The following is a 136,419-nucleotide window of genomic DNA, read 5'->3' as shown; positions in this document are numbered from 1 at the left end:
TCAATCATCAATGGTTGTGACCATATAATTTTGTTTCCATTTTTGCTTTCTTTGAATTACTCAACATAATCTAATTCTTCCTCTAATAGTTGGAAGGGTTTGTCAAATTTTGAGGCATGATTAAGCGTTAAATAAGTGAAATTTCATTTAGTTGCAACATCCAAGCAAACAAGTGTTTTACATTCAATTTTTTCTTGTTCAACACAATCTATAAACCTTTGTAATCTCTCACGGGATGATCTAACATACTTTATTACATTAGTAACACTAGAAATGGAGTCATGTATTTTTTTAAGCCCCTCATTCACAATCAAGTTAATTACGTGGGCACAACACCTCATGTGTAATATATCTCCATCATCAAAGACGAGTGAATTCTAACTTCAAATCCTTCTGGTAACATATGAAATATCTATATGATTGAAACTTGCATTATCAATTGTGATAGAGAAAACTGTAACGATCCTCCATTCCAATAAACAATAGTCAATGATCTATACGTCTAAGTTTGTAACTTAGATTTTTTAAATCAACCATGAAGTTTGAATTTTTAAAAAATAAATATTTAATTAAAACTTTAACTCATATCTTTTAGGTTTGCTGCCTAATTAGGTCAAAATTTTACAAGTGTTTTATTAAGCTTTTAACCTGTACTCAGTTTTGTCTTAAAAAGTTTAATCGGTAGTCAATCTTTTAATTTTATGTAGGATAGATTTAAATTTTATTTTTGTTTAATTATCCTAGATTTTTAAAATTCACATCTATTTTAAATTTATAAATCCAATAGTTTTCTTTTTCTAAAATTTATATTTCCTAAAACAAAACTAATAAAAATTCAATCCTATCTTTAAGGATTAGGAAATTCAAAAACAAATCAAAACCCTTTTATCTTCCCAAAAAGAATTGGGAAACCATGGTAACCTATAAAACCAAACCTCTCACCCTTCCACCATTCAACAATTCCAATTCAGAATTTCTTCCACAATGGCGCCTTCAACCAAATCTCCTTCCTCTATTGTTCTTGCTGTTCTTCTTGCTCTTGTTTCAGTTATTGGCTGTCCTTCATCCACAGCCCATCTACTCAAAACCTGCATGTTCGACGCTATCTACCAACTGGGTGACTCGATTTCGGACACTGGAAACCTCATTCGTCAAAACCCCAACACCCCATTTTCTCATCTTCCTTACGGTGAAACGTTGTTCAACAAATCCACTGGCCGCTGCTCCAATGGTCTTCTCATGATTGATTACTTTGGTATCCCTTCCTTCTAACCTTTTATTCTACTAATATTCTCAAGCCCCCCAAATTGGTGTCTAATGATATGACCATATTCCCCTTTCAATTTGCAGCTTTGGACGCTGGACTTCCCTTGGTGAACCCTTATTTGAACAAAGATGCATTGACAAGGCATGGTGTGAATTTCGCAGTGGCTGGTTCTACGGCTTTGTCTTCTCAGCTTCTTTCTCAAAAACAAATCTTATCTCCGGTCACCAACTCTTCTCTCAACCAACAACTTTATTGGATGTTCTCTCATTTCAACTCCATTTGCTACAACCAAAGAGGTTTCTAATTTCTCTCCAATTAATTATATTTTGTTTTATATATNCAATGAGAAATTAAGGAATGCTTTGTTCTTGGTGGGCGAGATTGGTGGGAATGATTATAATTACGCTTTGTTCCAAGGCAAAACTATTCAAGACGTGAAAGATATGGTGCCCCAAGTTGTTCAAACCGTAAAAAACGCCGTTGAGGTAACTTTGCGTTTATATATTTATTTGAATTAGAGTTTTTTACTTACCTCTGAAGTTTTTTTTTTCTTTTTTGGTGCAGAAAGTGATAAGCTACGGAGCTACTCGAGTTGTTGTTNGTAACCTATAAAACCAAACCTCTCACCCTTCCACCATTCAACAATTCCAATTCAGAATTTGTTCCACAATGGCGCCTTCAACCAAATCTCCTTCCTCTATTGTTCTTGCTGTTCTTCTTGTTCTTGTTTCAGTTATTGGCTGTCCTTCATCCACAGCCCATCTACTCAAAACCTGCATGTTCGACGCTATCTACCAACTGGGTGACTCGATTTCGGACACTGGAAACCTCATTCGTCAAAACCCCAACACCCCATTTTCTCATCTTCCTTACGGTGAAACGTTGTTCAACAAATCCACTGGCCGCTGCTCCAATGGTCTTCTCATGATTGATTACTTTGGTATCCCTTCCTTCTAACCTTTTATTCTACTAATATTCTCAAGCCCCCCAAATTGGTGTCTAATGATATGACCATATTCCCCTTTCAATTTGCAGCTTTGGACGCTGGACTTCCCTTGGTGAACCCTTATTTGAACAAAGATGCATTGACAAGGCATGGTGTGAATTTCGCAGTGGCTGGTTCTACGGCTTTGTCTTCTCAGCTTCTTTCTCAAAAACAAATCTTATCTCCGGTCACCAACTCTTCTCTCAACCAACAACTTTATTGGATGTTCTCTCATTTCAACTCCATTTGCTACAACCAAAGAGGTTTCTAATTTCTCTCCAATTAATTATATTTTGTTTTATATATCTTCATTTTAATTTGTATTATGCTCCTATCTTATAGATTGCAATGAGAAATTAAGGAATGCTTTGTTCTTGGTGGGCGAGATTGGTGGGAATGATTATAATTACGCTTTGTTTCAAGGCAAAACTATTCAAGACGTGAAAGATATGGTGCCCCAAGTTGTTCAAACCATAAAGAACGCGGTTGAGGTAACTTTGCGTTTATATATTTATTTGAATTAGAGTTTTTTACTTACCTCTGAAGTTTTTTTTTTCTTTTTTGGTGCAGAAAGCGATAAGCTACGGAGCTACTCGAGTTGTTGTTCCTGGAAACTTTCCAATTGGATGTTTACCCATCTATCTCACTGGATTCCAAACCAATGATACAACCGCCTACGATGAACTTCATTGTTTGAAAGATTTGAATGGCTTGGCTACTTATCACAATGATCAAATCAAGGAAGCTATTGAAGTGCTCAAGAGAGAGAATCCACACACCATGATCGTATATGGTGACTACTATAATGCATTGTTGTGGATCCTTCGTCGTGCTTTTATACTCGGTATGTTTTTCTTAATTATTATGAGCTTAGTTCAAAAGAATAGAATAGATATCTTAATTATTCATGTGTGTGGTATTTAGGTTTTGATGAAACTTCTTTGCAAAAATCATGTTGCGGGATTGGAGGAGACTACAACTTCAGCCTCATGAAGATGTGCGGAGTTGGTGGAGTATCAGTTTGTTCAAATCCAGATGAACGTGTTAGTTGGGATGGAATCCATTTGACTCAAAACGCTTACAAATTCATGGCATATTGGCTCATTCACGACATCCTTCCACAACTTCATTGCATTGTTTGAATTTTGTTTTAGTGGTTTATTTTTAGTTTTTGGCTTCCCTATTTGTTTTTTTTTTTTTTTTTTTGAAACATATGAATATATTGGATTGATATTTTTTTCATTACGGCTGGCTATGAATGAAGCTCTGATTCGATGTTACGAATGAGGAGCTCTATCAAAAATGAAAACAAAAGTGGGATTGAAAGTCCAAGAAACATAAGTGAGCTCGAAAGTCTAGGAAACATAGGTGGGATCAAAAGTCCGAGTGAGATCTAAAGTCCGATCTTCATTCATGTTCACCGTATTTAAATTTAATAAAACTAAATTCTAAAAATGAGTGATTCTACTCACCAAATCTTATATCAAATATACTATTAACCAATTCTTACCGAAAATCTAACTTTTTCTATCTAAAAATATTCCAATAATTACATTATTCCAAAAGCTAAGAAATATAATGAAACTATCATCGTGAGCATGTTTGGTTGTTGTCCGAGTCTATATTGTAATTTGAGTATTAAATTTAGTTTAAGATGACACAATATCTACCGCTTGAATAGATATAAAAATATTATTACTAGAAACTGTTGAGATATAATATTTTGAGAATATATTAGTTATGGAATATATCTTAGATATTATATCCTAATATTTTTTTCTTCCTAATTTATGATTTGATTTGTAGTATATTTTATTTTATCCTCAATATTTAATTAGTTTATATTTTCGTTTTAGTTGGTAGCTTGTATTCTATTTAAAGGTTATGAATATTAGTGAGAATACACCCCTTAGATTCCAATTCTATTTCTATTTCTATTTTTCATTCTTAACCCAAACAAAACAGAGTTGTGCATGAGAAATAGAAAGAACAATTCTAGTTCTATTTCTCATTCTTAAGGGAAACAAAACAGAGTTAAGAATGAGAAATAGAATTGGGATCGGAGGTTCAATCATGATTGATATTCACATTTAAACAGGATACAAGCTATCAACTAGTACGAGGAAAATATAAACTAACTTTGACAATAAAATAAAATATAGTACAAATCAAATCATACAAAAGAAAATATTAACTTATTACTAATATTTTAAGATATATTCTATAACTAATATATTATCCAAATATTAATTGATTACGAATATCTTAACTAATTCAAACTAGCAACAAGTTGCACTCAATTACGAGAGTCTCCTCTGGTGCAAGCTTATTTCTCAATAACTCGAAGAGGCTTACGAAAAACTTCAAACTTCACTTTGGCAAGTGCTTCAGTAAATATGTCTGCAACTTGCTCATTAATATGTATTTTCTGCGATAACACTTTCTTCCAATATGCAATGATCATACATTTCGGATGATCCACTCACATTTTTCTTCTTGTTTACCATGACCTTTAAAACTCCACTTTTCCCCTGAACCCTGATTGCTCCTGATTCCTGCATTTTGATTCGGCAATTTGGCTTAATATGGCCTAGCTTTCCGCAACGATCACACACCACTTTCACTCGACAATCTCGTTGGAAATGGCCAGGTTTTCCACACTTGTAACAAACTTTAAATGGCTCCTTTGACGACTCCACACTTCTTAATCGATTCTCGTTGCTTGATGAAGGCTATGAATGAAAATTCTGTCTCCTTTGATCTTTGACGTGCAACACATCTTCTGACTTTAGGGAAAACTCGTTGCTGCTAATCATTTGCTTAATCAAAGCATTCTGATTAGAAAGCAAATTCTCCAATTCAATAAATGCAGGCCGATTTGTCCACCCTTGTATTGAGGAAACAAGGGGCATAAAGTCTTTTCGTAATCCACGACTAAGACAACGCCATAATCGAGCTTCCCTCACTGGCTCCTCAGCATCTAATTCTAAAATTTTAGAATACTGATTTTTCACTTTCAAGAAATATTCTTCAACATGTCAGAATACTGATTTTTCACTTTCAAGAAATATTTTTCAATAGAAAAATTACCTGAGTTACCACAACTAGTTCATTATCTAGAAATTGCAATCGAGCTGTATTTTAATTAGTGAACAGCTTTTGAAGTGTTTCCCACACTTGCTTTGGTGACTTTAAATCACGAACATGATCAATATATTCCTTGCTAATCAAAGTTCGCATGGTAAATAGAGATTTTTCACGTTTGATTTTTCATTTTCGGCGTAATTCATCATTTTGTGGAGTATCTGCTGGAATTTCTGTGTCATCACCTTCAATTAAATCGCACAAATCTTGCGCCTGTAGATAAACTTCCATACATAATTTTCAATAATTATAATTATTGCCAACAAGCTTTTCCATAGCTATACCCAGAGAAGCACTTCCACCATTCATCTTGTTGAGTAATAATATCAAATCCTTAGTTACCAACTTGACTCTAATACTAACTGACACAATATCTACCCCTGATAGAAGAAGTGTGTATAGATCTGAAAATATGAGAAATGAAATAGAATTGGGATCGAAGGTTTAATCTTCACTGATATTCACAGAGTTAAAATAGGATACAAGCTACCAACTAATACCTACAAAGGAGTAAAATATAAACTAAGTCTTCACAATAAAAATAAAATATACTACTAATCAAATCATGAAAATATTAACGGATTACGAATATATCCATAGCTAATATATTCTCCCAATATTAACTGATTACTCATCAAATCATGAAAATATTAACCAATTACTAAGAATATATACATAACTAATATATTCTCCCAATATTAACTGGTTACGAATATGGCTAATTCAAACTAGCTCTATGTTTCACTAAATTAGAATTTTATTTGGTTGGGGTAGGCTGAAACTACTATGACCCCTTGATCGTAGCTCGCTGGTCCCTCTGAGATTCTAAATTAGAATTTTACTGGTGGAATTCGCTCACCCAATCTTAGGTCAAATAACTTAAACTTATTTCTAATAATTTAAACTAACGTAATTTTACGTACAATAAAATTTAAACCATGTACTAATAATTTAAACTCGATAAAACTAAATTTGCATAAAATAATTTAGAGTTGACTCCAAATAATTTAAACTAGCTTAGCATAATTTTGCATAAAATAATGCAAACTTAACTCTAAATAATTTAAACTAGTTAAACCTAATTTTACATAAAATAATACGTAAACTTGACTACAAAAATTTTAAACTAATCAGCTAAAATGTTGTCCTACTAACCTTAAAAGCTCACGAAGAGTTGAAACTAGTAGAAAATGGTCCGAGCGTATCAGGCCTAAGCCGGATCAGCCGAATTATCAGTCTGGAGTTCACATTTGAACTCATATTACTTAATTCATAGTTCATATTCGAACTCCACTCAATTAAAAATTATCGAATGCCCCAAAATTCATAAAAATAAGAATTTGAAGTCACATATAACGAACCATTTATCCTTGTATTGACATCGTAGAAGACCTTCAAAAACTTTACACTAACATTTTTTCAATCATCAATGGTTGTGACCATATAATTTTGTTTCCATTATTGCTTTCTTTGAATTACTCAACATAATCTAATTCTTCCTCCAATAGTTGGAAGGGTTTGTCAAATTTTGAGGCATGAATAAGCGTTAAATAAGTGAAATTTCATTTAGTTGCAACATCCAAGCAAACAAGTGTTTTACCTTCAATTTTTTCTTGTTCAACACAATCTATAAACCTTTGTAATCTCTCACGGGATGATCTAACATACCTTATTACATTAGTAACACTAGAAATGGAGTCATGTATTTTTTTAAGCCTCTCATTCACAATCAAGTTAATTAGGTGGGCACAACACCTCATGTGTAATATATCTCCATCATCAAAGACGAGTGAATTCTAACTTCAAATCCTTCTGGTAACATATGAAATATCTATATGATTGAAACTTGCATTATCAATTGTGATAGAGAAAACTGTAACGATCCTCCATTCCAATAAACAATAGTCAATGATCTATACGTCTAAGTTTGTAACTTAGATTTTTTAAATCAACGATGAAGTTTGAATTTTTAAAAAATAAATATTTAATTAAAACTTTAACTCAGACCTTTTAGGTTTGCTGCCTATTTAGTTCAAAATTTTACTTAAGTTTCTTCCACTTTTAACTTGTACTCAGTTTTGTCTTAAAAAGTTTGATCGGTCGTCAATCTTTTAATTTTAATTTTATGTGTGATAGATTTAAATTTCATTTTTGTTTAATTATCCTAGATTTTTAAAATTCACATTTATTTTAAATTTATAAATCCAATAGTTTTCTTTTTCTATTGACATAATATTAAAATTTATATTTCCTAAAACAAAACTAATAAAAATTCAAATTAAAAAAGAATCCAAGTTGGAATCCTATCCTTCAAGGATTAGGAAATTCAAAAACAAATCAAAACCCTTTTATCTTCCCAATTGGGAAAGCATGGTAACCTATAAAACCAAACCTCTCACCCTTCCACCATTCAACAATTCCAATTCAGAATTTGTTCCACAATGGCGCCTTCAACCAAATCTCCTTCCTCTATTGTTCTTGCTGTTCTTCTTGTTCTTGTTTCAGTTATTGGCTGTCCTTCATCCACAGCCCATCTACTCAAAACCTGCATGTTCGACGCTATCTACCAACTGGGTGACTCGATTTCGGACACTGGAAACCTCATTCGTCAAAACCCCAACACCCCATTTTCTCATCTTCCTTACGGTGAAACGTTGTTCAACAAATCCACTGGCCGCTGCTCCAATGGTCTTCTCATGATTGATTACTTTGGTATCCCTTCCTTCTAACCTTTTATTCTACTAATATTCTCAAGCCCCCCAAATTGGTGTCTAATGATATGACCATATTCCCCTTTCAATTTGCAGCTTTGGACGCTGGACTTCCCTTGGTGAACCCTTATTTGAACAAAGATGCATTGACAAGGCATGGTGTGAATTTCGCAGTGGCTGGTTCTACGGCTTTGTCTTCTCAGCTTCTTTCTCAAAAACAAATCTTATCTCCGGTCACCAACTCTTCTCTCAACCAACAACTTTATTGGATGTTCTCTCATTTCAACTCCATTTGCTACAACCAAAGAGGTTTCTAATTTCTCTCCAATTAATTATATTTTGTTTTATATATGTTCATTTTAATTTCTATTATGCTCCTATCTTATAGATTGCAATGAGAAATTAAGGAATGCTTTGTTCTTGGTGGGCGAGATTGGTGGGAATGATTATAATTACGCTTTGTTCCAAGGCAAAACTATTCAAGACGTGAAAGATATGGTGCCCCAAGTTGTTCAAACCATAAAGAACGCCGTTGAGGTAACTTTGCGTTTATATATTTATTTGAATTAGAGTTTTTTACTTACCTCTGAAGTTTTTTTTTTCTTTTTTGGTGCAGAAAGTGATAAGCTACGGAGCTACTCGAGTTGTTGTTCCTGGAAACTTTCCAATTGGATGTTTACCCATCTATCTCACTGGATTCCAAACCAATGATACAACCGCCTACGATGAACTTCATTGTTTGAAAGATTTGAATGGCTTGGCTACTTATCACAATGATCAAATCAAGGAAGCTATTGAAGTGCTCAAGAGAGAGAATCCACACACCATGATCGTATATGGTGACTACTATAATGCATTGTTGTGGATCCTTCGTCGTGCTTTTATACTCGGTATGTTTTTCTTAATTATTATGAGCTTAGTTCAAAAGAATAGAATAGATATCTTAATTATTCATGTGTGTGGTATTTAGGTTTTGATGAAACTTCTTTGCAAAAATCATGTTGCGGGATTGGAGGAGACTACAACTTCAGCCTCATGAAGATGTGCGGAGTTGGTGGAGTATCAGTTTGTNCAAATCCAGATGAACGTGTTAGTTGGGATGGAATCCATTTGACTCAAAAGGCTTACAAATTCATGGCATATTGGCTCATTCACGACATCCTTCCACAACTTCATTGCATTGTTTGAATTTTGTTTTAGTTGTTTATTTTTAGTTTTTGGCTTCCCTATTTGGTTTTTTTTTTTTTTTTTTTTGAAACATATGAATATATTGGATTGATATGTTTTTCATTACGGCTGGCTATGGCTATGAATGAAGCTCTGATTCGATGTTAAGAATGAGGAGCTCTGTCAAAAATGAAAAACAAGAGTGGGATTGAAAGTCCAAGAAACATAAGTGAGATCGAAAGTCTAGGAAACATAGATGGGATCAAAAGTCCCAGTGAGATCTAAAGTCCGATCTTCATTCATGTTCACCGTATTTTAAATTTAATAAAACTAAATTCTAAAAATGAGTGATTCTACTCACCAAATCTTATATCAAATATACTATTAACCAATTCTTACCAAAAATCTAACTTTTTCTATCTAAAAATATTCCAATAATTACATTATTCCAAAAGCTAAGAAATATAATGAAATTATCATCGTGAGCATGTTTGGTTGTTGTCCGAGTCTATATTGTAATTTGAGTATTAAATTTAGTTTAAGATGACACAATATCTACCGCTTGAATAGATATAAAAATATTATTACCAGAAACTGTTGACATATAATATTTTGAGAATATATTAGTTATGGAATATATCTTAGATATTATATCTTAATATTTTTTTCTTCATAATTTATGATTTGATTTGTAGTATATTTTATTTTATCCTCAATATTTAATTAGTTTATATTTTCGTTTTAGTTGGTAGCTTGTATTGTATTTAAAGGTTATGAATATAAGTGAGAATACACCCCTTAGATTCCAATTCTATTTCTATTTCTATTTTTCATTCTTTAACTCAAACAAAACAGAGTTGTGCATGAGAAATAGAAAGAGCAATTCTATTTCTATTTCTCATTTTAAGGGAAACAAAACAGAGTTAAGAATGAGAAATAGAATTGGGATCGGAGGTTCAATCATGATTGATATTCACATTTAAACAGGATACAAGCTATCAACTAGTACGAGGATAATATAAACTAACTGTGACAATAAAATAAAATATACTACAAATCAAATCATACGAAAGAAAATATTAACTTATTACTAATATTTTAAGATATATTCTATAACTAATATATTATCCAAATATTAATTGATTACGAATATCTTAACTAATTCAAACTAGCAATAAGTTGCACTCAATTACGAGAGTCTCCTCTGGTGCAAGCTTATTTCTCAATAACTCGAAGAGGCTTACGAAAAACTTCAAACTTCACTTTGGCAAGTGCTTCAGTAAATATGTCTGCAACTTGCTCATTAATATGTATTTTCTGCGATAACACTTTCTTCCAATATGCAATGATCATACATTTCGGATGATCCACTCACATTTTTCTTATTGTTTACCATGACCTTTAAAACTCCATTTTTCCCCTGAACCCTGATTGCTCCTGATTCCTGCATTTTGATTCGGCAATTTGGCTTAATATGGCCTAGCTTTCCGCAACGATCACACACCACTTTCACTCGACAATCTCGTTTGAAATGGCCAGGTTTTCCACACTTGTAACAAACTTTAAATGGCTCCTTTGACGACTCCACACTTCTTAATCGATTCTCGTTGCTTGATGAAGGCTATGAATGAAAATTCGGTCTCCTTTGATCTTTGTCGTGCAACACATCTTCTGACTTTGGGGAAAACTCGTTGCTGCTAATCATTTGCTTAATCAAAGCATTCTGATTAGAAAGCAAATTCTCCAATTCAATAAATGCAGGCTGATTTGTCCACCCTTGTATTGAGGAAACAAGGGGCATAAAGTCTTTTCGTAATCCACGACTAAGACAACGCCATAATCTAGCTTCCCTCACTGGCTCCTCAGCATATAATTCTAAAATTTTAGAATACTGATTTTTCACTTTCAAGAAATATTCTTCAACATGTCAGAATACTGATTTTTCACTTTCAAGAAATATTTTTCAATAGAAAAATTACTTGAGTTACAACAACTAGTTCATTCTCTAGAAATTGCAATCGAGCTGTATTTTAATTAGTGAACAGCCTTTGAAGCGTTTCCCACACTTGCTTTGGTGACTTTAAATCACGAACATGATCAATATATTCCTTGCTAATCAAAGTTCGCATGGTAAATAGAGATTTTCCACGTTTGATTTTTCATTTTCGGCGTAATTCATCATTTTGTGGAGTATCTGCTGGAATTTCTGTGTCATCACCTTCAATTAAATCGCACAAATCTTGCGCCTGTAGATAAACTTCCATACATAATTTTCAATAATTATAATTATTGCCAACAAGCTTTTCCATAGCTATACCCAGAGAACCACTTCCACCATTCATCTTGTTGAGTAATAATATCAAATCCTTAATTACCAACTTGACTCTAATACCAACTGACACAATATCTACCCCTCATAGAAGAAGTGTGTATAGATCTGAAAATATGAGAAATGAAATAGAATTGGGATCGAAGGTTTAATCTTTACTGATATTCACAAAGTTAAAATAGGATACAAGCTACCAACTAATACCTACAAATGAGTAAAATATAAACTAAGTCTTCACAATAAAAATAAAATATACTACTAATCAAATCATGAAAATATTAACGGATTACGAATATATCCATAACTAATATATTCTCCCAATATTAACTGATTACTCATGAAATCATGAAAATATTAATGGATTACTAAGAATATATCCATAACTAATATATTATCCCAATATTAACTGGTTACGAATATGACTAATTCAAACTAGCTCTATGTTTCACTAAATTAGAATTTTATTTGGTTGGGGTTGGCTGAAACTACTATGACCCCTTGATCGTAGCTTGAAGAAAAAAATTTGATAATACGTAATCGAATGATCCAAGACTCGTCCATTATAATTCGATCTATGGATCGGAGAACTTTTTCGTTGATAGAAACAACGATCAAAGATCGGACTGATAGAACAAACACCATACTAAAACAAATTGAAAAAATTAGAAAAGACACGAAAAACGCGATTCTAAAGCTGGTCCCTCTGAGATTCTAAATTAGAATTTTACTGGTGGAATTCGCTCACCTAATCTTAGGTCAAATAACTTAAACTTATTTCTAATAATTTAAACTAACCTAATTTTACATACAATAAAATTTAAACCATGTACTAATAATTTAAACTCGATAAAACTAAATTTGCATAAAATAATTTAGAGTTGACTCCAAATAATTTAAACTAGCTTAGCATAATTTTGCATAAAATAATGCAAACTTAACTCTAAATAATTTAAACTAGCTAAACCTAATTTTACATAAAATAATACGTAAACTTGACTACAAAAATTTTAAACTAATCAGCTAAAATGTTGTCCTACTAACCTTAAAAGCTCACGAACAGTTGAAACTAGTAGAAAATGGTCCGAGCGTATCAGGCCTAAGCCGGATCAGCCGAATTATCAGTCTGGAGTTCACATTTGAACTCATATTACTTAATTCATAGTTCATATTCGAACTCCACCCAATTAAAAATTATCGAATGCCCCAAATTCATAAAAATAAGAATTTGAAGTCACATATAACGAACCATTTATCCTTGTATTGACATCGTAGAAGACCTTCAAAAACTTTACACAACATTTTTTCAATCATCAATGGTTGTGACCATATAATTTTGTTTCCATTATTGCTTTCTTTGAATTACTCAACATAATCTAATTCTTCCTCTAATAGTTGGAAGGGTTTGTCAAATTTTGAGGCATGATTAAGCGTTAAATAAGTGAAATTTCATTTAGTTGCAACATCCAAGCAAACAAGTGTTTTACATTCAATTTTTTCTTGTTCAACACAATCTATAAACCTTTGTAATCTCTCACGGGATGATCTAACATACTTTATTACATTAGTAACACTAGAAATGGAGCCATGTATTTTTTTAAGCCCCTCATTCACAATCAAGTTAATTACGTGGGCACAACACCTCATGTGTAATATATCTCCATCATCAAAGACGAGTGAATTCTAACTTCAAATCCTTCTGGTAACATATGAAATATCTATATGATTGAAACTTGCATTATCAATTGTGATAGAGAAAACTGTAACGATCCTCCATTCCAATAAACAATAGTCAATGATCTATACGTCTAAGTTTGTAACTTAGATTTTTTAAATCAACCATGAAGTTTGAATTTTTAAAAAATAAATATTTAATTAAAACTTTAACTCATATCTTTTAGGTTTGCTGCCTAATTAGGTCAAAATTTTACAAGTGTTTTATTAAGCTTTTAACCTGTACTCAGTTTTGTCTTAAAAAGTTTAATCGGTAGTCAATCTTTTAATTTTATGTAGGATAGATTTAAATTTTATTTTTGTTTAATTATCCTAGATTTTTAAAATTCACATCTATTTTAAATTTATAAATCCAATAGTTTTCTTTTTCTAAAATTTATATTTCCTAAAACAAAACTAATAAAAATTCAATCCTATCTTTAAGGATTAGGAAATTCAAAAACAAATCAAAACCCTTTTATCTTCCCAAAAAGAATTGGGAAACCATGGTAACCTATAAAACCAAACCTCTCACCCTTCCACCATTCAACAATTCCAATTCAGAATTTCTTCCACAATGGCGCCTTCAACCAAATCTCCTTCCTCTATTGTTCTTGCTGTTCTTCTTGTTCTTGTTTCAGTTATTGGCTGTCCTTCATCCACAGCCCATCTACTCAAAACCTGCATGTTCGACGCTATCTACCAACTGGGTGACTCGATTTCGGACACTGGAAACCTCATTCGTCAAAACCCCAACACCCCATTTTCTCATCTTCCTTACGGTGAAACGTTGTTCAACAAATCCACTGGCCGCTGCTCCAATGGTCTTCTCATGATTGATTACTTTGGTATCCCTTCCTTCTAACCTTTTATTCTACTAATATTCTCAAGCCCCCCAAATTGGTGTCTAATGATATGACCATATTCCCCTTTCAATTTGCAGCTTTGGACGCTGGACTTCCCTTGGTGAACCCTTATTTGAACAAAGATGCATTGACAAGGCATGGTGTGAATTTCGCAGTGGCTGGTTCTACGGCTTTGTCTTCTCAGCTTCTTTCTCAAAAACAAATCTTATCTCCGGTCACCAACTCTTCTCTCAACCAACAACTTTATTGGATGTTCTCTCATTTCAACTCCATTTGCTACAACCAAAGAGGTTTCTAATTTCTCTCCAATTAATTATATTTTGTTTTATATATGTTCATTTTAATTTCTATTATGCTCCTATCTTATAGATTGCAATGAGAAATTAAGGAATGCTTTGTTCTTGGTGGGCGAGATTGGTGGGAATGATTATAATTACGCTTTGTTTCAAGGCAAAACTATTCAAGACGTGAAAGATATGGTGCCCCAAGTTGTTCAAACCATAAAGAACGCGGTTGAGGTAACTTTGCGTTTATATATTTATTTGAATTAGAGTTTTTTACTTACCTCTGAAGTTTTTTTTTTCTTTTTTGGTGCAGAAAGCGATAAGCTACGGAGCTACTCGAGTTGTTGTTCCTGGAAACTTTCCAATTGGATGTTTACCCATCTATCTCACTGGATTCCAAACCAATGATACAACCGCCTACGATGAACTTCATTGTTTGAAAGATTTGAATGGCTTGGCTACTTATCACAATGATCAAATCAAGGAAGCTATTGAAGTGCTCAAGAGAGAGAATCCACACACCATGATCGTATATGGTGACTACTATAATGCATTGTTGTGGATCCTTCGTCGTGCTTTTATACTCGGTATGTTTTTCTTAATTATTATGAGCTTAGTTCAAAAGAATAGAATAGATATCTTAATTATTCATGTGTGTGGTATTTAGGTTTTGATGAAACTTCTTTGCAAAAATCATGTTGCGGGATTGGAGGAGACTACAACTTCAGCCTCATGAAGATGTGCGGAGTTGGTGGAGTATCAGTTTGTTCAAATCCAGATGAACGTGTTAGTTGGGATGGAATCCATTTGACTCAAAAGGCTTACAAATTCATGGCATATTGGCTCATTCACGACATCCTTCCACAACTTCATTGCATTGTTTGAATTTTGTTTTAGTTGTTTATTTTTAGTTTTTGGCTTCCCTATTTGGTTTTTTTTTTTTTTTTTTTTGAAACATATGAATATATTGGATTGATATGTTTTTCATTACGGCTGGCTATGGCTATGAATGAAGCTCTGATTCGATGTTAAGAATGAGGAGCTCTGTCAAAAATGAAAAACAAGAGTGGGATTGAAAGTCCAAGAAACATAAGTGAGATCGAAAGTCTAGGAAACATAGATGGGATCAAAAGTCCCAGTGAGATCTAAAGTCCGATCTTCATTCATGTTCACCGTATTTTAAATTTAATAAAACTAAATTCTAAAAATGAGTGATTCTACTCACCAAATCTTATATCAAATATACTATTAACCAATTCTTACCGAAAATCTAACTTTTTCTATCTAAAAATATTCCAATAATTACATTATTCCAAAAGCTAAGAAATATAATGAAACTATCATCGTGAGCATGTTTGGTTGTTGTTCGAGTCTACATTGTAATTTGAGTATTAAATTTAGTTTAAGATGTAAATTTAGTTTAAGATGACACAATATCTACCATTCAAAAGTGTGAATAGATATAAAAATATTATTACAAAAAATTATTGAGATATAATATTTAGAGAATATATTAGTTATGGAATATATCTTAGATATTATATCCTAATATTTTTTTCTTGATTTATGATTTGATTTGTAGTATATTTTATTTTATTCTATTTTTAATATTTAATTAGTTTATATTTTTTTTTTATTGATCTGTATTAATGGATAGTTTGTATACTATTTAAAATAAGGTTATGAATATGAATGAGAATACACACATTTCAATTCTGTTTCTATTTCTCTTTCTTAACATAAACAAAACAGAGTTATATGTGAGAAATAGAATTGGGATGGAACGTTCAATTCCATTGATATTCACATCTAAATAGGATACAAGCTATCAACTAATAGCTACAAATTAGGAAAATATAAACTTACTCTGACAATAAAATAAAATATACTTCTAATTAAATCATAAAAGGAAAATGTTAACTGATTATGAATATTTTAACAATAAAATAAAATATACTGCAATTAAATCATAAAAGAAAAATATTAACGAATTAATTAAATCATAAAAGGAAAATATTAACTAATTAGGAATATTTTAAGATATATTCTATATCTAATATATTCTCCAAATATTAATGAATTACGAATATTTTTACTAATTCAAACTAGCAATTATGAGAGTCTCCTCTAGTGCAACCTTATTTCTCAATAAATGGGAGAGCGTCACGAAAAACTTCAAACTTCACCTTGGCAAGTGCTTTTATCTGTAACTTACTCATTATATTTTCTACAATGCGATAACACTTTCTTCTAATTTCAAGGCCTAAGTTACCATTAAAAATAAATTTGAAATTGATTCTCAACCGGACTTTTATTCATTAAATAGTAATACGAAGTACATAAACTTTGAGTTGGAATGCTACATTAAACCATAAATATGGTCTTTATTTCGTCATAAACGGGTAGCTTAAAGTGTAATTTGCGACCTTCAAATGACACAACTCCCTTGAAATACTAATTAGACGACTTAGATAGAGATGCTATTCGGAATTCCTTTGGCAGTGAGTCCTTCAGTACTTGATGGAACGAGTAAGGTGTAGGGCATGTTAACAGGTCCAGATCGATTCTTCAAACTCCCATCTTTATTCCTTTGCATAATTCTATTCTCAACTTCAAACAGCTCTTTCCCAAATTTCTCGAACGCTTCCAATGCAAATTTATCCGAAGTCCACTCGATGGAAGCTCTTTGCCCAAGATACACCTCATCCGAAGCATGCTTTGACAGTATTTCAATGACTGAGATACCAATAAGTGCTTGTAGTTCTGAGGTGATTGTTCTTAGGAAGGCCTTCTCAGGATTGGACTCAAGCTCCTTGTACTCAGCGGTGCCAACTTCAGGCATGAGCCTGCGGCTTGTAGTTGGCCTATTCAGAACATACCCTCCATATGGGTATTGTCCGAAGTTCACCGCTGCATGGAGAGCTGAAGCGATCCATATGATGGTCGTGCATGACTCGATCAGCTCGGATAAAGTTTGCATTTTTGGCCACCATGGTTCGTGTTTCTTGTCAGCGTGGCCTTTCTCCCGCAGCTCAGTCCACCAAGATTGGAGTTCAAAGTCGTTTTGGATTGCCTTGTCGTCTTTGTAGTAAAGAGAACAATAATGTGTAACCCATGATTTGATGGCCGACCAAATCTCAAGCCCATCGACAGCAAATGGATAATCATTTATTAGTAGTCGAAGTCCATGCGGGGAATTTGAGTCCTCAACGGCTATTCCTCTACACAAACCAAACCCAAAGGAAGTCAATACGAAATTCATGTCGAACATGATTTGGTTAAAATATCATCATTAGTCCAATAAGGTCAAACCAAATTATCGTACGAGTCAATTGTCGGTACATTTTAGAAAAATGATTTAGGTATTTTAGGAATAAATTGTTACTGGAATAAAATGTTGGTCTCTGCTATAAATACCCTCCCTCCCTACCAATGTTTTCCATCCCAAGAAATACAAAGGCAAAGAGAGTAATCTCTTCTTAATTTGTGTTAATAAAGAGTGTGAGTGTTTTCCATAGAGAGTTGTGTTCAACCGATTTACCTCTTGATGAGATTATTAGGTAGTGCTTGGTCAGGGAAGGTCCACTCCTTGTAAATGTAAGATGACAATTCCATAGCATATTTGGATGGAAAATGGGTCGATTCAATCAGACCATTCGCATTAATCAAAACTTGTCTCGCCGATGCGTTAATAAACATGGTGTCTTTGTAATGAGGAACGAGTAGCTTATGAATTGGATGAATCACACTCAATTGCCGATGTGTTGCGATAATAAAAGGTTCGAGCACTGCATGAGTATGCAACCTGTAATTTCAAAAGAGTTGATATCGTAAGCTCGTATCTTGATAAGATGGAATTGAAGAATTATTTAGAGAGATTCATACCAATGGCTGATGAGTTGATGATACCCAACATCATTTACACCTACATAAGCTTTGGCCAATGACCAAATTGAGCCTTCGACGCCCTTTTCAGCTGGAAAGTATAGTTTACTAATGGCACCAAGTTCATCTCCTTGAGGGTGTGGCAAGCTCAACTCGATAACCAAAGGCTTCAAAGTCCCATCATCTTTCAAAAAGAGCAATGTTCTTGTGGCATATGTTTTTGTGGATGTTGCATTTATTCTTCTAAGATAGGGCATCAACGCATCGTGGTGGTCTAGTATGTAGAGTTTGTTTTGTTTGATTGCCTATTCAACATAATCAACAATTCATTTTGGGTTATTTTCATCCAAACTATGAGGAGAAAAAAATTAAATTTGTTTACGAAGTCACCTCATCAACTGTTAGTCGGTTCAAACCATGTTTTATATGTTCTTCAGTGATTGTACTTCTTTGATTTCCGTAAACCTTTGGGTCAAGCTTACTTAAAGGTGGAAAAATCTATGAGTATAAAAATAAATTGAATTAACGAATGGAAAGAAAAAAATAAGATTTGAAAAAATTGATACCGAGTCTATATTAACATTACTTCAAGACGACGAATCACTAGAGGATTGACTCCCGCTAGCATTTCTCTTGCAAATTCTTCATCTGTGCTCCATGCAGATTTGTTATCTGTTCCATATCATTACACGATCAACAAAATTGTACGTAAAATTTGGTCTTAAAACATGTTGTATCAAAAAGATATCCATGCTGTTACCTTTGACAACTTGGGGAGTGGGAAATTTGAGGAACTTTTCACCATCATTCCTAAGAAGAGCTTTGAACAAAGGTGGTGTGAGGTCCTCAGTGAGAGTCTTAAACGCATTAAATGGAACGGGAAACCCTCCTTGAAAGAGATCATCAACTTCCTTAAAATTGTCAAACTCAGTAGGAGTTACATCAAATATGGATTGAAGCCCTGGTTTGATAGATATCGAAACTGCTTTCAAGGTATGCCCAAGGAAATCCGACATCTTCAAGTGCCCGAAATTCTCATCTTTTGGTACGTAGATGTCTAAGCTCATCACTTGTGATAATCGGCTCTCGTAGTTGTGGTCTGCAAATAAACAAATATAAGATTCAAATTATAAGTTGTGGTCTAATAAGTGTTTGAACTTTTTGGTTTAAAAATTGATTAAATACAAACGTGAAAGTATAATTTAACCATAGAAAATAATAAATCTTACCTTTTCTTGCCCGTGGTCTTCCGGTTCTTCCTCTACGAGGGTAAGGATATTGTTGGCTTCCACCAAGAACGGGACGATGGTCACCATCATCTGGATCAGCAAGGTCATTATAGACATCATAGTCATAGATTCTATCCCATTCCTTCCGCTCTCCCGTTCCATCACCTCTCAAATTCCACAGCTCTTCCTCTCTATACTTACGAAGAGGTGCTGGTGTGTCGTTTGGAAGACATGTCTACATACCAATAATTCCATTAAAAACATAAAATCTCGACGAAAGTAAGACGAGAGAGAGAAAGACGAAAAACAAATAATTACATGATTAGCGAAGAAAATACGATCTTTGTTGTATCGTCGAGAAGGGTAAACCCAGGAGTTGCAATCGAAATGGACGTTTCCATAGCCGGGAACATCCTCGAGAGTGAGGGACTTGAGGAAGAACTCACTTGTATGCCCATTTCTTATGTAGAAAGCTCCTGGAAATCCAAAGTCATCTTCCCAATTAAAGTTGATTTGAAACACAGATTCTCCGGTGAATAGCGGCGGAAGTGAAGTGAGCCACCTCTCCAAAAACGCCTTGCTCCCGACCTTCCCTCGTGAGTCATTTGCTGTGGATATCATTCATTACAATAAGGTCACCAAATAGAGACAAAAAAAAGATAAGAGAGATGTTACAAGCATGAGTGGCGCTGATGAGCTGAAGAGAAACGCCGCCGCCCAACAGCTCTGTGAAGTTATCGAGAAGAGAGGAATGGAACTCAGTGAAGTCCAACACATTGCTTCGCATAAGAATGACTTTCCCTTTGATCTTCTTTCCTCGGAGATGGGTGACTCTGTCTATGATGTTACCGCCGGCATTGATGACGGAGCCTGCAAGGTCTCCGGTGGTATTCAACGCTCCCTCTACGATGTTCTTCCCAATTCCAAACATTTTGTATGTCTCTGATTTGGAAGTGCTAGAGAAGATGATTTGGAGAAGAGGGTTTTAGGGAATGCTATTTATAGCACTAAAAAGTTTGTCCTTTCTTCAATATGAACACATGTTCATAGCCATAGCCACCTCACATGATTCACATTTTCAAATCCCTCAATAATAGATCTCACTCCCAAAGATATATTTATTTAATTAGTCTTCCCGGAGATATAATAAAAATGTCCATTCATCGTTTATACATTTGTATTTTTCGTCATATTTTTATCAATTATTTTCTCAAGTAAATTGATATTCGAACCATATACGTTGGGATAATTGATATCAACTATGATGTGTATCATTACCTTGTAAGGATACAACAGTATTTTTATGTGAGATCCCACATCAAGTGGAGAGTGGTTCTCCCGGGTAGACGAGTTTTAAAAACCTTGAACAATAGTTTAAAAGGAAGAGTCTAAGAAAGACAATATCGGCTAGCGGTGGCTTGAGCTATTATAAATAGTACCAGAGCCAGCACAAGGTGGTGTGCCAGTGAGAACGCTGGGCTTCCAAAGGGGGTGGACACTAGAGCGATGTCCCAACAAGAACATTGGACCCTTAAGGGGAGTGAATTGTGAGATCTCGTATGGGTTCGAGAGAGAACAAAGCATTATTTATAAGGGTGTGAAAATCTCTCCCTAGCGTGCATGTTTTAAAAAGCTTTGAGAGATGCCCGAAAAGAAAACCCAAAAAATGGCAATATTTTAAATTTGGGCATTGAAACTTGCAATCTTTCTTTTTCCATATCTTATCCGTAACAGTAACAAATTCCACCCTCATATTCTCTGCCAATTCAATTAATATTCACAGTCCCACTCTCAATTATTATGAATAATCCACGACTCCCCCTCCAATTATTATTATTTTATTTTATTATATATTATAAATTCTATTAGATATCTATTCAACTGGAACACGTGAAGATTTCTCGTATAGACCAGAATGAGAGACTAAGTGAAGATAGAGTTCTCCTCGTTAGATAATCCCCGTCCTCGTTCCTGTTCTTGTCCAATTTTTCGATCTGCCCCAACTCACATAGCTTAGTATAAATATATTTTCTAAGAAAGACTTTCTAAATTTTACTGGCACGTGTCATACTGTTCCAATAAATTTTATGCCTTTAACTTCTAAACAATTTTACCTCTTTCAAATTTAAATGTGTTTAATAATGTCTTTAAATTAGTTTTTTTTTTTTTTTATTGGACTATTGTTGATTCAACTATTAATTTGTTAATAAAAAATTAATCACGGTTTTTTATAGAAGTAATATATTGATCTAAGTGAAGCACGCTTTGCCATGAAGTTTCTATAATTGAACCACAAAAAATGAAGGTATACCTTGTTGATATAGATAGTAACTTTTACTTTTTTTTTTTTTAGCTTTTCTTACTTATCTTATTTTCAGGGTCGCTCTCATTTAAATGTAGTATTAGTTCATTCGGGTACCTCTCTTTTACTCAATGTCCCAATATCCTATTGGAGAGGTTCCGCTCCAATACCATATGTAACATCCCATGTCCATAATTAAGTTTCCAAATTCTGATTTGAATCTTGGACATTAAGCATTATATATACTCTCGAGCTTCTTACACAAAAACTTCGAATGTTCTTTCCATTTTTTTAAAAAAAAATATATATAATTTTTTTTTATAATAATGTGGAAACCTCTCTCTAACCCATGTGTTTTAATAAACTCGAGTAGAAGCGCGGAAGGGAAAACTCAAATAGGACAATATTTGCTAGTGGTGGATTTGGGCCGTTACAAATGATATTAGAGTTGGGCACCGGGCGATGTGTCAGTGAGGAGGCTGAGCCTCGAAGGGGAGTGGACACCAGGCGGTGTGCCAGTAAAGACGCTGAGCTTCAAAAGGGTTGAATTGAAAGGTTCCACATCGATTGGAGAACGGAACAAGTGTCAGCAAAGATGCTGGAAACCAAAGGGGGTAGATTGTGATACTCCACATTGTTGGGGAGGAGAACTAAACATTCTTTCTAAGGGTGTGAAAACCTCTCTTTACTAGACGCATTTTAAAAGGGAAAGCCCAAAAAGCACAATATCGTATCAGACAAAGAGATGTCCGTTTTACCTGCCTCGAACAAGAGGGCACGAAGAATGCACTAGGGAGTGAGAAATATTTTTTTTCTATTAGATAAATGGGGCTAGAGACGGGCTTATATTCCGTGTCTCCCTCCTCAAAACCCATTTAAAAAAAAAAAAAAAATAGAGAATTAGTGAGAAAAATTTTCAGAAATTAAAAATAGAAAAAATTGATATTTAAATTATGGGTAAATTTTTGTCTCTGTACATAAAAGATAATAATATTATCGTTTTTAGCATTTCAAGAAAGCTGTGATTTTAGAAGATGAGACAGCAACTAAATTTTATGTATTAAAAATTAAAAATAAGAAAATGTGAATCATGTGGGGTTGAGGTTCAAATATTTATTAATAAAATATAATTATAAATATTTTATTGTTTTATTGTTTTATTATTTTTGTTAGATGAAGATTGAAAAAAAAAACATGAAATTGTAGTGTTTTAAAGGATTTTTTTTTTTCTAAATGATAAAATTGTCAATAAACATAATATTTAGTAATTTGGAACCGGTGTAACGATCCTATTTTTTTTTTTTTTAATAAAATAGATACATCACTACACGGAAAGTTCTGTAAAAATATTTGATAAACGAATATGAATACAATAACCGTAGCTTCAGTTTCATAGCCTTCTCCACGACGTTGTCATCCGTATAGAGGTGCCTTACCTTCACCTGAAAAAATAAGAGTATACGTGGATTGAGTATTTTAAGAAATATACGGTAAGTAACTTCATTGTTGGAGTATTTTAAGAGACCCCAACAATTGGGTTACGTACTGAATATTACTTTAAATCACGTGCTACTTTTATTTCTTAAGTGAATGTAAGACACTCCTGTACGTATGAGGGTCTCATAATGAAGGTCATGGAACGAAAGTTAGGGTAGTCGAATTCATCTCTGTTTGGTAGCTCTTAGATTAGATTACGACTTGTTTTATTTCATTTAAATTCACGTAATTTATATTTTGCCTCTTTATTTTATGACGACGTTTTAAAGTATTTCTTATGAATATTTTAAATGAATGTTTTTTTTTTTTTTTTTTGTACAAATTAATCATGTCATGCATGCAGTTGCGATCATATTATAGGAAACTAGGGTCGTTTCATAGTGGGTTTTTTAAATTGGCAACAAAAGTCATTTCTGTTAGACGAACACGACTCTCCACAATGGTATGATATTATCCACTTTGAGCATAAGCTCTCATGGCTTTGCTTTGGGTTTTCCCAAAAGGTCTCGTACCAATGGAGTTAGTATTCCTCACTTATAAACCCATGATCATTCCCTAAATTAGGGACCAGCACCTCCCCTCGAACAAAGCCTCGTCCCTGCTAGTAATTTTCTCCAATTTATTATTTTTTAAAAAAAAAATAATTATTGTAAAGTTATAATCTTTATTAAAAATTTGTAAAACCAAGAAAGTTATAATAAATCAATGTATTTTATAAACAAACATTCTAGGGACTTAATTTCTAAATACATTTATACTTGGTAAGGCCATATCTCTTTCGATTTTGTTATTTTTATAGGCATATCTTCCTAATCAAACACGGAGATTACTTCAGAAGTAAAGAGAAGATGAACCGATGAAAATGAGAGGAGATGGTAAGCAGAAACGCCAAAGCTGGAAAAACATATATGATTACGACGCCTACAATGATATTAGCGATCCAAATTCTAACTCTACAAATAACCGCCCCCATTCTTGGAGGGTTAAAATAATATCCTTATTGTTAAGGATATTTAGTAATAAATTATAGTTTACCATATATATTATATTTGATATTTTATTATAAGGCAAATATCTTTATTATCATAGGTATCTTTCCATTTATTATTATTTCCATTTATTACTATTTCCATATCCTTGTAATTCATTTGATTATAAATAAGATAACTTTCACACCATTTGGGTGTGGTGGATTAATCAAACATTCACATGGTATCAGAGCAACAGGCAGAGCCCGCGTCGACCTTTTATCTAATAAATGCATCCCTTCCAGAAGTCGGGGTTTGTTAAGGATATTTAGTAATAAATTATAGTTTACCATATATATTATATTTGATATTTTATTATAAGGCAAATATCTTTATTATCATAGGTATCTTTCCATTTATTATTATTTCCATTTATTACTATTTCCATATCCTTGTAATTCATTTGATTATAAATAAGATAACTTTCACACCATTTGGGTGTGGTGGATTAATCAAACATTCACATGGTATCAGAGCAACAGGCAGAGCCCGCGTCGACCTTTTATCTAATAAATGCATCCCTTCCAGAAGTCGGGGTTTGTTAAGGATATTTAGTAATAAATTATAGTTTACCATATATATTATATTTGATATTTTATTATAAGGCAAATATTAGATATTTGCCTTATTATCATAGGTATCTTTCTATTTATTGTTATTTCCATTTATTACTATTTTCATATCTTTGTAATTCATTTGATTATAAATAAGATAACTTTCACACCATTTAGGTGTGGTGAATTATGCAAACATTCACACTTATCCTCGTAGAGGAATTACTGGGAGGCCACGTTCACGAAAAGGTATGAAACAATTTTTCTTTTTTCTAATGTTTTATAAGTATTATTATAATATAATAGAAATTTCATTTAATATTGATAAAAGGTTGATACATTTACAACAATAACGACAAAACAAAAAACAAAAAAAAAAATTAATTAATATTCTTATTGTGAATTGACAAATGATAGATATGAGACGAAACCTTTGCACTCTATCGACCGTGTTCCTTCTTTCGAGGATCGAAATTTCTACTACCCCAAGTGATCAAAGCTATGTAGCATTCTCTCAACTATAATCTAAGTTGAAAATTATGATAGGTCAAAAAAGAGTTTAAAAAAATTGAAAGTAAGGGTAAATTTAAATTATTATACTTGAAATAAGTGTCGGGTGACCTAGAATTGTGGTGCAGTCTTCGTGCCCCAATTTTCAATCTAGGTCACTACGACACTATTTTAGACTCCAATATCGTCTAATTCTAAAATTTTTATAACAGGCCAAAGAATAATGTTAAGTATACTTTTTGAATCAAAATAGTTTAATTTTACTTATCAAACAAGAAAATATAATTAAAAATTACAACAAAGGTTATGCTATAATTAAATAGATGATCAATTCGGATGGAGGACTGATGAAGAATTTGCTAGAGAAATGTTGGCATGAGTAAACTCGATGATCATTCGTGTCTCCAGGTAAATGTCAATTTTTTTTCTAATTTTTATATAAAACTATTTAAATTTACTTCATTTTTGAATATTTATTCTTATTACGTGTCGGAGTTCCCCTAACTAGCAAGCTTGACCCAGATGTTTATGGTGATCAAACCTGCAAGATTACCAAATAACACATAATTAATAGTTTAGATGGATTCACAGTAGATCAGGTAAGAGATTTAGTATTAAGGTTTTTGTCGTTCAAATTTGGTTTCGATCATTTTGAGCATAGCTTAACAGATAAGACACTGATTACTATTTTATTACGTTCATTTTTTATGTAGGCCATTGCGAGGAACAAGCTCTATATACTAGACCAACATGATTTAGTAATCCCGTATCTTAAAAGAATAAATATAACTTCGAGAAAAATTTGCGCTACAAGAACAGTTCTCTTCTTAAAACAAGATGGGACTTTGAAGCCTTTGGCAATTGAATTGAGCTTGCCGCCGCACCCTCATGGATACGAACTCAGAGCCATTAGTAGAACATTGTTGCCACATCAAGACAAGGTTGGAGAAGCACTTTGGCAACTAGCTAAGGCTTATGTTAGTGTCAATGACTCTGGACACCACCAACTCGTTCGTTAGTCATTGGTGAAACTCTCTAATCCCTTAATTTTTCTCTAGAATTTGATCAATTTCATATGAAGGCATAAGAAAAAAGTTAGAATTTTACTTACTTTGTTTGCAGGTTGAACACTCATATCGTAATTGAGCCATTTGTGATTGCAACGAATAGACAGCTCAATGTTCTTCATCCCATTCAAAAGTTGCTTGTTCCTCACTGTCGATAAACTATAAAGATTAACTCTCTTGCGAGAGCAAACTTCATTAATGCTGATGGCGTTGTCGAGAAAACTCAATATCCCTCTAAATATTCAATGGAGATGTCTTCGTTTGCTTACCGAAGTTGGAATTTCACTCAACAAGCACTTCGTTGATCTAATCCATAGGTAACATGATATCATAAGTTCTTCTTGGTTTACTAGCTTCCTAGAGATATAAATAGAGATATAAATTGATGTAGTTCTCTTGATTTGTGATACGTTTAGAGGAGTTGCTATTGAGGATCCAGGCGCCCCACATGGACTCCGATTACTAACAGCGGACTATCCATATGCTGTTGATGGACTTGACATTTGGGCAGCCATCAAGACATGGGTACTAGATTATTGCTCACTCTACTACGAGAATGATGAAATGATTCGTAATGATTAAGAGCTCCAATCATGGTGGAAGGAGGTTCGAGAAAGGGGCGATGAAGATAAGAAAGACGAACCATGGTGGCCAAGGATGGAGAGCGTTGAAGAACTAATCAACAGTTGCACGATTATCATATGGATTTCTTCGGCTCTTCATGCTGCAGTTAACTTTGGACAATACCCTTATGGTGGTTTCCTTCCCAACCGACCGTCTCTTAGCAAAAGATTCTTACCTGAAGAAGGGACGTCTGAGTATCTAGAGCTGCAGTCTAATCCCGAAAAAGTTTTCATGAAAACAATCACTTCGAAATTACTAGAAGTTGATATTTTAAATATCTCAACGACTATCCACGCATTCTCAAGACGAGTCCTTTTTAGGGGAAAGAAGGGATCCAAATTGGACTTTTGATCAAGAGGCTTTAAATAGGCATTTGAGAGATTTAATAAACAGCTTGTTGAAATTGAAACGATGATAGCGGAAAGAAACCAAAACTTCACGTTGAAGAATCATGTTGGACGACCCATGAGCATGGCGTACACTTTACTACTTCCTACCAGTAAAGATGGGATTACGATGCGAGGAATTCCCAACAGCATTTCTATTCGAATACCTATAGCTTGGTTATGGGTATGGGTTTGTGTTTAGTTCTTGGTTTTATTTTATCTACTCATTCGAACATCGAGTTTTGCTTTCTTTCTTAGATCAAGTTTTCAGATAAAGATTTTCGAATAGCACTCTCAAGACCAATGATGAAACAAGGAACTTTTAGAGTGATATGAAATTGTCCACTTCAGGCATAAGTCCTTTATTTATATACCCATAATCTTTCTCTTAGTTAGCCAATGTGAGACTCTAACAATTCTAAACAATCACATCCAAATACGAGTGATTATGAGCATATGATAGCAAAGAAGTGCTTTAAAATAATTCATTGTTACTAATTATACCAATAAGGTGCACCTTCGTTACTTTAAAAGAATTGATAGTTCATAACTATATCATCGAAGTACACCTTCCTTTTTGGTGGCTTATTCATAAGAACTCCAAAGTTAAGGTTGCTTAGTTTGGGACAATGTATTTTGGGTGACCTCCTATAACTTTTTCTAGAAAACATGTGAATAAAGACAAATCATGCTAAAAGAATCCGTGTTGGCTTATGATATAACTTTTTCTAGAAAACATGTGAATAAAGACAAATCATGCTAAAAGAATCCGTGTTGGCTTATGAGGATAGTTGTCAATCTATTAAGCAGTTCAAATCAAGAGCTAACAGGATCACAAGGAAATGTTAGGGTCATAATCTCATCATAATCTCAGGAAGAAAAAAGCCATACTTTCCTGATTTTAACATAATTTACTCAAATATCATTGCTTCAAATACTTATTGAACATACTGCATTTTATTGAACATACTTCACTTGATTGAACATAATTTACCGTACTTTAGTGAATGATAATAGCCACTTCTGTGTACCTTATTCAAAGAAGAGGCTTAAATGGAGATGCTGTTGGGAATTCCTCTCCCTGAAAGCCCTTCATCACCAGATGATGGATAGAGCAAAGTGTAGGGCATCAGGACTGGTCCAGCTCTGTTTTTCAATGTCAAATCTTCATTTCTTTTGGTAATTGCTTCTTCGATCTCAGCCAACTTTTTCCCGAACTTCTCGAACACTTCGAGTGGTACTTTGTCTGTAGTCCACTCAGGGGAGTCTCTTCGGCCAAGATAGACCTCATCAGACGAATGCCTCGACAAAATCTCTATCAACGAGACACTGAGAAGAGTTTGTACTTGCGCAGTGATAGTTCTTAAGAAGGCTTTATCGGGATCTGATTCAAGTTCTTTATACTCGGGAGTGCCTTCTTCTGGCATGAACTTGCGACTTATAGTCGGTCGATTGGGAAGATAACCTGCATAAGGGTATTGTCCAAAGTTCACTGCAGCATGAAGAGCCGAAGCAATCCATATAATGATAGTACATGTGTCTATTAACTCAGAAATATTCTGCATTTTAGGCCACCACGGTTCATCTTTCTTGTCACCATGACCTTTCTCCCTAAGTTCCTTCCACCAAGACTGAAGTTCCGAGTCATCCCGCACGGTTTCATCAGTCTTGTAATAGTAAGAACAATAATCTGTAACCCATGTCTTGATCGCTGACCAGATCTCGAGTCCATCGACAGCATATGGATAATCCTCAATTGCGAGACGAACTCCATGTGGAGAATTTGAATCCTCAATTGCCATTCCTCTAAATGAACCAAAGATCATGAGAAAGTTATACGACTAGTTTGCAAAGTATCAGGACATTGTATGAAAAAGAAAACCCTCCTTAACCAGACTAATGCTCAATAACAAATGCTACCATGAATATGTTACCTCTTGATGAGATCTGCAGGGAGCGCTTGTTCAAGAAAAACCCAGTCCTTATATAGAACAGCTGACATCTCCATGGAATATTTGGACGGAAGAACTGTTGCTTCCAAAAGGCCACCTGCATTAATGAGTATCTGCCTAGCAAGCGCGTTTATATTCATGGTGTCTCGAAAGTGGGGATGGAGAAGCTTGTAAACTGGATGAAGAACACTTAGTTGTCTGTTCGTTGCAATCACAACCGGCTCAATTACAGCATGAGTATTCAACCTACAAGATACCGAATTTAAATTCAAGAATCCATATGACTAGAACTATACTCAAATTTTCAGTCCATATCACAGAAGAATTATACCAATGGCTGATGAGTTGATGGTAGCCAGAGTCATTTACGGTCGCATAAGCTTTGGCAAGTTGCCAGATTGAACTACCAACCCCTTGTTCGGCTGGAACAAAAACCTTGCTAACCGCTCCAAATTCATCTCCCCGAGGATTTGGCAAGCTCAGTTCGATTGCCAATGGCTTCAGAGTCCCATCTTCTTTAAGGAAAAGTAGGGTTCTGCTAGCGTAAGTCTTTGTGGAAGTTGTATTAATTCGTCTAAGGTATGGCATCAGTGAATCGTGGTGATCCAATATAAACAACCTGTTCTTCTTGATTGCCTAAGCCACCAAATTATACAAGATATGAGAATGCAGAAATAATATCAGCGATGTTAATTCTACAGTTGTATCTTCCTAGGATCAAAATTTGTTTTTCTTTTTTTTTGGATTATTTACTCAATGATGATAATTCACCTCTTCTACCATCAATTCATCCAAGTTATGCATTATGTGTTCTTCAGTTATCTTGCTGGTTTGATCACCATAAACTTCAGGGTCAAGCTTGCTCGTTGGTGGAAACACCTGCAATTCAAAGTATGAATATTCAATTTGGGAAACATTTCAAATTTTCTTAATCCCAAATTTTTATATCTTTCTCCCTCTAAAAATTTAAATGTTAAGTTCGAATGGGTTCAGGGAGAAGTATAAATTTGAAAAACGAGGTTAACATAGATATCTGAGATTACTTGGAGACGACGAATGACTACAGGGTTCACTCCGGCCAGCATTTCTCTACCAAATTCTTCATCGGTCCTCCATGCAGATCTATCCTCTGTTACAAAAAAAATGATTAAATCATCAGAAATTTAAGCTAGCAAGAACCAAAGTTATCAGAGACTACAAACTTCAAATACCTTTAATCACTTGAGGCATAGGGAATTTGAAGAGCCCTTCACCATCAGTTCTAAAAATTTCCTTGATCAAAGGAGCCGCAATGTTTTCCCTGATAACCTCAAACAAACCATCCGGCACTCGAAATCCTCCTTCATAGAGATCAAGAACGTCCTGAAAACTGTCGAACTCACCCGGAGTGGCATCAAAGTATTCTTCGAGGCCAGGTTTGATAAACTGCGATACTGCCTTCAAAGCATAAGCAAGAAAATCGGACAACTTCACGTGACCAAATCTCTCATCTCTGGGAACGTAAATGTTTAGGCTCTGAACAAGTGGTATTCTGCTCTCAGTTTCCGGATCTGAAAGAAAAAGAAAAATCGATTCCAATTCCGATAACATTTCCAATAAATTGAATCTACAAACTTGGAAGAGATTTTGATTTTCTTGCCAGATTTGGTCGGCGGTCGTCCGGTTCTTCCTCTCCGAGGGTAAGGATAGTTGGTCGAGCCGCCAAGGACGGGACGAGCGTATTCTGAGCCTTTATCTGGATCAGCAAGATCGTTATAGAGAGCATAATCATAAACCCTATTCCATTCTTGGAGTTCACCATTGCCATCTCCTCTCAAGCTCTGCAACTCGTCTTCTCTCAACTTACGAAGTGGCTCTGGTGTTTCGCTTGGAAGATAGGTCTGTTTCAATTTGGGTAAAACAAAATTCAATTTTCATTTATTTATATACCTTTAAATTTGAATTTTGGCGTCATCAATTAAATCTTAAACTAATAATTAAACGAATATAATAACGTTTTTTAATTAAATTTAAACAATAGATCAATAATTACTAATTTAAACTTTTAATAAATACAACTTCATAATATATGGTTCCATTACTTTAAAATTACTTAGATCAATTATTATTTATTAATTTAAATTTTAAATTGATTCAATAATTATAATAAATATGCCCCAGTCTTCAACCTCAATTTCCACATTCTTATAAATAATGTTTTGTTTCTTTGTACAACCAATGTGAGATCTCACAATCCACCCCCTTGTCTTATTACAGTCCAAGTCCACTGCTAATAGATATTGTCCGTTTTGGCCCGTTACATATCGTTGTCAGCCTCACGGCTTTAAAACACGTCTGTTAGTGTTAGGGATAGGTTTCTACACCCTTATAAAGAATGTTTTGTTCTCCTCTCCAACAGATATAGAATCTCACATAACACATTAGATACAATTGAAAATTCAAAATTTAAAAACAGTGGTAATAGAGACTAATATCAAAAATAAAAATTCATAAATAAATAAAAACTCAAAGATAACCTAATTTTCAAAACACAGAAACATGAACACGTAGCGTTGGTCATAGAAGCTTAGCCCTTAAGTTGTATTACTATTTCAATCGATCTTAATCGTAGGCATCGTAATTTTTTTAACTTTGAGGTCGCTTACTTACACGAAATGGGAATCAGGGAACGAGAATAAAAAAAAAAATATTCTAATTCCGACACATTTCAATATCTAGTAGGAAGAGAAAAGGAACTGAACCTGGTTGACGAAGAAAACCCGATTTTCTTTGCTCAAACGAAAAGGGTAAACCCAAGAATTACAAAGGAAATAGATTCTTCCATAGCCGGGAACGTGTCGAAGTGTTAGAGATTTAAGATAGAACTTGCTATGATGATGATTTCTAATGAAGAAAGCACCAGGAATTCCCATCTCTTCTTCATCCCAATCAAATGTAACATTGAACGTAGCTTCCCCAGCCGTTAATGGAGTTATTGCAGTGATCCAATCCTCCAAATAAGCTGTTTTTCCCAATATACCCCTCAACCCATTGCCTTCCAAAAAGAGGGGGGAAAATCAATTATAAGAATAATTTTTTAAAAAATGATAATAATTCAACCAAATTAAACCTTATTTTCTGTAAATAATAATGTTGACTAAAAAATTATTGGTTTATTTTTTATTTTAAATTATTTATGCATAAAGTTATTTTAAGAAATAAATAAATAATAGTATTTAGAAATAATGTCTCTTTTTATTATTATTATTCAAACAATAAAACCAACCGGTTCATATTTGGTATAATTATTTAAACCTTTTTTATGTTAAAAAAATTAGCAATAATAATTAAAATGTGGTTTTATATAATATATATTTAATAAAATAATATTTAAGCTATATAAAAAATTATTTTTAAGTAAATAGAAATTTGAGAAAATTAACGAAATAATTATAAAGCAAAAGTATGCTTTTAAGATAAAAAGCAAAACTTATAATTGAAGTATTAGCTTCTTTTTTTTTTTTCTTTTTTTTTTTTTAAATTAAAATTCAATCTCAAGCTACATTTTCATACCCACTAATATATTCTTAGAGAATCTTGCTAAAAAGGTTGTAAAAACTTAAACAAAATGACGGAGAAATTATTCGAGCTAATTAGCACGTAACGTAGCTGACATTTTACCTATGATTGAATCTACGAGAGAAATTAAGAGACTAAAACATTGTAGTAGAAGTTGTATGAAAAATTGTGATTTGTCATCCTAACACTGATTCTCGGGACGTGCAATTAAATCAAAATTCTTAGTTTCTACCATTTTTCTTCGACTGTATAAAAACTGTAAGTAACATCGTTTGGCTTCCCCTTAAAGAATCTCTCGAGAACGAGATTGAGACCGAAAGAGAGAAAGAGAGAGATTATATTGATGAAAGAAGAGAGAGAAAACTTACGATGATCGCCATGATCTGCACTAACGAGTTGGAGAGAAACTCGTTGGCCAAGAAATTCGTGAAGACGATCGAGAAAAGAAGCACGAAAATCATTGAAGTCCAAAACATTGCTTTTCATCAAAACCACTTCGCCTTTGATCGTCTTCTTCTCTTTGGAGAACATTTTTTACTCTCTCTTTCTTTTTTTCAGAAAACTCAAGAAGTTGAAGAAGGTAAGAACTAAAAACACCCTTTTATACCCACAAAGCCGGGCAACTTAATGGACCTGTACCCGTTTACAATACCCGACCCGACCCGACTCAATCACTTATTATTATTATTAATTTAAATGAAGACATTTTAAATGTGTAGGGTAGTTGTTTAAAGACTACAATCCACCTGTGCATAGAGAAAAAAAAAAAAAAAATATATATATATATATATATATATATATATATATATATATATATATTTATTTATTTATTTATTCTTCGTTCGTTCTATGTAAAAACCTTTCAAAGCATTTTAAACGTGTCATCGACTTATATGTTCATAATAAATTTGTTAAACAATATAGAGAAAAACGAAGAAGAGAATAAAATAATGTCTTGATCTAATCTAAGGGCTATAAATAAAATGAAATGCATTCATCCTAACTTCAATTTCACCGCTGCCCGTGTGATGTCATCATCTGTATAGAGATTTTTTTTATTTACTTTAAAAGTAACCGTAGCACGTAATTTGACTATTTTAGGAAAATACTCTCCACTACTGAGGTCAAGAAGTGTTTAGGACATATCATAAAACATCATTTCATGACAATGACTTTAGCTTCCAGTCTGAACAGAATTGGAAGTATAGAATTTTTCTACACGGCTCATGTACGCGTACATGGACCCATGCAAGCTCGTATACTCGTGAACCTAACCTCGTATACCAACCCTGGAACCTAATCTCGTATACCTACCTTTAAATCTAATCGTCGACTAGCATACACTCACATTGTCGGTATATACACTCTACATTTTGATTATAGGTTTGATCTCAACTTAGGAATTTACTACTAAAGACACTTGTCTAATTTTCATAAATCTTACCGGCTCGATCCAGAGGTCACAAATTTTAAATTTCACTCAACCGACGAAGATGTCACATGTTTTAAACGTTTTAAATTTCAATGTTAGGTGAATTAAAAAAAATAAAAATAAAAAAATAAAAAAGGAAAGAGAAACTTACGGCAAGGGTACATCAATCCGTCTTCATCCGACTGGAGCCAATTCGACGGCGGTCGCCCTATCTTAAAGAAAACAGATCGCCAGAGTCCCATTTTCATGGATGAAACTCAAATGGGTATTTCAAAGACTGAGCTCCAAGCTTCCCTCTTGGGCCTCTTCTCGAATCTCCCCATTCAGAAACCAATTCCATCAAAACCCATTTGCAGAAACCTCCTCAACATTCGTCCTCAACCATGTAGACCCAAGCTTCCTTCTGTCCGTTTGTGGAAGAGACGGCCACCTCTATTTGGGCTCTTCCCTCCATGCCTCCATCATCAAGAGCTTCGAGCTCTCCAACCATGAAAATGGGGTCGTCATAATGAACTCTCTCATCTCCATGTACGAGAGGTGTGGTAAATTGCCGGATGCTGTCAAGGTGTTTGATGAAATGCCCACAAGAGATACTGTTTCGTGGAACGCATTGATCGGTGGGTTTATGAGAAATGGGGAGTTCTATGCTGGTTTTAGCTATTTTAAGGCTATGTGTTTAGTTGGTGATTGTAAATTTGATAAAGCTACTTTGACGACGATTTTATCTGCTTGTGATGGCTCGGAGATGTGTTGCATCATTGAAATGATGCATGGTTTGACGTTTTTGAGTGGATATGAACAAGAAATTACTGTGGGAAATGCTCTGATTAGTTCGTATTTTAAATGTGGATGTGTTGGTTTTGGGAGGCAACTTTTTTATGAGATGGAGGAGAGAAATGTGATTACTTGGACGGCTGTGATCTCTGGTTTGGCTCAAAATGGGCATCATGAGCACAGCCTGGAGCTGTTTAGGGAGATGATGAGTTGTGGCTCTGTGGAGCCAAATTCTTTAACTTATTTGAGCTTACTCACTGCTTGTTCTGGTTTGGAGGCATTAGAGGAAGGATGCCAAATTCATGGTCTTATTTTGAAATTGGGAATTCAGTCAGATTTGTGCATTGGGAGTGCTCTGATGGATATGTACTCAAAATGTGGAAGCATTGGAGATGCTTGGAAGATTTTTGAGTCGGCTGAGGAACTCGATATGGTTTCGTTGACTGTTATCCTTGCAGGGTTCACACAGAATGGATGTGAGGAAGAAGCCATCCAAATCTTTCTGAAAATGTTGAAAATGGGGATTGAGATTGACGCAAATGTTGTTTCAGCTGTTCTTGGAGTGTTTGGTGCTGATACATCTTTGAGGCTGGGTCAACAAGTTCATTCGTTTATTGTCAAAAAGAACTTTAGTTGCAATCCTTTCGTGAGCAATGGACTTATAAACATGTACTCCAAGTGTGGAGCACTGGATGAATCAGTGAAGGTCTTTGATAGGATGCAAAATAGGAACTCTGTCACATGGAACTCCATGATTGCAGCATTTGCTCGACACGGAGATGGCTCGAAAGCTCTACATCTTTACGAGAATATGAAACTGGAAGGTGCAAAGCCAACAGACATCACGTTTCTATCATTACTCCATGCTTGTAGTCATGTTGGGTTAGTAAATAAAGGTATGGAGTTCCTTGAATCAATGACAAAAGATCACAGGATGAATCCTAGGAGCGAACACTACGCTTGTGTTGTCGACATGTTGGGTAGAGCAGGGCTGCTGTCTGAAGCTAGAACCTTCATTGAGAAACTGCCTGAACAGCCAGGTTTACTCGTCTGGCAGGCATTGCTCGGCGCCTGCAGCCTCTACGGTGATTCTGAAATGGGGAAATATGCAGCCGAACATCTGTTTTCGGAAACGCCGTATAGCTCAGTCCCTTATGTTTTGTTAGCCAACATATATTCTTCTGAAGGGAATTGGAAGGAAAGAGCAAGGACAATTAGGAAGATGAAGGAGACGGGAATGGCCAAAGAAACTGGTATCAGTTGGATTGAGATTGACAAGAAAGTCCATAGTTTTACTGTTGGAGACAAAAGGCATCCACAAGCTGATATCATTTATGGAGTTTTGATGGATCTGTTTGTACTCATGGTAGATGAAGGATATGTACCAGATAAGAATTTCATCCTCTTCTACTTGGATCCTGATGACAAGAAGGAACCGATCGATAACGATAACGGTCCTATTAACGATCCAAACTTATTCCTCTCTCTGGTATGAATACTAGACATGAGCCGTTGTTATAATGACGTCCTTCCCATGTTCACTTTTGCTTCTTCCACCAGGGCAGCCAGGGCACTTACCCAAGGTTAGTTAGAGTGATAAATCAATCATAATTTCAAATTTGGGTGCATCACCAAAAGGTTTATGACATGTTTATCATTCTAACGATGATTTCTCGATTTATTTCTTGTAATTACGACGAAGCGAGGATTGACATGCTCATATTGTAGTTCACTGACTAATGCCCCATAAGTTGTAGACATTATGTAACACCTTTGCAGTATCATAACGAGAGACGTTAAAACTTGATATGAGCCACGTTTTCTTAATCTTTTAAAGAAAACTATTAATCGTTTTTAGCCATACTTAGAGTCCATAAATTTAATAACTATCAAATACATAAAAAAATTCTTCATCTTGTATACTATTCTTGAGCATCAAAGATAACATGAGAATGCTACATTATAGGTGAAAAAGGTAATTTCCACAAGTTCAACTAAAATTTACCCCTAGTTATTCACTGATAGCGTATAATACAAAGTTCAGATTATTGTCATGCCATTTCTTTTAGGGTATTTCTCTTCAAGGTTGATTTTGGATATGTGATTCTTGTCTGCAGAAGATTCACTTATCAATGTATCTTGGCTTTACCATAAGGAAAATTTGATGAGATAGCTGTAGCAGTAAACTGGTAGCCTATGCTTGTAGCTTGATTATCCATAGTTTACTCAACTAAGATACCGATAAGAACATATTTATCAAGAAAACTGACTCTTCTTTACTTTCTGGAACAGAATAGAATGCATTAGGAGTTCATAACTTACAAGGACCCATGAGTTGTAATAATATCAAGGAAACTTGCTTCGCTTATCTTGAAATTGCTTTCATGAATCGGGTTACGGAAGAGAGAACTCCAGCTGCTTTGTCGAAAAATGACGGGTCGTTTGACTCTGCTACATTTCCAAATATTATCTGCATAAGATACTTAGGCTTACATTATTGCTCCAATTAATCTCTTCTGGATTTAAGAACCATTATAGAGTTGAAATTGTGAAAGCTCCATAATCTAGATATTAATTTCTGATCATACATTGTGAGGTAAGTAAAAGACACATTTATTGTAACAACCCAAATCCACCGCAAACCGCAAACTGTCTGTTTTGGCCCATTACGTATTGTCGTCAGCCTCACAGTTTTAAAACGCGGATGTCAGGGAGAGGTTTCCACACATTTATAAGTTTGGGAGAGGTTTCCACTTATAACAAAGCATTCCTTATAAGTGTGTGAAACCTCTCTCTAGCAAACACGTTTTAAAAATCTTGAGAGGAAGCTCGGAAGGGAAAGCCTAAAGAGGACAATATCAATAAGCGATAGGCTTGGGCTGTTACAAATATTGTTAGATCTCACATCGGTTGGAGAGGGGAACGAAACATTTTTTTATAAGTGTGTGGAAACTTCTCTCTAATAGACGCGTTTTAGAACCGCAAGACTGACCGTGATACATAATAGACCAAAGTGAATAATATCTGCTAGCAGTGGACTTGGATTGTTACATTAATAGTATCATGATAATTTCTCATACGTTATTTTCTTAGGTAACTGACCTCGAGGTCTCCAGCATCCGGTCGGCTTATTAATTCTTTGGCAAGCAAATATCTGCCTGGCCTATCTTTATCATCAAAGAACACTTTCCACAACCTGGTTAACAATTGCAAAGATGTCAATCACTTCTTCAAAAAAGAAAAACCCCCAAGAAGGGAAGAACAAGAAGAAGAAAGTGGTTGGAGAAACTTCAACCATGGATATTTGCTGTAAGATGAGTGACATGGCCTTGAGTTTGATTATTATTTCACATTAATGGTTCCGTTACTTTCAAGTAAGATATAGCATAGTTTTTTATTACTTTCTTAAGTTAGTTCAAGTCATGCAACTAAACTGGACAATCTGGGTCGTTCCTATATGACTGTGTTGGGTTATAGAGTCTGCCGTTTATTTATAGCTTACCCAATTATTATACAGTAAAACTAGATATGGTTGGTAATGTTATATGTGGTAGATTGTTACATCTGGTAAAACTATATATAATAAACTGAACTATATATATATCCCTAGACAGTGATTTGAAAATGTACTTTTTGTATTCTCTTTTATTGTATATACTTGAAGTCATCAATATAAACCTCTATCTAATATTCCTTTTAGCATTTTCTCTCTCTTGTTTTTTGTGTTCATCTAGATCGAGTGTGTGTGTTGTTGTGTGATCCTAATCGACTGGATCAAGTTTTTTTGCATTTTCAGCACGGTGAATAGATCTAAAGAATCTCATAAAATGTTAGAATCTCCTTACCCAGGATAAGCTCTAAATACAGCACCAGATGGCAAAGGCCTCATGGAGTAGACTGTTGTAAATGTGCTGCACAAAAAAGAACAAAGTAGAGGTTGAGTTGGACAAATCCCAAGTTTAGAGCCTCTTGTATATGAGACCTCTTTTCTCCTTGGCAACTTTTATGTATGAGGTTAGACATTTACTTCACATTAGAACACTTTATTGAGCTATGATGATCATCTTTTGTAAGTAACTGTTTCATAATGCTGATGTCTACTAAGTGTTTTGAAATTTACCTTAAAAAGTATCTTCTCAATTTTCGAACGTTAAATCCGACCCCTACATCTTCGCTGATGAGACGGGGATTCCACATGATAAGAGGCCTTGGCTGCCATCAATGTAGAAAAATAAAGAGCGGATGTTAGGTTATGGAGTCTACTCCTTATTTAGCTTATTCAATTGTTATACGTAATAAAGCTGATATATATGATAGATAGTTTTATATAGTAGAGGGTTATATCTAGTAAGTAAACTGAACTATATATATACCCAGTACCAATCGCAAATTGAATGATTCAGATTTTTACCGGATCATCTGAGAGGGCAGCTGCTATTTTCTCCACATTTTCCAACATTTGGTAATCAGGAACAACCATGACAACTATCTCATCTGCAGTATCTACAGGTTTTCGGTCGCTTAAGCTGAGAACGACAACCATACGAAGAGAACATACAGATTCAGATTGCGCAAATCAAGATTTTAGCTCAACCTTTTGGAGTACACAACTTGTATGTTACATGGAACTTACCTGGAAATTTTGAAGGAAGCATCTTTCCATCGATATTCAAGAAGCGCAGCGGCCCCAGCATCTGGAAACACAGCTTTAACTTTCTAGCAATTAAATTTGCATTACTTAGATATGTATATTACAAAGCTAGTGAATAAACATCCTAAGAACTTTGAAATTCTACTGTTTTCTTTGTAACACATTCCATGGTATAATATATTCCAAGTGTTCTCCAAATTCAATTCTTGATTGATAAACAGGGCCTTGAAGTGATAATTCCATATTCTACTTACCTCACATTTTGTTTCCTCAATGACTGACTCCAAGAAAACTCTGGACAGTTCCCAGAGTTCAGCTTGAGCACCTTCATCGTCCAGAAACTGTAGCTGGGGGATAAGGAGCTCAACCTGAAAAGAAAATGTTGAAAATGTGTGGATTGTGAGATCCCACCTCGGTTGGGGAGGAGAACGAAATATTCTTTATAAATGTGTGGAAACCTCTCCCTAGTAGACGCGTTTTGAAAACCTTGAGCGAAAGCTGGAAATGGAAAGCCCAAAAAGGACAATATCTGCTAGTGGTGGCTTGGGTCGTTACAGTTGAAAGTAAAGAGAGGAGGGAGATATAGAAATGAATCAGCGAATCATGAAATGTCTCAAAACTAGCATTCGAACGAGTAGGTCATTTCAGAGATTAGTAGCAATGGATCCCTTGCAACCAAGCATGGCAAATTATGCAGGAAGAATCTAAATTTACAGCAACATACTACACTCAGGTGATTTGGGAAGGCTGCAATTTGGAAATATCAAGCGTTTTCAAGTTCTGTCATAATTTGTGCATATTTATAAAGAAGTGGCATAAGATTTGGCAAAGATTAGCAAAAAGAGTATCATACTATTGCTCTCAGTCCTCCTGAAGACACAAACAAACCAGCAGCTTCACCAGATTGCCTGACTGCTCCCTCCAAGTCTGAAGGCAAGCAGCTGAAAGTGAGAGTAAAAACATTGAGAAAGCCCTGCTTCACCAACCAAATGAGAATGGATATTTCAATTTCACAAAAATCTTTATAAAACAAAACAAAAAGATGGCCAATACTGTTCCTCCTTTCATTTCGTATCAATTGAGAACGTTTACTTCTAGTGAACAGATAGTGTTCGTTACTTATAAACCCATGATCTTCCTCTTAATTAAATAACGTGGGACTATTCCTTCCAATAATCCTCAACAATATCTCCAGCCAAGCTGAGCATTCCCAAGTTAATTTGAACATGTCTAGTCTATGTCTAGTCTATTTGCAAAAGAATAGATGACGTGTTCGTAGGTGGCTACCATGGCTTGAACTTGTTCTCTCCCACTTCTTTATTATTTACAAGGTCTTTATTGACTACTAGGTCAACCTATGGTGGTTGGTAATAGTCATATACATGATCAAACAGTAAAAACAATTAGTTAAAGCATTTCTTCGCTTACAGATAATCAATGTCTTATGTTTGTGAGATCCCACGTCGGTTGGAGAGGTGAACAAAACATTCCTTATAAGGGTGTGGAAACCTCTCCCTAGTAGATACGTTTTAAAACTGTGAGGCTGACGGTGATACATAACGGACCAAAACGGACAATATCTGTTAGCGGTGGCCTTGGGTTGTTACAAATAGTATCAGAGTCAAACACTGGGCGGTGTGCCAGTGAGGACGTCGGCCCTCAAGGGCGGTGAATTGTGAGACCCCACATTGACTGGAGAGGTGAACGATACATTTCTTATAAGGATGTGGAAACCTCTCCCTAATAGACGTGTTTTAAAACCGTGAGACTGACAACGATAAGTAACGGTCCAAAGCAGACAATATCTGTTAGTGGTGACCTTGGGTTGTTATATATTCCTCTTTGGACTTTATAGGATATCTTACTACCAGCATCACCTTACCCTCCAAACATCTCAAGCCGCTACTACAGGATCACTCCTAGGGGATAAATGAACTTTCCAGACCATGAAATCCACCATGGCCAGCCCTTGGGGTTTACAGAACTGAGTTCTTCATCATTCAACCATAATTTAAGACCATTTTGAGAGACTTATGAGTCACAAATCCTCCATTAGCTTGAAAAATCCTTACCTCCTAGCTCTTCATTATATGCAACTCAGTAATCAATCAAATAAGAGCCACCATGAGAGTCTTTCCATCTTTCCACTATTAACTTATAGGGTTCAAACAACTTTAAGATTCAGTAGACAAACATTGAGGAGGAAGAGAAATTGAAAACCTGTCATCTTCTTCAACCTCTTGACTCACAGAAGGCGGTTGTTCTTGTTGTTGCAACGACATTGACGGATTGGGTTCTTGTGTATCATCCTGGGGAATCTCGCCTTGAAATTTCTCGAACTTGGCACGAATTTTTGAAACGGACCCATTTTTGGTGGATGAAATTGGAGGGAAGGCAGTGAGGAAAGAAGGGCGCGGAAAAGATAAGGGGAGGTGCGTAGATGAGGATGGATTGGATGCTGCTATGAAGGAGCAATGGCCGAAGGAAGGATTTGGGGATGAGGAAGCCATGAACAGATCACTATTTCTGCTCCAATCTGTCAGCCATAGAATGAAGAATGAATTCACTCTATGTTCTGGATTTTTTGTGGCGCTGCTAAATGCTTATCCTCAAATTTAGTCACATTTTGTAGGGGTTAAATTCTCAATAAAAAATTTAAAAAAAAAAATCAATTTTTAATTTTTAAAACTATACATTAAAATTCACAAAAACAAAAATATTCGAATAAATAATTTAAACACATACGACCAACGCAATTCAAATATTTTATCATTAATTGATTCGTTATTTAACGAGAGCTGCTAATATTGAAAAAAAAATTAATCATTGAGTTGGGTCTAAAAAATGTTTCTACCCGATTTAATTCAACCACGAACCCTTCTAATAAATTCATAGATTGGAAGTTATATATACTTATGTGAGGGAAAAAAAAACACAAATTTATTTTTCATTTGTGTTTTAGATTTGTTTACATAAATAACGCTCGGGTTGTGCAAGGATGAGGAAATCTTCTTCGTTCTTGTCCCCACCTCCTATTTCAATCATCGTTCCTAAAAAAAAAATTCATCGGGAATTAGTTGGGATCAAGTTCCCACGAGAAAATTACTATTAATATATATTTGTTTTAAAGTTTTTTAATAAATTATTTTCATTTTTCAATATAATATTTATTAAAAAATATAATTTAAATTAAAATTCAATAGTATATAACATTCAATATTTAAAAATAAAAAATATATACCTATAATCAAAATATTGTAAGTTTTTTTAATATTTCTATTATATATATATTATTATTATTATTAACTTCTAGAATAAAAAAATTATAAAAAAAAAATAAAAAAAGTCGGAGATCCATTGGGCCAGATTCGAGATTCCAGAAAACGGAGGGCCAAAAACGTAATTTTGATATAATTTATAGCCGTTTGAAAGAGCGTCAATAGCCCGCTCGCCATTTCAAATCTTCGAATTCAATCTCAAACCCTACGTTACCATTTCTCTCTCTCTCTCTCTCTCTCTACACTCAGTGCTCTGTCACTTTTCTTCTTCTTCTTCTTCTTCTTCTCCATCAAAATTCTTGGGCTTCTCTCGAAATTCACGTCCTCGTTCTCTCTTTTTTGAAGCCATGGAAGGTACTCTCTTTCTCGCTTTCTGGGGTGGGCTCTTGTGGGGGAAAGGAGTGGATCGAGATGGTTTGTTGTTGATTTGGTTGATTTAATGATTGGGGAAGTGTTGTTTCAATTTCAGTTGCAATGGAAGTTATCTCAGAATTATGCACTCCGGTTGTTCCTAGTCATGATTCGAGGCCTCTGCCTTCAATTACCGGTTCAGGTTCTCTAATTCTTTCATTTTCTTAACAATTCTTTCTGGTTCCGATGTGTAAAGAATGTTTGTTTTGATGGATCTATTCCGACCAGGAAGATATGGTTCTGTTTTCGTTCTTTTTATGGATGTAATTTCGAAAAATCAATCAATTTAATATATTTACATTCACTTGGAGACCTGGGTTTTCTGTCGTGGTGTGAAAACGATCAATCCATTGTTCAATTTTGCCTTGATTTCAGTTTGGCCACTGAGAATTTCATGGATTGTCTTTCTTCCTGATCAGTTCAAACGTTTATGATTGATTATCTTTTCCGTTAACTTGTTTGCTTCTTCTCTCTGGTACTATTTCACTAAATTTCTGAGCGGTCCAGATATGGCTTTGGGAGAATCTTTTGAATATGATGATAAGATGGGGAACGAATTGTCCAGTGAAACCGAATTAGCATCACCAGATGGAGCTCATACTCTTCCAATCCTGCAAAAAGTAATTGACTTGAGCAACAAAATTAAGGTAATGAGAAATACTTGAGTCCTTGTTTTTCTAATGGCTGCTGAGAAATTCTTGGTATGCAGTAATTACATTTTAATAAAAAAATTTATGCTCTATATTGTGAGTATAGTTTACAAGGTACATTTTTAGTTTATTCTTTTCTCTAGTTGCAAAATTGGCAATTCTTACTTTGTTGATTTATGGTTTCAGAATTTGAAGAATCAGCATATGCTCCTAACTGAACGATTCAAGCTGGACTCCGATGCTTTTCCAGGCCCTGAAGTTGTGAAAACTCTTCACCTTCTAGGTAGCTTTCTTCTACTGGCCAACCATTTCCCATTATTGCCGTTTTTTAATAATCACTCCTTAGCAATGAATCCTGGGCTGTTTTTTGTTTTTTAGGTACAGAACATGAACTTTTGAAGAAGAAATACCTTGAAGAGTCCTCTGAGCGAAAGAGACTTTACAATGAAGTGATTGAATTGAAAGGGAATATTAGAGTTTTCTGCCGATGTAGACCATTAAATGAAAGCGAATTGGAAAGTGGATCTACCTCTGTAATTGAATTTGATTCGTCTCAGGAAAACGAGATTCAAGTTCTTTCTTCTGATTCTTCAAAAAAACAGTTTAAGTTTGATCATGTGTTCAAGACGGAGGATGGCCAAGGTAATTGTGAGAGTGCTATAAGTTACTGTGAATTCTTAATCCATGTATTGATGATGGTTTTTCAAATGTGCAGGAGCTGTCTTCAGTCAAGCTAAACCTGTCGTGGCTTCAGTGATGGATGGCTACAATGTCTGCATATTTGCTTACGGACAAACTGGAACAGGGAAGACATTTACTATGGAGGGAACGCCGGAAAACAGAGGAGTCAACTACCGAACTCTGAAGGAGCTGTTTAAGATTTCAGAGGAGAGAGATGGTGTTATGAAATATGAATTGTATGTCAGCATGTTGGAGGTTTACAATGAGAAAATCAGGGATCTCTTGGCAGACAACTCCAACCCAAATCTGAAGAAGTGAGTTTCTTTTTTTCCCATAACTTTTCGTGGATGGTTACACATGTCTATATTACATGGCATATTTCGTGATTGTGATTTTGGTAACACTACAGAGCAGAATGCTTTTGGTTCAAAAAAATCAATAATCATATGAAACAATTTCTTGCATTAGTGTTCTAAGATATTTGTTATCAGTTCATTGCAACATGTCCTCCCCCAGACTTGAAACATTTGAATGATTAGTAATGTTAAAAATATTGGAAGAGATTGTTAATGTGAGGTTTGTTTTAAGGTTGGAGATCAAGCAAGCAGCAGAAGGAACACAGGAAGTCCCTGGATTGATTGAAGCTCAAGTGTATGGAACTGAAGAAGTGTGGGAAATACTTAAATCTGGAAATCGGGCAAGATCTGTTGGGTCCACCAGTGCTAATGAGCTGAGCAGCCGCTCCCACTGGTAAAGTTCTTGTCTGATCACCGTATGCTGAATCATCTTGAAGAACATGTTAAGATATCATCTACTATCACCATTTGTATGCAGCTTGTTGCGAGTCACTGTCAAGGGAGAAAATCTTCTTAATGGACATAGGACAAAGAGTCATCTTTGGTTAGTGGACTTGGCTGGTAGCGAGCGTGTGGGGAGGATTGATGTTGATGGTGAAAGATTAAAGGAATCTCAGTTCATCAATAAATCACTTTCGGCTCTCGGTGATGTTATATCTGCCCTGGCTTCTAAAACAGCTCACATTCCTTACAGGCATTTCTCCATCCAACTTCTCCTGTTTTCTCTTGGAAATTTTCTTGTTATATCTGATTGAGTTTTGATTATTTTTCTTGTAACAGAAACTCAAAACTCACTCATTTGCTGCAAAGCTCCCTAGGTGGGGGATCTATTGCCTTAATACTTTGCTCCTTGATCTTTACTGTGAAGCTTTACTCTTAGATTCAATTAGAGGTCTATGTTACTGGTTATATATTTAGTTTAGCATAGACACTAATTGAAACTCTTCTACATGTAGGAGGAGATTGCAAAACCCTGATGTTTGTACAGATTAGTCCAAGTGCAGCCGATGTTGGAGAGACACTCTGCTCGCTGAATTTTGCAAGCCGTGTTAGGGGGATCGAGAATGCCCCCGCTCGCAAACAGACCGATCTCACAGACCTGTTCAAGTTCAAGCAAATGGTATATGAGCATGAACACCAGAAAGTTCGGATTGTACTTCTTCAAGATTCTTCTTTTGGTGCTTTGACCTTGTTTATAATTTTTTTTTTTTTTTTTTTTTTTTTTTTTTTGTTAAACATACAGGCAGAAAAGTCCAAGCATGATGAGAAGGAAATGAAGAAGTTCCAAGACAGTGTGCAATCTTTGCAATTAAGACTCACGGCTAGGGAACATATTTGCAGGACTCTTCAAGAGAAGGTAATTAATATAAAGTTTCTAACCAAGTTCTTGTGATAAGTGTGAAGTGTGGGAGGAAGTTCCAAGTTGGTTAATTTAGGGAATGATCATGGATTAGTAAGGAATACATCTCCATTGGGTATGAGGCATTTTGGAGAAGCCCAAAGTAAAGTCATGAGAGTTTATACTCAAAGTGGATAATATCATACCAGTGAAGAACCGTGATTCCTAACATGGTATCAGAGTCATGCTCTTGACTTAGCCATGTCAATAGAATCCTCAAATGTCGAACAAAGAAGTTGTGAGCCTCGAAGGAGTATTAAAGTGTTGAACAAAGGGTGTACTTTGTTTAAGGATTCTAGAGAAGGAGTCGAGTCTCGATTAAGGGAAGGATGTTTGAGGGCTCCATAGGCAACAGGGGAGGCTCTGTAGTGTACTTTGTTCGAGGGGAGCATTGTTGGGAGGGAACCCCACATTAACTAATTTAGGGAATGATCATGGGTTTATAAGTAATGAATACATCTCCATTGGTATGGGGCCTTTTGGGGAAACCCAAAGTAAAGCCATGAGAATTTATGCTCAAAGTGGACAATATCATACCATTGTAGAGGGGAGTGATTCTTAACCATAAGCTATAACCTCTAATCCTAAAACAATTGAAGTTCTTTATTTTTGCGGTCTTTTTACATCATTGCACAATTGCTTATTGTTTGTGTACTAACAGGTTCGAGATCTCGAGAGCCACCTCGCAGACGAGAGGAAAGCCAGACTGAAACAAGAAAGTAGAGCTCTTGCCACTGTCGTTGGTGCCTCTCAGCCCTCATCAATGCTCTCTCTTCCAAAGCTGGCAGCTCCTAAAACCATTACAGAAAAGAAACCACCATTAGGTCCTTCAAAGCTAAGGCTTCCCCTAAGAAAGATAACCAATTTCATACCGCCAACGTCGTCCCCCTTGCCATCCAAAAAACGGCGTGTCTCTTCATTCATAAACACTGCTCATCCAACAGAAGGCAAAGAAAATGTCCCCAAAATGATGACAACAGCAGCAGCAGCAAACACAAGAAGCCTTCTTATACCAAGACGAAATTCGCTTGCTCTTAGGCCAACTCCAACGGTGACAACGACAACGACAACGACTATGACACAGGTTTTTCAACCAAAGAGACGGGTCTCGATTGCTACACTTCGTCCTCGCCCCGAGTTGCAGTCTCACATGGCAACCCCACTCCAGACCTCTGCCTCAAAATTAAGAAATGGAAGTGCTGCATTGGGGCCACAATTATTTGCAACAAGGAAAGCAAGATACTCAAAGTTGTTCTCTCCATTACCAGAATTCCAAACAGCAGTAGAGGCAGCAACACCTATTGCTGCCATGAGGAGCAGTAGCAAGTTCATGGGGAGCCCTCCAACACAACAAGGTGGTGGTTCAAGAAATGGCAAAGTTATTGCATTACAAAGAAAACCAATTGTGTGGAGTCCTCTCAAATTGAGAGGGCTGAAAAATTTCAGGAGGCCATCTTTAATACCATCTCGATCGTCCTCGACCGAGTTCCAATGATGACATCATCTTCAACCTTCTGTACACAAGATACAAGGCTCAAAACTTGCAGGAGGAGGCCATCATTAATACCGTCTCGATCCTCCACCGTGTTTCAATGATAGACATCATCTTCAACCTTTGTACAACAGTGTGTTTCTCTAACCTCTGCACTCTCTACAACATGTTCTCTGTGTATTTGTCTTTTTGATTCATAGAATTGTTCTTTTCTTGGATGTGTTACTTACAGCTAAATTGTATGCTTCTGGCTTACCAAATGAGGTCTAGAAAACAAACCAAGTTAACATATAGGTGATCTCTATAGGGTGTGTTCTATATTACATCATGTGAATTTAATCAAAATTTATCACGTGAATTCAGCCAAAATTTATCATGTTAACATAACTAAAAACCTAAATACCTAAATATGAACGTGGAAGATAAATCAAATATATATTGTCTCGAGTTTCTTTTTAGGCTTCTCCAAACTCACAGCTAACAGATATTGTCTTCTTTAAGCTTTTCTTTCCGAGTTTCCATTTAAGGGAGATGTTTTTATACCTTATAAAGAATGTTTTGTTCTCCTCCATAACTGATGTGAGATTTCATAAAACATAATACTCGAAGTACCGTGACTAAATACTAAACCAAGTAATTATCATTAATTTACATAATCAATAATTAACTCATAAGATACTTAAGATATTCGAAGAGTCGATCTTCTATCTTAAAAAAAACTATAAAAAAAAAAGTGCATTATTACACCTTTATAGACCATATAAATAAATGGAGCAAACCCTAATTTTAAAATATTGCCATCTTTAGCTTTTGTTTCAACGATGAAGAAGAGACCCACATAGTAAGTAGAACCCAAAATTTAAAAACTAGGGCTGAATTGGGGGTGTGCATGAAAGGCCCATCAAATATTTTTTTAAAAAAAGTAGCCGTTGGCCCTTTCGTTTTCAGATTGAATGGAAAATCGACCGTTGGAACAACAAAGATACGTTACCAATTATCTAAAAGCCATCTCCTTTGACTTCCCCACTTGTGAGACAAAAAGGGGTTCGGCAACAAGAATTTCAATTCAATCAGTTTCGACCCCTCATAATCTCTCATGGCTATTTAGAGAGAGAAAGAGAGAGATCTGTTGAAGACCCACGTTGGTGATTCTTCAATTCAATCAAAATGGTAGCCAAAACCCCACCAAAGCAAAAGAAAATGGTAGCAGCAGCAGCCACTCTCAACCCAGTTCAAGTGAGAGAAACACTCAAGAAGGTAAGAACACAAAGTTCATGGACTCTGTTTTGATTGAATTGCATAAGGACTCTGTTTTATTGTGTTCTATGTTTTTGGAGAAAGTTTGCAGATCTCATTTGGGTGTTTCTTCACTTTCTGCATAGTTTTTCAGCTCAAATGTTGAAAATTTTACATTGTTCTTCGTTGTCAAGGGAAACACACAGAGATCAATAGAGATCATTTTACATTGTTCTTTCATTCCATTATCTTTGTTTCATTTCTCTGAAAATATTGCGAGGAAAGCTGTAGATCCAATCTGGGTTCTTCATTTTCATTACATTTTCTCAGCTCAAAGGTTGAAAATGTAAATTCTTCTTCAGGGAAACAAACCCGGAACCGTGATATTGTTCACTTTGAGCATAAGCTCTCATGAATCCGTGATCTTTCTCTTAATTAACTAATATAAGATTACTCCTCTCAATAATCTCCTCAACATAATTTCGATTCCTCACCTCAAGAACAGTTTCAATATTTGAAGAACCAATAAATGGAGGATTAAACTCAGTTCCAATTAACAAATACAAGATTAAACAGCCTTCTAGCTTCTTGTTCAGACATCTTTGGTCTAACTCCTCTCTCTCTCTCTCTCTCTCTCTAGAGGACGCCATTACTGCAGATCCCATCCGGGATCTTCATGATCAGACTAACTTTTCAGCTCAAATGATGTAAAAGAAAATACATTCGTTCTTGTTCATTTTCTGAGACAAACAGTCCAATCTTATAGTGGGTGCCATTAAAACTTCAAGATTGAACAAGTATTTTAGTAGCTTGTTCTTGTTCTTGTTCTTGTTCTTGTTCTTACATTTTGGGGCTAATTTGGGTTCTGTAGGTGGAAATGTGCATGAGAAGGCTACAAGAACTGCAATTCACAGTAACAGGAGGGAACAAAGTGATATCAGGGGTGAGCCTTAGCCCACGTAGTACCAGAGGCTATCTTAAGACAAGCCTCAGATGTAAACAGGAAACTTTGAGGTTTAATTTCTTGCTATCAATTTGATTGGTTTTCTGTAATAAAGTTGAGCTTTTTTTTTTAGCTTAATACTCAAATGGGTTCTTCTCTGTTTCCATTTTTGAAGGATCAAAAATGGTGGTGGAGGCAGAAAATCTCCTGTGGGGAAGTTTCCAGCTAATGCAGGAGGAGGTCTCTTTCTAGACTTTTAATGCCTTGAATCTTTCCTGTTCTTGCTGTTTGTTTCTTGGTCACCTTTTTAAGGTTGCAATTTCAAGAACGGTTTAATGAGCTCGTTAACTACCAATTCTGTGTTAAATAGGTTCTTGAACTTTAAAAACGTTTAATAAGTTTCGAGATTATTCATTATTTTCATTTTGAGCAGGGGAGTGGAAGAGGATGTCTTTACCAGCAATGCTTGTAGGTGAAACCATTGGAGAAATACTGACTGCTAGCAAATTTGCAAGAGAGATGATTGAAGCTGTTACCATTGACACCAAAAGCATGTCGATGGATGACCCGAAAACTCCGTTGACACGACAAAGAAACCGAAGACCAACCCTGGAAGATTCAGAACTAAGAGTAAGAAGGAAAAGAGAGAAGCAAGAAAAGTTACAATCCAAACGAACTGAATCGCATTCTCCGTCGCTTCAACGAGTTCGGTCCCGGATCAATTTCAAGGTTGTTTCACCTCCGACCAAAAGAGATGTTATCGATAAAGAGAATGCGCGGTATCTAGCAAACCGAGTGTCACCTAGGAACAGCAGGCCATGGACGAAAAAGACCATACTTTTTCCAAATCCTATATTCCTATCATCATCAGATAACTCCCAACAACCAAAGTTCTGCAGAACAAAATCTCCAGTCATCACAAAAACTAGACAGCAAACTCCACATAAATTCTTGATCAAGTCTCCAGCGTCAGCTTCAAAGTTTCAGGTGAAGATTAGGAGCCCGCCGGTGGTGATCACACGGTCGCCAACAAAACCAGTACTCTCGAGTAAGCAGTCTCCTCCAAAGGGATCCACTGCCTCCAAGCTGCGTCGGTCATTTTCACCGTCAAGGCTGTTAACTTCGAAGCTGAGGCAACCATTCTCACCTGCAAGACTTACAGGTTCCAAGCTGAGGCAATCTTTCTCACCTTCAAGACTGGCTGCTAGGTTGGTGTCTCCCCTGAAAAGCAGAAAAAGTGTACAGAAATATGATGGGAACATTAATCTGAGTGGACTGAAACAGAGACCAACCAATATAATACAGATGAGAATTTGAAAGAAGTTGCTCTAAATTATTCTTTGTTTGATATTTTCTCAATGTCCATAGTGTGTTTCTTGTGTTCTTCCTTCATTCCATCACATTGTATCAGCCTGTGAAAATCAATAAAGAAAGTTTCGGTTAACTTCAAGAACAGATGAGGACCCATTTACAAAATATGAAGTAAAAGTACTATCAAACAACATTTTGTTTGATATTTTCTCAATGTCCAAGTGGTTATGTTGTTTGTGATGAAGAAATGATACAGACATGGAAAGAAACAAACCTGTGCCATTTTATATCATCAAACCAGAATATTGTACACTAATGATACATTTTCTATTCACCACTGGATACAAAATTGAAAAATATGTATCCTTAAAAGCTTCCCCACCCCCAACAAAATCAATGAAAAAAGAACAAAAACAGATTAGCATATAGAGCTCAACGTGTCGTCTTTTTCCTTCCCCCCTTTTGAGAATCTGATCATGAGTCAGCAAGGGACCTCTGCATTTCATACACTCCACAGGGACTGCAGAGGAAAGGGAAAATGAGCAAATAAACTCAACTGATGTAGTTTGAAGATGCTATTCTTTCATAACTTCCTTCAGGAGATGATGTTTTCCCTGTTCTCCCTTCCAGCGCCCGATGCATCATCTCTGTCAACGGTTCTTCACAATCATACATATTGCCATAATAGATTACACACAGTGTGAAGGAAAAAAGAGATTTAGACATCTACCGTAATGGAGATGCAAATCTTGTCCGCTCTCTCTGTCGGCCCATGGCTTTATCCTTTGGTGATGAAGTTTTGCCTCCCCCACCAGCTTGACGCATCATCTCTGTGAACAGTCAAGAAAATTGCAAAGTAGAATAGTCACTATGGAGTTCTAACAGCCCACGGTGGACTCCTGTAAATGTATTCGTCGTATGATTGTTATGATTGTATTAAATGGCATTGAATAATAACATTATCTACCTCGTTTTTTCTCAAGCTCTTGATCAAGCTCTTCTTTCCACTTCCTTTGTATATCAGAATAATGCTTGCTGCTAGATGATAACACACAACGTCACTTACCCAAACATCAAGAATACAACAGACGGCAATGATACTAAGCCTGCTAAAAAAAACATCCAAAAGTCGAACCTCGGGCTACCAGCTTCTGACTGACCCTCAACTAGAAGTCCTTTCCAATCGCTGAGTTGTGATCTTTGATCATTTGCATTACCCCTGCTGCTACCACTAGCTGGGCTACCAGTGCCAAAAGCATCAATTGCTGGGGATGGATTACCAGGACTTCGACTTGGTGACCGGCTTTTCGGAGGCAATTTCAAGTATGTGGGAGTACTTTCATCTCGTTTACTCTCAATAAAAACTGGAGAGCAGGATGCATTCAAACTATTGTAGAATTCCTCATAAAGCGGTGACTGCAGTTTCTTCAATTCAAGAGCCTAGGGCATTGAAATCAAACATAACAAATTAAGCAAACAAGTTCCTTTAATAAAACGGCAGTGAAGGGGAGAATTAGAAAGACAAAGTAATTGCAATCTCAAACTGAAAATCCGAACCTTTTCATACAAGAAAGCTTTAATTTTTGATTCAGTAAGCTCATCCTCGTCTTCAGAGAGTGATCGTCCCCTAGGAAATGAGAAGTTCTGGTCCTCGTCAAAAACTCCTGAACAGCTTCTAGCTGCAAGAGCTTCCTCTTCTAAATTGCTTCCTTGGTCTACCGCTGGACTTCTATCAAATTTGCAATCCTCATCATCGGAGGGCTCACAAATTGGGTTATAACTCTATCACCAAAAAAAAAAATATAGCCAAGTTGATTTCAAGAGCTTTGTGAACGAACTAAAGTGCCATCCAGGCATTGAAAAAGAAGAAAAAATAACAGTTTCCTCACCTTCAAATTCTCATGTACAATAGAAGAGCCGATTTTTACTTCATCTAACATTAAATCATCCTTGTCATCAATCTGACACATTTCATCATCACTGTTTGCTGCCCATATACCGCTTTCTAGTTTGTTTGCAGTGTATACCTTTGAGCAGCTCAGGCTATCCAAATTACAAATATCACTTGATCCAGGATGTGTTGGAGTTTTACTGTCAAGAAAAGAATGTCAAAAACCTTAATAATTGTTAGCAGGTAAATGCACAATCTTTTCTAGTCGAATTTTTGGATTCACCTCATTTCAAAATTTGAAGTATACAAAGGTGAATGGATTTCCAAGGGCTCCTGATGATGGCAAAGTTACAGTTATAAATAGGAAAACAAACAATCATGAATAAATTATTCTGGTTCTTTAATCCTCTAACCGTGCATGCATCACGTGACACAATTTGAGATTCTACCTCCTCCCCAGTAACAAACGGATGCTGCAAGCAACAAAACAGGAAGGTTAGATGATAGGTAAAACAATCACGCCATTACTATTTCTCAGTGTATAATACGTTCTCGCTAGAATAAAAGAGGAAGCACACCGCTAGATCGTCTGCAGCTTATTACTTGTTTTTATTAAGTACAACAAAAATATCAATCAAGTTAAAAATCACCTTCAAGAGTTCAGAGGCAGCTGGTCTTAAGTTTGGTTCCCTGCAATTTGACCCACATTGATTTGACTTTCCATGAGAAATAGTGGCAAAGAGAAGCAAAAGAAGAACATTTCCAACGAATCTCAAAGTTCGAACATTGGAAAGCTAGGATTAGCTTCTTGAAGATCAGGGTTAGAAATGCAAAGAATGAGACTTACTTTTGCAAACATTTCAACAGAAAATCTTTAGCTTCAACTGAAAGCTGCTCAGGGATTGGTGGATGAGACTTCGTTGTGCCTATATGAAAAAGAGCAGCAACCTAAAAGAAAACAATTGTCAGTTCACTTTACAAAACAATTTAATGCACCCACCACTAAAACATCTTCAAGATATAAGATACCTCTTGATACTGTTGGCTCCAAGGAGGCTTTCCTGTAGCCATCTCAATAACAGTGCATCCAACACTCCATATGTCAGCAGAGCTAGGAATAATTATCACATACTTATGATCATCCATCTCACCAAATTAATATTTTGCTATAGGCAAAGCTACTTAAGACCACTTATTTGCCTCGAATTTAAGCTTGTCAACAGGATTTGAAATCGACATTTTACAGTTAATAATTGGTATCCAAATATCCATAACAGATTGTAGATTCTATGTAGAGCTTGACATCAGTTAGTTCTTACAAATTATGCCCAGTCTGCAGAATTACTTCAGGAGCCATCCAATATGGAGTGCCCTTCATAGACTTTGCTCCTGAAATTGTAGCCTACAGCAAAGGAATTTTGATCAGAAGCCAGATAGCTTTCAAACTAAATAAAAGTCAAGGATCACTGGCTTTACCAGCTCGACAACTTGTTTTGATGCCCCAAAATCAGCAAGCTTAATGCATCCATTGTTATCTACAAGGATATTCGCCCCCTACAATAGAATACAAGAAACACAACCTATTTATAACTGACACAGGGGATAAGTAAATTGTATGCAATAATAAAAATCATAAAAACCGACCTTAATGTCCCTGTGCATGATACCGTTCTTGTGTAAATATTCCAATCCCAATAATAACTGTTTTGTATATGTTCTTAAAACCTACAGACAGTTGGTATTAAGGATTAGACACTCGGTGCATCTGACACGAGCATGTTGAACGTAGTAAATAGAATGACTTACTGCTTCAGGAAAGGCTCCAAATTTCCCCAAAAGTGACGATATTGATCCACCAGGGACAAATTCCAATAATATATTTAAAGAATCATCCTCTCTGACTGTCCCCAAGTATCTCTAACAAACAACACAATGTATTCAGTGGGAAAACTAAAGGACTTATTTACGTAAATGAGAAGCAGAAGGCCATACTCACAACAATATTTTGATGAGAAAGATCCTTGAGAAGTTTCACTTCTTCCTCAAGCTCCTTAACGTGAGTCTGGTTGCAACAACAAAAAAAAAAAAAAAAAAACTCAAAAGTTGATAATAATAATGCATACCAATTTGTTCAAATTTACTTGTTGTTTCTCCTACTTCATTTCAATTTGAAAACTTCCGTAGTACCTCATAAATCATGCTAAAAAGTTTTTATTAGTCTGAAAATTTATGATAGACTAGAATTTCTCAGTTATAAAACATAGTGGCATAAATTTAATTTTTTCTAATATCCAAAGGTAAAAAGATAAAAACAAAACACCATGTAAGAGGTGGGAATGTTTTTTAGAGTGTGAAGAGCATTGAAGTGCAATAGCCTTTTGGAGGTTAAGGGCTTTAGTAAGGTGAGGCATATAATATGTGACACAAATAAGAGAATAAAAACAAAAACAATGAGGCCTTGTTTAAGAAATCGCTGTGCTTTAAGTAATAAGCAAAACAAAAATGAAGATTATAACTTTCGGGTATCTAACTCAAGTCCATTAAAATTCAAAATTAACTGGAATTAACTAAGCGAAATATGTCCAGGAAATGTTGATCAGGAATGTGGTTGGTGAAAAATGGCAGCTATAGTCAGTTACCGGCGATCCAGGATCATCAATTTTGCAAACGCGCAATATATAGACTATATATAGATAAAAATTAATCAAAATCATATTTGATAGCTTCAAAGACGAGAATCAAAGGAGAGTAACAACAAAATCATATTATTAGAATCAGCTGCAAACTAAAAGCAAACCTGCGCTTTCTCCTTCGAAGCGCCATTTGCAGCAATCAGAACCTGGACGAGAATGACGCAGAAAACGATCAAAATGAGATCCAACAATTCCAAAACCAATCTTCAAAAGCACAATTCACCAACAAGCAATGAAACCGAACTTCAAAGGCAGCAAACCTGCTTGACAGCGAGAAGCTCTCCAGAGCCAAGATTCATACCCATATACACCCGGCCAAAGGCGCCGCAGCCAATCAACTCGCCCTTGCGCCATCGAATCGGAGGGTCAGTTTCCTTGGGGATGGGAGGAAGAGCCGAGGACGACGGGGAGTGCCTAGAAAACACTCTGGATTTCCGAATGCTGGAGTTAATCTTATCAACTAGGGCTCCAACTCCAATTGCAGGGGAATGAGGATCCTCATTCTCAAGAGGAGCGCGAAACACCAATGATCGGCGAACAGAAGCGAAGATATCTTGCATTTGAGGAATCGGAAAAGAGTAGAGAGTGAGGAAATGAGGAATCTGCGACGAACAGGGTAAAGGGAGAGTGAATTGTAAGAGAAATGAAGAGTTTCGATCAATGGCGGTCGCCAAGAAAGTCAGAGTCTAGAGAGAAAAAGAGAGCGGAGGGAAAAGAAAGTGGAGAATAATTTTCAAAAAAAGAAAATTAATTATTTTAAAATTTAAAAAATAAATAAAGCCGACAGTGCAGTTTTTTAATTTGGAAGGAACCGCTCTCTGGTGGGGGAGAGGTCTCAAAAATATTTTTTTTTATTTTCTCAAGATTTTTCCATTTAAATTGGTTTGATAATATTCCAAATGGTTAGATATATTATCTATTTTAAACCTAAATTCTCGTGACTTTGCTTTGTTATTCCTAAAATGTCTATTCATTTTGAACCTAAGTTCTCAAATATTCTTTGATCATAAACTCATTATCCTTCTTCCTTAAATTAGCCCGACTTTCATCCTCCAACACAAATCACAAAATCAAATAAATAAATATTTAGTGAATTTGATTAAATTATAGGTTTTCTTTATATATTATTTCTTTCTATTATACGTTATCAAAGTAGTTGTTGTCGTCTAATCGATTTTAGCTTATCAAATTGTTTTCAAACATATATTCTCGCTTACATTTCCTATCAAAGTCGTTGTTGTCGTCTAATTAGTTTTAGTTTATAAGCTTACATTCTTTCAAATTATTTTCAAATGTATATTCTCACTCACGTTTTCTAATACATTTATCACAAACGTGACTCGAGGCTCAAGTATATGCCGACGATGTCTGTGAAGTATGAATTTCTTATGTCTGACTTGTTTGTTGGATTAGAACAAGTGTCACACAATCGCTCTATATTTATGTTGATTTTCTGTAACATTTTCTATTATCTTAGAAGTTAAAATTCACATCATTCAGCTTTATCACAAGCTTAATAATTTGTAATTTCGTCTTTAATTTGAAAAAAAAAATGAAATGACTATCAAAATTTCTCATTCAACATACGAGAAAAGAGATCTCAATAAATGTAGATCTATTCACTCTATCAATGATCTAGTTAGATGTAATGTAGTGTATTACAAGGAGTTTTCATTTTCTATTGATTCCTAGAAATTGAATATAAAAAAAAAAAAAGAATTAGTGATATGCTACCAATAACACAATAGAATAAGTTCATAATTTGATTTAAATTTAGTAGGTTTTGTTAGATGAACACATCCACTTTGACCATAAGCTGTGATGGTTTTGCTTTGAGCTTCCAAAAGGCTTCATACTAATGGTGAGAGTACTTTTTTATTATAAACCCAAGGACATTCCCTAAATTAGCCGAGGTAGACTTTTATCATACACTTATTAGACACTTTTGTTATAAACATTAATTACTCTACAATTTTAAGTCCCAAATTTTCACTATTACTTTACCAAATCTCATTTCTCTGTGAAAAAAACATGAACAAAGAGGAACTCTAAAGCTCAAACCTGTCTAAGTTTATATGTGAAAACCAAGAGAAGAAGCAATTGCAAGAAAAAAGGTAAGGAACTTACAGATTTGTTGATGAGATAGTTGTCTTTTTTCTTTTTCTTTTCTTTTGATTGTTTGTGCCTATTGTTGATCCATAAAACGGCGTCGTCTAGGGTCTTTGATCTTGATCTTCCAATGGGCATCAGGGAAACTGGAGTTTCTGGCAAAACTTCTCCATTTTCTTAGCCTGAAATCCATCTTCTTCGTCAGTCCACAAAAGGGCTGCAGCTCTGCGGGCATGGCTTCGTAGACTTCCCACCATTTGGCATGAGCTGAGTCACTTGCAAAAATTTGGTGGTCTTCCTTGTCCCAGTTGCAGTCATAGTCCTTATAGCACATCCATGGCTTCATCCCCAGATAATGTATTGCATAAGGATCTGTTCATAAACAATGTATTTATAATACCAAACACTACTAAAAATTAACTAAACTAAGCTTTGGCTAACCAAATTTAATGTATGAACTTATAAATTCGTACTTATCATTGAGGATTGTTAGGAGTGAAGTCCTACATGACTTATTAAAGAGTTGATCATGGGTTGATAAGTAAATAATACATCTTCCTAAGATCTTTTTGGGGAACAAAAAACAAAGTCACGAGAGTTTATGTTCAAAGTTGATCATAGTGAGTTTATAAGTAAGGAATACATCTCTATTGGTATGATACATTTCGAATAAACAAAAAACAAAGTCATGAGAGCTTATATTCAAAGTTGATCATGAGTTTATAAGTAAAAAATACATCTCCATTGGTATGAAATGATCATTAGTATATAAGTAAAAAATATATCTCCATTGATATGAAATGACTGAGAGCTCATATTCAAAGTTGACAATATCTGACTATGATGGGATGCTTGGTTCCTAACATGATTCAATGCCTTAAAAGGAGGATTTGAAAAGTAATATCAAAATTTAATCTAAAACTAAATTTGAATGACTCCGAAGGGAGTAGTTTTAATCTAAAATCCTAGTATTAGGATTCAAAAAGTCAAGGTTAAATAGAATCACCTGAATTATTCTCAACGTTTTCCTTCTGAAAGATCTTGAGATGGTTGATCCTAGAAGGAAGCCTATGCCACCACGTAAAGACCTCATTCAAAAACCCTTGATCGCCACCATTATAAGACTTCAACTCAAAGCTCTTAACCATCAAGTCCTCAAACAAGCAATTTGATGGCTCAACAACCATAAGCCCAGAATTGAACCTCATTTTGTTGTTAGCAGCGGCAGAGAGCTGAGGGAGGGCGAAGAACTCATCAATGTTCTTGAGAACCAAGAGGTCAGCATCAATGAAGACAATCTTGTCGTACTTCACGAGCTGCCATATTCGGAGCTTGCTGTAGTTCCACTCGTTATATGAGCCTTTCTCGGCAAAAGGGCTGCGTATGCGGTGGAATCTCATGATGTCCCACCCGGCGGCTTCGAGGGCTTCCAGGGATTTGTTGGTTATGGAGTTATCGACCAAGAGTACCAGGTCTTTGGATGTGTCGGTTAGGAGGAGGCTTTGAGCTAAGGCGATGGCGCCACAGACATAGGCTTCTGAGGAGTGGAGGATTGTCACGTACGCTTCTTTTGGCCTGATTCTAATTTGTTGGTCGGTTGAGTTGGTTTTTGGTGCTTTTTGTAACAAGAAATTCCTCCAAACTTCTCTCCCTTGCAAAACCAAGAAAACTATATATATCACAAACTTATGCAAAAATTCTTTTTTCCCAAGATTTCAAATATCACATTTTGAATACATGCACGGTAATTACATTCAAAACTACTTATTTTCTAATTTGAGAGAAAGAAAATAGTGATGACTTAGAAAAAAAAAAAAATAATGATGGTTTGATGAAAGTCCCACATAGGCTAAATTAGAGGATGATCATGAGTTTATAATAAAAAAATAGTATCTTCATTTGTACGAGGCCCATTGGAGAAGCCCAGCAAAACCATGAGAGCTTATACTTAAAGTAGACACAATATCATACCATTATGGAGAGTCGTGTTCATCTAACAATGATTACTTAGAATGAAGTTACCCAAACAATACACAACTAGATATCATTGAAATTCGATCCACATAATCAAATATTTTAAAAAAATACAAATATATTTTATTTATTATAATTTAATGTTAGAATCAACACATGAATATATCAGATTCATATTTATATTTAATATAGTAAGAACATAGCAATAAGAAAAAAAAAAGATTGAAACAGAATAATTCTCCTGCAGTCCAATGGCTGTGATTCTCATGAACAGCTATTAACTTACCAAACTTAGCAAAGAAAGAATCAATAAATCAATAATTATCTTGCCAAAATCTGCACATTTTCAGAAAAGCATTTCTTTTGACTATGAATTTCAATACAGAAATTAATATACTAAATTAACCCTATATCTAATTAAATTAATCAATCCATGCCATACTACACATTATATACTTAAAAAGCTTCAGTTATAATTCAAGCAATCGAGTACAACACGTAAAAACGTTTGAAAAATGATGTTTAATGATTAAAGAAAGTTATTTTCAACCAAAGTGATTTTAATTGTTTAAAAATCAGACTAGATATATATGAGAACTGTTTCTATATCGATTTTTGAGCATACATGAGCAAAAAAATAAATACTAATAAAGACCATACTTAGAATTTCGAACAAGAAAACATAGTAACCTAATTAGGAAGGGAGATTCTCGGACTTTCCTTCTAAGTAGTCTACTCGTCTCACTCGCTTAGTTGACTAAGATTGACCGAGACAGGCTATGGTAAGGTAGCTTAATCTTCTTTTTTTTCGGACCTATGTGTAGGCTATAAGCACTCTACTAAAGGCTTTTGCTACATTTGAATCTCTATTTGTTTGTTTATATGATTAAAAAAAATGAAAAATGAAAGAATTAAGCATATAAATCATCACATATTCCAAGAAAATCAGTAACGCCAATGAATTAATGAAAGACGAGAAGAATTAGGAAAATAGATTTTAAAGGAAAAAAATAATTTCCAGAAATGAACGAAGAAAAACCAACCTGTCCGAGCATAAACAGGCGCAAGCTGGCAGGATCCAAAAGGCATCAAGATTTTCTGTTTCAATCTCCTCAACTCCGGTTTATACACCGAAACTCCCTCAACGGTATGATCAGGATTCACAAGATCATCACATCTGAAAATCTCTCTCATGGGACCACATGCTCCTACAAACGCAACGTACACCGTCTGAAGCAGATCTTCCTCCACCCACCCGCTCGCCAGAGCCACTTTCGCCGCCGCGAGATTCGCCTGCAAGCGAAACGCGTCTCTGAATATCCCTTTCTTGCACGGAATCCTCACTATCACGAGGTTTAGATCAGTGTAGAGCTCAGTTTTCGGCATTGGAATATCCGGACATTTCGGCGATTTGAACTTCTCGTCTTCATCGATCCACTCCGGAAACAGACTCGTCCATTCGACATCATTCCCGACACGATCAAAATGAATCAGAACGGTCTCGATTCTTTGTTTCGATTCTTCCGCTAAGCCGAGAAGGTCGAATACATCGTCGATTCCTTCGTCGTTGTCGCTTATGTTGATTAATCCGATTTTGATCTTCTCCTGACCTCGAAATTCCTTCTCGACGGCGGCGGATTGGGGCCTGTTGTTAGTGGTTGTAGCGGCGATAATCGGAGGATTGTTGGAGTTAGAGGAGAGGAGAATGAGAGAGAGTAACAAACAGAGGAGGAAGAAGAAGAAGAAGATGAGAATGGAGGAGGATTTTCGTCTGTTACTGTAAGAAAATTGTTTGGTACTTACAAAGAGATTCTGCGACGACGACGGAGATTGAGAAGGCTTGATGATCCATTGCTTGGAAGTGGAGGGAGCTTTAGCGAAGGCCATGAAGGATGGCCGGAGATTCAGAGGAGAGAGAGAATTAGAGGTGAGAGGAAGCCATGGAAATGGAAGCTTCGGTTTTAGATAGTAATGGGATTTGCATGGCAGCACGTTGCAGCTGTGATGGACGAAGAATTGCGTGCCTTCCTTTTGTTGTTATGAATCTTGGTGGACTTTTCTATCTTACTCTCTCACGCGCCTCTCTAGTGCGTGTACCTTACTTTCTTCACAATTATTTTTTTAAAGAGTATATATATATATATTATCTTAAATTTTTATTTTTATTAATGCAAAACAGTTACAATAGAATAGCGATTTTTATTTTTTATAATCTTTTTCTTTATTCTAATTATTTTGTTGTAATTAATGAGTGGATTTAGTGAAATTAACATGAAATCAAAATAGGTAAATTTTTAATTTAAAGTTTAATTTGATGAAATTGGAAATTAGTAAAAATTGATACATACAGATAAAATTAATTTAATAAATACTACTTATTTAACAAATTTAATTGATTTTAATTTTAAATTGACGAAAGAAATTTGAGAAAATAATTCTTTTTAATTGGCGATAAAAAAAAATTAGAAACACCGACAGGCATTGTCGTATGTGAGTTTGCGTGTGATAGTTAAGAACTCTAAGGGTGAAACGATGTGCGTGGTTCGATATGTTGAATGTTGTTTGAATGGGCGGTTCTCAAGGAATTGTTTGTTTTTACGGTTGAAATTGAGATAACTATTGTACGGGATTTCAACTTCTTGAAGCTTAAACAAATTGTTTTAATAACAAAATCTAGTCATTTATTCATGAAATCCGAACTTATCATCCGCAATAACTTACATTGGGCTTCCGTCATGCTTCAATAAGTTACAACACGACTATTACGATTGACGTTTTAGTTAAGAATAGGTGTGAAATATTTGATTTTTTTTACTCTTATAAACATTTCCGTTTTTATTTTATTTATTTTTATTACAATAAAGTACAAACGTTCGATTTTTAGAATGAGTACAAATCAATTAACGTGGAATTATGTTTTTTAAACGATACTTACGAACCAAATGAATATGAAATTACTTTTATTTTTTTAAAAAAAAATTGATATATCAAAATAAAACAAAGCCAGGGGGAAAATATAAAAAGACATTTGAAACATTTCAAATAATTAATAATTAATATAATCTTAATTAATCTTATATAAATAAATTATGGGATTAAGTGATAAAATAAAGCACGTTTAAAAAAATAAAGTTGGTAGAGGGGAACGTGGAGGAGACTATTTTAATAAAAAATTTATATCTTTATCTTTTTTTTTATTTTTTTAATTAGAGAAAATCTATATTAAAAAAAAAAAAAAAAAGATTTTCTTGATAGTCGAATATCAAATTATACAAAGCCCGAACAATTCCGCTTTATGGTCATCCCTTACTCTCTCCGTCTCTCGAGAAGTATAATGGTTGGAACCTTTGAAATTGGTAATACTATAACAACCTTAGATGACTCAATGTCTAAACAGATTAGTGAATAAGTTGACTCAGAGTTGCACGGTAGGATTGTGATAAACTGGAAATGTCGTCGACCCCATCCTCCCTCGTCAAAACTATCATCTCCCGTGAGACCGGTCACTTCATTTCCTTTAATTAATATAAATGATTCCTTCAGTAGGAAAGTCATCTCCTTGAAGATGGGATTATATATACTCGACCTATTTACCCGAATATGTTGGGTCGGAATAAATTAAAGAGCTAAATAATAGTCAAACTAAGATGCTCAAGTAACTCGAGATTCCTAAATACATATCCTATATTCGTGCAAACTAAATAAAGTATTTTAGATGTATATTTCATATGATTAGTGAAAACGCCATCGTTTAAGGAGAGAATTTAAAACTCTTGAGATGCCTCCTGTATGGTCAACCTAAGATGCTCGAGTAGTTCGAGATTCCTAGAGATATATCATACATTCATAGGAATCTTGGATTCTCACGAAACTATCTATCCCTTAACGTCAATTTTTGAATAATTCAACAATGTTCTAGAATTAATCCCATTTTTTAGAGCTACTATTTATTTATTAAGATTTTTTATGTCTCTGTTTAATTATCTAAAATTAATCCTTTTGAACTACCTTGTTCTCAGTCACGTGCATTTTGGAAAAATTATTAAGAGATCATCCAACATAAAATTCTTTCGGGTAAAATATGTTTAACCATAAAGTTTTTACAATTTAACCACCGTACAAAAGGAAAGGGCATTTAAATTTTTCTTAGCTATCGTATATTCGTGATTTCTCTCATTTGGATAAAATCTCAAATCTTGATGTACCCCATATCACAAACTTCAATGATGTAACGTAGAGTGCATGTGATGTCCACGTTAGTTGGGGAGGAGAACAAAACATCTTTTATAAGAGTGTGGAAACCTTCCCCAGCAGACGAGTTTTAAAGTTTTGACGGGAAGTCCGAAAAGGAAAGCCAAAAATGACAATATCGGTTAGTTGTAGATCTCGGCCGTGCATATTGTTGGTATGAAATGAATCAAATTGGACAAATCCGACGAACACCAAATGAGTCCGACCCAAATCTGATTCTTACGAACGTGTGATGCTTTTGATCAAACCCCATTTCTTGGGCTGCATCCCAAAATTCAAACAAACACATCAAACCCCAAAGCTTTCCTCTCCACCCGATTCATTTTCATGTAAGAAAAACTTCCCTTTCCCACCAATTTTCTGGGCAAACAAACAAAATTCCTCTACCCTACACCACTTCCACCATTTCCATGGAACCTTTCAACCCTTTCTTTGCGTACCCATTTAATCCAAAAGCAGGATTCCCCATCTTTTGGCGCAAAGCCCTGCCTCCAGATTGATCACATAGCTCAGAGTCCATCAATCTGTAAGCGAGTTCTTCGTTCCCTAACTTCAGAATTCAGATGGGTTTTTATTGTTCTTTCTTTTTCTTGCCTGATTGTTGCGAGTGTGTAAAGTAAAATGATGAAGAAATGGGATGATTCTTGTTCTACATCTGATAAGATAAAGAACCACTACAAGGGGAGTAAGATTCGGAAGAATATTATTTGAGATTCGAATCACTCCATAAGTAAGATCGATCATGTCTAGCTTGAATGATTCTTGTTGTTCAAATATCTCAAGACAAGAACACTTGCTTGAGATTCGAATCACTCCACAAGCAAGATTGATCTTGTCGAGCTTAAATGATTCTACATGCAACCTAAACTACATAGAATTGCAAAGAAACTTAGTCATTGGCTAAAGAAGAGCACAAATACTTCTTTTACTATATTTTCCAAGTCTATTTACAAATAGAACATAAATGGCTTTATATAGCCTCGAAATGAAGTTGCTAAAGGCATCCCAAGAGTTGCAACATTCCTACTTAATGGCCTTAATTAACCATTATGTTATGTAATTGTAACCTAAAGTAAATTAAAAGTCTCAAAATACATTAATGAAATACAATAGCTCTAAATTACTCTAAATTGTAGTTCATCCAAAATTCAAAACATGAAACTTCATTCTTCTTCAAGGTGGCATGAATTGAATTGAAATATCTTTTGATAATTTCAACAATATTTTCTTCATATCTTCATTGAAGCATATTGTATGATTGATCGCTTTTGATTGCATAATGATTTTTACCCACGTTTTGGTTTCGAATTTGGGGTCCCCAAAAGATGAGAGATCGTAATAATCCAGCAAATCACTACCATGGAAAAGGAGATTTTATAGCTTTATGTGATGTTCTTGGAATTTTTGGCCTCCCAACAAGCCATTATTGTTCTCGTTTGTTCATCCTCTGCCTGTAACTTAATCTGAGCTTTTTCTGATAAGGAATCAATACTAAATGATAAGAAATCACTACAAGTGTAGTAAGATTCGGATTACCTTGTTGATTGAATATCTCAAGGCAAGAACACTTGTTTGAGATTCGAATCACAAGTTTAGAAGCAAGTTTTCTCTTGGTTTATATCATTTGTGGAATGAAATTGTGTGTTCTTTCTTTGTGTTTGATGCTTTTTACCCCAATGGGTTTCTTAGAAGAATGCTCCAAATGCCCAACACTTTTCCATTGTGATTTGAAAGCTTCAATAATTGTGTGCCCAAATGGACCCAAAGGACATGAAATAGTTGTCCTTGGTGACTATACCTGAAAGGAAAGAATAAAAATAGATTAAAGCTACTTTATTCATATTCCTCTCTAATATTCCCAAGAAATGAACCAAACCAGAATCATGAGACATTGCTATCTACAGGCCAACGTTATGAAGAAGCTGGTTTTAATACCAACTTTATCTTTCTCTGCTCATGATGAACTGCCTAGCTTTTCTGAAGAATGCTCAAGCAATATAGCCTGAGAGAAGGTTATTGAAGAAGCTCTGACTTACAAACCCCTTCTTCTGATGCATTTCAGGGTCTGTGAGCCACTTTTGTGTTCAGTTCTCCTCGGATCATCCCCTCTTTGTTCGTCGAAGTAGTACACGAGCAGTTGCTTCCAGAACTTGATTTCTTTCAAAGAATTCTGGGTAAGATTTAGATTCTTGTTCCATGTGTTTGAGATGATTTCTGATGGAATGAATAAATTGTTCATAAGCTATTACTTTAGTGTTCAATGGCTTTAAAAGAGGAGATTCCTCATCTGATATTGTTAGAATCATTTTGAACTTCTAAGAACATAAACTCGGTTAAACCTTTTTCCCTTTTTCTTCCATTCTAAGTAATTGGTCATAGGAATCAATCAGTGGCCACATCCCTTTTCATCTTCTTCTAACCTCTATGACTTAAATTTCTGAAAATGTTTTAGGGAAATGAGTAAGGCTTTAGAATTTGGCTTTTGAATCTGTTTGGAAAATAGTTTGTGTGAGATCCCACGTTGGTTGGAGAGGGGAACGAAGCATTCTTTGTAAGGGTGTGGAAGTCTCTCTCTGTAGCAGACGCGTTGTAAAACTTTGAGAGGAAGTTTGGAAGGGAAAACCCAAAGAAGACGATATCTAGTAGCGGTGGGCTTGGACTGTTATAAATGGTATAAGAGCCAGACACCGAACGATGTGTCATCTAGAAGGAAAAGCCCAAAAAGGACAATATTTGCTAGAAGTGAGCTTGGGCTTGGGTTGTTACAAATGGTATCAGAGCTAGACATCGGGCGATATGCTAGCAAGGAGGCAAAGCCCGAAAGGAAAGGTCCAAAGAGGGAGGACGATATCAATAATGTAGGTTCTAATATTAGATTAAGAGGGACCCATGGGTAGTATTTGATTGTTTCTTTGCCATTCACTAAGGATTATGCATGAATTAAGTAAATAATATTTGTGCATTGTGCAGGTCTAGATAAACATGAGAAAGATGGCAGATAATGGTAAGGATTTTCAAGTAGAAACTGGTTCAATTCTTGGACTGAGTGAATCTGGGAAGCTTATACCAAGCTCTTCTCGAGTGTTATCGATTCTTTCCTCTACGTTTGAGAGATCGATTCAGAAGAACGAAAAATTGTTGAAACGGCTAAAAAAGAAAGACAGTGTCACAATTTTCCATGGTTCCCGAGCGCCCACTATGAGCACTGGACAATATATCAATCGCATCTCGAAGTACACATGTTGTGGCACGCCTTGCTTAGTTGTTGCCTACATATACATCGAAAGGTATCTTCAAAAGATGGGTGCTTACCTTACTTCTTTGAACGTCCACCGCCTTCTGATCACTAGCATCATGGTTGCAGCGAAGTTTAACGACGCCGGGTAAGTTCTAATATCGCCTTGTTAGCTTAACTGTGTAATTAGCTCGAGATGACAAGATTTTGAGCTTGGAGATTATCTGCAGCTTAGTTTTTTCAATTCATACACAACATTTACTTTCTTTAGGTTGACTTACTTTTCGATCGGTTCAGGTTTACATATGTAACAGTTCAAGTCCACCACTAACCGTTATTGGCCTATTTGCATTTTTCCTTTTAGACTTTCTCTCAAAGTTTTAAAACGCGTCTATTAGGGAGAGGTTTCCACGCCCTTATAAGTAATGTTTCGTTCCCTTCTCCAACCGATGTGGGATCTCACAATCCACCCCCCTTGTGGGTTAGCGTTCTCGCTATCCAGAGATAGATTCTGATACCATTTGTAAGAGCCCAAGTGCACCGCAAGCAAATATTGTTTAGGGTTTAGGGTTTTCTCTTTTAGGCTTCCCCTTCTACTAGGGAGAGGTTTCTACACCCTTATAAAGAATGTTTCGTTCCTCTCTCCCGATGTGAGATCTCACAGTATAATTGACATTTTCAGTAAACAATGAATTAAATAGATGATTTAGTCCCTCATGTTTGATTCATTCTTCAATTTTGTGCAATATAATTGTAACGTTAGAAGACACCGACATGCAACTCAAACCATTGAGTCGCTCGTTCGATACTACTAAACCCGATATCGTGCATCTGATCTATCATATTTTGGGATGCCTGTTTCCTCCCGATTTCTCGGATGTTATACACAACTTATGCTATGCTATGCAGGTGCTATAACAATGCCTTTTATGCCAAGGTAGGAGGAGTGAGCACCAAAGAAATGAACAGCATGGAGATAGAATTGCTATTCAATTTGGACTTCAGACTTCATGTCACTGCAGATGTGTTCAGGGCTCACTGTTTGCAGCTCCAAAAGGAAGGTCCGGGGGAGAATCAAATTGATCGACGACCCGGGAACAAGACTCGAACGAGATGCTTACCTCAAATTGCAAGCTATACTTGCAGAGCCATTTAAACATTCCAAGAAATCTCTCTTGAATTTAATGGTTAGTTAGTGTTCAATCTTTATCAAGTGAAGTGGGAAATTGTATAATTCAATAATGGTTAATCACTTCTCCTTATGCTAACTGAGAAATATTTTGTAATTTTTTTTGGGAGTCCATGACTTCAAATCCTTGTCTTTCAGAACTGGACAATTAAAATGATAATAATAATAATAATAATAAATCTTTTCAAAATTATGCTAAAGTAATGAAAATTTATTGTAAATCAGCCTAGTTCTGATTTCCCTATTTTTTTTAAATTTTTTTTTATTTTTAATAATACCATAGAACATGTTGACCTAGCTTATTTTAATTTATTAACACATCATCAAGGTAAAGTTTTTAAAGTTTTTGAAGAGGAATAATGCAGACGTATATATATGTATTTTTTTTTTTATAAGAGATCATCTTATTGATGATTAAAATAAATGAAATATGGCATATATATGTATGAGACTACACCAAACCAAAGAAAGAAAGAAATGACTATTTTATCTATGAAACTTGTACTGAAAATCTCTTTTTAAATGATGACTATGAGCATAAATTGTACTCTATAAAACTAGAGGTTGATGCGGATCATGGCCTTACCACTCGGTCCCCGATGGGCAGCAGAGCCTGAACTACTGAACGAACTCGGTAAATGGGTGTTCAGTATCAGTAGCTCTTTTCTTTCTTGAACGAACGGTAATAGGTTCAGCTTCTATTAAAATCAAGTATTGTCCACTAGCCCTCCCGCCCAGAGGGAAGAGAAGGCGAAAAACCATATCTTTAAAATTTTCCAAATGCATCTCAAATTAACTTTAACTATTCTATTCAGTACACATGTTTAACACCATGGACAAAAAAATGACAGCAAACAAGGTAGTTTCTAACACATGAATAAATTCATTAACCTTCTTTTTCCAATAATTTATGTATGTATATATAGATCATCCATGTGTCTTTGGGATAGATAGTAATTTATAGAGCAAAAACTCACCCTGACCCATCAAAAGTTCAAAATTATTTCCACCAAATAAAGTTCTTTAGACATATAGAGATCAATGAACATTGTTGAAGCAAAATTGAAGAAAGAAACAATTGAATATTTCCATAGCAAAAACTTCTCATTTCCCTTCTTGAATAACTGGTCTGATTGTACAACCATAAATCCTAACATTATTTGGGTGGAGGGGGGACGACCCTAAAGCAGAATAGGGTTTCACAATTTACTGTTAACATAAAATTATCATACAGAAAAACCAGAATGCTAAAACTAAAGCGTGCTCCTTTGATTGAAAATTGCAACTTATCTATCATCTATTATATCTAATAAAGCCAACTCGGGAAACCCAATAGAATCAGAGAAATGGCAAAAGGTCTGAGAATTGAACAGATAAAAGTGTAAGGATTTAGGATACCAACCATATCTAAAGCGAAACGATTCATAGAGCCCTTCATCATTTAGCTGGAAGAATTCTTCCTCGCGAGGTAAACACGGTATGCGGCCAGTCCGACAATCGTAGCAGCAGCTCCAACTGATGAAAGCACGTTACAAAATCAGTCAGAAATGTTTTGCAGGATAGGGTAGGCCATCAGACGGCACATAAGAAGACAATGCAAAAAAAGATGAGTTGAACAAAAACTAAGACGATCAATACAAGTGAGGATTTCAATCCAAAAGAACAAGAACAACACTAGAAATGGTTGGTGACCAACACTCAAAAGAGAAGCACTAAACCTAGCCACAAATTCTCTTCTAAACATCTCTCCACTGCGGTAAACATCATGTTATTCCTCTCGATCCGAAGGGTCTCATAACACAATGAAAAAACTAGCACCCCACTGGATCTAACGCTCATCATAAAAATGACAAAAAATAATAATAAATTAATTTTTTTGAAAAAAAAAATACAAATTTACATTTAAAAAGAAGAAGAAAAAGGAAAAAGAGAAAAGCAAAGAAACATCTCCTTCAACACAGAACAATAGTCATAGTTTCCAACTAGATTAAACACCAAGCTAACTCCAAAAAGTAATCCCAACTTGGGCGGCAAACCCTTGGCGAAAAAGGTCCTCTCCAAAAGGTGAGTCAATATTTAATCTTCATCAAGACAAGGTTTAAAAAAGATAAACACTCATCACAATCCAATTTTATCCTTGCACTTGGGCTCATCAACCACCTCCTTAGCGATTAAAATGAAATCAAAGATTTTCCTTTCAAACCCATTTGGCACTATGATCCAAGAATGTCATTCTTGAAAAAACCACTGAATCCAGTATATCCTCTTGTCATTCTTGAAAAAATCACTGAATCCCGAAGTATGTCCTTATTGATGACATCCCAAGAGAATAAAGTTCATTACTTCCACCAAGGAAAGGGAAAAGTTAAAAGTGATTTCCCAAGACATCTGGAAGCGAGAATCATACCTATCAGGTTGATATGTATTGAACCACGTATTAATTAGTAAGTTTATGATTATATAGCAAAGATAATCCGTTGACACTTGAATCAGGTAGGGAGGTTGCCTGAGCCATTTTCAAAAATGTTTTCTACTTATGATATCAAACATGGAAATATGCCTTATAACAGTGACTAAATAACTTGTAAATGTTTAACACGTGGAGCCATGAAGCAAAATGTCACAGTGGAATCTAATATTCATTCCCGAATAGGTTTTTCATGTTACCTGAGTGGATCAAAAACTACAGAAATCAACATACCCGAAACAAACATAAGAGAGCGGTTTATGAGCTTGTGATAATGCTTGCGAGTTCTGCCTGCCTCAGTTTCAGGGATACTTAAATGAGGGTGCTCTGCAGCAGATGCAATTCTTCGGAATACATTATTGAAATCACCCAATTTTGTGCTGATAGGTATTGGAGCTTCTATACCCATATCTTGGCTCACCTACCAAATTGCAACGAGACTATTATGATAAACAAAAATGATGAGAAAGATGATATTCAAAGATTCAGGATTTCAATGGCAATCATACTTAAAATACTACATTGCAATGGTGGACCCAACAAAATATGGATTACAAAGAAAAACCATAAACAGATTCAATACTTGCTAAGGAAATTGTATTGTTTATTTTTTTTTAGTGCGAAACCAACTTTCATTCAAATGAACAAAATTATGTAAGTATTTAACTTACTAAAGGAATTTTTTTTGTACAAATAAAGAATTTCAGCAACTGATTCTAATAGTTGATGTATCGTCATTTCCATAGGAGAGATGAAGTGAAGTGAGCATGCGCACTAAACAATTTGTAAACATTAACATAACTTTTTATCATTAAAATAGAAATCCTCACATAGAGAAGTTTATGGTAAACCTGTTATCTACAACACTGTGATTCAGTGGAGATTTACTTTTATACATATACGAATTCAGTGTAAATATTAAAACGGTAATAATTTTCTGTGTGAACAATCGAATATGTATGGTACATAAAGAACAAAAAATTACCCTCGTAGAATCTTGTATGGCCAAGGGAAATGAATTGAGGTCATCTTTGGCAGCAACAATTAAACAAGGCACCTCATAGCCAGTATCCTCACCATGACTTGCGACTTCAACCAGTAAATCAGTTGCTTTCTTCCAGGAGGACTCATCAGAGCTGGAAAAGAAAACAAAGTTGGTGCTATACATTTGGATTCAAAAGTTCATTGGCATAAACATGTAAGGAATGGTTTATAATAATATCAAAATACATATTTCTTCTTCTTTACGTTAATAGAAACAGGTATTCTACAGAAAGATCGAAGAGAACTCATAACAAAAATATTTAAAGGTATGTTTTATTGGAGTGATGTGCAGCACAAGTAGAAGCTCGCTGCCCTAATAACCAATTAGTCCACGCAACTATAAAACCGATCATTAACAAGAAGAAAGGGGAAAAGGAACTACTGGTAGTCCATGCAACTAGATAACAAATCATTAACAAGAAGAAAACAGAGAAAGAAGAGAAGAAGTTAAGACTTTGAATTAATTTGTAACTGAAGCCTTGGGGCACACCATTCTTAGATTAATTGTTTAAGCAAACTAGTAAACCCTACTTAGGATGACGTACAAATCTAAAAACATCAGAGGTTATGGCCCTTATTTAGAAAGGTTGGTTGGAGAGGAACGGGAAATTTGTTTGTAGATTTTTTTAACTCTTGGGAATGCATTAAGTAGCTCTTCCTCGTATCCTCTTTCCAAGTCCTTTCATAATTATGATTCTGTTTTGATCTACACCAACTGGCGTAGCATCTTGATATCTCCCTTAAGAGGTTGGGTGAGTGTCCCATTCCTTTTGAATTTTTCACGTAGCAATGAAAATAACATGCTCAGAAAATGAAATTATAATGGAGAGAGAGTGAAAAAAAAAATAAAAGTGGCCATCAAAATAGAAAATTGTGGAACAAGCTTATATAAATTTGTCACACCCAGGCTTTCCTCTTTTTCGAAATACAAATGCCATTTTCCAATCCAAAAATAAAAATATTTATCATCTTAATATAGCATAACATTGTTAATAAGCAATGGCCGTTTCCATAAAAAAAAAAAAAAAGAAGTTACCTGTCATGCACAAATAGTGCAATGTCACAGGCAGCTAAAGACTCTTTGCCAGACAACAGTTTGTTCACTCCATCTTCAGGTATTTCCCTCAAAATAAGGGTTTTTTTTGTTCCCTTCAAACCAAATAAAGAAATTTATACAGACAAAGAAACTAACAGATAACAGCAGACAGCATAATTTCTTAACAAAAACTGATGTCGATCATTTGATTTTATATCCGAAAAAGTGACTATCATTTTACTGATGTTTGAGCAGCAGGAGTCTGCACTCACTTTTGGAATTCAATAATGCCTATTAAATGTGAACCAAAAATATTATAGAAAAGAATCAATTTCTAAAACAACTTTAGTTAATCAATTACCGGAAGTATGTAAACGCAAGCATATTATACGATAGCTAAACCATAATTCACCAACTTGACGTACCATCTGAAAAATCATCATTAACTTCCTCCACCAGGTTTAATTGCTTCCAATTTTACAAATTGTGGACATAGGTTATATTAAAACCAAGAAATTTGGAATCTGAAACTATGGTCAATTTTTCAAAACAAGGACATAGCAGCACTTACTCCAGGTTGGTCGACAACATTTACAGCATAGCGTTCTTCAGTCGTAGGAATATAAGTCTCAGAAAATGACCTGTGCATCAAATTTTCTTAACAAATGACATTCTCTGTAACAAGTACTGTAGAATTAATGCCTCCAACAACTAGATAAGTAGAGAATGTTGAAGATAAACCTCGCAAGAAATGCATCCAATAAAGAAGATTTTCCAGCCTTCTTAGGCCCAAACACAAAGCACTGAAGAACACTTCGGTCCAATTGTTGCTTCTTGCGGTCTAACCGCCGTTTCCTTGTCAAACGAACAGCAGATGCAGGATCACCAGAGTAACCAATATATATCAGGTTCTCTATGGTGTAAATTGGGTTTAGGAGTGTCATGAGGGACCACTGCAGCAATTCAAAAAGAATAGACAACAAAAATACACTTCTTTTAGAAGAAAAACCTATCTGTATCAAAAACTGCCTGGTGGAGGAGATGGGGAGAGATTAAATGAGAAGAGTATGAATGCACCTTCAAGTACCAAAAAGTAAGAGAGAGATGAAAGACATCAGGTTATCAGGGAAATGTCAGAAAAACTCAGGTTACAAACATACCAGTGATAAAAAGTCATCAATCGACAATCCTCCCATTGCATTTCTCTCTGCAGAATCTCTGTATGGAAATTCATTCCAAGGACTGGAGTTTCAAAGAAAATGTTGCATAAGAAATCATGGAAGCTCATAGGTATGCCAAAAAAATAAATTATGTAGACAAAAATAATGGTTGACAAATTAGTCAACTAATAAACGTTGGGGAAAATCTAAAAAAGCTCTTTTAAATGTATAGACCTAGGATCTAAACAGCCACAAGTTAAATATGACAGTTCACGACCGAATTAAGACTATAAATACAAGACTAGGCAAAAAGGGAAATGTTCTATCACAATTGCATTAGCATATCTGAAACAACATTACATGAGATTTGGAGTATTAATTAGTCACAAAATGAAAACATTTAGAAAACAAGCATTACAGGGGCAAAAAGACTTTTTTTAGTAAGAACATAATAGAACCCAAACAACTAGAATAATATTGAAATGTAAACAATAGAAGAACTATAATATAACAGCCTCGAGGTACTTAGAACTTCCCCTATTTTGAGATACCACTCAAAAGTCAAAAGTACAATAGCCCCCAAAGGCTCTGTAACTCGGGGTACTTGATCCCTCCCTCTCTTGGAATCACTCAAACCTTAACTAACTAAATAATTCTGTCTTCACCTTGATCCCACCCCCTCTATTTATAACCAACCGTACTATTATATCCTTTCTATTATAATAACATTCCTAGCTCCTATCTAGAATCTTGATAAAGTTCCGTTCTAAATGAATAATCAAACATTGATTAAGAAGAGAGAGAGAGAGAGCGTGTGTGTGTGTGTGAGAGAGAGAGAGAGAGAGAATACCAAGCATACAAATACAACAATACATCACACATAAAAAAAGGCAAACTAAAGAATGCAACGCGTACAAAAATCTTGATAGGATTTCTATCAGAATATTGCAAAACTAAGGGTAAAAATTAAGGGGCTATGGGAAGAGACCGTATAGAAAGGGAACAAATAACACTCTCACTGGTAAGGTCAACGACAGTCTATTAAGACTCGAAACTTTCAATTTAATGCCTATTAGGACTAGAAATTTTAGGTCAAGGACCTGTTGACAAAAAAAAAATTGAACTTCAGATTGAAAACTTAGGGACATTAAAACTTTTTAATATTCAAGGACTAAGCAGACATAAACCAGAAAGTTCAAGGATTAAACTTGTAATTTAACTTCAACCAATTAATAGAAATAACACATTTCAAAAAACCAAGGAATGAGAGAAAAAATATGACAAATGATTTTCTCTCTCAATGCACAAGGATGCCATTCTAAGCTTATAAATGTTTGAACCATAATCCCCCAAAATGACATGAAGAAAACTACCAAAAGCTGTGAAGCTAATACCTCTCTGGTGCTGTAGAAAATAGTTCTTCAAGATCGCGAGGCCGTAAGGCACCATCCTGGTGGGTAAAGAAAAGATATGCAGGTGATAGCTTCAGGTATTTTGTGATAAGCACTTGGCAGTGAAAATAGATGCATAAGCTAGATTCAAGTCTCACAATTATGAAAAAAAAAAAAAAGAAAAAAAAAGAAGCAAACCCTCGGTTGAGAAAGAAACAAATAAACTAAGAATTTATAATTAGGAAGTTAGAGACTAAGACATACACCATCACCATCATAGAGTTCAAATATTCCCCGTAGAAACTCGATGGCTTCATTTGTGAGCTCCACACTCTACAAAAGAACAGGCGTTAAATAAGAAATTTTGAACTAGAATTAGAATAACATGGAACACTTTAAACAAAACCAATGAAACAATTAATAAATGTAGTATACCATCTTACAAAATCAACAGAAGCCTGATGAAAAAAATACTAAGCAAATCCTAACCTTTTTTTAATAAGATTATAGCATACCTTGAAATGAAGAATACAAACAACAAGAGAACAAGAAATCTTCCCTATACCTAGCTAAGGAAAATCACTCCACTTGAAAGTGACAAATTTCACAGCCCAAAATTCAGCCTATCCATCCACGAAAACAAAATTGTTTCCATTCAAAAAGTATTGTCCACATGTACATTCTTAACATAAAGACTGCTCCATGAAAGTGAAAGAAATAACTGTTTCGAGAAAAATCTAGGAGAGAACAAATAAATTGTATAGACTGTAAAAAATCAATAATTTATTAAGTTCAGCAAGATTTGAAAGCCTTTATCTGCGTGGTGCAGTCAACCTTTTATACAGAAGTTGAGAAGACTGCTATATGATTTTTCATTACCTGATCTGGAGCTCTCTTTCCAAGAGCTGGGATAAGTTCATCCGCAAGCTTGATATCATTATTGTACCCAAACTTCCTGAGCACAGTCCATGTTGTCTCCAAACGCCCTTTTTCTATAAATAAAGCATGTAGAAAGAGGAATCCTGTCAAAGTGAGCCCACGATCATTCACTCCTTCAGGAAGTTTTTCTTGCACAACCCTCTTAACACCCACAATTTCAGAAGGTTGTAAAGGAGCATTGAAACATTTGACCTGATGACAAGATTAACAAAAAACAAAAAAAACATTAATAAGAGCTCCATAGAGTCAAGTCAGCCTTTTTAGGCATAGATATTACAAAATGTCAGGCAATGTAACTAACATATAAATAAATACTTGATGAGGTGTTTGCCAAAAAAAATTGTAGACTATGGAAAGGAAGACCTGAAAATCATTCAGTTCGGCGTCACTCAGAGCACCATCTTTATCGTGATCACAAAGAATAAATATCCGCTTCAGCGCCCGAACGCATCTAGGTTTCAGAGTTTGAGTTTCTTGATCAAAAAGTGGGCCTGTTGGGTGAAGTACAGCTTTTTGGGCATAGTAAAAGACCTCAGGAATCTGCAAATGGAATAATACAATGTTGAAAACATATGATTCTTTTGCCTTAAAAATAAACTATACAAAATTGTGGGTGCAAAAATTAATATCTACTACGCATAAAGATTTTCATATAAGCATGAAAACATAACTCAGCCAGGAATTAGCATGGACCAATAAATGAAAAATGGACGCAATTGCAATCTTCAACAAAACGGAAACAAGGTACCGGTGCAGAACAATAGTCGGACAGTTTCTTTTTTTTTTTTCTTGTTTTTTTTATACAGTCCTGAGTAAGGGAGCAACAAATATTTCCTGATTTTTTTTTTTTTTTAGAAGATTAAGAATTCATTGATAGATGAAATATACCTGAATATGTTTAAACGCTGAACACTCGATGCATGTTTCAATTTCTCGAAACTGCTGCATTATTGGGGACATAACCTGCTCCAAGCTCACTTGCTGATTCTCATCTCTCAAATCCAGTTTACAGCCCACCACTATAACTGGAACCCTCACCTGTTCGTTTAACCCATTATGATCACATCAATAAAAATGACAAAAATAACATACAAAATACTGTGCTGATTTAGGAAAGGGGATGCTTAGGTTTTCAGATTAAAGAGACTTGCGTATATAATCTTATTATGTTAGCACCAACAAAGGGATTTTATTACTAAGTCATTTTCCATCCACCAAGATCCAAGGAGGGAGCAAAGTTAACTAACCTCCAATTGACGAAGCTTTGGAAGCCAAAATGTACTCAGCCGATCAAGGGTGTGAGGCTGATCGCAAGCATAAGTTAGCACCACTGCATCAGCTCTCTTAAGTTCTTCAGCAACTTTTGCACTATCCTCAGTGCTGGGAGGGAAAAACAAACAAACAAAAAGAAAACCATAGAGTCTTCAAAAATTGCCCTTGAATACCTTGGGCAAAACTATATAAGCAAGAATTCCTGAACTATATAATTCAGTTGGAAGTAGGGGAAAACTCGTATTAAATCAAGCGGGATGGTGAACTATCAGTCTAGGAAGCTAAAGAAATTAGAAACAAACATTCTTTTCGTACACTATCTTCCGCATCGAGACAGACTAAAAAAAAAACAAAACAAAAATAGCAACTAATACCGTGATGAAGTGTCGATGATTGTGGTGGGAACTCGATCCGGGCAAAAGTCTTCGGGCAGCCTCGTCGGTGGCAATACTGGGGGGACATTCACTGGAAAATTGTCAGCCGCGGCAGTTACGATCAAGCTCGACTTTCCGGTACCGCGGTCCCCAGCGATAACTATACGAACCCCGCTCCTGCCACCTGATTGTACATTACCAGCTGGCGCTCTTGCCATTGGAAGGCCAAAGACTGCATAAGCGAAATCCCAAAAGAACCTTCAGTGACTTGACAATTTCATCAGAACAGACAACAAAAACATTGACATCATAAAAACACAAATAAAAAAATCCAGTCATCTCTAACAAAAACCGGATTCTTCAACACCTAAAAAAAAAAAAAATCACAAATCCAATGAAATTCCGTATAGAGACTCAAAATAAAATCAAATCAAAGCGTTTTTCGGAGTGTGAGTAATCAGTGAAATAATGAAATAACAAACGACAATTGAAGGGTGATATCGTAGTATTGAAGGTAATCGACCGGGAATCCACTGACCTTTGGGATTATTCTATCTGAAGGTGGAAAGTTGTAAAACGCCACCGGACGCGGAGGCGTCAGCAGCAGCGGCGTCGGCGATGGGGTGGAGCTGCTGGCGGAAGTGGCAGCGGCGCGGCGGCTATGGATGCGTCGGGAAGAAGAGAGAGAGAGAAAGAAAGAAGTGTTTGATTACGCAGAGAGACAAAAATGCGTTCTCTTCTTCTCCTGGTTTATTTTTCAAAATATGAAAATAAATAAAATTAATGTACTCCACTCTAAGGTTACCAAGAAGTGCACAGAATTTCCGTATTTTCAATCAAATTCGGGATTTTTTCCTTTTTTTTCTCTAAATTATTTTTTAAAATCTCTTCAAAATTTGTTATTTATTTTAAAGTATTTGGGTTAAATTTGGTTTCTAAGCTGCATGACCTTTGAATTATTTTTGGTTCTCAAGAGGGTATTTGATTATCGGGAGTTTGGAGACCCAACGAGCTTAATTTATGTTGGTCTTCGGCTTAATCCTTAAGGAGTGAATCTCGAGACATCAGTCCTTGTGAAAATCTACATCGTTGAAGAGGAAGAACGAAGCATTCTTCATAGGAATTTGGAAACCTCTTCCTAGAAGACGTGTTTTAAAACCGTGGGGCTGACGGTGACACGTAACAGGCTATACTGAACAATATCTGTTAGCAATGAATTTAAATTGTTATAAATAGTATCGACAATGTACTGGCGAGGAAAGGAAATCGAAATATTTTGTATAAGGATGTAGAAATCTCTTTCTAATAGATTCATTTTAAATTCATGAAAAGTAACGAGTTTGGAAAATATATACTGTAGTGAGCATAAACACAGTTGTTTTTGGTGTTTTGAGCATAAATACTTCCACAAAAATACATAATACACGTGCAACGTGCAGCTTGCGACCACTAGTGTCCAAAGAAGGTAGCTGAGAGTTTCTCTTCAAATCGGAAACGAAGGCTCAATGGGGCCGAAGAATTGGATCAATCTTCTCCGTCGATCCAGTCGCCGTGAACATAATCCGACGGCTGACAAGCCGAACGGTGGCGCTTATTCTTCAAAATATGTCACTGGTATTACGCGCCAAATTCTATTACTCCGCAATTCCCCGTATTCTTCATGTACTTGTGCCTATTTAAAGCCTTACCCTCCCAAACGAGAGAATCCCATTTCAAATTGCTTGAAATTTCATTCATAGAAAGAGAGAGCCATGAGTTTTGATCTCGAATCGCTCTCGGAGGCTACTTCCGGTGCGATCGGTTCGCTCGTCAGCACCACCATCTTGTACCCGCTTGATACCTGCAAGTCCAAGTACCAAGCCGAGGTTCAAGCCCATGGCCAACAGAAATACAGGTTGCCCATAGCTTCGTATTTGTTTTTCTTGATCTGGCTCTGTTATCTCGACGGTTTCTTCCTTGTTTTGAGGAACTTTCTCGTTTTGCTTTCGAATCGTGATCTGGGCTATCATTGCTGCTATTGTTACCCTGTTTTTGAAGGAAAATTTATAGTAAATTGAGTTAGTTTCGGATGAATGTACCTAAAATATATTTGGAGCTTCCCCCAAATCCGATCTTAAGATAATTGAAAATCTATCACGTCATTGATCTCATGACTGTTCAGGCGTTGTAGTTTCAGTGAATTTTAGGTTGCAAGGCTTGTTCCTTCTCTTTATGTTCGAATCGAATGATCTAAAGTATTTGAGCGTTTCTGAATCGGTTGGTTGATGAGCTGTGGGAATTTTGGGATAATTTGAAAGCATCTGTGGCTATTTCAGGCTGCTTGGAATCTGGAAAATCCCCCGTTATGTATTTTGCTAGCCTAGGCTACTAGGAATCTTGTGTAACAGCTCAAGTCTACCACTAGCAGATATTGTTCTCTTTAGGCTTTCCCTCAAGGTTTTAAAACACGTTTGCTAAGAAAATGTTTCCACACCTAAATACTTCGTTTCCCTTTTCAACCGATGTAGGATCTCACAATCCACCTCCGTTAGGGACCCAGCGTCCTTGGAGGCACATTGCTCATTGTCGGGCTCTGATATCACTTATAACAGCCAAAACCCATCACGAGTAGATATTGTCCTCTTTTGGTTTTCCCTTCCAGGCTTCTTCGCTTCCCCCTCAAAGTTTTAAAATGTATCGGCTACGGAGAAGTTTTCACACCCTTATAAGGAATACTTCGTTTCCCTCTCCAACCGAAGTAGGATCTCACGTTTGGTGAGTTAGATGAAATGATTGAACTGAAGTGCAGATGAAAAAGGCTTGTCTGGGTTCATGGCTTTTAGATCATCAATGAAGTGATGCTTGTGGAAGAACGAATCAATACACAAAACTTGCTAGTTGGTACCTTTGATTAACACTTGACACACCGCAACATAATCACTGCAACGACCTCCTGGTTCAAAATGGTGCTGCTTTTCTGCTAGAAAACTAATTCAATGCCATAAAAACGTTGGATGTTGTTTTCTTTTTGGCATCTCTATTAATTCCATTGGGTTTGGCTTGTGTAGATATCTTTCAGATGTGTTGTGGGAAGCGATAAAATCAAATCAAGTTCTTTCGCTGTACCAGGGACTGGGAACCAAGAATCTACAATCTTTTGTTTCTCAGTTTTTGTACTTCCATGGGTATAGCTACTTCAAAAGACTGTATCTGGCAAAAACTGGGGCTAAATCAATTGGAACAAAAGCAAACCTCTTACTCGCTGCTGCTGCGGGAGCTTGCAATGCCATTTTAACTCAGGTTGAAATATCAAAACCTTTAGCTTTCCGCTTTTGCAGGGCCTGAATTTGAGTTCTTCGAAGAAGGGATACTATAACTTTAATTGCCAACTTCATCGTAGATTCTTGTTTCCGTAAGACATGTTCTTTTGATGTTGCAATTCCTGAAAATGAGATAAAATCACAAAACGAGGAAAGAAAATCATATCTCTCGACATCTTATACGATGTTTGTTGAGGCTGGCATATCATTGTTTTGGCTACGTAGAAGAGTGAGTATGAATTATGATGATTTAAACATTATTTTCCACAATGCTGTGAATGAAGAGATGTGCCGACATTTACCAGTGATGTTTGGTGTTCTGGTTGGGCTTAGTTCTTGTAAAGCAGAATAAGGTTTTGGCTTCTTATTCATTCATATGTTATAGTTTCTCAATTCAGCGTGCACTTTTTCAGAATGAATGGATGAAGAGAGAACTAGAGAAAGTAAAGAATACTTTACTTTTTGTCCATCCGCTTCTCGTTTCAGTCTGTCCTGCTCGTTAAAAGAGCGGCTTGCTTATTATTGAGTGCGATTTCGAGCTGCGAAGTTCAATGAACGTTGTTGGTATATAATGTTCCAAGCCTCTTTGTGAAGTCTATGGCTTAACTGAAACTCATAAAAAATGGTTTAATAGAAACTGTGTTCTTGGTTTTCCGTTGCAGCCCTTGGATACAGCCTCCTCATGAATGCAGACTAGTGCCTTCGGAAAATCGAGAGGGTTTTTCCAGACCCTGACAGAGGGCAGTAGGAGTGATGCATTTGATGGTCTTGGAGTTGTAGTTTCATTGCTGCATGACTTCAAACCCTGCCATTCAGGTACTTGTCCTGACCATGCTAAATTTTTCAGTCATCCATTTGTTTGTACCCAGTGAGACTGAAATCCTGAAATCATTTAAGTTGCAATATCTGTGAGATTCTACATTAGTTGAGGAGGAGAACGAAATATTCTTTATAAGGGTGTGGAAATCTTTTCCTAACAGACACGTTTTAGAAACCTCGAGGGGAAATCCAAAGAAGACAATATCTGCTAGCAGTGGGGCTTGGACAACAGTTAGTATCAGAGCCAGACACTGGACGATGTGTCAGCGAGAAAGTTGAGCCCCTAAAGGGAGTGGACAAAAGCCGGTGTGCCAGTAAGAATGCTGGGTTCCGAAGGGGGGAGGGGGGTGGATTGTGAGATCCCACGTCGATTGGGGAGGAAAACACAACATTCTTTATAAGGGTGAGAAAATCTCTCCCTAGCAGACGCGTTTTAAAAACCTTAAGGAGAAACCCGAAAGGAGCACAAATAGGACAATATCTGCTAGCGGTGGGTTTGGGCTCTTACAGTTCAATCCCAATTTATCTTCTTCTAAACGTTCCTTTTTGTGGCTGCACTCTGGATTTGACACAACAACTATGATTTTACTTCAGTACACAGTATTTGATCAGCTCAAGCAGAACATCCTCAGAGGAAAACAGAACAAAACAGAACAAGGTTCATCTCCAGTAGCCCTTTCTGCTTTTACAGCTCTTGTAATAGGTGCAATTTCAAAAAGCATTGCCACCGTTTTGACATATCCTGCAATCAGGTGCACTATATTTCTTTCACATCCTTATCCTTCTCACACTGGCATGTTGAAACGCTAAAGATTTTTCTCCGCACGCAGGTGTAAGGTGATGATCCAAGCTGCACACGACAACGAAACGAAAGAACATCGTCCAAACGTCCGCCGAACAGTTCCGGGTATTGTCCATTCTATATGGAGAAAAGAAGGGATACTAGGATTTTTCAAGGGATTGCAAGCACAGATCTTGAAAACGGTACTTAGTTCAGCTCTGCTTTTGATGATAAAAGAGAAGATCACTTCAAGTACATGGGTTTTAATACTTGCAACCAGAAGGTATCTATTTCTTACTAAGCCTAGACTAAAGAGTAGCTGAAGGTGTCAATAAAGGCCAAAAACCTGTGAATAAGAAGGAGAAGAAGCAATAACATGGAAACAATGCAATCTTGTTGGTCTTTACCAGAAGAAATTAATATATCCTCTGCGGAGAGTTCCATATTTTAGGTTGAAATGCAGGATCTTTTGTTAGAGGGTTCTGTTCAATAATAGCATGACCATAGGTAATGCCATGAATTTTGTACTCAATTACTCATTGTAACATAGTTTGTAACCCTACCATTTCAACAATCAACAATCAAGCTCTTATTAATAGACTTGATCATGTGCAAGAGTTGTTAATCGACTAAAATGTTTAGTAATGAAATGCTACACTACACATGGAAGATTTTCAGAGCATACCCATTCAACTGAGGCGTTGCAGCAGTAAGACAATATCTTGGTGCAAACTGTTAAAACAATGGGAAAAAATGGAATCAATTACCTTCACAAACTAAAAATACCACAAACGGTTCTGGAAAAACCCTATATATACAGTGTACAAACCTCACTCTGATTCTGGGATTTTGAACTAGAAATATAACATCTAAACAAGAACCAGAAGGAATAAAAGGAAATTTCTATCTATCTATGCAGTGGTCTGAATCCATCCAGTTCTGGGCACAATATGATACAAATATGAAACATCTTCAATTGCTATGTACCGGCTCTTCTAAAGAATGGTTCCCAAGGGACCCAGATGGATTTATTTGGATCTTGAAAACCCAGAAAGTGTTCTCCTTTCTTACTTTCATCTCAAGAAGTGAAATTATCTAGTGTTTCCTATTAAACATCGACACGGACGAGCATCTGGGACGGAAGCTGACGAAACCTTGTTTGGAGAAAATAGCAACAGCCACATCATCCAGACTATCATACAAATCAACTCAACCCTCTTATCACCTATTATTCGGGTGCTGAATGAATGGAGGATCACGGTCTATTAGATTTGCCCACAAGTTTGCAAGCTTCAAAAAGTAGCTCTCCCCATCCCAGACCACCAAATGCAAGCCTAATGCCAAATCAAAATATCAGGAAGATGGAACTGTAAAAATGATTTTTACATAGGGCATAAAGATAGATATGGGAATAGTATTAGATCGACAGAATTCTATTTTTTTATTTTTTATTTTTTTCTTTCTGAAATCCCAGCAGATCCATAAAATCTAGTGCTAAGTAAATTTTGAGTTCATGCACAACACTAAGGTGGAATCAAGGTGTCGATATCAACGGAAATCTAGAGGTCTCAATTGTAACGTGGAAATTTGGAATCTTGTTAGCTCTTTGGGGATCTTTTGGTATATTCTCTTGCATTTCGTTTATAATTGTCCATTTTTTCTTTTCATTTCTATTTCTATATATATTCAAGCACATTGGAGTAGGTTCTCTGTAGGCTCATTCATCAGTGGGTGGGTTGATAACTCATCTCCCCTTCTTTTGTAATCTTTGGTTCTATTAAAGTTCGATTTCCAAGTTCGAAAAAAGAGAGTATAATGGAATCGTGGATACCTGGAATTGATTCAGCATTTATGAGTGATAGATTACAAGTAGGCTGTTGTCCGAAGAGAACATGCTTTCTCAGACCCCATTCATCAAGATTCTGAATAAAATTGATGGAATCCAATAATGCCTTGCAATCAATAGGACCATCAATCTTGCAGAGAGCCTCAACGAGTCCTGAACTCGTCCAAATATTGGAGCACTCATTTAGAAGAGAAATCAAGCCACTGGGATCAACCTGACCCAACAGTATCCATGGCTTGTAAAGTGTAACTGAGGCTCTAAGCACTTGAACTACCCTATAAATCTCTCCAAGAGCGCAGATATACCGTTTTCCTGAAACAATGACAGATTAAGAACTGGTCAGCTAACTTGCAACTTGCAATATTATCCATAGAGCTAAATGATGCAGTCAGTACTACCTTGAGGTTCAGATAATATGTAACTTTCAACATTCCTCTGTATGGATTCGTTCCAAATCAAAGCACCATGTTTTAGTTCTTGAAAGCAAATAAACATCATTTTGTTCCATATGGAAACATAATTAGATTGCTTCTCCACTGACACAAGTTTGAGAATCTTCAGAGTTGACACAGCGTGTTTCAAGAGCTCAACAGCTGATGTCAAATCATATTCTGCCTATCAATAGAACAAGTAATATCAAGTAATATCCATAACCAAGGACAAAAAATATTCGAACAGTTAGCTTGTGAAGCCAAAAGAATTACTGTAGTGCAGAAGAGTGTAATTTAGACGTGCTTAAAAAATACAAAAAATATTCCATAAAATTCAAAACTCTATAAAATATACCAGAGTAGAACACCCTTATTCACTGCATCAATCAAGACTTTCCTAAATCATTTGTAATTAAAAAAGGCATTCATGCTTGAAACAGAAGGAATTAAACAAAAATTTGGGTTTGTGCATTCAACAGTTAGGAAATGGCGAGTGATTCTGGAACGTAAACACTAGGAAATTCAAATTTCTAAAAGATAATAATTGGCGTTTGTTTCCGTCAAAAAGAAATATGTATCATCCTAATGCAAGATAGTCTTACCAATGGTAACCTTTCCGACAACTGGAATTCTTCATCAAAAATCTGAAACCTTGGATCCCGCAACATTTCAAAGATTTCACTGAAAGCATTTTTTGGAAGGAAAACATCTGATGAGAAGTTATCAGTCGTGAAATTCTCTTGGGACAGTTCGGCACTGAAATTCTGAAGGAAGAAATAAGAAAATTATGTTCAGGAGTTCACGGAAAAATACCACACATTCCATATGAAAGACATGGATTGTCATCTCATAGCAATTGTGTTTCATAATGATTATGAAAAGAGATGCATATACATAAGGTAAACAACAAGTTTTAACAATAGTGTTTAGTGTTTACACAAACAATCAAAGAAAGTATACATCACGGCTTAAAATTGAATAGATGATAATAAAAGAAAAGCCAGTAAGAAAGAAGCAAGCATGGTTACAAACCTGAATTTCTTCACAAATGGCTCTTAATTTTGCATTTTCACCAGAAAGAGAGGTATTACTTTGGGCATTCTATCAAGGAAGAAAATTAAAAAAAAAAATTAAACAACGTTAATAACACATATCGTGGAAGGACATATTCATAAGATTACCGACCTCTAAATTCCCAAGAAGGCCGTGAACAACATGGTTCAAAACAAGATTTAACTTGTGATAAAAATCCATGTAACAATCAAACTGTAGCTTAGTAGATGACGGCGTGGGTAAATCTCCAAGAATGGTAACGTAAGTTTGATCGGTCACGTCAACATTCGGTGACGCATTCTTGAATTCCCAGGAATCATCATCATCATTGCCTAAATCGGAATGTGACATCCTTGATGATAAATTTATTCCATTTTCATTTTCTTCAGGGGAATAATTGATGGAACCATTTTTCTCAGCTTGATTATATAGACTTGATATCATGTCATTGATAGATACATTAGAACCAGGATTCTTGTTATTACGTCCTTCACTGGTGACAGATATAAAGGTAGAAGCATCTTGATTCATTGTAAAATCATCCGCAGTTTCCAGCTCTTCATCTTCAAGAATTGACAAGGGCAAGGCCTTCCGATGACTGGACAATAACTCTGAATTCCTCTGAAAGAAAAAAATTTGAAAGAAGCAATCATTACAACCCAAAGCACAATATTTCTATAGAAACAAAAGAAGCACGGAAAGTTCAAGGTTGACAAGATATAAAGTAGAATATGCAGTACAACATGCACAGAAGGTCAGGTGCACAAAACTAGAACAAAAATAGTTAGATAATCCATATTCATAGTATTTACAATTATAAGGTTTGGGGAATCGACCCGTATGAATTTCAAATTATTGGAAACTTTGCCATCTAGAACACATAGGATAAAATTGAAGCAACTCCATAAAAATTTATCATACATCAGGAGATATGAGCAACCACCTGACTACTATAGCTAAAATCAAAAGCAGGTGCTTCAAGACCAGCCACAGATTCAACTGGCTCTCCCTACAGCCAAATAAGATGTGGAACATCAATTTCAAATACAGAGAAAATGGAACTTAAATATCATGAATATGACAGACTTAAAAAAAAACCTTCTTGTTTGATCCAGAATCTGAAAGTGCAGACTTGAAATCCCAAATATTCTCACTGAAATCATCATTCTCATTAGCTAGAGAATTGTTTAAATCTCTCCCAGTATCATGGAAGTTGCCATCCTGATTTCCATTCAAAAGATTATTGTCTTCTTTCCCCCAATTCAGGTTGAAACTTAAGTCAAATTTTTGTTGTTCATTAGATTTGTCAGAAATCCCAGGAGCGAACAAAGAAAGATCGACACTACCATTCGGAACAAGCACCTCTACACCATTAGGAGGAATGATGACAGGCTTCAACTCTTCCTACAATGAAAATAAAAGTTTTAGCATGATCCAACTTATTAAATATCTTAACCTTCTCAATATAATGCTAAAAAAATTCATACCAACTCACCAACTTATAGTCTGATGCATCAGAAAAAGCATCCTTGAAATCCCAAACAGGTCCATCACTATTGGCATTCCGATCAATAGGAGAAGGATTTAAGCCATAATCTAGATCATTCTGACCATTTTGAGAGTTTGATCCGACACCATGTTGGGCCACAGGGCTTGCATCAAGATTAAAACCGACATCCCATTCATCTCTGTTGTTAACAGCTCCATTTGATTTTACAATTAAATCTCCATGGCTATGTCCATTGATTGCAAACTCAAATGCCTGTGCTACTCCATCAAATGCTTCTTCTCTTGTTGTGTCAACCTTCAGATTATAGAATGTCAATCTTAAAGTATCATCTCTTGTACGCATAGAAGTTCATACACATTATTTAAAAGGCTCGAATAACCAATCAAGCACAACACTAGGAATCTCCAGTATAAGTTGGAAGTAATGCACAAATCGAGAATAGCTAGTAGTTAACAGAAATCTATAAATTTCTCAGCATGTTCCAGTAACCTTAAACAGTAAAGAGTTGGTAATTGTGAAGTAAATAAAACAATAATACCCGCCCGAATTGCACCTTCAATTTGCATTGGAGGCTCTATCTTCAAATGAAATAGTTCAAAAACCAGTTCTTCCTGGTATGGTTATGAAAATGAGTAGCTCCTACTGTTATTTTGAAATTAATAAAATGAACAACAACAAAACTCTGAATTCCCATCTAATTTTTTAAAGTTGTTTTACTAGCTTCTACTTCTAATATATTGGAACTCTAAGAAATTTGAAAACGAAACCAATTTATGGAGTCTAATTTCAACTTCCCCTGTTCGTTAACAAGCCAAGGACAAAAGCCTTAAAACATCGATAGTAAATTTACCTTTGCTTTCTGAGCATCACCCGTTGGCGTAGCTGACTCTGCAGCCTTAAATTCCCAGCCATCAAAATCGGCCACCTCCTCACTATCATCCTCATTGCTCTCACCGACGTTTGTCAAGTAAGAATGGAACCCATTAGGCTTCACTCCATCAGCTTCAAAACCTCTAATATCGCTTTCAAAATTGGTCTGGCTAGCATAAGAATGTACCCCATTGACATTCAAATCGGAGTCACTAGATTTAAAATCCAACGAAGTATTGAAGTTCAAAGAATCGAGTTCCATGTTCGATTTCAATGGACTTCCCGCTTTGATCTGCTGATTTGGACTATACAAATTCGCCATCAAATCATCAATCCGAACCCCAACACCCAAACCCCCTCCCTTCTTCGCCAAACCACTCTCTTTCCCAACAGACGAAATTCCTCCAAACCCAACACTAGAACCAACTACACCGGATCCAAACTCCTCCTCCTCCTCTTCCTCCTCCCCAAAAATGGAAAGCGGAATAGCCCCCTGAGACGTCGCCCACTGAATCTTCGGGGACATGTCGGAGGAGGTGTTTGAATTGGGAGAAGCCCGGGCACAGGAGAGTCCACCGGAGAGATCGAAACCATCGCCGATCTGAGAGGAATGGTCGACGAAATCCCCCCAATCGTCGTCATCCTCCACCATAGCGAAGAGTCTCTCTATCCCTGTGTTCTCCTCTGCGGCCGGTTCTCACCGTCGGCGTCGGTAGAATTGAGATTCAAGGCTTTGATGCCCTGCAAATGCGCGCGCCGCGCATCTTAGCCGGAATATACAGAGTGTATCCAACTGGTCTCTGTTATTTGGACTCATTATATTAAATTATAATTTTTTTTCTCCTATTAGTCGCTCCATTTTATAGGATATTCTTAAAAAAAAAACAAAAATATATATTATTTTATTATTTAATAATAATAATAATATTTTGGTCTATAAAATAACTATTAACTCTATAAAAAAAAGTTGATAAATTTTACCATATAATAATTTAGAATTTATACAAATTTTTAATTATTTTACGTATAACGTTAAATGTTTTAATTTTTAAAAATAAGGTAAAATTGAATTGTAGCAAAAAAAAAAATCAATTTTTTTGGGTCGAATTATTAAATTATATAAACAACTCGAGCATCCTACTCCCAAAGATATAATAACCCAACTTTGTTACTAGTAAATATTATCCGCTTTGATCCGTATCATCTTTTTCAGCCCTTTATAAGAAAAGAATGTTTTGTTCCCCTCACATTTTAAGAATGTTTATAAGGAATGTTTCATTCCTCTCACAATATGAGGATCTACGAGAGGAATTAGCTAAAAACTAGTTCAATCGGCCCGAGCGTGTTCGTCCTATTAGGTTATTTCCTTTTAAAATTTGGTGTTCAAAAAAATAATGAATACTAAAAAAGAAAGGATAAAACCTACACACATGTATATGGTCCTATAAGCGCTGAACCATCATAAAATGATATGATACGACGTCGTTCATACACATTCCAACCTATAAAAGCAAACGAAACTACAAACTTTGGCGCCAAAATCCAAACTCCTTTTCTACAATCTCTCAAAATCCCCAATCATAAGACCTAACAGAGCCAACGCCACGCATCCCCAAACCGAAGCCACCAACGACCCCGTTCCTGATCCTTCAAAGCTCCCGCCGGATGCTCCGGTCGTCAGAACCACCACCATCCAGTCGTCCTCCGAGCCGACACCGGCGCCGACGAACCTCGAATCGTTCAAATATTTTGCGTACTGCGAGTGCGTGTAGTTCGCGAGAAGAAGAGTCTGGACCAGCTTCGGCACGCATACTGGCATCACGATGGCGTCCGTGGTGGTGTTGATGTCCACCTTGCATTTCTCGGCGTAATCCATAAACTTCGTTATCTGCGACGGGCGGCTTGGCACCACGTTTGATTTGGCGGTGGTGACAGCGCAGGGTTGGTCTTTGTTGTCGTCCGCGATCTCGTCAGCAATACAATCGGCTTTTGCGTTCTTTGCGAGCGGTGGGAGGTTCTGTGCTTGTCGGTAGCTGTTTAGGCCTTGGAGAAGGTTGTCTTCTTCATCTGCAATCAGGTGATTGGTATTTTTCTTTTTTACACAACTAATAAGGTGCTTCGATTTCTTATTTGTCTAATTAGTTCAATCTCTTTAAAATTGGTGATAATAATTTACTTGAGGTAAGAATTAACAAAAATTAAAATAAATAAATAAATAAAAAGTGCAAAAGAACGAGGCAAGGCATGTGAAGTATGGGAATTCCTTGGAATAAAATGCTAATTATATGCATAATTCAACTCTAGTCATGATCAGATTTGAAGAAAACAGTTTCTTTAAATCAGATATGATTTAAAATTAAAAAAGGAAACAATTATCTAGGCACGTTTCTACAATGTTCAGACAAATTTACAACAATCTGTTAGTTAAACTGTACTGCTTAGAAATTTGGGTTACACAAAGCTATTCGATAATATACCACAAAAATCCTATTCTCGTCTTTTTTTTTTCAAGATCAAATCCACCTCCTGGTATGTTGTAATATTCTAAGAAATCTTCCTAAACTAAGAAATCTTTCAAGTTCAAATCCACCTCCTAGGTATGGTGTTTTTTTTTAGAGGTTCAAATCCACCTCCTGGTTGTTGTGTAATATTCTAATATTTCTTCCTACATTAAGATTTTGTTTCTTTTTTCTTTTCAATTTAGTTCTTAATATACATATTTTAGTCATATCTGCCTTCAATTTTTCTCTCAAATGAAGCTGATTCTCCTAGAACGCTAGCTTAGGTGTTGAATCAGAGGCTGATTCTCCTGGAACGCTAGCTTAGGAGTTGGGATTCAACTATCGATATCGATGTTGGAAGGATAATTGATACCACATAGCCGCTTTAAATTTGAACTGTCCTCTTATCTTCAATCGAATAAAAAAGGAACCAAATAGCTCAAGTGGGGGTTGTTTTATGTTAAAAAGATTTAAAGAAGTGAAGAGATTCTACCCATTGATTTTGAGATCATACTCATCCATAGACTTACCCTCGGATGTGTCCTTTCCCACCCATTAAACATGTATATGGGTGGGGTAAAGAACAACCCAAAGATTACGAGGGAAAAATATTTAGGTAAAAGTACCAATTTTGGTCCCCTGTTCTTTGAATTAGATTTCACGGTAGAGGTATGTTGTTCCAAATATACATGCAAAGCACAGAAACAACTGGAAAGAAGAAGCAGAGAGAGAGAGAGAGAGAGAGAGATTACCTTTGGAGAGAACAGGAGAGGAGAAGAAGAGGAAGGCAATGGCGAAAACGCCAAAGATAGAAAAGGAAGAAAGAGAAGACATTATGTTGAAGTGGATGAATGAAGAGTTGGAGGGTGTGGGGAATTACTATTATTTATAAAAGAAAAGAGAGTGTAGATAGGGTTGGTGTTTTGTTGTGGCCATTCCAGGTGCCCCTTTGGAAGAGCAATTTTGACAGCCTAAAGAGACACGTTTCTTCTTCCAACCTCTTCCACCTGCCCCTCTTCCCATGCATCTCCATCCCAAATTTCGCACCTCCTTCCCCCTCTCTTTTGCTTTTGTATTCAACACTTATCCAATCCTTAACAAGGTCAAATAGGATCAAAGTATCTATCTTTAGATTTTGAGTATTGTTTCATGTTATATTCTTAGATTTTGAGTGTGGTCTCTGTTTGACGTTAGATTTCAAAATATTACACGATTTTTCTTTGATCTTAAGCTTTAGATTTTAGATTTTGAGTATTATTTAGGTTTACTTGCACTTAACTTTCAAAATGTAGCATTTTTATTTTGATATTGAATTTAGTTTCTTTTTGGTCTATACACAATAATATCTTATACATTTATTTTGAGTATTCACTAATGTCCAATTTTAATCATTTGTGTTAGCTTTTCAATAACTTAATTTATTAAAAGTTAACCCCAAATACCAAAAACAAAACAAAAAACAAATCCAAGTCAGGATGAGTAGTTAGATATTTATTTGAAGATGAGTTAATTAGATATCAAAATTGAAGATTCTTTTGTATTTAAAAGTGAAAATGAAGTTTGAATTTCCTACTTGAAAAGAAATTAAAATAGGTGTATTAATTAATCAGTAAACTACATTTTTAAATAGTATCAATTTCTATATATATCAACTTTACTTAGGTACTATGTTTCATGACTTTTTAATATATCAACTCTTTAAATTATTTAATTTTTGGTAATTAGATTTTACGAACACTTTTAACTTTTAATATAACATAGTGTCATTTATTTCAATTATAAATATTACTGTAACTCTTAGAAAACAATTAAAATCTTTCTAAACTCTAGCCAAACATACGCATCCATAAAGCATGCTTTTCTTATCCAAAAAATAAATGAAAAATAAAAAGTGATAAGCATGGGACATTTTCATAATTCCATAAGCCAATAAATTGATAATAAAAATAAAAGAAATCAATTATTGTGCAACCACGCCTTCAAATTTTCCTAACCATGCCGACATGTCGTTTCAGATGGAAACCAGCACACAACGGTCTCAACCAGAGAGAAGAAACAACCCTACCAACAAGGATGACACGAAGTAAAAATATCTAAGGCCCAGATCAGACAAATTCACGGCAGAACTAAAGCTTCCGAGGGGCGAATCGGTGCCCAAAGCGATCACTGCCCATTGTTGATAATACCCAATTCCCACCGACGTGAATTCAGGTTTGCTTAAGTACATGGTCATTTGGGAACCTGTACATCCATCGAGAACAAGATTGAACACCAAGCGGGGGATGTAGAGGGGCAAGATCAGACCCTTTTTCGTGTTGTTGAGCTCGATCTTACACTGCGATAGGTAGTCGGAGAAACTGGGTAGTTGGGTGAGGTTGCTTGGAGAGATGGTGGAGCCGCCGATGAACTTGCTGATGATGGCCGACTGGTCATCGAAATCCCAAGCTATTTGCATGACGAGGCAGTCTGCTTTGGAGTTCCTCTTCATGGAGGGAAGTTTACTTAACTCTCTGTACCCGTTCATGGCTTTGAAAAGCGCTTCCTTCAATGCAAAATGATGGATATAATTGGGTGTAAGCTTTTATGAGGCAGCATTGAGAAAATGATATGGGAACTATGGAACTGTTTGAGGATTGGAGGATCACGATGGATGATTGGATGACTATGAAGAGAAGTAGTCCCACTAAAAGGAGAAAATCATTGGTTTATAAGGTAAAGAATACTATCTCCAATTATATGAAGCTTTTTGGTCGGCGAAAGTAGAAGCAAAACTATGAAAGTTTATACTCAAAATAAACAATGTCATACTATTATGGAGAGTCGTGATTTCTAACCGAACCCGGTTACGAGGTATGAAACTCTTGTGTTTGTGTGTATAGTGCTGTGGGACTAGAGGAGAGAGAGAACCATCACAATGCACTAAGCCTGCCAATAGCAGCAAGACATGGACAAGGCTGCAGAGGAAGAAGCCAAGTTTCTGGGAGGCCAAGGCCATGATTCTGCTGCAAGGTCAAGGAGCAGGCAACAGGTTTGTTTGGACAAGGGAGAGTTGAGCAGAAATAACCGGTATATAAGGTACTTATCTTTTTTGGTTCTTCTCCCATTTTGATAGCTTTATAATTTGTTTGTTGTAGCAATATTTGCTTTATTCATGGAGGGTATTAGGTTCCTGTTTAACTTTATACATCCATTCCTGATGGAGTAAATGGAATTTAGGATGCTGAATTGACAACTCTGGAGTTGTATTCATCCTTTACAAAGTTGGTCTAAAATTTTCTCTCAATCCATTCTAACCCATTAGAACTCAGAAAGATCTTTCTAAACCTTTACTACCTCTACTTCTAAACAGGCCTTAAATAATATGGATTATATTTGCACCCTTCAAAATCATTATACATCATGATAATTTTCCAGTCATTCAAATAGGTTGCCTATCATATGAAATTCAGTTTGAATCACACTATAAAGTAATTAGAGTAGGCTAACTTTAGTTGACATTTATGTATTTCATCTTCTATGAGTAAAATTGTGCTTGACGAAATCGAGCGAAGATGGGCTAATCATCGAGTTGATCATTTACTAAAAGACTAAATTCATTAGGGATAAGTACCATACTAATGTGCACTGCTTTTCTCTATTTTGCACGTCGGCTATTTCTCGCAATTGATAAATATACCGTTAAGGTGTGTGAATATCAAAGCGAGACCAACTCAATACGTCTATTGAAAAGTGAACCATGATTTTAAGAAATCTTTTTCAAGTGACATGTCTGAAGTAACGAGAGCTTATTAGACTTCGTGAAAGGAAAGAAATAAAAGGAAAAGAGTTTGTTTCATTCAAAGAATCGCTTGAAAATTTTTCAAGCTAAATCATTGAACGAAATCTCGGCCCCTTTTCCTCCAATCCCAGCAATGAAGCATTCAAATCCACATGACTCAAGCTCTGCAATTACTTCATCAACAATGGTTCCTGAAAGCACTGTTCCACATAGTTAAGAAAATACATAAAAGAATATGCTGGTTGTGATTGCAATAAGATAAATTACTTATCATTGCATCTAAAGAAAACGTATCAGTTAGAAAACTGATAATATTTAGAAACTTCTCCTCCCTTCCCATTACTTTGACTAGGTAAATTCTTAAGGGAGTCATTAAAAGGTGACATAAATGCCAAAAACGACGGCTATCTGAGCTAATGATAGAGCAAGAACTAAAACAATCCAAGCCCACCGTTAATAGATATTATATTTTTTGAATTTTTTCTTTCGGGGTTTCAAAGTGTGTCTTCTAAGGAGAGATTTCAACACTCTTCTAAAGAATGCTTCATTCTTCTCTCCAATCGATATAAGATCTCACAATCCACTCCCCTTTGAGGCTCAACGATCCCCAAATGTAGGATCTTACCAGAACATTTTTCGACTAAGTTCCATTAATTAAGGGTATCATGGCAATGTTGTTAGATAGAAAGGGAAAATATGGATTAACTACGAAGCAATGAACGATAGAAGTAAGAGCATATGAAGAGTCAAAGGCATAAGATTCCATGACAGAAAAAGGATACAGTTAGGCAACAGCGTAAGAACACAGCCTCCACCTCCAGCTCCTGTCAATTTGGAAACTAGCTCGTATTTTGACGTTGTTCGGAGGACGGTTTCGATAGAACCATGGCTTACCCCCATACACTGAAGTAAGCCTTGATTCATTTCCGTCAACTCTGCTAACTGTTCTTCCTTCTCAGTTAGGGACATGTCGTCATGAGCTGATGACTGAAGAAGGATTGATAACTCCTTGCTGATAGAATCGACAGCGTTGAACACAGAGATCATTGCATCAGGATGTCTGATGGCCCTTTCTGAAACACCAGCCACTAAAGCCTTTGTGTTTCTTCCAACCTTTGTGTTTGTAACAAGCATTTTCAATGGCATATTGGATTTAATGAGATCCAAACTGCCTGACCTGAACTTGATCATGCTGCCTGATACATGGGATTTTCTTGTATGAGATAGACAAGAACATCGATACGAATTGAGGTTTGAAACTGAGTTCAAATTTATGTTAATGTAATAGCTCAACCCCACCGTTAATAGATATTGTCTGCTTTGACCCGTTACGTATCGCCATCAGCCTCACGGGTTTAAAACGCATCTACTAGAGAGAGGTTACCACACCCTTATAAGGAATGCTTCATTCCGCTCTCCAACCGATGTGGGATCTCACAATCCACTCCCTTTAGGGGTCCAGCATCCTCGCTGGCACACTGCCTGGTGTCTGGCTCTGATACCATTTGTAATAGTCCAAGCTTACTGCTGGCAGATATTGTTTGTTTTCACCTGTTACGTATCGCTGTCAACCTCACAGTTTTAAAACGCGTTTGCTAGGGAGAAGTTTTCACACCCTTATAAATGGTTTGTTCCCCTCTCCAACCGATTGGGATCCCACAATCCACCCCTCTTGACAGTCCAGCGTTCTCGCTGGCACACCGTTCAGTGTCGGGCTATTATACCATTTGTAACAGCCCAAACCCACCGTTGGCAAATATTGTCCACTTTGACCCGTTACATTTCGCCATCAGCCTCACGATTTTAAGATGTGTCCACTAGTGAGAGGTTTCTACACCCTTACAAGGAATGTTTAGTTCCCCTCTCCAACCGATGTGGGATCTCAGATGCTAATACTGATAGGATTATGGTAAGAAGAAAATGGATTTTGCATACCATATGTGCTCACAGTATTGTCAATTCCAGAAGGTTTTCCATGGATTATCTTTTCACCCTCAAAGGCCCACTTGTTCAACAAAACTAGTTCATCTTCACATACCATCCATCCACAGTGCCCCTGATCGACATTCACAGAGCCTGATAAAGCAAGCAGAGCAGCTGAAATGGCAACACAAAATGCAGCAGATGAGCCCAAGCCTGATCCAAGAGGAAGCTCAGACGTGATGGCTACATCAACAGGCACAAATCTGAAAGACAAGAGAGCAGAAAAAGTGAAATGGAGGATGAACAGGTTAAAATCTTTCAAACCTTTCATGAATGAAATACAAACCTTAGAATGGAAGAATAGAGCCAAAGGAATGCTGACACTCCAGAGGCAAGCTTAATTTTCGCCTCCGGAATGTTTTGATACTCAACAAGAGATGCAATTGTTTTCAAGCACTCAGCAGGGCATGATGTGGGTGTCGAGATAGGACCAACGAATCCACCCAAAGCCTCCTTGATTCTACTAACTGGCCATGCAAACTCAAGTGCTAGGTCCTTCAGTTGGAGTTTCACTATATCATCCTTGTCTGATAAGAAATGTAATTTGACGAGGAAAAGTGAGGAAAAGTGCGGGTAAAGATTCGAGGGTGAGAATATTTGCTAAAATCACCGTACCTAAATGGTGGTGAAAGTTCTCTGTTTATAATCATTTACAGAATCAAATAAGTTACAAAGGAAAGGGAAAGAACAATAAATGGATACAAGATGTTTGTTTTTTACGATACTTATGGTAAACCGTAATGGAAGAATAAATATCATACAAGGGTCAAATGCGATACCTATGGTAAACTGTAATGGAAGACTAAATATAAAAAATGGGTCAAATATGATACAGATGGTAAACTGTAATTGAAGGCTAAATATCATACAAGGTCGAATATGATACATATGGTAAACCGTAATGGAAGGCTAAATATGATACATATGGTAAACCGTAATGGAAGGCTAAATATGATACAAGGGTCAAATATGATACTTATGGTAAACCGTAATGGAAGGCTAAATATGATACAAGGGTCAAATATGATACCTATGGTAAAGCGTAATGGAAGGCTGAATATCATAAAGGATCAAATATGATGCTTATAATAAACCATAATATAAGGCTAAATATGATACCTATGATAAACCATAATGGAAGGCTGAATATCATAAAGGTTCAAATATGATGCCGATAGTAAACCGTAATGGAATGCTAAATATCATGAAGGGTCAAATATGATGCATATGATAAACCATAATGGAAGGCTAAATATCATAAATAGTCAAATATGATACCTATGGTAAATAGAAGACTAAATATCATACAGTGGGTCAAATATGATAAGGTAAACCGTAATGGAGGGTGAAATATCATACAAGATCAAATATGATACTTATGGTAAACCGTAATGTCAAATATGATGCCTATGGTAAACCAAAATGGAAGGCTAAATATCATACAAGGTCAAATATGATACCTATGATAAATCGTAATCGAAGACTAAATATCATACAAGGGTCAAATATGATACCTATGATAAATCGTAATGGAAGGTTGAATATCATACAAGGATCAAATACGGTACCTATAGCAAACCTTAATGGAAGACTAAATATCATATCAGAGGGTCAAATATGATACCTAAACGAGATGTAATATCTACAAAAGGAAGCGTTAATAACCCATAAGAATGACATAGAAATATCATCAAAATTCAAATGGGAATCAAGCAATTAGAACAGGCACATGAAGGAAACTAATAATCTTCAAACTCACCTTCCAAATCATACGCTTCAGTTCCAAACACCCAAATAAAAGTCAACCTCAAATGAGAGTGAGAGAGATAGAATGAGCACCTGAAGAACTTGGCAATCGAACTGAAGCTGTAGTGTAGAGATTGACGGAAGCAGCGACGGCGGTGGAACCATGGACGACGGCGTGTTCACCGGCGAGTATGATTTTCCCAGGAGCTCTGGCTTTAACTTCCATTCTTTTCTAATGAAGTTCGCCAAAAGCTTCTAGCCTTTCTGGGGTGCCTCTGCACTGTCCACCATAGCGAACGAAACAAATCGTTGGCGCTGATTCGTTAATCATTGAAACCAAAAGGCTTTGTTTATTCCTCGTGTTTCACGTGACTTTCTAGCCCAACACCAGCTTCCACAAAATGCCAAAATACTGCTTCCTTGTTTGTTTCCCAAGAAATTGGTAGTTTTCACAACGTGAGTTTTAATGTTTTAATATCCTATAATTTTTAACCCAACATTAAGTTAAGTCTACAAAATGTTTTAATGCAACACAATCCGACTCGACCCATGAACAACCCTAAATAGATATATTGCCTAAGAATCCGAACCAATCATTTCCCTATTTGTGTCTGATGGGTCTGGGAAGCAGCCGCTCTAATGAGCGAAATGTTAATACGTAGTCAACCGTTAATCGAATAAAAAGTTGAAAGTTTCAACAAACAACTTGAGAGATTCAAATGAAAAGAGCTACCGGGAGATAACACAGGAGTTATTGTCACAAAAAAACAATTCAATTTCATAAGAACTTTTTTAATCACCATCATCAGGGTCATAGTCAAAGATAAACAAGTATGGAGTTACAGGTTCGAGTCCAAGATCTTCGACCGCCATGCTGGGCCCGAAAGGCTTGTTCCAACCCAGCCGTTGCAAGTAAACCGAATCATAGGCTTCGATGTTTAAACCTGAAGCAAGAAACAGCTCCAACTCGAGCACGAACCGGTCCGCTCTTTCTGACAGGAATGGCTTTGCTGCATCAAGGATCATGCTGTTAAACCTGTCCCTCTTCAGTTGAGGAGTTTCTGTTTGATACCTATGTTCATTTCTTTGAGGAAAAACAAAGAACAAGAAGCAGGTTTCAGAGTGTAATCACTTACCATGCATATTTACATTCATGTGGATAGGTGATTGTAACCGCTTAAGTCCATCGTTAGCAGATATTGTTCGTTTTGGCCCTTTACGTATTGCCGTCAACTTCACGGTTTTAAAACACGTCTACTAGGGAGAGGTTTCCACACTCTTATAAGAAATGTTTCGTTCCCCTCTCCAACCGATGTGAGATCTCACAATCCACCTCCCTTTAGGGCCCAACGTCCTCGCTAGCACACCGCCCAATGTCTAGCTCTGATACCATTTGTAACAGCCCAAATCCACCGCTAGCAGATATTGTCTGTTTTGGCCCATTACGTATCGTCATTAGCCTCACAACTTTTTAAAAGGGCATTTTAAAACCGTGAAGCTGATGACGATATATAACAGATCAAAGGGGACAATATCTGCTAGCGGTAGTCTTGGACTGTTCCATTCATAGTGACTAGGGGTATTCTACCAGCCAAACCCAAATGAAAAGCATAAAAATGACGTTTAATGATAGGTATATAGGGGAGCAGGGTATGGCGGTGGAGCGGCCTTGCTGCCAGGTATGCATCAAAGTGTAGAAATGCAATAGCTGATGGTTATTACCTACTAAAAAATGAATGAATTGAACCAAGTAGGTGGTGCATAATTATGTCAACATCTTCTTCCTGTAAAAAGGGCAGGAGACTATCAGTCATCATCCATAAGGAACTGTAATACAAATGAACAGAATGGATCAATCAAGAAACTACGGCTTAGAAACGGTATCATGCATCTGCTATTGCTATCCTGTTTAGTCTACAGTAATCCATCCCCACAGTCTACAGACATATCTTTACCTCATCTTGCCTACTTTCGACAGCCACAACACCGACATCCACAATACACATAGTTTTTCTCAACCATTGAAATAAAACTATGTAACAGCCCAAGCCACCGCTAGCAAATATTGTCCGCTTTGACCCGTTATGTTTCGCCATCAGCCTCACGATTTTAAATCACATCTACTAGGGAGAGGTTTCCACACTCTTATAAGAAATGCTTCGTTCCCCTCTCCAACCGATGTGGGATCTTACAATCCACCCTCCTTGGGGCCCAGCGTCCTCGCTGGCTCTCCGCCCGGTGTCTGGCTCTAATACCATTGTAACAGCCCAAGTCCACTGCTAGCAGATATTGTCCGCTTTAGCCCGTTCCGTATTGCAGTCAACCTCACAATTTTAAAACGCGTCTACTAGGGAAAGGTTTCCACACTCTTATAAGAAATGTTTCGTTCTCCTCTCCAACTGACGTGAGATCTCATAAACAGAGTTCTCAAATCTTCAATCAGAGGAAGTGAAACGTGCTAGGGGTCATTGTGCCATAAACGAGAGAAACCCCATCCCTCTCCTACCTTTTTACATGCCCACGTCCCATTTTGGAATTAAAAATTTCATTAATTACGGGTAATCCGACCATAGGATAACCTAGGAATGAGGAATAGAAAGCTTTCTCCCTTTCCACCCGCCTCTTTGGTCAAGGGAATTTTGTTTGACATAGGGTGTAAACCATTCTCCAGGACAAAGAAGGGGGCAAAGGACGCAGCACCCATAGAAGTATAAATGCAATGTAAGAAACTCAGTCAGGAACCTGAATCAAAGCTTGAAGTTCCCTTTTCAACCAAACTTCCAGCCACTGGTTTGCCTGGAGATACTTCCGTAACTTCCAATACTTCTGTACATTGAATATGTCATCCAAGAAACCTACACGTACAGCGAAATTCATTAATCCAAGTAATCATGATGTAAATGATGGAGCATCAACACCGAAACGAACCTGGTTCAGTATAATAGCACTGTAATCTATACTTTTGAGCTTTTGATAAGATAAAGCTGCAAATAACATCAATTATAATCCATAGTCAATTAAAACACAGAAAATAAGAATAGAACAGGAAAACCTAGGGGAAGTATCAACAGGAAGATACCTATCCTGAAAATCCTGATTAACATAATGTCTCTGGAAACAATGTCCATCTAATCCATGTATTATAGAAGGACTTTCTGTCTGTTGATTAAATGTAAAAAATAAGAAATGCTATACAATGAAGTATGGAATGCTAAACTGAAACAAGATTAACAGGGGAAGAAAATAGTACCTTGCATAAAGGGCACTTAATGGATGAAAGTGTGCAGGAGTGCTTTCCAGAAACCACTTTAGTCCATTGCACAATGCAATTGTAACAAAATTTATCTGCAAGACAGAGAAATAGAACTAAAAGCTTTCAAACTCCTTAGCAAAGTTTGTTGACGTTCCTTTTTGCTAAATAGTATATCATACTTAACATGAATGATCGAATAATTTCGTTAGAGCAAATTAAATGATCAAGTTCACCCAAACTTTATGGCTTAAACTTTTGAAATTACTGGTAATCAACCTGATGCCAAATGCAAATTCATTTTGATACTCCACGCATTGCACAACAGAACCGAAAGTAATATTCAAGCCCAGATAAAAGGAAGTACATTAAAAGTAAATTAAATGGAGATATTCATCTCAAAGACGTTAAGGGAGTTTATCTTTGAGTGCATTCATCATATCAAAGCAATCCTGTAACAACTCAAGCCTACCGTTAACAGATATTGTCCTCTTTGGGCTTTCTCCTTTCAAGCTTCCCCTCAAGGTTTTTAAAACGCATATGCTAGGGAGAGGTTTCCACACCCTTATAAAGAATGCTTCGTTGCCCTCTCCAACCGATGTGGGATCTCACAATCCACCCCCCCTTCGAGGCCCAACGTCCTCGCTGGCACTCGTTCCCCTCTCCAATCGATGTGGTATTTCATAATCCACCTCCCTTTGGGGCCTAGCGTCCTCGTTGGCACACCATCTGCTGTCTCACCGCTAGCAGATACTTGTACTCTTTGGGCTTTCCCCCCAAGGTTTTTAAAATGCGTATACTAGAGAGAAGTTTCCACACCATTATAAAGAATGTTTCGTTTCCCTCTCCAACCAATGTGAGTTCTCTCAAATCCATAGCACTCTCGCAGCTGTTTCTGTTTTTCCCGAACAGGAAGATGTCATAATATACACTCCAAATTTCTTGCCTAAAGCGTACATGACTAAAGAACTGAATATTGGATCGAATAGAGCATCTCCAGAAAAACTTTAAGTCCACTCCAAAGCTAAAGAATTAGCTAATTTATCTTTATCCCCAATGAAACCAGCTAACTCTATCTTTCATGATAATATAATCATCAGTTTCTTCCATCGAATATAAAGAACAGTAGCGGAAACCTTAATAACCGGGGAGAGCTAAAAGCCGAAATCCCCTAAAAGGACAACAGAGTGGTTCTTTTGATGATACAGTAAGACATAAAGGGATAATTTCCAAGTCGATCACCATAAGAACACGAAAAAAAAAACCCTAATTCATACAAACAAACAAAATTTCTAAATTAATTATCCGTTTGATGTCCGGAAAATTCAAGAAATACGAAAGAACAATCAGATTGAGAGAGAAAAGGACGTACGGAAGCATTTGTCGAGATAGGAAGGTTGAATTATGGGTCCGAGGCAGATCGGGCAAGGGTTCGTATCGTCGGAAGAGGAACTGCTTGTCTCCATCTCCAATGGCGCAGTGCCCTGCAATTCCATGCTCCTTTCCGACAAGGATTTACAATGAGAACGACAATTCGATTGAACGACATGCCGACTCACAATTTATATAAATTAGATTAAATTATAATTATAACGTAAATTTCAACTAATAACTCTAGATTTTTTTAGTTTTTCGAATTAGATTTTTTATATAACCCAAATTTTTTACAAAAATAATTTAACTATTATATATAAATTAAATTTTATATATAATAAAATTTGGTAGGTTTATATTTGTAACTAATTTTTTAAAAATAGGATATATTAAAGATTTATAAAGTACAAAATAATTTACGGAACTTATAAAAACCCCAAATTGTTTGGTCAACACTCACACTGAGAGACGAACGCTAGGGGAGCGAATGAGATTAGATACTCTAGTAGTCCCTCGAACAACGTGATATCTCACATTGGATAAGTCCTTAACCCTTTGTGCTCGATAGTTCCATAGCTAGTTTTTTCAAACCGATTACAGGCCTAAATCATTTGTACCGACAAGACTTTTGGAGTGCTAAAATCCAACGTCGTCGAGATTGAATATTTAACTGGTTAAAAATAAAAATAAAAAAACAAAATCAAAAGTGAATTTTATATGGGATAATGTGCATCTAAAAATAAATAAAATGGTAAAATTCATTTTATTAGATTTATTTGTATATAATAATGTAAATTTTAACAAAAATAGTTATTTTTGTTTATTTATTTATTTTGAGTAGGTTGATAATTTTACTTATATTTGAAATATTATTAAAAAAAATAATTGAAAATTATGCGTTTGAAAAAGATTAAATTATTTAGTTGATTTTGGAAAATTATAATATAATTATATATATTAATATCAAAATTAGGGGATGAATTTAGGGTAAATTTTCAAATTTTTTTTGTGAACTCCGAAGGAGTGGATCCCCAACGGTCGTTCTCATTAGTCATTTCCTGGATCCCTCGGCCGAGAGGCAAAGCATCAGAGTAAAATGCAGACCACAGCCATAGCTCCTTCTTCACATGCCTCCATTTTCTTCAACCCACTTCTCAATTTCACCATTTCAAATCCCCTAATCCCCTCCAACTCGACATTTCTCTCGACCCTTGTTGCAGTTTCCGATGGATTTCGGGCTCAAACATCGATCATTTGCGCCAGGAAGAAGAGGAGGAGACCCGTGTTTCTGAGATCGACCAAATTAGTGCTTGAATTGGCGTCTCTCTTTGCCTCCAACCTAAAGATCTTACCGCCGCCGCTGGATTTGGTCGTCGCGGAATTGAGCGGCGGAGATGGCAATGGAGGTGGTTCGCGGTTGTGGAGGAGATTTGGTGGAGGCGGCTATGATGGATGGAGAGGTAAGAGGAAGAAAACCCCATTGTTGATTGGGTTTTTGGTTCTTTGTGGTCTTGCTTTGTGCGTTTTCACTGATTTTGAGCTCGATGCGATTTGTGGAGCTCTTGGATTTGCTGTATTTAGCGTTGCATTAATTCAATTGTGGGAGAGAAGTGGGATTTCGAAACATTTCGTTTGGGGATTTGGCCTTTTCGGCATTTTGATTGCCTTGGGATTGAGAAGATCTGAGGTGCAAAAATGGGCTGGGAAATTAGGGTTTTACCGTCCAAAGATCAAGAGTTTGAGAAGAAAAATTAAAGGTAAGAAAATCTTATGAGAGCTCTTCGATTACCTCTATCTATCTATATATATAAAAGCAATTTTTTCTTCTCGAATGAAATTATTATTGGGACGGTTTCTATGAAAAAACAACCCTGTTCTATTTAGTACTAGTTCTAAAAGTGATTGTAAAGCTCCCCACTATCGAGTGCGATAAAGCCAAGTTTTCAAGCAGCCAAGAACATAGCTGCTGCAACCAACACACTCTATCCAAAGAGTCGTTTGTGATTTCCTTCTCGAACAGGCAGTGAGAGGTCTTGTTCGAGTGTTGTAAGAACGAAACTCCTACTCTTTGCAGGGTATATATTCAACAAGTTCGGCAACCCATTCCCTTTTTTCTATAGCACGGAAGAGCTATATTTAACTACAGTGATAGAAGAACCTCGACTAGAGTTGCAAGTAAAGACCAGTAAGTCCTACTTAGAGAACCTTTTTGTTCGATTTCCATTTAGAAGTTCCAAATTTCAATGCTCCCCTTCTTCAAGGGAAGAAAAAGATCCAATTTTCACTTTTCGTCCATTTCCATGATCTTCAATCTTTGCCCATCTGCTTGAGAACGAAGATAATGAAGCAGAATTATTACAGTATTATAAGTTTCTTGGAAAAATGCAAAACCATGAAGGAGTTGAAGCAAATACACAGCCTGATGGTTACAACTTCATTCATCAAGAACATAATCCCCTGCAGCAGACTTATTGATTTTTGCGCAAATTCCGAGCTGGGTGACATCGAATACGCAAGATCAGTTTTCGATGGCATTGATCAGCGCAGTGTCTACATATGGAACTCGATGATCAAAGGCTACTGCAATGGCAGTGATAAGTTTGAAGCTCTGTTTATGTATGAAGAAATGCAGCGTAAAGGCTTCTCCCCAGACCATTTCACTTTCCCTTTTGTGTTGAAAGTGTGCTCCATAATCGATCTTCTTCGATACGGGCAAGGCATTCACAGTCGAATTCTGAGAACTGGGTTTGAATTAGATTCGTATACTTGTTCTTGTTTGCTCAATATGTATGTTTCTTGTGGAGATTTGAGTTCTGGGCTGAAGGTGTTTGAGTTTATTCCCAAGCGGAATGTGGTCGCTTGGACTTCATTAATTGCAGGGTTTGTGAATAATGATCAGGCTAGTGAAGCTTTGAGATTGTTCCAAGATATGGAGAATGAAGGTGTGGAGCCTAATGAAATCACCATGGCCACTGCCTTGGCTGCAGCCGCTCGTTGCAGGGATATCGTCGCTGGAAAATTGGTTCACGATCGTCTCTGCCAACTTGGTTACAATCCATTCGATACAAACTCTTGCTTCAATGTAATACTTGCAACTGCAATCATGGACATGTATGCAAAATGTGGCAAGTTGGTGACTGCTCGGAATCTATTTGACAAAATGCCTCGAAGGAACTTGGTTGTTTGGAATTCGATGATCGGTGCTTATAGTCAATATGGTCGAGGCGTGGAGGCGTTACGTCTTTTTGTTGACATGGGATTGGCTGGGTTTGTTCCTGATAAAGCAACATTTCTGAGTGTGATAAGTGCTGGCACCCAGCTGGGGTTTCAATCAACAGGGCGAAGTCTACATGCTCGTGTGTTAAAAACGAGCTTTGGCGAATACGTTGCCATTGGAACTGCTCTTATGGACATGTACGCCAAAGCTGGAGATGCAGGTACTGCGTTGAAGATCTTCAGCAAGTTGCAGAAGAAAGACGTAATGGCCTGGACGACAATGATACTAGGCTTAGCAATCAACGGCAAAGGCGAAGAAGCACTACATATGTTCAGAAGAATGAAAGCAGAAGCTGACGTTGCTCCCGACCGGGTCACCTACATTGGAGTTCTATGGGCATGTAGCCATCTCGGGCTGGTTGAAGAAGGTCAGCAACAGTTCACCTCCATGACTGAGGTTTACGGTATCGAGCCTACTATAGAGCATTATGGCATCATGATCGATCTCTTGAGTCGAGCAGGTCACTTCGAAGAGGCCCAGGAGTTCCTGAAGAAAATGCCAATGCAACCTAATGCAACAATATGGAGTTCTATTCTGAATGGATGTGAAATGTATGGAAATGTAGGCCTTGCCAACAGAGTGAAAAGTCACATAGCAGAGCTAAAGCATTCCAGCAGTGGTGTTTATGTACTTCTATCAAATATTTATGCTAGAGCCAGTAATTGGCAGGGAATGAAGCTGGCTAGAGGTATGTTAAAGCATAAAAGAATAGGAAAAACTCTTGGGCACAGTTTTGTTGAAGTAAAGTTGCTGCCTTCATAGCTAATGCTACTAGTATTGCGCACATCAATAGTTCCACATTGATGCGTCCAAACTAAGAAACTGGAAAAACAATCAAATCGGGCCGAGTCAAGTCAATCAATCTTCTAACATAACAAGTATTTAAAAATCCAATTTCAATACGCGTGTCATCGAACAAACTTGAATTCCCCACCAGCGATGTTCAGTTGGCAAAGATAAATCTCGCCTAAGGTCTAACAAAGCTACAAAGCCGAGTAGAAAATATATATAGGGCTTGAGTTCCCTTTAAGGCTGTGAGCGTGTCAAGATCACGACGCTGCACGGTTGAAAAAGTAGGTGCACTCAATATATGGTTGAAAGACCTTGCAAATGTATTAAGAGTGCCAGAACGGTCAAGACAGTTGCAGGTAAGAATTAGAATAATTCTAACTATTTTTACTTGAATTTGAGTTTAATCCAGAATCGTTCTACTTCTGCTACGATTTCAATTGTTTCGTTTTCTCAGAGTAAAAACCAAACCAAATTTACTTGATGCTTGTAACAAAAGTGAGGTTATTTCAGCTATGTGACCTGTTACACAGTTTCAGTCACAGATGGAGAGAGAGATCCAGAGATCATGAAACTGGATAGTAAAATGAACTAGTCGCTTGTTATCTATACATCAGATCTTTTAACAAAATCACAAATTCCATAGCATTGTGATGAATTTCTGGGAGCTTGGACGAGAAAACTAAGCTGGTCCTTTCAAAGCATCACCTAGGAACTGAGAGAGAGAAAATGATCTAACTTCCTTCCTAATAGGCCATGTTTCTTAATGAATAACTGTCTTCTACAGAAAGGCATTTTCCTAAACAAAATACCAAAATGAGCCTAAATCATCTCTGTATTTTAACCCACTACCACACCCTCCACCCCAAAATCGTTTAAGCCTGTTATCACCTTTTAGGTACAGTGCCTTCTAAAATCCCATCAGCACCAAAAGCACCTGAAAATTGTAGGTTATTGACAGGACCAGGTAGCTGGAAAGTGATAGAGAAATGACCTGGTGGGCATAGATTTTTAGATTGCATCCGAAATACTTGTGAATTCTTACATACTATGCTCTCCCCTGTTGTTGTTACTCCTTTTATTTTGACATTCCCATCCGGCTCCATGTCACAACTGAAGCTGTCTGCTGCCATGAAACAATAGTCTGGTCAGATAGATAATTTTCATGTGCACCAAACAGAACTCGATGCAATTGCGACAACGAAAAACAGAAAAGAGAACTAAACTTGTGCCCATAACAAATAACACGAAACATTGCACGTTATGGTGGCGAAGTGAGGAAATTGATCAGTTTCAACAAACACTCACTTTGATCTCTAGCCACCCCTGGAAGAGAAACACGGAAGAAGTATGAATTCTCGTTCTCGCCAATGTCCACACGTCCAATGACTGGACCAACTTGTCCCATGGCTGCAGTCCCAGTGAGGGAGACCCCAGTTTTGGAGGCAGATACAATATGATCCCATTTTTGACTGGTCGTGAGAGGACAATATACCATAGCTGGTCCAACCTTCACCATAGCCTCCGGATCTTCAACTCGTGGAGAAGAAGGAACGTAGCTGTGTGGTAGAGGTGGACCAATATATGGCATGCTATTGATGGGAGCCACATTGAGTATGCGGTGTCGAATATTTAATGATTCTGCCTCATTTTTTCTTGTTTCCTCAACCCTGCAATACATTGAACAAATATTAAGGACGAATCTTTAAACTCCCTTTTCTAATTTTTTTAAAAAAAAAAAAAAACAGAAGGATCTCCCTCACATCAGGATGTTCAATCACCATTCAAGTCCAATAAGAACAATTAACTCATAAGTTGAAAAATCGCCCTGGAAGTGTTTTAATGGTAATGTGAGGAAGGAAACATAGACATCTAATACAATCTCAGTATAAGAGGTCTGAGATTAATACACAGTCGTTGCGAAAAGCAAAAGTTGTGTTGGAAATTTCTATCCTCTTGTGTGCATGTGATATAGTGTTTTTGGAGTGCAGGCGACATGCTCATCTTGTTCGCAGAGTAGGGAGAAGAACATAAAAGATGTTACCAGCATGATACTAGACACATAACATAATGAACAAAGGCATAATCATAAGTAGAAAGTAAGAGATAGGAAAGTATGATAGCATAACAAAAATATATAATTCGGCCTAAGCTTTCGATTTGGTCAAGAGAAAATTTGTGGGAAGAAGAAAGGATATTTTAGTCTTGAAGCTGATATGGTTGAAACAACAGATGGAAGATGGGCTGTGAAAGAAATACAAGCAGATTGCGACACCCACCTCCAACAATTTCTCCTTACCCACAGTCTCTTTGAAAAAATAAATTTCCAAAGCACAAATGACTTTTTCTCAAACAGCAGCCAAAATGTCACGGAGAGGATTCACTTAATGTACTTGTTTCTTTCCAAAGCCAGAGTTGTATTCACGTTATTACATAAGAAGACAAAGGCAAATGCCAGGAGGCTAAGCTACAGGACAGGTACAGATATAAATGAGTATGCCAACGCTACGAAAAATGGCATGAGGTTAATGATATGCTTGGACTATCGAATACTGTAACGATGGCCTATGCTATCAGTAGATATTATGTGAATTTGGATGTCTAGGTGAGTATTCATGAGCATGAGAGAGAACGAGACAAACAAATAGAAATTCTTAAAATAGAGAAAGGTGTGAGTTTCCAAGAAAGAGGTACATACTGGGGTTGCAAGTGAATAAAGAACAAAATTGATCAAATTTGGTTAATGTCATAACAAGTTAATTTGAATTCTAAGTTGTTAACATTCCCTATATAGGATTTCCTCAGAAAACAGATAATCAGAACAATACATGTTTCATTACAATGTACATACATTTGCAATTCCCTTGTATCATAGCCGACTTTTAAGAAACTAACACTCATTTACTTTATGCTGTAATACAGAATATATGAAGCTTGTCGTTTATGATTAAGAAAAGGTTAAGAAGAAAATATCTTAAAATTTAAGATTATTAGTGATAATTTGCCCCGAGTCGATCTTTTTCTTAGGTCAAGATGTGGATAAAGATTCAAACCTCTGACATTTAGGGTAAGGGTTAAGATTATAATGCCTAATTTGGCTTCTGAACCTGAGACATGTCAGGCAAAAAAAAAAAAAAAAAAAAACTCAACTAGATTTGAAAATCTGTTGTCAAATGGACATAAGCCTCTAGAACTAAAACACAAAATTCAACAAGGACAAGCAATTAAAAACATCGATATGGACCAAAAGAATTAGAACGCATCTCAAAAAGCATATAAGTTCTCTAAACACCATCTAGAAGCAGTGCAAATTCCAGAATATATACAAGTTTCTTAAAAGTTGGATATGAGCAGAACAAATTAGAATGCATCTCGAAAAACATACCTCTATGCCTTTATGCAAAACCTCATGATTCAACACTAATTTATTTGACCTGACCCGCTAAGGCAAAATTTAAGGGAAGTCTGAAAATATACTTTCCAAATGAGAAATTACAGTAAAACCTCCGAATCTTTATAAAGCAGGCACGTTAAAGAACTCACAAACCCATGAACTGAATCTTTTGGTCAAAGCTTTCTGCTGGATTCTATGGAGAGAAAGAAACAACCGCCTTTTCAATGACAAAGCTAAGCCTTTTGACTACTTCTTAGACTAGGTGCTCTTTACTGCTTTCAGTCGGTGCAAATGTACAAATTCTTAAAGGACTATATTCTCAGAATCTCACTGATCTTATATCTAGTTGGAAGAATATTCCATTCTGCCTGGTTGGAAGGTTCTCATTCCCTTTGGTAATAAGTTTATTGAATAGGGTCGTCTTACCATCGATTCGATTTCATGTCAACCAAAGAGCATAACTCGTCCCAAAATATGAACAGAACCATACATAAGAGCACTTATGGCTCATCCCCGGATATCTATTATAGATGTAACAGTCCAAGCCCACCGCTAGCAGATATTGTCCTCTTTGGCTTTTCCTTCCGAACTTCCCCTAAGGTTTCAAAACACACCTGCTAGGGAGAGGTTTCATATCCTTTTAAGAAATGTTTTGTTTCCCTCTCCAACCAATGTGAGATCTCACAATTCATCCCTCTTAGGGCCCAGTGTCCTCGTTGGCACACCATTCAGTGTCAGTCTCTAATATCTTTTGTAACAGCCCCTGTTCAGTGTCGGCCTCTAATATCTTTTGTAACAGCCCAAGCTCACCACTAGCAGATATTGTCCTCTTTGACCTTTCCGCTCCCCCTCAAATTTTAAAACTGTTTTACTAGGAAGAGATTTCCACACCCTTATAAAAAATGCTTCGTTACACTCTCCAACCAACGTAGAATCTCACAGAACCTCAATTTTTTTTTAAAATCGCCAAGATCTTAAACAAAGCTCCGCCAGATTTTCATCTCACCACGTTCCCCTCTTAAGCAAACCCAAAACCAATAGTTCTCACTCACCATCAAGCACCAATTCAGAACAAAAACACATAAAAACGATGCCTACATATACCTACATTCACTTCCAAACGAACAGAATGCAAAAATTTCCATCAATTCTTGGTAAAAATCCGAAACTACAGTTCATTTCTCATTATCACCAAAAACCTTTACCCCAATACTCACCTTCTTCATAAATATAATGTTCAAGTACAAAAAACAAGAAGGCCATAATTAATCAGAGAAGAGATATTCCCCCCTTTGCCACATTAACCGATGATTTAAAGGAGAACAGACAGATACAGAGACAAAGATACGATAGTCACATCGAACATGAAGAGAAGAATATACCGAGCCGGAGAAGTCATCGGAGAGTCGCCGGAGAGTTTGAAAGCTTGTGGCAGTAGCAGGTGGAAGAGGAAGTTCCGATTTCGTCAACGTATCGAGTAACACTGACAGAGAAGTGATCGTGGATGTTCAATTTATAAGCAGCATTGAATAGGGCTGAGATGGCCACGTCGGTTTTTTAATTTATTTTATTTTTTAGTTTCATCTTGTAACGTTCACTTAGTTCTAAGTTGAAACTAAGACAGCCAATGGAAAAAATGTTAATTAAAATCTTAAATTAATAATTTAATTAATTAAAGTAAACTTTCCTTAGTGGAGAGATTCAAACATTTGACGTTATGTTTAAATAAATTAGCTAGCCTGTAATGCTCTATGTCTAGGATAGAGATAATAATCTGGAATTCGACTTAGACATTTGATGACTCCGACATTCCTCTACATCTTGATAGGACTGACTATCTTATACTCAAGATTCAAATTAGGATTTGAAATTTGGTTTCGTCGTTTGATGGTCAGATATTGCCCTACAACATGATCACTTAGAAGTTCGTTAGTTAAGAGAAGATGAAGACGACTCGTTTCATTGAAAGTCGCATATGAGTTACAGGGCTTTGTCATAGCCCAAGCTTCCTCTGTATACGTAGAGTGTATGCATAAACTGAAAGGGGAAACAGAGATTACCAAAAATGCGAGCCAGACCACAAAGCAGTTGATTGCACACAACGAAACCAAGATGCTAACCACCCGAAAGGAAAAATCCAAAAAAGAAAATATTTACTAACGGTGGGCTTAAGCTGATACATTCACTCAATGTTATTGAACCTGCCGACAATACATCAAATAAACAGTTCTACAACTCGACTCTGTTACAGCATTTGTAATTTTTCAGCTCCATAGACCACATCTGACTGACTCTAATATTGTGGACAAGAAATTTGGTCCAGCAATGCTATTTCTTCCTAGACAACCATGTGAAGAAGATTGGGGGGAATCTAGTAGGCTGCTACAAGTAAAAGATTTACTCCTCCATTGCTTCAGTTATGGTGGTGTAATTATAAATACTCAAATCTTAAGAAGAGATCACCCATATTTGGAGTTCATGTAGATCAGTACCTAAATTTAGGGCCATCTGCCACCACAAAGACTATGTAATTGAGACATGGAGGGGGGGGGGGAAAGAACCAAACTGTGTTATATCAATTCATAATGGCCTTGGAAAACGCCACACTTCAATTCCTCCTCTTCCTGTTCCCTTCAGGAAATGTTCAGTGTTTGTAACGTTGTTGATTAACAAGGTGAGGCTAAAACCTATGTAAAAGTTTAGTTCAGAAATTACAATGAATGGAGAAATCTCCTCATCTATATTCCTTTGGCAAGTGGTATCCAGACATCACCAATTTGTCTGCAAACATCTTGCCTGTCTTTGGCATCACATGCCAATGCAATGTCAAGTTAAACTCTTTGCCTCTCAGATTGCTTCCCTGCATAAGGAGATATCCAACTTAGTCACTCTCGGCTAAACTAAATTGGTTGGAGAAGTTTTGCAAAAGGGTCGGAGGCGACGAACCTGATCAACGAAACGATACTTGTTTGAAGTATGGATCTGAAATTTGGCTATCTCTTTGGAAGGTATGATACCGTCCCAAAGTGAGATCTGCAGAGGATATTTGAGGAAGGGATTAAATTGATGGGAAGTTGAGTTGCCAAAAGAGATGAAACTTAAAAAGAAACAGAAACTCACCTGATTCAAGGAGTTCGCTGGGGTTTCATATTCAGCAGCAAGAAACACAAAAACCTGTTCCACATGTTAAAATGAAGATTATGCAATCAGTTCACTGCTTGGTAAAATATAACACACACAAATCTCAACAAGGAAAGGTTTTATTATAGTTTACAAAAAACGAATGGAAACAGATCAAACCAATGCGATTCCCGACACTATTATTGACTTGAACAATGGAGTTCACAGAATACACAAATAGTGGCAAGAAACCATGATGACCACCCTCTGTAGAATGGACGTCTGGCTATTAGAAATGCTATTAACTTCAGGCGTGACGAAAGTTTGTTCGAGACTGATAAAAGACCCCGATGGTAGTAATTAGAAGAGAGTGAAGGGAGAGTGACTTAGCATTTAGCTTGAACATAAGGGGTGGGCTTTAATGTAACTAGTGAGTTAGATTGGTGGGAGGGCTCAAGTCAGAGAGTATGTAGCAAAAAGAAAGATTATGATAGAGAGGATGCTATCTGTGAGATCCCACATCAGTTGGGGAGAAGGACGAATCATTGTTTATAAGGGTGTGGAAACCTCTCCCTAGCCGATGCGTTTTAAAAACTTTGAGTGGAAGCCCGAAAGGGAAAGCTCAAAGAGGACACTATCTACTAACGGTGAGCTTAGGCTGTTACAAATGATAGCAAAGCCAGACACCAGGCGGTGTGCCAGCGAGGACGCTAAGCCTTGAAGGAGGGTAGACACTAGGCAGTGTGCCAGCGAGGACGCCGGGTCCCGATGGGGGGTGGATTATGAGATCCCATATCGATTGAAGAGAGGAACGAGTGCCAACGAGGGTGCTGGGACCCCAAAGGGGGGTGGATTGTGAGATCTCACATTGATTGGAGAGGGGAACGAGTGTCAGCGAGGACACTGGGCCCTAAAGGGAGTGGATTGTGAGATCCCACATTGGTTGGGGAAGAGAACAAAACATTTTTTATAAGGGTGTGGAAACCTCTCCCTAGCAGAGGCGTTTTAAAAACCTTGAGGAGATGCCCAAAAGGAAAGCCCAAAGAGAACAATATCTGCTAGCGATGGGCTTGGGCCGTTACACTATCTGAGTGAAGTTTTAGATCGAATTCTTCCTCAACTATGTATCGTGTGAATAAACAAACGAGTTATATCAATTCATTATTTATAACTATCATAAATAACCAACAATACTCTATGCGAAGGATTATTAGAGAATAAAAGAGGAAAATTAGTTGCCAGTGCACCTGCTTTGTATTCCATGTAAATAATGACTGCAAGTCAGCTGATATGTTCAAAGTCATGCTAACCTGCAAAAAGAAGGCACGTTCTTTCAAATAACCAACAAAAGGTGCTTGCATTGTTTTATGATTATCATCTCATTAGTCCTCTCGCAAAGAATCTGAAAACTAATTTTTTTGTTTACAGTTCATTATCAAGCACTTTGGTTGAAAAAAGTGCAGCGAAGAACTAAAGTATCCTCAAGAAAAAGGGATTACATTGTTTCGGGATAATAAGCTAGTCAATCGCTCTCGCACAGAGTCCACCATTTCATGAATGCAATAAGAACACAAGAATCATATATCATCTCTTTAGAGATCTGATCATGAATACAGAGTAATTACTCAGTAACTGTACAAGGTAGGAGATAAAATTGCATACATATTCATTAAAAGCCTTGAAAATTGACTGGTTCATGAAGATGATGGAGTCGTGGAAGTCTAGCTTATGGGGAGTTTTGCTGGAAGTTTATCGACTCCACGAAAAAAGTATTCATACTCAATCTCATACCGACACATTCAAACAAAAGAAGCCTGTTCTTTCAAAAAAAACTCAAGAAAAAAAAATCCTCTTTTAGTTTAAGCCTTCCTTGATCTTTACTTTCTTGCTTACGAATGAGTGAAAAAGACCCCTTTATTATACTATCCCATAAGATTTTTACTTTCATGTACCTAAAGGTATTTAATAAATTGCTCTTCATATACTTTAAAATTCATGATTTGTGTATCTAAAGGTATTTAAAATTTCAAAGGACTAAGAGTTATAACAGCCCAAGCCCACCGCTAACAGATATTGTCCTCTTTGGGCTTTCCCCTTTGGGTTTCCCCTCAAAGTTTTAAAACGCGTCTGCTAGGAAGAGGTTTCCACATCCCTTATAAAGAATGCTTCGTTCTCCTCCCCAATCAATGTGAGATCAAGTAAAGTAATCTCTTAAAGAAATTAAAAGACTCCTATTCAAGATTACAGCCAACCCACCATCCTTCAACAAAAAGAAACATGACTTGCCATCAGATAAGAAGAAACAACATTTGATTGGATTAAAAAGCCTGGAAAATATCGTTTCCTAAACAAAAAGGCCTAGCAATAAATATTTTCAAGTTTGTCTAGGCTAAGCTGGTGCTTCCCTAAAAGGAATGAAGCCCAAGCCCACGCTTTCCCTTTCGGGCTTCCCCTCAAAGTTTTTAAAACGTGTCTACTAGGGAGAAGTTTCCGCACCTTTATAAAGAATGCTTCATTCTTCTCCCCAACCGATGTGGGATCTCACATTTTTTGTACTTCTTTTAAGGAGTAAGGAGTAAGTCAATAGTTATTTGGCCTAATGATACTATGGCAAGGCTATGGAAGTTTTGGCTTGAGAGGAACTAGAGGGTCTTCAAAGAGGGAGATGATCAGCCTTGACAAGCTTTGGGACTCCATTAAACCCTTTGCATCCATCGAGTGTTCTCTTTCCAACGTTTATTGTATTATGACTTTGTTCACATTTCAGCTAATTGAAGTCTTTTTTGCAAGCATTTGGAAGGATATATCATCTCCCATTTCATATGATCTTTCCTCATCAATATGTTCTTATGTTTCTTAAAGAAAACACAGCAAAATCCCATGCTAGAAAAAAAGAACTGAAAACACTAATAAACGTGGAGAAAATCTTCGTCTATCATAACATTTATCGTCTCCTCCATGCGTTTGTCAAGGTTGTATTTTTCGCTAGTTTGTCGTTTTGCATGTCAATCATATCATATCATTTACATATTTTCAGACATAACACTCCACATCATCATAACATATCATAAACAGTCACATAGCATATCCCGAGCGTACCTTCAACATATCTTATTATAGACATATCAATTCATCAAATCTATCGTACCATAACCTATATCATATCATTCTCATATTATATTACAATATATAAATACATACATCGTTCCCATATTCTAACCATTTCGTAAACATTTCATAGTCATATCAATCCTAAGAGGATGAAAGCTCAGAAATGTTTCCCCAACCATGATTTTCATACACCCATGGGAAAAATCTTCCGCTTTTGGCTCGCCGTGGGCGAGAGAGGATTCGAACAAGGAAATACCACATCATTGTTCGTAGATACGTGCGTGCTCTTTCTAAGCTACATGCCCTACCCTGTCTCCAATAACCAAATTGGTTCTTCTACATAATTTTTAAAGACACAACTGTCCAGTTCATCAAATCAAATAGCAAATCATATAGTACACAAGATAAAGAAAAGGGTCATAAAACTCAACACTTTGGAAACTGGAATGCCCTACATAATTAACCTAAAAATCCCTCTTCTCACACAAAATTTCACAAACTCAAGAGACAAGAAACAGGCGTAATCGATCATACCTCATCGTTTCCATTGGGTTGGCATTGAAACCAGTTGATGCTCAAAACCTAAGACCCAAAAAACAAGAAAACCAAATCAAATCACCAAATGGGTCTCGCAATCAAACCAAAAATCCAAGAGAATTCAAGCACAGATCTAAAGGGGAAAACCCAGAAAGAAGGGGAACAAGAAGAGAGACCTGAACTTGTGCTGTGGGTGAAGGCGAATTGAGGGTATCGGAGAAGGAAGCTATAGCACAAATGACGGCGAGTATTGTGGCCGCAAAGGTCAGCAAAGCGTTGGCTCTGTACCCAAATGAATGCATTTTGAACTGGTTTCTTTGATTCTCCTTCACCCAATTACTCAACCGTCTCGAATTCTAAGAACTTGCAATGGGAGGAGACTTGGAAAGGAAATTGAGTCTCGCTCGAACAGGGCAGAGAGAAAGAGAGGGATCGCATGATCTGGCAATTTTGAGACCTTTGATTGGAGGAAATACGTTGAATCAATGGTGGTACTCACTCCCAAGGAGGAAAATTTTCATTTTTTTTTATATGGGTGTATATAACATATTTTTTTTTTACCCACCCAAAATTTATTCAATCAAATTTGTTACTTGAATGAACCTATTAGATTAGATTTGCTACTTGATTGAATCTATCAGGTTTATATCTAACTCAACCCTCTGTAATAACGTGCACTTTCATTTTTGGTGGCTCAATCAAACTCTATGGTTAAGCGTACTTTCCTTGAAACAATTTTATGTTGGTGACATCTTTAGAATTTTCCTGAAATGCATGCGAGTAAGAACAAAACATATGGGAAGAACTTATGTTATTTCGTAGGAATAGTTTGGAAAAGTTAAATAAAGTTTTGTAACTAATAAAGGCCAGACATAAGTTCTTCCATCTTGCCTTTAATAGTTACAAATAGTTATTAAAATTCAACCATAACTAACATATTTTCGTGTTTATAAACCCACGTTCGGTATTATCAATGTTTTCAATTTACGATATATATATTTTAGTACAACAAATGTAGAGTACGAAAATTGGAACATTCGATCTCAAAAAAATATTCTTTATAATAGTGTAGAAATCTCTCTCTAGCATATGCATTTTAAAACCGTGAGGGTGACAACGATACGTAATGGATCAAAGCGGACAAGACTTGCTAACAGTGGGCTTGGGCGGTTACAAATGTTATCAGAGCCAGACACGGGGCGGTATGCTAGTGAAAATGTTGGTCTCCTAACGGAGTGGATTGGGAGATCTCACATTGGTTAGAGAAAGATTATAAGGGCGTCAAATGCGTTTTAAAACTACGAGGTTAAGTGAGTATAATATTATTTTTTAAAATTTATTCTCATGGTTTTATACACTTATCAACAAACTCCTTTGCATAATGCACACTTTATTTAACTTTTCCAAAGTTTTTTTAAATAATAATATCTCTTCCTTTATAGAATTATTTTTTTTTTATATTTTTTTATCAAATAAATCTTTAATTCTCACGAATTTTAAATTAAAGATTGGGATTCGTTTTTAGATTAGAGAAAATAGTAATCGAAGCATTTATGGATTAAAATATATGTTTTCATTTTATTTATTTATTAATAAGAATAAATGAAAGAAATAAAAATATTTATAATTCGGAATTTCCTTTTTAAGAGAATTTTAGAAACTTCATAGAAGGAGAGATTTTGAGAATATATTCTTATAAGAAAACTGTCAAAAGGTGACAGCTGGATTTTCTTTGTATTCTCCATTATTCAAATAATACAAAAAAATAATAATAATAATAATAAAATTTATGAATTTGTGTCTTCTAGTGTAGGTATTAATTAATTAATTAATTAATGCCCTAAAACCCTAAATTCTAACCCTAAAATAAAAGTAACCGATTTAATATTTAATTTTTTATGAAAATTCAACTAAATTGGTATCGAAATATTACGTAGAGTTGGGTCATTTTGGGTTTAGGGGTTTAGGGAGCGTGTGAAGAATTTCTTATATGCTAAACGAGAATAGGACCCAACATGGTCTGGGTTTGCCCTGTTTTTCGAATGTTGCATTGGAACCGAGAGGGACACAACGTGCAAGGATGAGGAGTCAATCACGACTAGCTATTGAATCTGCAAAAACACTCGAAAAATTGCCAAGTGGCAACCTACTTCATTAATTATCCAATAATTAATTAACCTTTTTGAAAAAAAATTAAAGAATTTCCTAATCTTTATCTTGAAGGTCCAATTAACATTTTTCATATTCCGTATATGATTAAATAAAAGCTCCAAATCCAATCTATTACTTCATATCTACGCAATAAAAAATTTACAAAATTATTAATTTTAATTAAAAAATAATTATGACATTATTTATGATACACATTTGACACAACTAAAAAAACTAAAAAACACTAATAAACAAGAAATTTTATACACATTTTTGGTGTATATGAATTTATATGAAGCAAAAAATAAATTTGCCTGGGAGAATTCTTAAGTATATATATTTTTTTTTTTTTGGTATATATGAATGGTGGCAAAAAAAAAAAAATCATTCTAAAAAATAAACCATTTCAGACCGGAAGCCTACTCGACTCGGCCGTGGAATTTCCTTGTCCAAGTTCTCGACCCAAACCCGGTTCACCATGGATACTCCCTCCCCGGGGAGTCTTCATCGATGACATACGAGTAAAAAACGGCGGTGTAATTGACAACACCCATCGGTCTGACTTCGATGTTCGGTCCAACCGTTCAAGTCTTCGGTAATACTTCCCTCGACTACTCCCTTCGCCTGAACCGAACTGGTATCCTCTTATTGAGCTGCTTTGCCTTGCCAGAATTACCATACTCGTCGCCCGGTTGAGTTTCCGGTTCACCACTTGCTTCCTTATTTCAAGTGGCAACCGGAGAGTAAACCGCTCGGTGTCCTCCCCGGGCTGAACCAAGGAGTGGCCAGTTGAGTGAGACCGGGGGAATAACCACCGCAATCTATTGGAGCGGGATCCACGTGTACGGTTACGATTCAACGCCTTGTTAGCCGCCGTCGTCGTATTCAACTCCGATTCAACTGGTATATGAATCGGCGGTGGAGCCGCAGTTGGATTAGTCTCAGAAACGACGTCGTTGTTCTGCGCTTCAATATCTCCTCTGTTCTCATCCGAGTCGACCACGGCGGCGGAATCTTCAACTCGGTGGACGGACTCAGTGAGTTGAGGCGATAAATTAGCGCGACAAACAGGGCAAGTAGTATGAGAAGCCAACCAAGCATCAATACACTCAGGATGAAACACATGGTCACATTTAGGGATTAAACGCAGCGTTTCATCGTCTTCGAATTCATTCAAGCAAACGGCGCATTCTAGGGTACTTTTACCGATTTTATGCTCTTTCACGTCGGAGTAAATTAACGTCGGGAATGTTTCAATCACGGCCGGATCGAGACCACGAGCGGCGCGACGGGACCGAGCAGCGGCGGTCACAGGGCGGACGGAGTTGGATTGGGAATCGTTGCAGTGACGTAAGTAGACGGAGAAGAAAGCGACGAAGAAGAGGGCGGCGATGAGGATTACAATGATGACCGCCATGGAACCGCTGAGGCGATACTGGTAGGGGTCGGATCTGGGGTCGGGGGAGAATTGGGACTGGGCGGAGACGGAAACGGAGAGAAGGAAGAAGAGGGCGGCGTGGACGGCGGTGAAAGAGGCCATGGTTTCGTTTTCTCGGAAATTGGAGGGAGGGTGAAGAGGAGGAGAGGGTTATTATGGGAGAAAGTGGAGGTTGGTGGAGGAGGAAGCCACGGCGGAGGAAAGTCAAGGGAAGGTAGATAAGGTTTAAAAACAGAGAGAGGAATCAGTGTGGGGGAGGAAGTAGGAAGACGCTCGAAACGGTGTCGTGTTGAACAAGAAAAAGTCTAGGGTGATTTGGACTTCGATTGTGGGCCCCACGTATGAGGGATAAAATACCTAATTTTTTTGTATCTCTATTTTTCTTTTCAATTCTATTTTATTTCTCTATTATTTATTGCAAATTTTCTAATTTTCCTCTCTAAATTAGAATCAAATCACTTAAATTAAATTATTTTTTTATAAAAAAAAAGCCCACTCAAATTTGTATTACTCACTCATTTATATTAATTTATTAATTTTAAAAAGTCTGAATTAATTTATTTATGAGGATTATAAATTATTATTTAAATAATTTAGCAAAATTTCAAGATCTTTACTTAATTTATAAAATTATAACAATTTAGTTGGAGGAAAATTATTATACAAATTTTTATAAAACATAAAACAAAATCATTACATAATTAAAATTAACCTTAAATTTTGATTACATTTTTCATCACATTCATCAAAAATATTTTTTAACCATTAAATTAATTTTAATTAGAAGATTCAAATGTATTAAATATATATTAAAAAAAAAAAAGAATGAATGTGATACGACAAGATGGGGAGTGGGTGGCGGTGGTGAAAGAGTGACAACTTGGGATGGTGGCCAATTGTCGTGGATGGCGTTCCATGTGGTGGAATTCCTATACACGAATTGTGATTTCTCTGAGTGAAATCTTATATCCCGGCGGCTACGTAGGAGAACGAAATATTTAAAATCGTGAGGCTGACAACTGTTAGACGAACACGACTCTCCACAATGGTATGATATTATTCACCTTGAGCATAAGCTCTCATGGCTTTGCTTTAGGATTTCCCAAGAGGCCTCATACCAATGGAGAGTATATTCTTAGATTATAAACTCATGACCATTCCCTAACTTAACCAATGTGGGACACTTTCATCTAATAACAACGATACATAACGAACCAAAGCAGACCATATTTATTAACGATGGACTTGAGCTGTTACAAGTGATATCGAAGTCAAACACTAGTCATTGTGCTAGTAAAGACGTTGGCCCCTAAAGAAGTGGATATTTCTTATAAAAGTATTTAGGTCGATGACGATATATAACGAGTCTAGGAGTTATGGTATAAAATAAAGCAACTAGGAAAAGGATTGGTTTTTTTTTTTTTTTTTCTTTCATAAATAAATATATATTCTCAAAAGTTTATTGCTTTCTCTAAACACTAATCTTTCTACAAAGCTTCTAACTTTTTTATGCTTTTCTTTAATGCATTCCTCTTTTTAGTTAGGTCACCTACTCAATAATTATGGAGACATACTACTAGGCCAACTAAATGAGAATACCTAATGTACGAGTTTTAGATCATTTTACTTATCGAACATTCTTGAATTTGTTCTACGAGAGTAAGTTTCGTTTTAAATTAAAGGTACTCATTAGAAACCTAACTCGGCCAATCTTCTTTAATTTATTGAACTTTTAAAGAAAATGTGTCATGTTGAACTAATTTATGTTAAAATCTAGGTTGAACCCATTGTTCTATAGGCATTTTGTTAACGAATTAACATAATCATGAAAGTGTTTTTTTGATTGATTTCACACAAGTGTCTCCCTAACTCTATCGATGTATACGCTAGCTCCAAAAAGCACAATCCAATAAGGACATTCATATGATCCAAGAACCCGACTAACCTGAATTATCCAACCCAAACGATAAAAGTTGGATTGGGTTAGGTTGAATTTTTGGAAAATCGAAAATTTTGGGTCAATTCACAGATTGGAATTTTTTTTGTCGAGTCAGCCTGACCAACTCGAAAGTAGAGTTACAACTCAACCCTAATTTTAAGATAATTATGAAAATTAAGAATATTTAGTTTTTGTAATTAATGTTAGTAGCGTGTTGTGACTTGTGAATGTTTGATATTTGAGCGGTATGAAATTTTGGTTATTAATGTAACATGCGTTATATAAGTGACATTTTTTAAAAAAAATATAGGGTTGGGTTGAGTTGCTCGGGTCACCAACCAAACTAACCTAAAATTTCAAATAGATCCAAAAGATTTCTCCAACTCAACTCGTGTACGCTTCTACAATCTAAAGTGAGATCAAGAAACTTCTCAACACAAGCACGTGAGGTAAACTTGAGTAATTTAATACAGTAAAAGGTTCGAGGAAGCCACGTCAGACATTACTGAGTTGAGACGATCATGATATTTACATATTCGTTAGGGGTTCGATGAAATATAGGGACTTGAGAAAGTCAACATGATTAGATCATTGGTGATGAAATGGAGGTTGCATGTGAGAAAGAAAGCACAGGATAAGCTTCTAGAAGAATAGAAGAAAAATAAATGTAAATTCCATTTAAATAATAATAATAATAAAGTAAATTCAAAAAATTGCTCAGCTAAAGGTGGCGGAATGTACAAGTAGAGTAGAGCCAATTCTGCCGCTTATTTTTATTTATTTAATTCATTAATTTTTTTAATTTCTCTTTGACTTTTTTGCCCCCTTTTGCCTGGTCCCACCTCCCTTATGAACCATTAAATATATATATTTTAAATTTTAATTCCACGCTTCCCTTGCCACACACTCTAATTTTTTTTTAAAATATATATAATTTTAAAAATATTCGGTATAAAATTGAAAGTTTTAATACGATCCTTTAACTTAAAATAAAAAATTAAAAGATTTATTAGATATAAAATTAAAATATAATTTTGGGCTTAATTTTTTTTAAAAATTTTTTACTCCATAAAAATTTTGCCTTAAAAACTATTATTATAAAAAAATAAAGGCAATTTTTTTAGCTCATATTTATAATCTTAAAAATACTAAAATTAAGAAAAAAAATAAACTTGTTGAATAATGTGTTCATAATATTATAAAAATCTTAAGAATTATTTATTATTCTAATTAATTAAAATAAATTTTATATTCTCTTAGGTTATGTAAATGGGATCAAATTAACATTTATTTATTTATTTATTTATTAAAAAAAAACTTAAAAAGACCACAACAATTTTTTTTTTTAATAGAATTGAATAAATTAGAGTTTGACTAAAGACATTAAAATAAGGGTCTGTTTGGTTGTAAGCATTAGGCGCCCAAAGTTGGGAGAGTGTTTTGAATTATGCCGTTGACCAAGCAATTTTGACCAAACCAAACAAAATAATTTATTATTATTTTTTAAAATATTATATTTATAGGTTCTTTCCAAGAAGTGGATTTAAAATTATTTAAAAGAAAATTGAAAAAAATAAAGAGAAAAAGAATAAAAATTAAATTATTGAATGGATATGATTATATTCCATTCAAAGATTTGAAGATAAAGACAAATTCTAAAAAAAAATGGAAAAATTAAAAATCCCTTTTAAATTAGATAAAGGTTATTTTATATGGTCCTCAAATGATTTTATTATTCTTTGACAAAAGAATTTTTAATTCGCTTAGAATTTTCCTTTTATTTTTCATTTAGAAGTTCAAAACTAAAACCGACCTCGAGGAGTAGCTTTAGGGTTAAGTTTGGAATGCTCGAGAAATTTTTGTTAGGTCTGGTGATCAATTCTCGATGTTTCTTGAAGCTGGTTATTGGAGTATGTCAAATCCCTTCCTAAAGTAACATGACGAGCAATTTTTTTTTTTTTTTTTTTTTTTTTTGGCTAAATTACAATAGTACTACTGAATTTTTCAATTTATTTAAAAAACTGTCATTGGAGTAGAAATCCGTTAAAATAATGGTAAAAGATTGGAATTTGGAACGGTGTTGTGAGGTCTCACATTGTTTGGAGATGGGGAACGAAGTATTTTTTATAAGGGTGTGAAAACTTCTCCTTAACAGATGTGTTTTAAAATCGGGAGGCTGACAACGATAAGTAACGGGTCAAAGTGGACAATATTTGCTAGTGGTGGACTTGAGCTATTACAAATAGTATTCGAGTAGGTTTCGGGAGGTGTGGCAACGAGGACGTTAAACCCCCACGAGAGGTAGATTTTGAGGTTCCACATTGATCAGAGAGGAATGAAACATTATGAGTGAAACCCTCTCCCTATCTGATATATTTTAAAATCGTGGAGTTGACGATTATACGTAACAAACCAAAGTGAACAATATCTACTAAGGATAGTTTTGAGTTGTTATCGAGGTGATATTGACATAATTATAAATGTTTCAAAATCCCTATTAAATTTGGAAAATGGATTGGATGGTGGTGACCTACCCAATCATCATTGACTTTGACTTTTTCTAACATTTATTGGAGAATTACCATGCTTTGACTTTCATGAGTTTAACATGCTTTGACTTCTATGTGAGTTTTTTTTTCAATGTTAATATTTAATGATTTTATTTTTGGGGTCGAAATCTTAAAATCTATGAACGAGTCCATATTTGACTAGTTATGAAGAGAAATAATCGTGTTTCATTTTATTTTTTATTCAGTACAAGTATTTTCTGATTTACAATGAAAAATTTATGAGCATTCCATCGTTCTTTGTTGTTAGTCTCATTTTACGATGGCTTGACTCGAAATGAACTAATATATCCATTGTCCATCAAGAGAAAACCTAAGAGAAGACCGTGCTACCGATCTTGGCTACCACCGAATATTAGTTATCGTGAAAAGTTCAACTAAGCTCAGTTGATAATATTAGTGAGTTAGCAAATAAGTTTAGCGATACAATGTGATTATTTCGATGGCCCATAATCCGCTTTGATCAAAGTTGGGCCGACCAAAACCATTAGGAAAATTTGCTACTTGTAATGTCCTATGTCTAAGATTCGAACCACAATTGACACATGGTTATCTCAACATTTTCTTGAATCCCTTGCGATATGACTATGTTACCTACTTGTTTTGAAGAGCTTTCGGGTTCTTTCAACATACTTTATCCTCATTCACGTACTTTCGAGAAAAATTTCGACGAGGTCAACTAGCATAAAATTACTTCGAGTTAACCACACTCAAATTCTTGTCTGAATCTTAGACATGGAGCGCTACATGAATCATCATGTTAGGTCACCCGACATTCTAACCCACTTTCCTGCTGTGAATATGATGGAGACATTCATGTGCTAAAAGCTTTTGGCTCATATCTAAAATTGCTCAACCTCATTGTAATAGAGATAACAACAAATCCTTCAAAATTACCTCATAAGAGAAAATCCGACTACTTACTAAACGACAATCTCCTATTAGGACGGTTTAACAGATATTGTTCATTTTGATTCGTTACGTATCATCGTCAGCCTTACGATTTTAAAATGTGTCTGTTGGAAAGAAGTTTCCACACCCTTATAAAGAATGATGTGAGATCTCACAATCAACCCTCTTTGAGGGCTTAGCATCTTTGCTGGCACACCACCCGGTATTTGACTCTGATATCATTTGTAATTGACCAAGTGATATCATTTGTAATAGCCCAAAGTTAGTACATATTGTTCATTTCAGCCAGTTACGTATTGCCGTCAACCTCACGATTTTAAAACCCATCTAGGGAGTGGTTTCCTCACCTTTATAAGGAATGCTTTGTTCCCCTCTCCAACCAATGTGGAACCTCACGAGCATCGTGCCATTCGGAATGATGCTGCTACTCGACATGTCGAAAGCCGAAGGAACGCGTGAGTCACTAGGTCACACATCTCTAGAGGCTCAACTCGTTGTTGTTATATGAAGTACAACTAGTACATAGAACATGACCTCAATTTGATGAGCCCAATTCTAAATAATCCCAAAGATTAAAATGAATCCAATAGCCTTATGGTGTGAATACATCCAATCTAGATTGCTACATCAACCAAATTCCGTTCATACTCAATTTAGGGTTTTTCGATGCATTTCAGACATTTTAAAAGATGAAACTTACTCGTTTAAATTTTTAGTCTTCAATCGATATGTTTGATGATTATCACATTGTTCATCGATATACTATGGACTTGACACTCTTCTTTGACTAACTTTGAATACGAACCATCACGCTTTGTTTAATTTGATAGAGTATCTAAAAATGTCAAATATTTTCAATAATATATATATATATATATATATATATATATATATATATTAATTTTTTAAAAGTTCCGAGTATTATATATATAAAAAAAAATATTGGATGTTTATATTTTCAAATTCAATATTTTAAAATAATTGAAAATAGAAATAATTATTTACAAATTATTGTTAAAGAAAAAAGTAAAATTACACATCAATTTGAACATCTAAAGGATAATAACATTAAAAAAAATGGTGTTTTAAATAATAAATTTATTTGTTTGTAATAAAGTGTTTTTTTATAATTAGAATTAAAAAAAAGCTTTTAATCATTTAAGTGAATATTCGTTCAATAATTAAAATGTCACAGTATTTGTGACACTCGAGTAAATAAAAGGTACATAAATGAACTGAGAATATAGCTGATTGAAAGCGATCTTGAGGATAAGATGAATATAAATATGTTAAAAATATATTTATATTAAGCAGAGTGAAAACGAGAATGGAGAACATAACCCCGTCTTCGGTCTTATTTATCTGATCGAAAAAGATGTTTCTCACTTCCTTCTCTATTTATTATTTAAACTAGTAACCGCTCTCTATTCAAGCCCGGCTCGAGCCCATCGATAAAATGGGCATCTCTAATTAAAGTAATATAAAAGAGAATATATATGAAAAATTAAAAAAATTGATATTTCCCTATTTCAATTTCGATAACGGGGGACCCAGGTGGCAGGACATCATTTGATTGGTTCAAATCCAGGTGGGTCCCAACTGAGGTGGCAGAGGGAGGGCAGTCCGGAGTTTTTTCTAAGCAGACCATACGGTGACGAAAATCAGCCACGTGTACGGAGGATAATAGATGAGAGATGATAAACTTCCAATAAGAAAATGACAAATCACTTGTGACGAATCAAACAGTCACGGTATGGCGAACCTTAATCAGGCAAGGAGAGGTCCCACTCTTTCACCACCATTTTTTTGCATGCATGCAACAAAGCCCACACCCCTCTAATTTTTTCATAATTTTTATTTTTAAAATTAGTGAAAATTAATTTAATTTTATAAATGAAATTAAAAAAAAATGACCAAAATATAACCTATTTAATAGTTATTTTGGAAACATAAATAATAAAAATAAAATTATATTTTAGTTTAATATAATATATTCAATAAATGTTGGGTCGGGTGGTTCTACCTTGGACGAACATGGGGCTTAGTCAAGTAGAACCGGGTTGTGGTACTGGATGCTCTGATAGAAAAACAATAGTGGGGCTATGTTGGTGCTAAAACAATAATAATCCCGAGAACTATTTCTAGACATTTGTCCGTTTCTTTTTGTATTATCATAGGTAACAAAAACGAAAGCCAATAATCTCTCTAATTAATAATTGTTGCCTTTTCTTGGGTTGAAAGTTGAAACTTTTGAAAGGGGAGTTTCAAAATTAGACATATCTTGGTTTGGTTCAATGTAGGTACCATTCACCCCATCTCTATCATACACATGTTAATTCGAGACTATTTTTCAAATTGTAATGATTCCGAGAAGAAAAGTAAAACGTTCCGTATAAACCTAGTTTCGATAAATAAGACACTCGTTCGACCTCTAATCTACAACTATATTAATTTTTTAACTAACAAAAGACCGAGAGTAAAAGTTTTTCTTGATATAAACTTTTGAGATTATAAGTTCCCAGATAAATGTTTATTTTTCAAATTTTAGTGATACCGAGAGATCGGTCCTTATACCATAATTATATAAAATTATTGAACTAAAAAAAAAAGAGATTAAACTTTAGGGACAATAGATTCTCGGATAAATATTTATTTTTTAAATTATAATGATATTAAGAGGAAGTAAAAACGAACCTAATTTTGGTAGATAAGACAATCATCATTATCTTAAGAATCGAGAGTTGATTTATATTAATTCTTAAACTAACCAATAAAACATGTCTCTATCACAAAGAGGTGAGACAACAAGATGTAAAAAATTATTAAACCCCACATGATTGTTGATTGACGCATTTCAGATCTGTACATATGAAGCCCGCTCGATGATCAGGACTGAAGTGTGGGCCGATTTCCTGCTCAAGACACTAGCCACTACATTTGCTATACTCAATGATACAATATTCACATCGTACTCTTTTTGTTAACTTCATACATCTACGTTGTCTCATATTAAATGTTTTCTACATGAAAAGATACTCTAGGATTCTGTGGTCTACTAAGATTTGAGTTTTCTCTTTGTATAGACAATGCCTCCAAAACTTTAGGTCAAAGACCACGACAACTACCTCAAGATCATGCATCGAAAAACTCCATAATAGTATCAGGGCTAGCGGCGTCTAGGCCCAACGAGGACGTTGCGCCCCAATGAGGGTGGATTGTGAGATCCCACATCGGTTATAGATGGGAGCTAATTATTCCTTTATAAGGGTGTGAAAAGTTTTCTTTTTGTATAAACAATGCCTCCAAATCTTTAGGTCAAAGACCACTAATTCCACAATGATATCAGAGTCAAACACTAGACGGTGTCCCAACAAGGACGTTGGGCCTCCAAGGAGAGTGAATTGTGAGATCCCACATCGGTTCGAGAGGGGAGCTAAGTATTCCTTTACAAGGATGTGAAAACCTCTCCCTAGTAGACGCGTTTTAAAGCTGTGAGGTTGATGACAATATGTAACAAGTCAAAGCGGATAATATCTACTAGCGGTGGACTTGAGTTGTGACACACTCGCAATCTATTGACGGGCAAAAAGCATAAGCCAAATCATGTCACTATATACTACGAATCTTTTCGTCTCTAAGGAGCAGAAATCAATCTTCAGTTAAGCTCGTGAACAAACGCGTATTCTTAATCAATAGACGAAGAAATCATTACCCAATTACCCAATCAATGATAGTAAGAATCAAATGTTATTCCTTTTGTTTGTGATGATTTTGTATAAAAACAATCATGGTTTGATTCTCAATTTCCATTAATTGAGATAGAACAAATGTTGAATTTAATAAGAAAGAGAGAACACAAATGATTGGAATGAAAAGAATAATATATATATTTATAATGTGTTGTGGGCATTGCATGTAGGGTTCATATGTTCAATGATTAAGCAAAAAGGGACAGACAAATCCTCTCATGAATTGTGAATTGTGTGTGTCTTCTACGTTAAATTGCAAACACAAAGAGACAAAGCCTACAAACATAGAGTAGAAATGGTGAGATTGGTCTTTGATTTACACCTCACTCCCCAACAACAAAATCTCAATAATTTTGTTTCCATTTCATCTCTCATTCAATCTCAAACCCCTTTCAAACTCGAACCCTTTTGTTCTTCATTTAATCCCGTTCAATGCACTCGAGGTGTAAAATTCTCGAACATTTTGAGAGAATGACCTAAAATGTTGTACTCGAATCAGATTTGATTTAGTTTTTTCTCTGACTCTTTTTTGAACATTTCTTAATAATTTTTTTGACCTCATCTCGTTCTTACTCTCGATGTGTGTAACCTTGACTGTCTTTTCTTCCTCCCTCTCTCGTGTTTAGTCATTGTCTTGTGTCTTCTTCTTTTGGTGATCACACTTTTCAACTCTGATCAATGAGCGACAACTTCATGTGGTGTTGTAGTGAGTGTGGTATTACATCGATCTCAACGACTTACTGATGCATGACCCACTAGTTATATGTCGTTGCAAGATAGTAGTGACAATTGACGATTCCGGACGTTTGATGTTTTTTGAGACCTGCAACATGAACATGTATGTTTGGAGGGCATGAGAATGTGAGAGAGTATAAGGGGAGCGACCATGAGAGGGGAAAAGAGAAAAAAAAAATGTTTATTTCGAAAAAGTCAATCAATTTCATTTGATAACACATTTTTTTTAAAACAAGTTTAAAAAACGTCCTTTTTAAAAAAAATTGAATTAAATTTTGAAACTATTTTAAAAAATGTAACTTCTGATAGCGGACCCGAGTAGATATTGTCCTCTTTGGATTTTTCTTTACTAGCTTTCCCATAAAATTTTTAAAATACATATGATAGGGAGAGATTTCTACACCTTTATAAAGAATGTTTTGTTCTCCTTCTCCCTCACAATCCACCCCCTTCCGGGCTAGGGTCCTCGTTGACATTTATTCCCTTCTCCAATCAACATGGGACTCCCTAATCCACCCCCTTTTGGAGCCTAGCGTCCTTGTTGGTACATCGCCTCGTATCCACCCTCCTTCGAGGCTCAGCCTCATCGCTGACACGTTGTTCGATGTCTAGCTCTGATTCCATTTATAACCGCCCAAGCCCATCGTTAGTAGATATTTTCCTCTTCAGACTTCTCCACAAGATTTTAAAAACGCGTGCTAGGGAGAGGTTTCTACATCTTATAAAGAAAGTTTTGTTCTCCTCCCCAACCAATGTGGGATCTCACAACCCACCTCCCTTCAGGGCCCACCATTCTCACTGACACTCGTTCCCTTCTCCAATCGATGTGGGACCGAGGTAATATTGCACTCACTACATGAGCTCTGAATGGGGGTGGATTAGGGAGTCCCACGTTCATGTGGCACATCACCTAGTGTCCAGCTGTGATACCATTTGTAATAATTCAAGCTCACCGCGAGCAGATATTGTCATGTTTGGGTTTTCTCTTTCGAGCTTCACCTCTAGGTTTTTTAAAACGCATCTCCTCCCCTTAAAAAAAATGTTTGGTTCTTCTCCACAACCGATATGGGATCTTACAAAAAACACTTAACAAAAAAAAGACCGAATATTATGAATCTTTCGAACACTTCTTAAAGCTCTCTCCAATTAATTCGACACAAACTTAAAAGTTGATGGCATAATTAAAGTTTTTGTTGTCCCCTTGAATCATAGAATGAGAGGGTTTGTGGTAGCTGAAAGGATGACACAGAGGTTCTGACAAATGTAGGTAAAAGCTATGAAACTTTGTGGGTGTGTGTGATCTCATGGAAACTCACAAAGCTTCTTAACTTCTTTTCTGTGTTGGAGAGAGAGAGAGGCAAAAGCAGGAGCTTGTTTAAGCAAATGGGCAGTGTATCTTTCAGAAGTTGTGTAAGCAAAATGGCAGGCTTTTACCATCTATCATCTCTGTTCAGAGGTCGTACCATGCAGTAACATTATTTCCAAATCACCATGCCATTACTGTTGCCTTTGCCTTCCACATGCCCTCCATCTTATACACAATTCAAAGTTTTGACTTTTATATGCTTGTGAATTTGGGAATGTTTGCCTCACATTCTTTATAATCCTTTCGAGTAGTGTTTAGGGTTTCGATGTTTTGATCAAATTCCGAGTAGTGTTTAGGGTTTCGATGTTTTGATCAGATCCCGAGTAGTGTTTAGGGTTTTGATGTTTTGATCAGATCTTGAGCAGTGGTTAGGGTTTCGATGTTTTGATAAGTACTTGAGTAGTTGTGACACGTGAATAAATGAGAGGTACATGAATGAACTGAAATTATATTCGAATGAGAGCGATCCTGGATGATTAAGAAGATGTTAAAAGAATTGAAAGTTATTGTCAATACCACCAAGGTGCACCTTTCTTTTTAGATGACTCAATCATAAGAACTTCATGGTTAAATGTGTTTTACTTAGAGCAATTCTATGTTGAGTGATGTAACAACCCAAGCCCACGTCTAGTAAGTATTGCCTGCTTTGGCACGTTACACACCGTCGTTAGCCTCAAAGTTAAAACACGTTAGAGAGACATTTTCGTACCCTTATAAGGAATGTTTTGTTTTCCTCTTCAACCAGTATAGGATCTCACTATCCACCCCTTTTAGGGTTCAGTGTATTCGCTGGCACACTGTCCGTTGTTTGACTCTGATACCATTTGTAACAGCCCAAGTCGTTTTAAAATCGTGAGGCTGACGACGATATGTAACGAGTCAAAGCAGACAATATCTGCTAGTCGTGAGCTTGGGCTGTTACACGTGACCTCCTAAATTTTGTTCTACAATACATTTGAGTAAGAACAAAACATGTTATAAGGACTTGTGTTGGTTTATGGAGATAATTTTCACTTGTGGCCATGTCGATTATTAGATGTCGAATCCGGATCCGAGCTTGTAAGCCCTACTTCCACTAATTGAGTTTTTTTTTTTCAACTATAGTAAATAAATCATAATTTCCAATAAAAAAAACTAAATGGTTAATAAAAGTCGGTCTTTGTTCCCTTGACTTTAAAGGATCCAAATTTAGGGTTTCTCAACGAAATTATTATGCAACACAAAAATTCTAACTAGTTGAGTTATATCAAATTGATCATATGCATATATAACTTACGGGAAGAGGACATCTGACTACTTAGCGGTCGAAAATTCAATTATTTTTGGTCGATGATCAACATTTTAACTAGTTGAGTTATATCAAATTGATCATATACATATATAACTTACGGGAAGAGGACATCTGACTACTTAGCGGTCGAAAATTCAATTATTATTATTATTATTATTATTATTATTTTGTGCAAGGGAGAAAATTAAGAACTTTTATTTTGGAGTGGTAGCTTTTCATTACTTTATAAATTTAAAATGTTTGTGACAAAAATATGATCAATTATGATGTTGGGCACCTAATTTTCCCACTTTTTTCACCATCAAGATATTCCCCACCCACTTTTAACTCCCAAAAGTTTTGCATTTTCATTCCATTTAATTCGTTCAATTATATTGTAGAGGCTCGAGAGTTTACTAAGCTTAGAATAAAATTAAACGAAAACCTGATAGTCCCGACATTTCTCTTTAACACGACCAAACTACTACGTGTCTCGATTTGCTTATAAGAATGAAAACTTTCCCACAAACCAATTTTGGTTCTTTTAGCATGTTTTATTCTCATAAAAATTTCTAGAAGTCACTCAGCATCAGCGTAGGATTGCTCAGTCGAACATGGTTAGTTTAGTTTTGGAGCTTTTTTGATTAAGCCATCGAAAAGAAAAATGCATCGGGTTGATCTAGATAATAAGAATCACTCTCATTTAGATACAATATTTGTTCATTAATGTACTCCTTTACCCGAGTGTCATATAAACAAGACCAAATCGAGTTGTTAATTCCTCCGAAATCACCTACTTTACGATTAAAAACAATTTTGACGGAACGTGACAATGACATGATATAATCATCAACAAATTACAAAACAAAAACCTCATCGGAATGGCTTGAATTAAACTCACATTCATTTTATCAAATTTCTTTTTCTAAATTATTATTAGCATCATTTTCAAAAGAATTGCAATGAAATGACTTGTGGGTCACAAGAATGAGATGGGTGTGTTTCTTTGGATTGCAAGCCTCATGTGTGATATGGAATATTGTTTTGATCATGTCTTATTTTGTTTGTTTTTTAAAGTATAATTTATTTATCTTCTTTTTTTTCCTCCTTCACGTGCAATATTCTGTAGATTTGCTTCCTTCTTCATCATAAACCCCTTTAAAAACCCCATTTTTCTGCTCCCAATTCCAAAACCCACCATTTTTCTCCCCTTTTTGAGCTTTTTTGAGCTTTTTTTCATATGGGTTTCCCTCAAAAAGCACTCATTTAGATTCAAACTAAGAACAAACAAAAGGAAAATGGCATTAGAAGCTGTGGTTTTTTCTCAAGATCTTTACACCTCGTTTGGTGGAGGGATTTGGACAAATGGGAGCTTTCAATTTCCTCAAATCCCTCATGATTTTCCCGAGAAACAAACAGAAAATTTCCCTTTTGAAGATTGGAACTCATCCTCCTCTGTTTTTCTTCCTATTCCTTCCCCTGAAGAACCTGCCATTTCCAGAAATCCGCCATTGGAGGCTGAATCAAGAACTCCAAACCCAATTCGACCCAGAAAACGACGACCCAAATCCCGCAAGAACAAGGAAGATATCGAAAATCAGAGAATGACCCACATCGCCGTTGAGCGAAATCGACGAAAACAGATGAATGAGTATCTCTCTGTTCTTAGATCCTTAATGCCAGAGTCTTATGTTCAAAGGGTATCTCTCTCTTCCTCTGTTCTTCATTTTCCTTCTTCCAAACAGAAATTAAATGGGTTTTTTTGTTGTTGTTTTCAGGGGGATCAGGCTTCAATTATTGGGGGAGCTATTAATTTTGTGAAGGAGCTTGAGCAACAAGTTCAAGTTCTATCAACAATGGAAATAAAAACAAAGGGTTGTTCTTCATCAAAACCCCCTTTTTCTGAGTTTTTCACCTTCCCTCAGTTCAAATCAATGGAGGGTTGTTGTTCATTGGGTGAAAACGAAACCCAATGTTCTTCCATTGCTGATATTGAAGTAACAATGGTGGAAAATCATGCAAATTTGAAAATCAGATCAAAGAGAAGGCCAAAACAGGCCTTGAAAATCGTTGCTGGCTTGCATTCTCTTTGCCTCTCTGTTCTTCATCTCAATATCTCTACCATAAAC

The 136,419-nt window shown here is 36.0% G+C and overlaps 23 protein-coding genes and 2 pseudogenes across 30 annotated transcripts in view; 13 read left to right on the top strand and 12 right to left on the bottom strand.

Annotated features, from left to right (window-relative positions):
- The first annotated feature begins 984 nt into the window (after positions 1-984).
- Positions 985-1,571, top strand: LOC111493494 (acetylajmalan esterase-like). Its single transcript, XM_023143198.1, has 2 exons — positions 985-1,255; positions 1,351-1,571. Exons 1-2 carry the CDS (start codon positions 985-987, stop codon positions 1,569-1,571), a joined length of 492 nt encoding a protein of 163 aa, XP_022998966.1.
- Positions 1,572-1,936: 365 nt separating this feature from the next.
- Positions 1,937-3,394, top strand: LOC111493493 (acetylajmalan esterase-like). Its single transcript, XM_023143197.1, has 5 exons — positions 1,937-2,207; positions 2,303-2,515; positions 2,595-2,743; positions 2,823-3,096; positions 3,177-3,394. Exons 1-5 carry the CDS (start codon positions 1,937-1,939, stop codon positions 3,392-3,394), a joined length of 1,125 nt encoding a protein of 374 aa, XP_022998965.1.
- Positions 3,395-7,837: 4,443 nt separating this feature from the next.
- LOC111493492 (acetylajmalan esterase-like) lies at positions 7,838-9,325 on the top strand. Its single transcript, XM_023143196.1, has 5 exons — positions 7,838-8,108; positions 8,204-8,416; positions 8,496-8,644; positions 8,724-8,997; positions 9,078-9,325. The coding sequence occupies exons 1-5, from the start codon at positions 7,838-7,840 to the stop codon at positions 9,293-9,295; spliced, it is 1,125 nt and encodes a 374-aa protein (XP_022998964.1). The 3' UTR covers positions 9,296-9,325.
- A 4,565-nt stretch (positions 9,326-13,890) lies between these two features.
- On the top strand, positions 13,891-15,378 carry LOC111493490 (acetylajmalan esterase-like). Its single transcript, XM_023143195.1, has 5 exons — positions 13,891-14,161; positions 14,257-14,469; positions 14,549-14,697; positions 14,777-15,050; positions 15,131-15,378. The coding sequence occupies exons 1-5, from the start codon at positions 13,891-13,893 to the stop codon at positions 15,346-15,348; spliced, it is 1,125 nt and encodes a 374-aa protein (XP_022998963.1). The 3' UTR covers positions 15,349-15,378.
- Positions 15,379-16,820: 1,442 nt separating this feature from the next.
- LOC111493534 (linoleate 9S-lipoxygenase 6-like) lies at positions 16,821-20,559 on the bottom strand. The gene is made up of 9 exons (XM_023143250.1): positions 20,253-20,559; positions 19,896-20,185; positions 19,578-19,812; positions 19,109-19,447; positions 18,935-19,020; positions 18,739-18,846; positions 18,349-18,653; positions 18,005-18,268; positions 16,821-17,684 (listed from the first exon to the last, which is right to left on the bottom strand). The coding sequence occupies exons 1-9, from the start codon at positions 20,506-20,508 to the stop codon at positions 16,931-16,933; spliced, it is 2,637 nt and encodes an 878-aa protein (XP_022999018.1). The 5' UTR covers positions 20,509-20,559; the 3' UTR covers positions 16,821-16,930.
- A 5,297-nt stretch (positions 20,560-25,856) lies between these two features.
- LOC111493489 lies at positions 25,857-27,747 on the top strand (annotated as a pseudogene).
- A 583-nt stretch (positions 27,748-28,330) lies between these two features.
- On the bottom strand, positions 28,331-42,509 carry LOC111493488 (probable linoleate 9S-lipoxygenase 5). Its single transcript, XM_023143194.1, has 18 exons — positions 42,133-42,509; positions 40,766-40,853; positions 40,167-40,280; positions 39,895-39,977; positions 39,673-39,787; positions 39,382-39,473; positions 39,107-39,172; positions 38,364-38,457; positions 37,633-37,731; positions 33,424-33,586; positions 32,239-32,531; positions 31,137-31,377; positions 30,709-31,047; positions 30,541-30,626; positions 30,269-30,376; positions 29,829-30,133; positions 29,480-29,743; positions 28,331-29,351 (listed from the first exon to the last, which is right to left on the bottom strand). Exons 1-18 carry the CDS (start codon positions 42,420-42,422, stop codon positions 28,595-28,597), a joined length of 3,597 nt encoding a protein of 1,198 aa, XP_022998962.1. The 5' UTR covers positions 42,423-42,509; the 3' UTR covers positions 28,331-28,594.
- LOC111493539 (pentatricopeptide repeat-containing protein At3g05340) lies at positions 34,616-37,639 on the top strand. Its single transcript, XM_023143256.1, has 3 exons — positions 34,616-36,755; positions 36,790-36,844; positions 37,554-37,639. Exons 1-3 carry the CDS (start codon positions 34,738-34,740, stop codon positions 37,566-37,568), a joined length of 2,088 nt encoding a protein of 695 aa, XP_022999024.1. The 5' UTR covers positions 34,616-34,737; the 3' UTR covers positions 37,569-37,639.
- Positions 42,510-43,376: 867 nt separating the features above from the next.
- Positions 43,377-48,470, top strand: LOC111493746 (kinesin-like protein KIN-14S). The gene is made up of 12 exons (XM_023143576.1): positions 43,377-43,544; positions 43,660-43,743; positions 44,109-44,248; positions 44,438-44,534; positions 44,630-44,893; positions 44,967-45,246; positions 45,521-45,682; positions 45,767-45,982; positions 46,069-46,106; positions 46,245-46,408; positions 46,532-46,645; positions 47,349-48,470. Exons 1-12 carry the CDS (start codon positions 43,538-43,540, stop codon positions 48,180-48,182), a joined length of 2,400 nt encoding a protein of 799 aa, XP_022999344.1. The 5' UTR covers positions 43,377-43,537; the 3' UTR covers positions 48,183-48,470.
- A 738-nt stretch (positions 48,471-49,208) lies between these two features.
- Positions 49,209-51,883, top strand: LOC111493748 (microtubule-binding protein TANGLED). The gene is made up of 4 exons (XM_023143579.1): positions 49,209-49,436; positions 50,287-50,429; positions 50,534-50,598; positions 50,792-51,883. Exons 1-4 carry the CDS (start codon positions 49,347-49,349, stop codon positions 51,673-51,675), a joined length of 1,182 nt encoding a protein of 393 aa, XP_022999347.1. The 5' UTR covers positions 49,209-49,346; the 3' UTR covers positions 51,676-51,883.
- Positions 51,884-52,250: 367 nt separating this feature from the next.
- Positions 52,251-56,972, bottom strand: LOC111493747 (mitogen-activated protein kinase kinase kinase NPK1-like). Of its 2 annotated transcripts, none has more exons than XM_023143577.1 (18): positions 56,514-56,972; positions 56,358-56,399; positions 55,557-55,622; positions 55,367-55,477; positions 55,205-55,285; positions 55,037-55,114; positions 54,880-54,962; positions 54,590-54,671; positions 54,408-54,508; positions 54,211-54,250; positions 53,974-54,033; positions 53,844-53,893; positions 53,559-53,760; positions 53,227-53,451; positions 52,805-53,109; positions 52,637-52,707; positions 52,400-52,499; positions 52,251-52,316 (listed from the first exon to the last, which is right to left on the bottom strand). In XM_023143577.1, the coding sequence occupies exons 1-18, from the start codon at positions 56,811-56,813 to the stop codon at positions 52,265-52,267; spliced, it is 2,049 nt and encodes a 682-aa protein (XP_022999345.1). In that variant the 5' UTR covers positions 56,814-56,972; the 3' UTR covers positions 52,251-52,264. The 2 variants fall into 2 exon arrangements, with proteins under 2 accessions (XP_022999345.1, XP_022999346.1); XM_023143578.1 differs by having other exon boundaries at positions 52,637-52,704.
- Positions 56,973-58,246: 1,274 nt separating this feature from the next.
- On the bottom strand, positions 58,247-62,401 carry LOC111493689 (putative UDP-glucuronate:xylan alpha-glucuronosyltransferase 5). Its single transcript, XM_023143498.1, has 3 exons — positions 61,380-62,401; positions 59,369-60,013; positions 58,247-58,734 (listed from the first exon to the last, which is right to left on the bottom strand). The coding sequence occupies exons 1-3, from the start codon at positions 62,221-62,223 to the stop codon at positions 58,439-58,441; spliced, it is 1,785 nt and encodes a 594-aa protein (XP_022999266.1). The 5' UTR covers positions 62,224-62,401; the 3' UTR covers positions 58,247-58,438.
- A 2,491-nt stretch (positions 62,402-64,892) lies between these two features.
- On the top strand, positions 64,893-69,111 carry LOC111493690 (cyclin-P3-1-like). 2 transcript variants are annotated; one of them, XM_023143500.1, is made up of 4 exons: positions 64,893-65,113; positions 66,650-66,761; positions 67,558-67,970; positions 68,732-69,111. In XM_023143500.1, exons 3-4 carry the CDS (start codon positions 67,570-67,572, stop codon positions 68,976-68,978), a joined length of 648 nt encoding a protein of 215 aa, XP_022999268.1. In that variant the 5' UTR covers positions 64,893-65,113; positions 66,650-66,761; positions 67,558-67,569; the 3' UTR covers positions 68,979-69,111. The 2 variants fall into 2 exon arrangements, with proteins under 2 accessions (XP_022999268.1, XP_022999267.1); XM_023143499.1 differs by lacking the exon at positions 64,893-65,113 and having other exon boundaries at positions 66,429-66,761.
- Positions 69,112-70,089: 978 nt separating this feature from the next.
- Positions 70,090-79,444, bottom strand: LOC111493688 (mitochondrial Rho GTPase 1-like). The gene is made up of 15 exons (XM_023143497.1): positions 79,233-79,444; positions 78,695-78,926; positions 78,296-78,428; positions 77,937-78,086; positions 77,412-77,588; positions 76,989-77,240; positions 76,374-76,442; positions 76,113-76,168; positions 74,719-74,800; positions 74,300-74,511; positions 74,130-74,199; positions 73,559-73,671; positions 72,464-72,614; positions 71,713-71,899; positions 70,090-70,526 (listed from the first exon to the last, which is right to left on the bottom strand). The coding sequence occupies exons 2-15, from the start codon at positions 78,910-78,912 to the stop codon at positions 70,453-70,455; spliced, it is 1,944 nt and encodes a 647-aa protein (XP_022999265.1). The 5' UTR covers positions 78,913-78,926; positions 79,233-79,444; the 3' UTR covers positions 70,090-70,452.
- A 693-nt stretch (positions 79,445-80,137) lies between these two features.
- On the top strand, positions 80,138-84,208 carry LOC111493601 (annotated as a pseudogene).
- On the bottom strand, positions 84,159-90,115 carry LOC111493591. 2 transcript variants are annotated; one of them, XR_002720031.1, is made up of 11 exons: positions 89,284-90,115; positions 88,419-88,727; positions 88,022-88,327; positions 87,867-87,932; positions 87,056-87,544; positions 86,903-86,971; positions 86,473-86,634; positions 85,838-86,054; positions 85,425-85,751; positions 84,423-84,927; positions 84,159-84,325 (listed from the first exon to the last, which is right to left on the bottom strand). XR_002720031.1 is itself a non-coding variant. In XM_023143343.1 (10 exons), exons 1-10 carry the CDS (start codon positions 89,953-89,955, stop codon positions 84,815-84,817), a joined length of 2,730 nt encoding a protein of 909 aa, XP_022999111.1. In that variant the 5' UTR covers positions 89,956-90,115; the 3' UTR covers positions 84,329-84,814. The 2 variants fall into 2 exon arrangements, 1 of the variants encoding a protein (XP_022999111.1); XM_023143343.1 differs by lacking the exon at positions 84,159-84,325 and having other exon boundaries at positions 84,329-84,927.
- A 635-nt stretch (positions 90,116-90,750) lies between these two features.
- On the bottom strand, positions 90,751-92,682 carry LOC111493609 (uncharacterized GPI-anchored protein At3g06035-like). Its single transcript, XM_023143367.1, has 2 exons — positions 92,557-92,682; positions 90,751-91,370 (listed from the first exon to the last, which is right to left on the bottom strand). The coding sequence occupies exons 1-2, from the start codon at positions 92,636-92,638 to the stop codon at positions 90,859-90,861; spliced, it is 594 nt and encodes a 197-aa protein (XP_022999135.1). The 5' UTR covers positions 92,639-92,682; the 3' UTR covers positions 90,751-90,858.
- A 2,842-nt stretch (positions 92,683-95,524) lies between these two features.
- LOC111493596 (mevalonate kinase-like) lies at positions 95,525-99,625 on the bottom strand. Its single transcript, XM_023143349.1, has 5 exons — positions 99,405-99,625; positions 97,852-98,092; positions 97,518-97,768; positions 96,365-96,778; positions 95,525-95,782 (listed from the first exon to the last, which is right to left on the bottom strand). Exons 1-5 carry the CDS (start codon positions 99,535-99,537, stop codon positions 95,664-95,666), a joined length of 1,158 nt encoding a protein of 385 aa, XP_022999117.1. The 5' UTR covers positions 99,538-99,625; the 3' UTR covers positions 95,525-95,663.
- A 397-nt stretch (positions 99,626-100,022) lies between these two features.
- On the bottom strand, positions 100,023-104,111 carry LOC111493604. Its single transcript, XM_023143358.1, has 7 exons — positions 103,934-104,111; positions 102,562-102,656; positions 102,391-102,470; positions 102,240-102,295; positions 102,054-102,166; positions 101,034-101,095; positions 100,023-100,395 (listed from the first exon to the last, which is right to left on the bottom strand). Exons 1-7 carry the CDS (start codon positions 104,055-104,057, stop codon positions 100,104-100,106), a joined length of 822 nt encoding a protein of 273 aa, XP_022999126.1. The 5' UTR covers positions 104,058-104,111; the 3' UTR covers positions 100,023-100,103.
- An 868-nt stretch (positions 104,112-104,979) lies between these two features.
- On the top strand, positions 104,980-106,255 carry LOC111493602. 3 transcript variants are annotated; one of them, XM_023143355.1, is made up of 3 exons: positions 104,980-105,395; positions 105,495-105,692; positions 105,956-106,255. In XM_023143355.1, the coding sequence occupies exons 1-3, from the start codon at positions 105,032-105,034 to the stop codon at positions 106,237-106,239; spliced, it is 846 nt and encodes a 281-aa protein (XP_022999123.1). In that variant the 5' UTR covers positions 104,980-105,031; the 3' UTR covers positions 106,240-106,255. The 3 variants fall into 3 exon arrangements, with proteins under 3 accessions (XP_022999123.1, XP_022999121.1, XP_022999122.1); XM_023143353.1 differs by having other exon boundaries at positions 104,984-105,692; XM_023143354.1 differs by having other exon boundaries at positions 104,985-105,692; positions 106,010-106,255.
- Positions 106,256-106,257: 2 nt separating this feature from the next.
- On the top strand, positions 106,258-108,010 carry LOC111493593 (putative pentatricopeptide repeat-containing protein At3g05240). Its single transcript, XM_023143346.1, has one exon. The coding sequence runs from the start codon at positions 106,277-106,279 to the stop codon at positions 107,972-107,974; it is 1,698 nt and encodes a 565-aa protein (XP_022999114.1). The 5' UTR covers positions 106,258-106,276; the 3' UTR covers positions 107,975-108,010.
- A 450-nt stretch (positions 108,011-108,460) lies between these two features.
- On the bottom strand, positions 108,461-112,906 carry LOC111493606 (alpha-crystallin domain-containing protein 22.3-like). Of its 3 annotated transcripts, none has more exons than XM_023143364.1 (3): positions 112,778-112,906; positions 109,310-109,671; positions 108,461-109,127 (listed from the first exon to the last, which is right to left on the bottom strand). In XM_023143364.1, exons 1-3 carry the CDS (start codon positions 112,792-112,794, stop codon positions 108,889-108,891), a joined length of 618 nt encoding a protein of 205 aa, XP_022999132.1. In that variant the 5' UTR covers positions 112,795-112,906; the 3' UTR covers positions 108,461-108,888. The 3 variants fall into 3 exon arrangements, with proteins under 3 accessions (XP_022999132.1, XP_022999133.1, XP_022999134.1); XM_023143365.1 differs by having other exon boundaries at positions 108,461-109,124; XM_023143366.1 differs by lacking the exon at positions 112,778-112,906 and adding an exon at positions 110,281-110,770.
- A 970-nt stretch (positions 112,907-113,876) lies between these two features.
- On the bottom strand, positions 113,877-118,579 carry LOC111493612 (signal peptidase complex subunit 3B). The gene is made up of 6 exons (XM_023143372.1): positions 118,340-118,579; positions 118,161-118,208; positions 115,763-115,825; positions 114,516-114,569; positions 114,342-114,428; positions 113,877-114,255 (listed from the first exon to the last, which is right to left on the bottom strand). The coding sequence occupies exons 1-6, from the start codon at positions 118,463-118,465 to the stop codon at positions 114,130-114,132; spliced, it is 504 nt and encodes a 167-aa protein (XP_022999140.1). The 5' UTR covers positions 118,466-118,579; the 3' UTR covers positions 113,877-114,129.
- Positions 118,580-120,571: 1,992 nt separating this feature from the next.
- LOC111493598 (E3 ubiquitin-protein ligase ATL6-like) lies at positions 120,572-122,038 on the bottom strand. The gene has a single exon (XM_023143351.1). The coding sequence runs from the start codon at positions 121,852-121,854 to the stop codon at positions 120,721-120,723; it is 1,134 nt and encodes a 377-aa protein (XP_022999119.1). The 5' UTR covers positions 121,855-122,038; the 3' UTR covers positions 120,572-120,720.
- A 13,361-nt stretch (positions 122,039-135,399) lies between these two features.
- LOC111493603 (transcription factor bHLH94-like) overlaps positions 135,400-136,419 on the top strand; it is a 1,393-nt gene continuing 373 nt past the window's right edge. The window contains exons 1-2 of the mRNA XM_023143357.1: positions 135,400-135,990; positions 136,069-136,419. The exon at positions 136,069-136,419 is cut by the window's right edge and continues 30 nt beyond it. Of these exons, the coding sequence (XP_022999125.1) occupies positions 135,589-135,990; positions 136,069-136,419 (753 nt within the window). The 5' untranslated portion in view covers positions 135,400-135,588. The remainder of the gene's footprint in view (positions 135,991-136,068) is intronic.

The sequence above is a fragment of the Cucurbita maxima genome, unplaced genomic scaffold, assembly GCF_002738345.1.
Source record: "Cucurbita maxima cultivar Rimu unplaced genomic scaffold, Cmax_1.0 Cma_Scf00019, whole genome shotgun sequence".
Taxonomy (NCBI): Eukaryota; Viridiplantae; Streptophyta; class Magnoliopsida; order Cucurbitales; family Cucurbitaceae; genus Cucurbita; species Cucurbita maxima.
Note: the sequence above shows the minus strand (reverse complement) of the source record. Positions and strands in the feature narration are given on the sequence as shown.

Coding starts and splice junctions, on each gene's coding strand:
- LOC111493598 (XM_023143351.1), bottom strand. CDS start 121,854: ATGGCCTCTTTCACCGCCGTCCACGCCGCCCTCTTCTTCCTTCTCTCC.
- LOC111493748 (XM_023143579.1), top strand. CDS start 49,347: ATGGTAGCCAAAACCCCACCAAAGCAAAAGAAAATGGTAGCAGCAGCA. Junction 49,437..50,286: donor TGAGAGAAACACTCAAGAAG/GTAAGAACACAA, acceptor TGGGTTCTGTAG/GTGGAAATGTGCATGAGAAG. Junction 50,599..50,791: donor TCCAGCTAATGCAGGAGGAG/GTCTCTTTCTAG, acceptor CATTTTGAGCAG/GGGAGTGGAAGAGGATGTCT.
- LOC111493746 (XM_023143576.1), top strand. Junction 44,894..44,966: donor CAAGACGGAGGATGGCCAAG/GTAATTGTGAGA, acceptor TCAAATGTGCAG/GAGCTGTCTTCAGTCAAGCT. Junction 46,646..47,348: donor GCAGGACTCTTCAAGAGAAG/GTAATTAATATA, acceptor GTGTACTAACAG/GTTCGAGATCTCGAGAGCCA.
- LOC111493606 (XM_023143364.1), bottom strand. Junction 109,128..109,309: donor AGGGGTGGCTAGAGATCAAA/GTGAGTGTTTGT, acceptor GTTTCATGGCAG/CAGACAGCTTCAGTTGTGAC.
- LOC111493596 (XM_023143349.1), bottom strand. CDS start 99,537: ATGGAAGTTAAAGCCAGAGCTCCTGGGAAAATCATACTCGCCGGTGAA. Junction 96,779..97,517: donor CAATACTGTGAGCACATATG/GTATGCAAAATC, acceptor CCCATGTATCAG/GCAGCATGATCAAGTTCAGG. Junction 95,783..96,364: donor TCTTACGCTGTTGCCTAACT/GTATCCTTTTTC, acceptor TATGTGGAACAG/TGCTTTCAGGAACCATTGTT.
- LOC111493490 (XM_023143195.1), top strand. CDS start 13,891: ATGGCGCCTTCAACCAAATCTCCTTCCTCTATTGTTCTTGCTGTTCTT. Junction 14,470..14,548: donor CATTTGCTACAACCAAAGAG/GTTTCTAATTTC, acceptor CCTATCTTATAG/ATTGCAATGAGAAATTAAGG. Junction 14,698..14,776: donor CCATAAAGAACGCGGTTGAG/GTAACTTTGCGT, acceptor TTTTTGGTGCAG/AAAGCGATAAGCTACGGAGC.
- LOC111493539 (XM_023143256.1), top strand. CDS start 34,738: ATGAAACTCAAATGGGTATTTCAAAGACTGAGCTCCAAGCTTCCCTCT. Junction 36,756..36,789: donor TTATTCCTCTCTCTGGTATG/AATACTAGACAT, acceptor TATAATGACGTC/CTTCCCATGTTCACTTTTGC.
- LOC111493604 (XM_023143358.1), bottom strand. CDS start 104,057: ATGGAATTGCAGGGCACTGCGCCATTGGAGATGGAGACAAGCAGTTCC. Junction 102,657..103,933: donor CTATCTCGACAAATGCTTCC/GTACGTCCTTTT, acceptor TCTGTCTTGCAG/ATAAATTTTGTTACAATTGC. Junction 101,096..102,053: donor AACTTCAAGCTTTGATTCAG/GTTCCTGACTGA, acceptor CCCTTTTTACAG/GAAGAAGATGTTGACATAAT.
- LOC111493689 (XM_023143498.1), bottom strand. CDS start 62,223: ATGGCCTTCGCTAAAGCTCCCTCCACTTCCAAGCAATGGATCATCAAG. Junction 60,014..61,379: donor GCCTGTTTATGCTCGGACAG/GTTGGTTTTTCT, acceptor TGGTTTTGCAAG/GGAGAGAAGTTTGGAGGAAT. Junction 58,735..59,368: donor AAACGTTGAGAATAATTCAG/GTGATTCTATTT, acceptor GTTTATGAACAG/ATCCTTATGCAATACATTAT.
- LOC111493534 (XM_023143250.1), bottom strand. CDS start 20,508: ATGTTTGGAATTGGGAAGAACATCGTAGAGGGAGCGTTGAATACCACC. Junction 20,186..20,252: donor CATCAGCGCCACTCATGCTT/GTAACATCTCTC, acceptor TGATATCCACAG/CAAATGACTCACGAGGGAAG. Junction 18,269..18,348: donor CATCAACTCATCAGCCATTG/GTATGAATCTCT, acceptor TTGAAATTACAG/GTTGCATACTCATGCAGTGC.
- LOC111493493 (XM_023143197.1), top strand. CDS start 1,937: ATGGCGCCTTCAACCAAATCTCCTTCCTCTATTGTTCTTGCTGTTCTT. Junction 2,516..2,594: donor CATTTGCTACAACCAAAGAG/GTTTCTAATTTC, acceptor CCTATCTTATAG/ATTGCAATGAGAAATTAAGG. Junction 3,097..3,176: donor TCGTCGTGCTTTTATACTCG/GTATGTTTTTCT, acceptor TGTGGTATTTAG/GTTTTGATGAAACTTCTTTG.
- LOC111493690 (XM_023143500.1), top strand. CDS start 67,570: ATGAGAAAGATGGCAGATAATGGTAAGGATTTTCAAGTAGAAACTGGT. Junction 67,971..68,731: donor GCGAAGTTTAACGACGCCGG/GTAAGTTCTAAT, acceptor TATGCTATGCAG/GTGCTATAACAATGCCTTTT.
- LOC111493612 (XM_023143372.1), bottom strand. CDS start 118,465: ATGCATTCATTTGGGTACAGAGCCAACGCTTTGCTGACCTTTGCGGCC. Junction 115,826..118,160: donor AACCCAATGGAAACGATGAG/GTATGATCGATT, acceptor TTCTTTTTGCAG/GTTAGCATGACTTTGAACAT. Junction 114,256..114,341: donor AGTATCGTTTCGTTGATCAG/GTTCGTCGCCTC, acceptor CTCCTTATGCAG/GGAAGCAATCTGAGAGGCAA.
- LOC111493591 (XM_023143343.1), bottom strand. CDS start 89,955: ATGGTGGAGGATGACGACGATTGGGGGGATTTCGTCGACCATTCCTCT. Junction 86,635..86,902: donor CCATTTGTGAAGAAATTCAG/GTTTGTAACCAT, acceptor TTCTTCCTTCAG/AATTTCAGTGCCGAACTGTC. Junction 84,928..85,424: donor AAATGCTGAATCAATTCCAG/GTATCCACGATT, acceptor ATTTGGCATTAG/GCTTGCATTTGGTGGTCTGG.
- LOC111493688 (XM_023143497.1), bottom strand. CDS start 78,912: ATGGCAAGAGCGCCAGCTGGTAATGTACAATCAGGTGGCAGGAGCGGG. Junction 71,900..72,463: donor CCATACAAGATTCTACGAGG/GTAATTTTTTGT, acceptor GCAATTTGGTAG/GTGAGCCAAGATATGGGTAT. Junction 70,527..71,712: donor CTCTCTTATGTTTGTTTCGG/GTATGTTGATTT, acceptor TGCTTTCATCAG/TTGGAGCTGCTGCTACGATT.
- LOC111493488 (XM_023143194.1), bottom strand. CDS start 42,422: ATGGCTTCCTCATCCCCAAATCCTTCCTTCGGCCATTGCTCCTTCATA. Junction 38,458..39,106: donor GTATTTAGAGCTTATCCTGG/GTAAGGAGATTC, acceptor ATTGTTAACCAG/GTTGTGGAAAGTGTTCTTTG. Junction 29,352..29,479: donor CCTGCAGATCTCATCAAGAG/GTAACATATTCA, acceptor TGGTTCATTTAG/AGGAATGGCAATTGAGGATT.
- LOC111493747 (XM_023143577.1), bottom strand. CDS start 56,813: ATGCAAGATATCTTCGCTTCTGTTCGCCGATCATTGGTGTTTCGCGCT. Junction 54,672..54,879: donor CTGCAGACTGGGCATAATTT/GTAAGAACTAAC, acceptor AATTATTCCTAG/CTCTGCTGACATATGGAGTG. Junction 52,500..52,636: donor AGAGCTTGAGAAAAAACGAG/GTAGATAATGTT, acceptor GACTGTTCACAG/AGATGATGCGTCAAGCTGGT.
- LOC111493593 (XM_023143346.1), top strand. CDS start 106,277: ATGAAGCAGAATTATTACAGTATTATAAGTTTCTTGGAAAAATGCAAA.
- LOC111493602 (XM_023143353.1), top strand. CDS start 105,032: ATGCAGACCACAGCCATAGCTCCTTCTTCACATGCCTCCATTTTCTTC. Junction 105,693..105,955: donor TTTGAGAAGAAAAATTAAAG/GTAAGAAAATCT, acceptor CTTCTCGAACAG/GCAGTGAGAGGTCTTGTTCG.
- LOC111493494 (XM_023143198.1), top strand. CDS start 985: ATGGCGCCTTCAACCAAATCTCCTTCCTCTATTGTTCTTGCTGTTCTT. Junction 1,256..1,350: donor TCTCATGATTGATTACTTTG/GTATCCCTTCCT, acceptor TTCAATTTGCAG/CTTTGGACGCTGGACTTCCC.
- LOC111493609 (XM_023143367.1), bottom strand. CDS start 92,638: ATGTCTTCTCTTTCTTCCTTTTCTATCTTTGGCGTTTTCGCCATTGCC. Junction 91,371..92,556: donor CTCTCCTGTTCTCTCCAAAG/GTAATCTCTCTC, acceptor ACCTGATTGCAG/ATGAAGAAGACAACCTTCTC.